Source organism: Hevea brasiliensis, chromosome 13 (assembly GCF_030052815.1).
Source record: "Hevea brasiliensis isolate MT/VB/25A 57/8 chromosome 13, ASM3005281v1, whole genome shotgun sequence".
Classification (NCBI taxonomy): Eukaryota; Viridiplantae; Streptophyta; class Magnoliopsida; order Malpighiales; family Euphorbiaceae; genus Hevea; species Hevea brasiliensis.
In genome coordinates this window covers 80,682,135-80,791,345 of record NC_079505.1, presented here as the reverse complement: position 1 = coordinate 80,791,345, position 109,211 = coordinate 80,682,135, and the positions used below count along the sequence as shown (strand labels likewise).

General features: G+C 35.8%; 12 protein-coding genes, 2 long non-coding RNA genes and 3 other non-coding genes across 18 annotated transcripts; 10 read left to right on the top strand and 7 right to left on the bottom strand.

Moving 5' to 3' along the window:
• Window positions 1–2,005: 2,005 nt before the first annotated feature.
• On the bottom strand, window positions 2,006–6,860 carry LOC110650773 (uncharacterized). Its single transcript, XM_021805897.2, has 8 exons — window positions 6,583–6,860; window positions 5,463–5,758; window positions 4,998–5,069; window positions 3,754–3,821; window positions 3,240–3,396; window positions 2,813–2,890; window positions 2,618–2,707; window positions 2,006–2,431 (listed from the first exon to the last, which is right to left on the bottom strand). Exons 2-8 carry the CDS (start codon window positions 5,736–5,738, stop codon window positions 2,291–2,293), a joined length of 882 nt encoding a protein of 293 aa, XP_021661589.1. The 5' UTR covers window positions 5,739–5,758; window positions 6,583–6,860; the 3' UTR covers window positions 2,006–2,290.
• Window positions 6,861–9,840: 2,980 nt separating this feature from the next.
• LOC110650771 (protein EMBRYO DEFECTIVE 514) lies at window positions 9,841–11,802 on the top strand. Its single transcript, XM_021805895.2, has 2 exons — window positions 9,841–10,241; window positions 11,293–11,802. The coding sequence occupies exons 1-2, from the start codon at window positions 9,888–9,890 to the stop codon at window positions 11,629–11,631; spliced, it is 693 nt and encodes a 230-aa protein (XP_021661587.2). The 5' UTR covers window positions 9,841–9,887; the 3' UTR covers window positions 11,632–11,802.
• Window positions 11,803–14,042: 2,240 nt separating this feature from the next.
• Window positions 14,043–15,403, top strand: LOC110650766 (protein RKD1-like). Its single transcript, XM_058132449.1, has 4 exons — window positions 14,043–14,231; window positions 14,338–14,477; window positions 14,560–14,906; window positions 14,992–15,403. Exons 1-4 carry the CDS (start codon window positions 14,140–14,142, stop codon window positions 15,304–15,306), a joined length of 894 nt encoding a protein of 297 aa, XP_057988432.1. The 5' UTR covers window positions 14,043–14,139; the 3' UTR covers window positions 15,307–15,403.
• A 429-nt stretch (window positions 15,404–15,832) lies between these two features.
• On the bottom strand, window positions 15,833–19,533 carry LOC110650768 (malate dehydrogenase, chloroplastic). Its single transcript, XM_021805891.2, has 2 exons — window positions 19,049–19,533; window positions 15,833–17,321 (listed from the first exon to the last, which is right to left on the bottom strand). The coding sequence occupies exon 2, from the start codon at window positions 17,310–17,312 to the stop codon at window positions 16,074–16,076; it is 1,239 nt and encodes a 412-aa protein (XP_021661583.2). The 5' UTR covers window positions 17,313–17,321; window positions 19,049–19,533; the 3' UTR covers window positions 15,833–16,073.
• Window positions 19,534–20,829: 1,296 nt separating this feature from the next.
• LOC110650769 (geranylgeranyl diphosphate reductase, chloroplastic) lies at window positions 20,830–22,840 on the bottom strand. The gene is made up of 2 exons (XM_021805893.2): window positions 22,071–22,840; window positions 20,830–21,963 (listed from the first exon to the last, which is right to left on the bottom strand). The coding sequence occupies exons 1-2, from the start codon at window positions 22,782–22,784 to the stop codon at window positions 21,262–21,264; spliced, it is 1,416 nt and encodes a 471-aa protein (XP_021661585.1). The 5' UTR covers window positions 22,785–22,840; the 3' UTR covers window positions 20,830–21,261.
• Window positions 22,841–24,164: 1,324 nt separating this feature from the next.
• On the top strand, window positions 24,165–25,977 carry LOC110650765 (GDSL esterase/lipase At1g74460). The gene is made up of 5 exons (XM_021805889.2): window positions 24,165–24,508; window positions 24,602–24,732; window positions 24,829–25,068; window positions 25,156–25,405; window positions 25,570–25,977. Exons 1-5 carry the CDS (start codon window positions 24,271–24,273, stop codon window positions 25,812–25,814), a joined length of 1,104 nt encoding a protein of 367 aa, XP_021661581.2. The 5' UTR covers window positions 24,165–24,270; the 3' UTR covers window positions 25,815–25,977.
• A 12,362-nt stretch (window positions 25,978–38,339) lies between these two features.
• Window positions 38,340–39,525, top strand: LOC131171738 (uncharacterized). Its single transcript, XR_009142378.1, has 2 exons — window positions 38,340–38,700; window positions 39,264–39,525. It is a non-coding gene; the product is annotated as an uncharacterized LOC131171738 (long non-coding RNA).
• Window positions 39,526–58,345: 18,820 nt separating this feature from the next.
• LOC110648390 (cyclic dof factor 3) lies at window positions 58,346–61,354 on the top strand. The gene is made up of 2 exons (XM_021802601.2): window positions 58,346–58,662; window positions 59,675–61,354. Exons 1-2 carry the CDS (start codon window positions 58,510–58,512, stop codon window positions 60,911–60,913), a joined length of 1,392 nt encoding a protein of 463 aa, XP_021658293.2. The 5' UTR covers window positions 58,346–58,509; the 3' UTR covers window positions 60,914–61,354.
• A 3,758-nt stretch (window positions 61,355–65,112) lies between these two features.
• Window positions 65,113–65,976, top strand: LOC110648391 (probable calcium-binding protein CML45). Its single transcript, XM_021802603.2, has one exon. It carries the CDS (start codon window positions 65,288–65,290, stop codon window positions 65,948–65,950), a length of 663 nt encoding a protein of 220 aa, XP_021658295.2. The 5' UTR covers window positions 65,113–65,287; the 3' UTR covers window positions 65,951–65,976.
• Window positions 65,977–69,376: 3,400 nt separating this feature from the next.
• Window positions 69,377–70,120, bottom strand: LOC110636828 (uncharacterized). The gene is made up of 2 exons (XR_002491417.2): window positions 69,935–70,120; window positions 69,377–69,818 (listed from the first exon to the last, which is right to left on the bottom strand). It is a non-coding gene; the product is annotated as an uncharacterized LOC110636828 (long non-coding RNA).
• A 765-nt stretch (window positions 70,121–70,885) lies between these two features.
• LOC110636829 (agamous-like MADS-box protein AGL65) lies at window positions 70,886–76,186 on the top strand. Its single transcript, XM_021786674.2, has 12 exons — window positions 70,886–71,489; window positions 71,629–71,814; window positions 72,091–72,150; window positions 72,255–72,273; window positions 72,406–72,470; window positions 72,560–72,575; window positions 72,679–72,740; window positions 73,445–73,541; window positions 74,011–74,058; window positions 74,130–74,257; window positions 74,607–74,991; window positions 75,817–76,186. The coding sequence occupies exons 2-12, from the start codon at window positions 71,630–71,632 to the stop codon at window positions 75,826–75,828; spliced, it is 1,077 nt and encodes a 358-aa protein (XP_021642366.2). The 5' UTR covers window positions 70,886–71,489; window position 71,629; the 3' UTR covers window positions 75,829–76,186.
• Window positions 76,187–76,276: 90 nt separating this feature from the next.
• Window positions 76,277–77,519, bottom strand: LOC110636830 (chlorophyll a-b binding protein 4, chloroplastic). The gene is made up of 3 exons (XM_021786677.2): window positions 77,163–77,519; window positions 76,646–77,061; window positions 76,277–76,561 (listed from the first exon to the last, which is right to left on the bottom strand). The coding sequence occupies exons 1-3, from the start codon at window positions 77,366–77,368 to the stop codon at window positions 76,425–76,427; spliced, it is 759 nt and encodes a 252-aa protein (XP_021642369.1). The 5' UTR covers window positions 77,369–77,519; the 3' UTR covers window positions 76,277–76,424.
• Window positions 77,520–78,053: 534 nt separating this feature from the next.
• Window positions 78,054–80,222, bottom strand: LOC110636831 (expansin-A1). Its single transcript, XM_021786678.2, has 4 exons — window positions 80,059–80,222; window positions 79,823–79,959; window positions 79,416–79,728; window positions 78,054–78,764 (listed from the first exon to the last, which is right to left on the bottom strand). The coding sequence occupies exons 1-4, from the start codon at window positions 80,205–80,207 to the stop codon at window positions 78,458–78,460; spliced, it is 906 nt and encodes a 301-aa protein (XP_021642370.2). The 5' UTR covers window positions 80,208–80,222; the 3' UTR covers window positions 78,054–78,457.
• Window positions 80,223–85,487: 5,265 nt separating this feature from the next.
• Window positions 85,488–85,562, top strand: LOC131172418 (small nucleolar RNA Z267). The gene has a single exon (XR_009142895.1). It is a non-coding gene; the product is annotated as a small nucleolar RNA Z267 (small nucleolar RNA).
• Window positions 85,563–85,868: 306 nt separating this feature from the next.
• LOC131172421 (small nucleolar RNA R44/J54/Z268 family) lies at window positions 85,869–85,957 on the top strand. The gene has a single exon (XR_009142898.1). It is a non-coding gene; the product is annotated as a small nucleolar RNA R44/J54/Z268 family (small nucleolar RNA).
• Window positions 85,958–86,702: 745 nt separating this feature from the next.
• On the top strand, window positions 86,703–86,782 carry LOC131172427 (small nucleolar RNA snoR122). Its single transcript, XR_009142904.1, has one exon. It is a non-coding gene; the product is annotated as a small nucleolar RNA snoR122 (small nucleolar RNA).
• Window positions 86,783–91,469: 4,687 nt separating this feature from the next.
• Window positions 91,470–93,209, bottom strand: LOC110636840 (thioredoxin-like 1-2, chloroplastic). Of its 2 annotated transcripts, none has more exons than XM_058132446.1 (4): window positions 92,670–93,209; window positions 92,387–92,569; window positions 92,084–92,248; window positions 91,470–91,983 (listed from the first exon to the last, which is right to left on the bottom strand). In XM_058132446.1, exons 1-4 carry the CDS (start codon window positions 92,901–92,903, stop codon window positions 91,690–91,692), a joined length of 876 nt encoding a protein of 291 aa, XP_057988429.1. In that variant the 5' UTR covers window positions 92,904–93,209; the 3' UTR covers window positions 91,470–91,689. The 2 variants fall into 2 exon arrangements, with proteins under 2 accessions (XP_057988429.1, XP_057988428.1); XM_058132445.1 differs by having other exon boundaries at window positions 92,664–93,200.
• Window positions 93,210–109,211: the final 16,002 nt, after the last annotated feature.

Below are 109,211 nucleotides of genomic sequence, written 5' to 3'. Positions count from 1 at the left end.
CAGAGCAACAGACCTCAACATGCGCGAAGTTTGAGCGAGTGGTAATAGCCCTTGTTTCCATCTCAGAGCAAGATCTATGCTTGACAGGCTAGAAACCTTCTGTGGTTGAAGAGCTAAGTACCCAATACAGATAAGAAGAAAAATCCCCCTATGAACCAAAAAGCCCATGTTTGTAAGTATTGTGCAAATTAAAACAAAGGGGACAAAGGCATATATCCCTTGTTTGCAGCAATGATGAGAGAATGAGTGGTGTGTTTTAGGCTGAAGTCTCCTCAATCCCTGATCCTGAGGCTTATATCTGCAGGAATAAGCCTTTGGTTTTATCTTTCTATGGGATTTGGAAGGCTAAAAAAACATAAAGCATAAGGAGGGTCCAGAACATGTAGGGAAGCTTATAGATTCACTCCAATCATAAGCCTGCCATAGAAGCAAATACAATAGCAAATATATAAGGCTGTTTTAGAAGACTCTGACAGGTTTGAACAAAAAGTTATAGTTGGAACAATATCCTTGGGAAGATAAGTATCTTTTCATTTTAGTTTCTCCACATTTCCCTATCATTTGCCTTGCTTTTTTTTACCAAACCGAGACCAACTCCCAGGCTAGCCGAATTGCCACATCATCCGACCAAGCTGACATGTAGTCACAAGTTGGATTTCTTGATGTGGCCTAGCGTGCCAAAAGAAAGCCATAGGCCACCTCAGCTGCCACAAGTTTATAGAATACTACAGTACAGAGCAAGAAAGCCATATTAAAAGTAGAGATGTTGGGGGTGAAATGAAGGGAGAGGGAATAGCAACCTACCCAAAAAAAATAAAAAAAATAAGAACACCAAGAAGTTGCTTTATGCTTATAACCAACTTTAGAATTCCAAGCTCTTCCCTCCATGCAACAAAAATCACCAACAAGTCTTGGTCCCTTGTGCTAATTGGATTTCCTTTATGCTTTTCTTTTCTCTATATATCTTTGGATTACCCAACCCTGAGCTTCTCCATTCAAAGTTTCAAAACAAAAAATCCATTAAGCTTCTCCATATATTTGCCATTCCGGAGACTGCTATCCAACTTTTTTTCCATCTTGCTCGCTTATCCATAAAGCATTTCTCTCGCAATTTGAATTAACAAGCAAGATGTATATATTTAAAAAAAAAAGAAAGCTATAAATGTTTTTGTTTTGAAAACTCATAACCATATTTATGATCAATATAGCAAGGAAAGAAAAGAAAAGAATAAGAAAATAATAAATGTTAGAAAGGAAGGAAATGGACTGGTCATGCTCAAAGCGTAGACATAACAGGTTGGATGCTCCAATGACAAGGCTCTTTCCTTTTAGCATCAAATTGTTAAAGTTAAAGAAACAAATGTAAAGAAGAGAAAATGAATGAGTAGTTGCTTTCGATAATCACTATTCACTGTCGTGTTTGAACTTTCTTATACACATTCAAAACTCTTCTTTCTTCATATATATATATATATATATATATATATATTCATTTTTTCTTTTACGGTTATTTTTCAAATATCCACTACTGGCATTTAGCTAGCATTTTATGATTTTATGGATTTATATTTAAAAATTTGCCCTATTAATTTTTCTTGAGATTCTTTATCTCTTGCTTTGCAAAACAAAAACTCATTTCTTGTATTAAATAAATGGTTAGAAAAAACCAAATTTATTATTGGTTACACAATCTCTGTAAAGAAATCAAAGTAAATGAAATAGGGTCCACCATTAATTATTTGTAGAAATAATGCTTTGTAAAACCTAAAATTAACAATAAATAATTCTTGAAAAGAATATAATAAAAATAATCAATACAAGAAGCCACCCATTATAAACCCAAGATTAGTTTCAACATATGACAGACCCGTCAACCATTAGTACCATTACCGGGCTCTGTAGCTATTACCATTATCGAAAGATTTGTGCCCTAGCCTTCATACTGGCTTAGATAAATGTGTGTGCATGTCTAGAAGGGGGAAAAAAGAATTAACGTACACCTGTATCCAAAATAAATTCTTGTTTTTGTATACATGGGCATAAACAAATACATTTTAAGGGGTGCATGATGATCATGCCAAAGTCACAACAAAACTCTCAGAATATCTTGCAGTTGTGATCATAAGCACTGCACACAAAGGTATCTCAAGCAGCCCAAAACAGGGCTGTGTGATGAAAGATTTATGTACATACACGTCAAAAGACTAAATGTGCAAAAAGTTGAAAATAACCCAATCAGATAAGGCCCGCATAAGCAAAGACAATCATTCACGTTTCTATAGCAAGCTCATCATTGAAGTGGCTCTTGTTGTGGAGTTGCAGCTTGGTGAGGAGTTGTTCCAGATCCAGGTGCTATTGTGACTTGCAAGCTCCGTCGTTGCCCTGCCTGCAGCATGAATGCAACCTCGGTTGCTGTAAGAGCTGCCGCTTCCTGATTCAATAGTGATTGAAATATATTTAAATTAATAATCATAAGAGTTAGAAAATAATACAAGTATGGAAAGACTTCAAAATTTTAGCAAAAACTACCAAGGAAAATATGAATGTGAGTGCACGTGAGAGAGAGAGAGAGAGAGAGTTGGGGGCTGGTTGCCGGAAAAAAATAGAGAAGGTGAACCTGTCTTTGTCTTCGTCGCTGCAATATACTGATGGCCCAGGCCATGATGTAACATGGGAGAAGAAAACCAGCAGCCCTTATCAGGAAAAGCTGTCACGTATAAACAATTTTGATTAGCACCACAATAATGTCAACTATAAATAATTTCGATTAACACAGCAACAATGAAAGTCTCTAATAAAAATAGAAACTCACAGAGAAAAATGCAGAAGCATCTTCATCGCCATCTCCAGTGAGGGACATAGCATGCCTCAAGAGTAGAAGAGCCATTAACTGCCAAGAGATGAAACACAGATGATCAAAACTACCCATCAATACAATTTAAAACCTATATTTTAATATATATTTAAATAACTCATATTAGATGACAGTGTAATTTATTATCCAGTGTGGAATAGAAATATTACAACAGTACTTGTCCACAGAAAGCAAATTGGAAGGAACCAAATCCATCCCACATGGGGTATGGTTACATTAGTCCAATTTAATGCCAGGTTAAGAATATCAAAGAAGTAGAGGGGACAAAAAAATGAAGAAAGAATTCACTGTATAACATCATATAAAATCTATAGAATAGTCCCATGATTAAATAATAGGAGACAATAAGAGAATCATGGCTTACAATTAGAGCTGCAGAGCGGCAAAATGTAGCTCCACTAGCACTGGAATCAGCATAATCGTCATATTCTGCCTCTAAAAAATGACGTTCTGCTGCTGCCATAGCTAAAATTCGAGGATCATGCAAATCCAAAGGAGTGCCCGCAATGGTCCAACCCTCACTGTGGAAAAAGATTGAGAAATGAAAGCATCATACTCCATTCAACAATAGAACAATGCACAGCCTGCAGATTACAGGACTCTCAAAATTGATTTAAAAAATTGCAAAGCTAACAGCCACAAGTAATAAAAGTTTCTCCCACTAATTGAAATTAAGAAAAATGTAAACATTTACTAGAGTCAATGGACTAACAAACATAGAAGTTATACAACATGGTGAAACAGGAAAAAGTTCAAAGGTCTAGTCACATATAAAATAATAATCATGTGTACCCATTAGTGAATTTCAAAATCAAATCAAAAAGATAATCTGATATCAGCATTAAATTAGGAACCAGGCATAAATAATATGAACTTGCCTGATATCAATTGCTGTATCTTCCATTGGAAGGGGAGGTGGAGGGGCAGTATAACCAGGTTCATAAGGCTGTTAATGAGAGATTTTTACCAGAAATCAGTGCATGAATTCAGCCATCATCAATAATCAGAAGCGCTTCATGTTTTCACGGAATATATATGGAACTCACACTTAGCTAAATATATTGGCCTATTACATTTTCATCATATTAGTACTTGAGATATAAGAATGTGTGGAAAGAAACATCATTTATTATGAACCGCAATTAGTAAAATTCAAACACATGCAAAAATAAAATATAGCAATTCAATTAGAAACTCAATTCTAAAGTTCACTTTGAAAGTTCAAGTCTGAGATATATCATCAACCAGTACAAGGGTCCTCTTCTATACAACACCCAATGCATGTGATACATTGTTTCCATAAAGGTATAAAATAACACAGTTTCCATCAGAAAGAATATGTGTATATTTGCATAGGCACCAGTGCAATTACAAAATCAATACCAAATTTTTTGCTTAAAAGTTAAGACAACTATTAAAGCTCTGGCACCTTGCACAACCCTGATAATTTTCAAAGTACTCAACAAAGGCATAATTGTCATCATGCCAATCAATAATACAAAGCATCTAATTGAGATCATGAAAACCAAAAAGTGTAAGTAAATTACTGAATAGCATTCCCTTGTTCTTTGGTGTTTTGCAGTTAGCCACAGTATGTGCAAAGAAATCAAGAATATAGCTTAATTTAATACAAATCCAAAAGCCGTCATGATAATTTTCAAAGAAAATTTCTAAGGGGATCCATAAATTCACTAAATACAAACATCATCAACAAGCAGATGGCTATTCCAAAACGTTTTGAAAAATTGCATAAAAATGCCCAAAATTACTTCTTTAGTTCCATATTTGCAGAATAACTTTTAAAAATTAACTTGGGAAGGTAAACATTAAAACTTGTTGATTGTGAAGGTAAACATTAGAACTTGTCAAAAAGACAAAAACATGTGATATAAAACATCACCTAACATGATAATAATGCAACAGCTTATAAAGCAATTTTTATGATTCTACAATTTAACTAGTATTTTAACAAGTAAGAGGATTACAGTAGCGTTTTACATCTTATTTCCACACTCTCTTCATTTCCCATTAATAGAAACCTTAACATGACATGGTATAATGTCTTGGTCAACAAACGTGTCCATAGTATGAATTGCAGATACCATATACAAGAATTTGTTACCTGATGACATATCTCACAAGTTATGTCTCCTTTTTCATTACACCACCGCTGAACACATTTCCTGTGTGCAAACTGGGAAAGAAAAACTTGTCAGCCTTGGTGTTGAATCCATAAGATTAAAGAGGAGACATTTAAGTATATAAAATAAAATATTAAAAGTTCCCTTTTTTATCACAAAACGAGGAGAAAACATATCAAGCTTTTACCTACAAGGGATGGCAGTGTTTCATGCCCATAAAATTTTTTAAAGATAGCAAAAATAAGAACTCAATCAAATCTGAAAACATGTGTCTCCACGTGTGCATGTGTGAACTCAATTTGAAAATGAAATTATTATATCTATAACATTGACACAGTAAGCAATAAGACACTCTAAAATGAGGAGAGTGGGCAGGGCTGGAGAGGAAGAGTCCCTTGATATTCCTAATTTTCATTTATAGAAAAGTATAAAACAAAGATTAATACCTTCAAGCTACCACTACAAGCACATGGAGCTTCCAAATTATTAATGCTATCTTCCTCCTGGCAAATGCGACATTCCATTGTTTGAATAAGTGGTTCTTCTTCCTCTGATACCCCGTGTTTCCCCACTCGCTCAACATCAATAACACAAGTGTGTTCATCAGCAGTATGAGATGATGAACACTCCCCAGAAGATACTGGCTCCTTATCTTCTTCCATTTCCTGCAAACTTTTGGGCGTTATGAGTCTATCAGCACAGAAAACCAGGTGATCACTCATTGGAATTTGATTGGGAAGCCCTAACAAGCCACATCAGAATAAGTTAGTTCATCCAACTCCAAACATCAAGCAGTGATGTTTAATTGAAATGCAGTAACACATGCAAGCAAGCCCTAACGCCTAAGCTTTAAGAACTTCAATCCAGGGTACAATTGCTTAGATTAAGAGGTGATAATTCTATTTATTGCTTAGAATTTTAATTAGAAAACCTCAAAGTGATCTCTGTATCTCAGAAATTCCATCATTGGAACTGAATCAAATACTAGACATTGAAGTCTCCACTTCACTCTCTTATTCTTAAATTTATTGAGCAACCAAGCAGAGAGCACAAGAAATATATGTCTTTCATTTCTCTAATTATGAAATATAATGCCAATTAGCTTCATGTAATATAAACCTAACTCGCTATAAGAAGGGCAGATAACCGCAAATAAAATATGTAAATCTCTAGAAGTCAACATGTTTCATCTGCCTGTTTGGAAGCTGAGGAAATGCTAGAAAAATCCATACAAAAATTAAAAATCAAAATCTTTATAGCTGTACTTAATCAATTAGGTCATATATATCTATTTTACCTTGGATTTTTTTTTTTTCAAACTTAATAACACAGAGCAGAAAGAAAATGCCCTCAGTTTCTCAGTAACCAAGCAAAAACCCACATAAAAAAATTTTCCCATACTAACCCAAACCAAGAAGCTAAGAAATGTCATACCCATTGCCATTCAATTCAATAATCGAAACAAAACCCTAAAAATCAAAGATTACAATCAAACGAAACCCCAAAAACACAAAAAACAAAAAAATGACATCCTCACAGATAAACAAGAAGCAAATCGAAAGGTACCTGGAAATGCGAAACAAGAAAATAATAGAAGACGCTATTGGGTTGTGGGTAAATAGCTTTTGAAAGAAAAGAAACAAGAAAACAAAACGCGCTTCTGAGTCTGGTTTTCTTCTCGGCTGTTGTTTGCTTTGGTAATGATAAAAAATATTGTTGTTTATATACAATCGAGGCGAAAACAAAATAGAGAGGAAAATAAGGTTCGGTTTAGCCGAAGCTGGCTTTGGCTTTAGGTTTGGTAACTTTAGATCAAAGCCAGGTAGTAAGCAAATGTCAAGAAAGACCCTCTGAAACTTCGATGGCTTTTTGTTATTTTTATTTTTTCTGTTTTATAGTAATGGACGTCACTGCTCCTGTCATTTCCTCACCGTCTGTCATTTATTAGGACTCCACCAGGCCTTCCAATATTATCATGCCACGTAAGAAAGAATTAGTTAAATCAGATTAAATTGACATTGCGGAGTTTGAACAAATCAAGAAGCAAACAGACACAGAGATTAAAAAAAGCGCGCATTAAGCAATAATTGTTTTATTAGCGACAATTTGATTTCTCAATGTGTATTAAACAATATAATTATAATTTATTGATTGTGATTTTTTCTAAAAGAAAAAAGTAAAGGAAATTGCTTTGCACAATTCGTGGAAATATCACATACCAACATGCCAAGACCGGAGACTAAAGACCAAGACCAATTTAGATGAGGGGGTTAGATTTTTAGGACTTTTCTATTTCTGATATGCTAGAATTCGTTGACAATGATCTTAAAGAAGCATGCAAGTCTTGGGGCCTCCTCATGTGATGTGATGCAACCTTTCTCTACGCGTTTTTTCCCTTTGCTAGTTTGAGGTTTTTTTTTATAATTTTTTTAAATCAAAGATAGTATTTTCTTTGAATAATATGGGAAAAAGCATATAAGGTCCAAGGTAAATACACAATAAATCAGATGATTCAAAGTCACCAAAACAGAAAAATAAGGCTTTTGAAGCCTAGAAGAATTAGCTCTACACATAAACAGCGCCCAAGGCCATATACAATGACCCTAGCTAACTGTCAAAGAAGGCAAAGACATCCTGTAGTAGTGCTGTTGGCTATAGATCCAAGTTGGAGAAAGTTCTATAGTAGCTCCCCTTATCTCTACCTTGTGAAAGACGAACTTCCACTAAAGAAAATCACAAAACCAAGCATTGTCACTTTGAAGCCCCAAAATAACACATAAACTTACCTCCAGGGGACCAAAGACTATCAAAAATTAAATAATTTCGTTGACCTGGTAGAGAAAGTTGGAAGGCACGACTTAATCTCATATAGGGACGGCAACGGATCAGATTATTGTGGATATCCGATCCGAAGGAACTCTAATAAGACGAGTTTGGGTAGTATATAATCGGGTTTGAGACGTGTTCAGATTTGAAAATTTAATACTCGTGATGGGTTCGGGTCGGATTTAGATTTTATATATTGGGTTCCGTTATCCGAACCCGTTTATATAAATATTTAATTAAATATAAAAAATATATTTTTTTTAATAATATTCATAAATTTTTATATATTCTATTTTATATAAAATAAAATTGAAATATTTTATGAAATTATTAAATTTTTAAAATATAAATTATTAATAAAAATAAATTTTTATATAGATTATTAATTAAATATATAAAATAAAACGTTTTCTTATATTTTTGAGATAATAACAATTGGGTTTGCGACTAGTTCGAATAGTTGAAAATACATTTTAATCGGGTTTGAGATGGTTCGGGTTTTGAGAATATTAATCGGTTTAGGATTCAGATAAGGTGATTTTCGTGGATACCCTACCCGTTACTATCCCTAATCTCATACAACCTAAGAGTTGGCGCCATAACAGTATAATCAACAATTACCTTAAATATTGCATTCCAAATGCTAAAATTGCGCACCCTCCCACAGCAACTTAGGCTCTGTTTGGATGGAATGATGGAAGAGTAATTAATGGAATGATAAAAGAGGGTAAAGAGGGAGAAAGGTGAGGAGGGTTACAATAAAAAAAAAGTACATGTTTGGAAAGAGGTAAATTAATAAAAAGTTAAGGAGAGGCAATGACATATTCTTTATATTTGGAAAAAGGTGAAAGAATGGTAAATAATTATTAGAAGTATAAAAATATTATTTTCTATTAGATAATTTATTAAATGGTAAACTCATTATGATAAATCTTAAATTTACAAACAGTGATGATCCACTATGAATAAATAATAAATCAAAATAAATATACACAAATCTAACAAATATTGAATAAAAAATAAATTATTTAGAAAAAAAATTGATAACTGAAGCATAATAATTGTAGCAAACTATTAAAAGAATAAATAAAAAAATAATAATTGAAATATAATAATTATAATAAACTATTGAAAGAACAAATGATTGAGAGTGGAGAAAACATGCATGGCCACTTGAGAGAAAAAATATTTATTTATAGTGGTACGCTAAGTTTATTTTTAATAGGTATAATTAGATTTTTAATTAAAAATTAAGGATAGAATAAGAAAATAAAAAATGAACTAATTTTCAACTCTCACCTCTTCCTGCTTACACCTCAGTTTGGGATATAAAAAAAATTCGGATTTAAAAAATAAAGGAGGGTAAGTCTTACCCTTATTTATCCTTACCATTTACTAACTCAACTCTTCCTAAACAGAGATATAATAGTTATTTATCCCTTTTTACCCTTATTTATCATTTCCTCACCCTCACCCAAATAAAAAATTAGGTATCAGATGTATTTCTTGCATGCAATAACACCATGACAAATAAAAAAAGTAGATCTATGAAATCTCTCTTCAATATTTTATCAGATTGACATAAAAAGTCATTGCATTATTTATGTACAAACCTTGATAAAGAATGAAGAGAGATAGGAAGAGCCCACCTTCGAGACAAGGGAAGAAAGCCTCCCTTATTTGGATGGGCCAAGGAAGACCATATTGCTAAACAGAAGAGAGAGAAAAATTCTCCCTCTACTAAATAGAGAAAGAAGTTGGACTATCCTTGCAAATTTTAGAGAAGCTATGTGCACTAATCTGTTGTAAATGCATGTTAAGAATATTAAAATAATTCATTAATAATAAAAATATAACATATAAAATATCTTATTTTGCAGCATTTGAGTAAGGTATTACAATTTAATTAATAAAATAAAATATAACATAAGTTTAATTGAAAATTAAAAATAGGCCCAGAAATAGGCCCAGACCGAAATTTAGCGAAATTTGCGGACGGCGTTTAAAAGTTAGGGTTTTAGCTCTTATCATCACATGACATAACCATGGCAGAAGAGAAAGCAGCTGAACCCACCGAGTTCAACCAGGGGCGACTCGACCCAGTCTCAGAAGACATGGATCTCGTGGAGGAATCGGCCGCGAATGCCGCGAAACGAGCAAGGGAGGAGGAAGGAAAAGACGATGTGTCGAAGAAGCAGAAGGTGGACAAGTCAGTTGAGGAAGAGAGATTAGAGAATCTTGAGGGAGAGCATAAGGAAGACGACGAGGAAGGGGAGGAAGAGAAGGAGGAGACAGCTCCGGTTAGTTTGGGTCCGAAGAGTTTCGGATCCGCGGTGGAGATGTTTGATTACTTCTATAATTTCCTTCATTATTGGCCTCCAAATATCAATGTCAACAAGGTAATTTTTTGATATTTTGGTGATTAAATTAAAGAGTTATCGTCGACGATAACCTTGAATTTCAAGTTTTTGGGTTGTGAATAGACGTAAAAACAATGAGAATTAAGTTAATGTGGAACTGGTTTCATTGCTTGGGTATGATGAAGTGTCATGAGTTTTTCCCCTGTTTGGTTGCTTAGAAAGTAGGGGTAGGATAAGGAGAAAGAAGGGAAGTTTTTTGGTTTTGAACGTGGTAAACATGTAATTGATTAAATTCACTGCACTAATTGGGATTAATGTAGCATGAAAGGTTGAGAAATTATTGAAATGTCTACACAGTGCTGTAGTAGTCTTGCGAATTAGATGATTGCTCATTGGACTGAACTTATCAGATCCAAGAAGAGTAATGAAAAGTAAAACCTCCCACGTGGTAGTTGTTAATGAATATAGCAAAGTGTAGGTTTTAGGGGCTGCTGCATTTGTTTTTGTAAATCATTTTCAATGGATAAAATCATTATACAATGATATTGACTCCCATTATAATCTCTGCCTATCTTTCACTAGCTCACTTCCTAGACCTAGAACACACATTTTAATCGCTAGATAGATGCGCCAAAATCCTTGAAGTTTCTGAACTTATAATTATGTAATCATTTACTCAAGCGTGACATGTAACTTTCAATACACTCATTTCACACTCTGCTTGTGTTAATGAAAGATCTAGTTGAAGTTAGATCAATAATGTTACTGTGAAAGGCATGAAATGAAATCCATGTGATTCCTATTAGAAAGCAGCATCTTTTATGGAATAAGTGCAAACTTAATCTTCCTGGTTCTTAGCTCCAGTAAAACATGACTGTGCAGTAATTCCCTTCTCAACTCTCAAATCTTAGTCACTGGTCTATTATTGCCCTGAATGCACAAATATAATGTCTTAGAGTTGTGATTTATTATCATCATAGATGAATTTTGATGGCTGACTGGCTGGATGATGCAAATGTTTCACCTGCTGATTTTGAAGCCTTTTGTTATCCATATAAATATGTTATTTGATTCTTGGTAAACATTACAGTATGAGCAGATGGTGTTGCTGGACTTGCTTAAGAAGGGCCATTCAGAACCTGAGAAAAAGATTGGTGTTGGAATCCAAGCTTTCCAAGTCCGATATCATCCAATGTGGAAGAGTAGATGCTTCTTTCTGATTAGGGATGATGATTCTGTTGATGATTTCAGCTTCAGGAAGTGTGTGGATAAAATACTTCCACTGCCTGAGGACATGAAAATAAAATCTGATGGAAACAATAAGGGTTATGGTGGAAAAGGTAGTGGTGGTGGAAGAGGAGGTCGAGGTCGAGGCCGAGGCCGAGGCCGTGGCCATGGCCGTGGAAGAGGTGGTAAATCAAGAAACTGAAGCATTTTCTTTGTTTTACTCAGGGTAAGAGGCATGAGGAAGGAACAAAAAAAAATAGAATCACTTGTTTTTCTTCTGTATTTACCCAGCTAAGCTACTATTTTTGTCCTAGTTTTGACTCTCAAACTTCAATGGTTTCTGAATAGTGTTGGAGACCCTTAGTTTTGGCTATTTTATCTCTTGCTGTTTTGAGTTGTGCATTCTCTGCCACTGTTTTCCGACCATATTCCTTCCTCCAAATGCAATTTCAACTGTCGTGTATTGCTATTTTCAGAACTTCAAATACGTTTTTAGGTTAGACATCAGAGCTGTTCCGCAGTTCATTGCCGTTGAAAGGATTCTGGATTTGAGTTTAAATTGCTTAAAGTGAGATTCCAAATGTAAGGCGGTTTGGTTGGTTAAAATTATAGTTGGATAAAAGGAAAAATAAATTCTGAATTTTGAATTTGAAATGCCTAAACCTAACAAAACAGAGTATTTGTTTAAATTGAGTATGATAAGTTATTTATTCTAAGGATAAGAAAAATGTACTGTGCAAGACCTAATTAAAAGAATTTTAATGATCAGCCTATTCATCCCTAAATTTTTATTTTGATTTTTGATTTATTGAGTCTTTGAACATATTTCAAAACAATTAAGGTGAATGTAGATAACTGGTGTGACACATAGGCACAAGATATGAATGAATAAAAACTAATAGACGAAAGTGAATGTCGACTAACTATTTAATACGTTGTAGGAATATATATGTGATTAAGAAACAAATATACAATTAAGGTGAATGTGTCTTGAGCTTTGATTATAATAAAACCTTTACCTTTGGCCGTCAGTTTACATATATTCTGAATGATGAAGTCTGAAGTTGGTGCTTCACAAATATAATCTCGCTTTCATCGTCTTAGTTATAAGGAAGCTGCAAGCAAATAAAAAAATAGTCAGAAATCCATTAAGGAGATTTTTGGTGAGACCCTCCGATGCTCAAGTAAGTGGTAGAAGTATATTTTTGACATATTTTAAGAAATATTCTATAAGAGGATATATTTCTTAAAAAAATGTATATAATATATGTGATTATTTTATAGTGTATCACGAAGTTGTCAACTAATTTCAAATTTAACAATTTTGGTTTAATTAAGTTCAAACCTTAAGCTTAGCTAACTCATTAAACACATCTTCAGCTTTATAAGCGACTGAATTGAATTAAGCCAAATCTTCAGCTTCCTTTAATTTTTCCGAGCATCTTGTAATCGTAGCACAACATGAATTGTGGAGAACCAGTCTTTGAAGTCCTTTGAGTTTGAAATCGCCTTTGAGATCCCAAGCATGCATGGATTATTTCATCTTTAATTAGTGAAACGAATCACACCAAAGCTCCATCCACCGCTAAGCCGAGGACAATATCAACCAATGGTCCCTTTCTCGCAAAAATGGAAGAAATGATTTCAAGCAAAATCTAACACTTGTCGCCTATATATGAAAAGAATCAAACAAGTGATTATTATAATAAATACTAGTGTAACCTTTTCCTTAATCTTTAAAGGTAATAATACCATAATGATTATTCAATCTACCACTCATTTACAATGAGAAAAGATATAAATTTGGCCATCAGGAGCCATTAAAAAATCACACGAAATTCCAACTGTAACGCCCTTATCACTATATTTGTTTCTAATAATAACAAAAAAAAAAAAATGATTGGTACGTTACCCCCATATGGCGATATGTACTACTAAATGGAGAATCATGCAATTATTTTTTTTTTAAATTAATTGGGATTTCTGAAAAGAAGTGTAACTTATCCTTAAAAAAAGTGTAATTATTAAACTAGGTCAGTGGAGGCTGGAAGAGATATAATCATTGTGATTTGTGAAGGATTATGTTTCTTGATGAACTAGAGAAAGGAGTGCTACTGCTGAGTTTTTGAGTGCCTTAACAAAACGTGAAGATAAAAACACTGACTTTATTTATATACCCAACGAAGATTGAAGCCTCTGAATTGGTAGCCTACGAGAAAGGACTCACATCTGGCTGCCATGCACGATTTCACAACTCAAACTCCTCAAAATATACACACTTAAAATTAATTTCTTTTCACACTGTAATTATGTATGTGGCAAAATTATCTCTCTCACTCTCTCTCAAATATAATTTCAATCTCAGTACAATAGTAATGAGTAGTGAGTAGTAATCTTTTGCATTGTAACTCTCACAAGCACACACTGTAACCCATAAATGAGAATTATTCATGCATGGCCGGTTATATCATGCGACGGCGCACAATCTCCCACAAATTAAATAGTAAATAGTATCCTTAGATTCATTTAAGATTCTCAAGTAAGTGTGTGTGTGTGCTTTTATATATGTACTCTGCAACCATTCTTCTTCCTTAACTCCATTAACTCCCCTGCAATATTTGCCAACTCAAAGCAAGTATTCTCATTTCAGAAAACAAGAAATGTCCTCCATCCATCTCTAATTATTCTGCTTTTCTTTCTCTCTGTGTGAATGATGTCAAGCCAAACAGGAAATTATGGGTATGATATAGTGGCCGAACAGGAAACCTTTACGACACAACTACCTTCAATTGACTTTATCAGGTAATATAAGGGTTTGAACATGACTTCTGTTAATTTCTCTTGTTCTTCTCTATATTGTTGATTATAGTTCCATTTTTCTTTCCCTTTCTTCTACTGTTGTTATTAGTGGAAATGCGTTTTCTATGGTGGATTGGCAAAACGATTTGGCTATACAAGAGAACTTTCTTGATGCTTTTCCGTTAATGGAGAGCTTCGGTCCTGATCCTTTATATGCTGCGTTGGATATTGAGCAAAGTTCCATTCAAGGTGAATATGCTCTTATATTTGTAACAAAGGATTATACATCCACTGCTTTGATTTCTGACACTTGCTGCTCATAAATTTGCAGAAGATATCAATGATCTTGGTGTACTATGGAATGAGTTGGGTTCTATATTTGAGCCGCAGAAGGAGGTTCTTCTTTTGTGTGATAGTACTAAAGATTCACTGAGCATCAGAGAATCAAGGGAAGAAAAGAAGCCAAAAAAATGCAGAGAACAAAAGGTCAATAACAGTATTTCCAAAGCTTTATCAAGGCAAACAATATCCAGGTATTTCTACATGCCCATAACCCAAGCGGCCAAGGAACTCAACGTGGGTTTGACCCTTCTGAAAAAAAGATGCAGAGAGTTGGGGATACGAAGGTGGCCGCACAGAAAGTTGATGAGCCTGCAAACGCTCATAAAAAATGTGCAGGTAAACAATTTGTTAATATGTATTTGCTTTGAGCGTTTGCATAAATTAGGAGTTCAGCTTCATGATGATGAATTGGGTTATATAGGAAATGAAGAAGGTGGAGGGGGAAGAAAGTGAAGAGAAGCTAAAAGAAGCCATTGAAATCCTGGAGAGGGAAAGGAAGATGGTAGAGGAGACTCCAGACATGCAGCTTGAGCGCAGAACAAAAAGGCTGAGACAAGCCTGTTTTAAGACAAACTACAAGAAAAGAAAGCTCATGGGGATGATGGATAGAGCATCATCTTCTCCTAGTGCCAACATTGCTTATTATGGGCAGATAGATGAAGATGAGAATGAGGAGATAAAATCCCTCTTGGCAGATCCAATTTCTCACCCTGATATGATTTTCGGAAGGATCTGATGGCAATATCAATCTAATTAAGCCGTTTAAGTCCCATTATACCTGCTTTTTTTCGACTTTTGTTTTACTTAATATTTGCATTATATGATATTTTCTTTATATATATATATATAAATATATTAACTGATCATCATTTCTTTTATTTGTTTGATCATAACTCGGAATTAAAGCCCGGCAAGAAAAATTGGTAAATATATCTCAGCAGACTAACCACTCAGTTAAATTAAATTTTATTTGGTTTACTTGTAGTTTATTAACATTTCGAGTATATTTTTCAATCATTAATAAAAATATAAAATTCTAGTTCCTTTAATAATAATATAAATTCTAGGGTTGCTTTTATCTAGTTCCATGGATGAGCAACAATGACTTCATCTCAGACTTGACATTAATAGAATGATCTTTTTTAATATGTCAAGAGTGTCCTCCAAGGGCATCTAAAATATCTCCCACAAGTCCCATTCATATTTACCCAACTGCATGAAATTCATTAGTGTTCCTGTAACATAGTGCACCAGCAATACTATTTAGGAAAACAAATATTACAAGCTCTCGATGATATTGATTGCAATTTTCGAATCTACAACACTAACATAACTGCTCCAGATAGCTCCTCATAAAAAGTCTTCCCGACTTAAGGGATTAAAGAAAATTCTACAAAACTGAAGTGCTAATGCAACGATGAATCACGACAAAAATTATCCACTAGCTAAACCTTGTTAAGATCCCCATTTCACTTTAGTTATTGCTATGAATACGAAGTCGATCTATGCAGCCACTGGTTGCTTCTGAGCAAATGCAATACCCTTCTCAATGCTGGCCTTAAGTTCGGGCTTGAGAGCCTCCAGTGCCTTCTTCTCATACTCGCTCAACCCTTGGAGATCAGATGAAATGATAGCTTCAACCCCATTCTTTCCAATTTTTACCCTTGATGCAAAGAATGGAAGCTCAGTAAGATCCGACTGCACAAATGTGCACTCGTAGACATCACCATCTCCATCAAGTGCACGAAGAGAAGACTCAACAAATCTGGCTGCACCATATGCCATTGACAAGGTAGCAGACCCAGCACCAGCTTTTGCTTCCACAACTTCTGTCCCAGCATTCTGGATCCTCGCAGTTAGCTCCTGCACTTCCTCATCACTGAAACTGATTGAGGGTTTTGTCTTGGACAGAAGGGGAAGAATGGTAATCCCCGCATGTCCTCCCACAACTGGGACATCCACATCAATAAGCTTGAGGTTCTTCTTTTGAGCAACAAATGTGTTTGCTCTTACAACATCAAGAGTAGTAACACCAAAGAGCTTCTTTGGATTATAGACACCCTTCTGCTTCAGAACTTCAGCAGCAATTGGCACTGTAGAGTTGACTGGATTGCTAATAATGTGGATGAAAGCATCAGGGCAATTATCAGCAACAGCCTCAACCAAGGTCTTTACAATGTTGGCGTTGATGTTGAAGAGGTCATCGCGAGTCATTCCGGGCTTTCTAGGAACTCCAGCAGGTATGACGACAACATTTACGGCTTTCAAAGAATCAGCCAACTCAGAAGCGCCAGTAAAATCCAGAACTTTAGAGGGAGTGTTACAGTGGCTGAGGTCAGCAGCGACTCCCTTAACATTTGCTATATCATACAGGTGCAGGGCTGAAACTAATGGGGACATCTTGATTAGAAGGGCAAGGGGCTGACCTATCCCTCCAGCAGCGCCAAGAATTGCCACTTTGTAAGAGGCCTGGGGATTTAGGTGATGCTGTGACCTCTGGCTTGATTTCTGGGCTTTTGAAGCAAAAGATCCTCGAAGGGCCACAGCACTTTCCTTGCCTATGAAGGATGACTCTGATTCACAGTTCACAGAGGTTGATGCCTTGAGACCACTGAAGCTTGTTAGCGAGTTCTGGGAGTTGAACCTCACAACAAACTGCTTTGACTGTGGAAGTTGGCTCGCTTTCAGGCCCAAGGAGACAGCTGAGCCAACTGAAAAGGTTGCTGCTGATGTTGCTGCCATCTTGTAAGTCTGTGAACATAGGGAATTTTAAGTCATTGAAGATACATGAAAAACAAGCTAGTTGACCTCCATACCAATTACCAAAATAATGGGCACTGGACAACAAAGATGGGGAGGAGAAAAAAAAAATAAAGATAACAGGCATATACAGATAGAAATATCTCAAAATTAGCATAAATGCAGTTTTCTTGGTGCCAAAATGATCCAGAACAATGATGGAGATGCTAAGCTGAAAACATTGGAAGCTTGCAAGAAAATGATATCAAAAACTTTTGCCACAACAATTGTTTTCACAGACATGAATCTCTCCTCTCAGAATCACTACATCTGGTTCACTGCAGAACCCAACTCTTATTGCAGGGAACACATAATTTTTGAAGATAAAATAATGGATAAAGTTGAGTCCAACTAGACTTTGGGCAAGAACATACACTTGAAGAAAATAAAGTGCTACCTTCAAGCTCTATGTCTACTTTATTTGCAGAACAAGGGAATTTATTCCAGTTATACAAACATTATCCTCATGTTATCTATTTTAATGAAGGAAGACTGTACAAGGTCCTTCATTCCAGCCTTAAATTCCTTCAAGAGTAAACGTGAAGAAAAACTGTGGATATAGTTATTGTTACAGTGCTATAATTTCCATATGGAGATTGCTATAATAGCAAATCCAACATAAATAAAATGGCATTAAATAGTGTATTTGCAAACACGTCGCACGTTCAAAAGCCAAGAATTTAATTTCAAATAATATAAATGAAATATCACAAGGAGATAAGAAATATGCACAGAATTTAAAAAATGCAACATTGAATCAAATAATTGCCAAATGTTAATCTTGAACAATCCTTAACATCTCTTTGGAAACTATAATTTTACAAGAATTTAATTCAATTGATTTCTTTTTTATCAATTCTCATATTTGGAATGGAAGAATTCAATTCTTTTTAACTTGAAAAAAAAAATCCTTTCAAAGAAATAGAAGTCAATCATGATTGTATGAGAAAAGGAAGCCGAAGCCTAAGCCTAAGCAAAAAAGCATTGATTTATTACTTTTTTTTTTAATGTAAAAGTCCGGAGTTAACACCCCCACCCCCCACAACCCCCTTCCTCCCCAAACAAAAAAAAAAAAAACACACAGAGAGAAAAGGGATCATGTATTAGCAACATGGTAAAATCCAATTCAGCAATGGTTGACAGCTTGACATCCTATGAATGTAGAAGTCTACATCACTCTTCCCTTTTAGTTTACAACAACAATCATTTTTTCAGCGTAAGAGCACCCTATAATCGTCCAATCTTTTGAGACAGATGAAATGGTACTCACTTCATCTGCCAAAGAGATTTGTTTAAAGAAAAGTTCCCCCTCAATTGATGTATATTCTTGCATAATCAGCATTACCAATTCAACATCCTAAAGAGTAAGGACAAGAATCTCTACAACCCATCTTTCGGATTCAGGGGAATAATTCACAGCACATCTTTAAGTGAAAAATCAGAAGCAGTACATTCAAGCAAGTCATTTGAAGACTACATGTTCATAATCTAGCAAACTTCTAGCCATATAAACGAACTCGGGGGAAAGGGAACAACACAACACAAAGAAAAGAAATGAAACTAAAAATCAGATCTAAATCCAAAAATCTCATAAACTCAAAAGTATTCAGATCTCAAGAAAGAGAATAAAAGATAATTATTAATGGAAACATAAAAAAAGAAAGAAAAAGAAGACGAACCTTGAGAGAGAGATCTAGAGAAGACAGAGGTGTATGAATGAGAGATGATTGAAATGGGTTGGTGAATTGAATTTAAGAGGAAATGGTTTTGGGGGCTAATGGGTTGAAACCTCCGCCAATGGGCCTTGGAGGAATCTGCCTTTTCAACACCTACTCTCTCAAACTATCGACACCTCTCTGTCACAGCAACGGCCAACCTCCTCGTTTATAAATTTTTTTTTTTATTTCCGTGTACCGAATAGATACGCCGCTGCACTCGGAAAAGAATCTCCCTGTAAATGTCCCCTTCCTTTTTCCTTTACTCGATCTTGGCCGTTGGTTTTTAGCGGCTCCGATTACACTTTTACCAGATCGCAGCGCCTTGAATCCCTTTCCTTATTTCGTTTCATTGTTTTCCTTTATTTTCTTTCCATTCCATTCCTTTCTTTCCTAATTTTTACTTTGGGATGTGTTTGAAATTCTAAAAATAAAGAAATTCAATTCAATTTTATTTGATGAATTTGTATGTTTGAAAAGTTAAAATTATTAAATTTAATTCTTTTAAATAAAAATTATTTAAAATAAATAAATTCACACTAAAAATAGCATAATTTTATAAAAATTTAATTCATTTAATGAAATTGTTTTAATTAAACACCCAAAAAGCTTCTGTTTATTTCTTTATAAAGAAGGACAATATATGAAAAATAAATATGTTTATTTCACTTATGAATTATTTTAAATAATTAAATTAAATTAAATAAAGATTCACGTTTAAAAATCCCAATTTTCAGCATTATAATTCTAAGCATTTAATTAATTTTTTTTTAAATGCGCTATAAACATTAAATTTACCAAGTAATTCAAGTTAAAGTTTAAATATTAAAATTTTGATTTTTAACTATTCAATTAAAAGACACTAAATTAAATATTTTTATAATAATATTAATAATGAATCATTTTACAATCACTGTATTTTTTTTCTTTATAATTTATTTTTTTTTCTTTTGTCATTTTACTAAAGAGTAATGCTAAAGGATTAAGTTAATTTGTATTTATTAAGGTCAACAATATAAAAATTCATTAATATCCTTTTTTTTATTTTTTTAGTCTTACATTAATTATGATAATTAATTAAAAGATAATTTTATGATAAAATTATATAATTATTTTTTTAATTTTTTAAATAAATATATAAATAAACTGACCATACAGGTGATAGGAAATATTACATTTTTCACACCCATAAATATTTGAAAACATCACATTTAAAATATGCCTATTAAAGGAATTAGTTGAACGTAAATATACTATCTCATCTCATGACGAGGACAGTAAAAAATACAGATTAACTTAATTCATAAAAGCATTTTAAAATAGAAATTGCAAAAGCCAATACCTTTCCGTAGAGCACAAAAGCCAACATATACTTAAAATATTTGATGATTTAATAAAAGTTAATAAAAAATTAACTTCATTATCAAATTTAATAAAATTATATTCGCAATTGAATTTAATAAAAATGTTTGACGGTGTGTGTGAGAATGATTTATATAATTTTTTTATATATAATAAGATTGTATATAAATTCATTATAACATATAAATCAAATTAAAAACTCCCATGCACCACGGTCCTTGTCCATTCATTCTTAAATTGATTAACCAACAAAACAGACTCTATAAAAAATCTCTGCTATAACTATAAAAATCGCCAAAAATCAAATGACATATGGTAGAGATTGATTCGTAAAAATTAAATAAAAATAAATAAATTATGAAAAGGAAAAATATACTAAAAAATAAATAAATAATTTAATGCAAATTTATTATTAATATTTTTAAATCGTAGCTTTTTTTTCTTTCTTTCTTTTTTTTTTTTTTGATTAAAGGAACAAGACAAACTCAAACCAAGGAAGCATCAGCACGTCTCTGCACTGAGCAAAACCAGAGGCATCTTGAAAAAGCAGTCGACCCAGCTGGAGAAACCAGTATGTGAGGGCCAAGATCAAAAGAAAAAGCACTGTTGGCAAGCCAGTCTGCAACAACACTTGCTTCTCTGTAGACATGAACAATCTGAACATCCCATTTCCTCTTTAGCTATCATATTTTTAACAGCAAGAACAAAAGACACATAAATATCGTAGCTAAATTTTTAAATCTTAGCATATATGCTAGCTAAGATTTAATTAATACATAAATGAACAAAGACACATAAATCTTAGCATAGGTAGCTCATACGCTAAGCTTGTTCATCTCCTTTCTAAGAGCATTAGCCCTCACCAAGCTCCCAATGGTATTGAAAGCCAACTTCAAATCGTCCAAAGGATTCCCGGGTACCACCTTCTTGTACAAATAGCTATCGAAAGTCATTTTCTGCACATACTCATCTGCACACATCTCCACGAATGCCTCTCTTGCTGGGTTCGATCTGTAGAATACTTTCTGCAACACATCCAGCACCTTGTATGTTGGCCAATACGTTTTGTCCCATTTCTCCAAGTACTTCCTCAGGTCACTCTCATCCACCATCCTCTTCCCATTCCCTGACCCCTCAACGATTGCCTCCGCGCACATTCTCCCACTCTTCGCCGCAAAGTAGATGCCCTCGCCTGAACATTTCGTCACATACCCTGCCGCATCCCCTACTAGTGCTACTCTGTCTGATAACCTGCGTGGCCTCGGGTGTTCTGGTATTGGGTGTGCCTCTACTCGAATAATCTTGCCCCCAAGGATCTTGTCTTTGGCTCTATTTCTTGTAGCTAATTGGAACTTCTTGATGTCTCCTTTGTGAGTGACTGTGCCAGTTCCAACAGCAACATGGTCACATTTGGGGAACACCCATCCATAAAAGTCTGGAGATACATCATCACCGACATACATTTCAGCTAGGTTCTCATAGTACACCATTTTATCATCAGGGATTCTGATTCTCTCCTGTAAATACCATTATACAAATTTGCAATTTGAGATTTCAAACAAAACCCAATTCCAAAATTGAACTTCAATTCTTCGATCACTAGTGAAAATTGTCAATACAATACCTGAAAAGCAATGGCGTAGTCATAATCACCAGCACCAATGGACTTGGCAACACGGGAATTGGCTCCATCAGCACCAATTACTGCATCAACCTCCAGAGTCTTCTTCTGTCCTGCCCCACCTACCTTTCCATTATACTCCGTGTAATGGAGGACATAAGGTGCAGTCTCGCTGCCTCTACCACCCTTTGGAATGTCCATTTTCAAGAACAAACCATTGATGACATTGGCCCCATTACTCGCCGCTCTCTCTCTCAAGTAAGAATCAAGCACCTCGCGTCTCACCATCCCAATGTACTCGTGGGGCTTCAGAGTTTGCCCAATGTCCACGGCGATGTTGGAAGGGGAGATCATCTTCATCTTGGTCACCTTGCGGTCTATGATGTCTAATGGCAAGTCAAACTCGCCCACCATGCAAAGAGGAATTGCTCCGCCGCATGGTTTGCAGTTGTCGAGCTTGCGTTCGATGAGGTAAGTCTCAATGCCACCTTTAGCAAGGGTCTCGGCGGCTGCGCCACCGGCGGGGCCACCGCCGATGACTGCTACTCGGAGGTTGCGGTTCTGGAGCTTGGGACTGGATATGCCAGCGGTTATCTGAAGGCGGCGCTGGCAATAGTTGGGAGGGGAAATGTTGTGTAACTGGGAATGAAGTTTGGGAGGTTCAGCCGAGGAATGGCGGAGTCCGGTGAAGGACTTGAAGGCGATGGAGGAAGTCATTCTGGTCTTAGGTGTGAAATTTTTGGTGGAGCGAACTGTGAAATGTGAAGCGAGGGATGTTATAGTTGGCAGTTGAGATTTTTTCAAAAAAATTGAAGGTGGATATGGTTAGGGATATGAGGTGATATTGACCGTTGGATGAAGGGAATGAAGGGTGGTGATTGGATGTGGATAATGGGAATAGATTGTGGGCGATGGGGTGGACTTTTCTACCTTATTTTATTTTCTTTTTATTGTGAGTGAGTGGCTTACGCTGTGCCACGTTGAGCACGCAACTGAAATTGCTTTTATTATGCTTGCCTTGGCGTTGGTCAGATATCACAGGCTTGTTTTTATTGGATTTGTGATGTATATGGGCTAGCTCTCAATTAGGCCTTCTCTTGAACACTATGGACCACTCTAATTGCTCGTTGCAGTTCAAGGCAGTTTGAAATTTCGGCTTTAGTTCAAAAAAGTGAAAAACGGAGGCCCAACCCCAAAAAAAAAAAAAGAAAAAAAAAAAAAGGAAAAATCAAGAGCACAACTATTTAAGGGGGTGACAAATAATGGTGCCCCTTGCACTGCTCTGCCCCTATAGCGATGTTATGGGCTTATCGTATTGGGAAATAATTATTCAATACAATAGTTTTATGTGTAATGAGAATATTTCAATTATTAATAATACGTTTTATTTGAAATAAATTATTTATAAAAAATTTAATTAAATTTTTATATAATTATGTTTGATTTTTATTTTTTTAAAATATCTTTTTTTTTTTTACATTAAAAAGAGTTGAATTTTTTATTATTATAAATATGAGAATTGACAAAAAAAAATAAATTTATTGAATTCAATAAAATTTGCATATAACTTATTATGAATATATGTAAATGAGCGCATTAAATAAATTTTTAATATGGGGACGTTCAATTTTTTTTTATTTTTTTGCAAGTGGATGCTATAAGATGTTTAGGCATCCTAATTCCAAGGAGCGTGCTCCCTTTCTTGTCAAAGAATTAATCATATATATGCATGATCTAATACTCCATACAAGGAATCGGTTAACAATATTTCGGTTTATTGACAAATTTTGTCAATTGCCCTTCAGATTTTGCCTTTTCGTTCAAGAAATGAGAAAAATAATAAAGGGGTAGGCGAACTCATCCATGATAACAAATCCAAAATGCAATATTGAAGTTTGGTAGTTTTAGTAACATTCAGAGCATGCATAAGCTCTAACGCCCACAAATGTTGTTTGCAAATGCCGTTGTAACAATATACCAAGGTAGTTGCAGTAGGTTTGAATGACTAAACAGTTGGTTCATCCAACAATCCTGACCTGTCTGTCTCAGGCAATATTATCTCATTGGTTCCAACCTTTTCTAGCCCGCAACTTCTTTAATTCTGTGCTTTTTACATGTGTTCTTAAATCCATACTCAAAACACACATAACTTGGAACTTGAAAGGCCTGGGAAAGAAAATTAACGACTCCATTTGTGTCAAACATGAAGCTGGTACCCTCCTTAACGATACTAATTCTGGCCATACTAGGGGTTGCTATTGATGGATGCCAATGCAAGATTGTGCAGTTTATTTTCGGAGATTCGCTTTCTGATGTTGGTAACAACAAGTATCTCAGTCGGAGTCTTGCTCAGGCTAGCCTGCCTTGGTATGGTATAGATTTTGGCAATGGACTGCCTAATGGGAGGTTCACTAATGGCCGCACAGTTGCTGATATTATAGGTAATATTGTCAAAATTATTTACAGTTATTTGCCTTGCTCAGGGCTTTTTGCAACCTAGCTATGTTGCCCATATTATATATGACTTCTTGCAGGTGACAACACTGGTCTGCCAAGGCCACCAGCTTTTCTTGATCCATCTTTAACAGAAGATGTGATGTTGGAGAATGGAGTAAATTATGCCTCTGGAGGTGGTGGGATTTTGAATGAAACTGGTGGCTACTTTGTGAGTTGAAATAATTCTACAACCACACTCCTTTCAGCGAATAATCAAATAATGGCTGGATCTAATTAAAATTGAAATTCCATAACATTGTTGCAGATTCAGAGGCTTTCTCTCAACAAGCAAATTGAGTTATTTCAAGGAACGCAACAACTGATCATAAACAAAATTGGCCAAGAATCAGCACAGAAGTTCTTCCAACAAGCTCGATATGTGGTTGCTTTAGGGAGCAATGACTTCATTAACAATTACTTAATGCCAGTTTATAGCGACTCATGGAAGTACAATGATCAGACTTTCATTGACTATCTGATGGAAACACTTGGAGGACAACTTAAGGTAATTAAGCTAGATTTATCATAAAGACTAGAATAATTAATTAATCTTTTCAATTTAAGCAGCTAAGGAAGTGTTTTATTTGTACAGGCATTGCATAGCTTAGGGGCAAGGCAGCTAATGGTATTTGGGCTAGGACCAATGGGCTGTATTCCACTCCAAAGGGTCCTGAGTACATCTGGGAGTTGTCAAGACAGAACAAACAAACTAGCTATTAGCTTTAATCAAGCAACTAGCAAGTTAATAGATAGTTTAACCACCAAGCTTGCTAATGCAAGCTTCAAATTTGGAGATGCTTATGATGTTGTTAGTGATGTGATCACCAACCCAACTAAATATGGTAAGCTTATGATTTTTCATTTCCTTTTCTTCTTCGAGTACCAAAGGTTCTGATGTGAAAAACCCATAGTCTTCACCTACAATTACTAGCCGAACTCAGTTTTGGCTGGTCAAAATGCGTATTATTTTCCCCTGCACTTAAATGATTGCTTGTCTAATTTGCAGGATTCAATAACTCAGATTCACCATGTTGCTCGTTTGGAAGGATACGACCAGCTCTCACATGCGTTCCAGCATCAACACTGTGCAAGGATAGAAGCAAGTATGTGTTTTGGGATGAATACCATCCATCAGATAGCGCAAATGAGCTGATTGCAAATGAGCTCATCAACAAATTTGGATTTTTACGTGTTAATGATACAAATGCTCCTTCCCCTGCACCAGCCGTTGCTCCATCCCCACAGGGATAGCGTATTGATTTCACCTAGCTTATCTCTGTTCCTATATTAAAAATTTTAAACATTTATCAAGGAATAAGTTTGTTTTTTTTTCTGTAATTTTGGATCATTGTCGTGATACATTTTAATTAATGCATCCAATAACTTACTATTGCCTTTGTATAATTGATTAAAATTTGATACGAAATAATAATTTTGTTTTTTTTTTTAACCTAAGGTTCATCTTATTAATATTTAATTAAAATGGGATTAAATCTAGTGGAACCCCCTCTTGCAAACTATGGCCAAATCCTCTTCTCTTATATAAGAGGGTAAAATTGTCATAAAATTTTAGGAAGGTTACAATATCGGTAAGCATTCGGTTCGAACCGAGCTAAACTGAACCGAATTAAATTATGAAAACAGAATTACATATTTTAGAAATCGAACTGAACTGAAATTGATGAAAAACTAAATCGAACCAAACCGCTATATTTTGGTTCGATTCGATTCAAACCGATCGATTTTGATTTTTGATTGATTTTTTAATTTAGACTTGATTTTCAAGTTATTTGATTTAATTTTGACTTTGGTTTGAACCTAATAACCATTAATCAATGAAATTAAATAATATATATATATATAATTAAATATTTGGTTAGATTTGATTCAATTTGAATATATAAAATTACTATTCGGTTCGGTTCGGTTTAACCGAATTTTTCCTCTTCAAAACCAAACCAAACCAAAATAACTGAAATTTTTATAATATAAAATCGAACTGAACTAATTAAAATTTAAAACCGAATTGATTCAATTTGGTTCGATTTTTCAGTTTGAACCGAAATCTGTTCGCCTCTAATCCTTTCCCCCATCAAACCCCATACATACGTGACAACCAACTCATAAACACATACTCATTTGAAGTTGATCTGCAGAATACCCGTATTATGCACAGTAATATACGTGTGTGTATATATATATATATATTGAAAATATTTTAATATTACTATTTAAAATATTAAACTTTTAAAATGTTAGCAATAAATTTTAATCAAATAAGTTGATAATTGCTCTCAAATCAATAAGCTTAATAGCCATGAATTTTCTTTTTAATGGCCATAAATTATTCTTCATATACAATAGTAATAAAATCATTTTAAAATAATAAAAATAAAATTAAAATAAATTAAAATTTATTAAATATATAAAATGAAGAGAAAAAACTTTTAAATATTAATTTTTCTTCAAATAAATATGAGTTTTGATTTCATTGCGATTGACTTTTTAAATTAAAAATTATAGACATAATAACATGTGATAATTATATTTAGTAATTATATTACATCTATTTAAAAATATATAGAAAATTCTTAATGTTGACTTTTCTCTTTTAAAAAATTAAAAATTAATGGAAAAGCATTTCCTTTAATAATTTGACATGTTTAAAAAAAATTTAATCATTAATTTCTCACAAAAATTTAAATATGCTTAATTCTAATTTAGAACATATATTTTAAATGAAATTAAACTTTTAGTTGTAGTAATAATTGGATAATCATTAAAATATTAATTGAATTTTAAAATTAAATGTCTTGAGTTGTTAAATTATTAGCAATTAAATATTAAATTTAATTACAGTAAATGCATTAAAAAATATTTAACTTTCCTTTAAAGTAATTGCCATTGATTTTTTAAATTAAAATGTAAGAAACTTGTAATGAATGATAATTATATTTAGTAATCAATACTTTTTCTATTATTTAAATTTAGAAGATCAAAATAATTAAAAATAGCATTTAAAAAGAAAATTATATAATAATTATATATTACAACTGTTTAAAAAATATAGAAAATTTGTTATCAATAAATTTAATTAAAACTTACTACTTGCTATAAATATGACAAATTTAAAATCTTATCCATTCTTAAATTTGTTTTATAAAATCCGAACAACCTATTTATCAGAAAGTGAACATAGAATATACATAAATTAGCATATATATGTTCATTGAGTATAATTAATAAATTAATATGATTGACTCTTAATTTTTTCTATCTCTAATTAAATTAAATTTTTCTAAACATTTGTAATTATAATAATAATAATAACAACAACAATAATAATAATAATAATAATAGCTACTTATTATAATATTAAAATATAATAATTATATAATTTGTAACTTACATATATATAATTAGAGAATTAATAACTTAATCATAATTTATAGAAATTATATCATTAATTATTTTTTCTAAATAATAATAAAATAATATAACATATTAATATTAACTAAATTAATAATATTAATTATTTATTAATATACTACAAAAAATATCAAAAAAATAATAAAAATTGAATATTAATATAAATTTATCGTTTACCATAACTATGAAAATAAATTTTTATTTCATTTCATTTTTTCAAAATTCATTTTATCCAGCATTCGATATATAATTAAAATTATGTATTTATTAAATAAATATTAAAATAAGATAAATAAAAATAAATATATTTTAAAGGAAATTAAACTTAATAAAAATTTTATTATTAATTTTTTAAAAAAATTTAAATATCTCATGATTCTTAATTCTAATTTTAAACAAATATTTTAAAGGAAATTAAACCTAATTATGGAGTGTATATATATATATATATATATCACCAAGAATGTCGATCATAATTTAGAGTAAATAATTTAAAGAAAATTAAATTTAATTAAACTATTTAGGAAATATAAATAAAATTTAATGTTGATCATTGTTTTTTTTTTTTAAATTGAAGATTAATTATCTTTACAATTTTAATAATTAATTTCTCACAAGAATTCAAATATCCCTTGATTTCTAATTTTAATTTAAAATATATATTTAAAAAAATACACCTAATGAAAATTTTTATTATTAATTTTTAAAAAAAATTTAAATATCTCTTGATTCTTAATTCTAATTTTAAACATATATTTTAAAAGAAATTAAACTTAATTACAGTAATTAATATTTTTTCATTATTTAATTTTGAAAGATCACATCAATTAAGAATTGTATTTAGAAAATTAGGTTATATAATAATTATATAATACAATTATTTAGAAAATATAGATAAAATTTAATTTTAATCTTTTTTTTAAATAACCTTTAATAATTAAACATATTTTAAAAATAAATTCAATTATTAAATTTTCACAAATATTCAAATATTCTTGATTCTTAGTTCTAATTCATAACAGATATTTTAAAGAAAATTAAATTTAATTAAAACAAATTGAAAAATATAAATAAAATTTAGTATTGAAATTTCATTTTTTTTTAATTAAGATTTTTAAATTTAGAAGTTATATAATAATTATATATTTCAACTCTTTAAAAAAATGTTGAAAATATTAGGTCTTTAAGGCAGAGTTTTTTTTTTTTTTTTCTAGTTATTATTTTTTTCTTCTTCTCCTTCATGTTATTAGTGTTTTGTTTTAAAATAATAATTCCTCTTGTGATTCTTTCTAGATTCTCACTTCTTCTATCACTCTTTATGGTAATTTTGCTATATTTATTTTCATTTGACTTGGTTACACTCGGTTTTGTGCTCTGTTTCATGTTAGGATTGTTGATTTTTTACTTAATTTCTCTAAAGAGAAAAATATTTTAATTGTAACACCCCAAAATTTTAAATTTTATTATTTTATGAGCATTTTTGGTATTTTAATTTTATTTAAATTTTAGGAATTTTTTTTGAGATTTTTCGGATTTTAAAAATCGGGTTCGATTTTCCGAAAATATAAATTTTGATGATTTTTAAAAAATTAATTTAAAGACCACGTGGCAAAACTAAAAATATATTTGGAGTCTACGTATTTTTCTGAGTTTTCTGGAATTTTTTTCGAAATTTTTGGACCTCGTTTTCGGTCCCGAGGCAGAGTAAAAATTCAAAATTTTGTATCCTGAATCGGACCGGCCGAATCGAACCGGACCGGATCGGACCGGTCGAATCGGACCGGCCTTTTCTTTTTTCTTCCTTCTTCCTCCCGCGCGCGTCGACCTCTCTCCCTTCTCTCTCTCTTTTCTCTCTCCTCCCTCCTCCCCTTGCCGCGCCGCCACCTCCCCTGCCTCCCCACCTCGCCGGCGCCCCACCTTGGCCCTCCCCCACGGCCGGCCGCCGCCTGGAACGCCGGAAAACGTCGCCCGAAGTTGAGCGACGCGCGCGCGCGGCTGTTGGTCTTCCCGGCCGAAATCCGGCCGATCCGGCCACCAATTGGACCGGGTCTTGTGTCTAAAATCATCTACTTGACGAGACCTTTCCATAGACACCAAGAACACCGAAATCCATCGAGCGGTTTGTCCAATTTTTGCCCGGGAAGTTTTAGTCTATTTTGACTTTCGGGCTAGATTTCTCACAAACCCTGAATCCCATGAGAAAACCGAGAGTACCAGAGCGCTCCACTCGTCGAGAGCTTCGCGGCGACATAAATTTCAAATTTTTCCAACACCGTTTTTCGGTGGGTCTCACGGAACTTCGCAGTGTCTTTTCGAGCATTAAATGAGCTTAGAAAATTTTGAAAAAATTTATGTACTAACCCCCGTGTTGTGGGCTTCGTGTAGGTATCCTCAAGTCGCGGAAATTCGACAGTTGACCGGGTCTGTGAATCTCCGGCCAGACAGACCCGTTACCGGAAAAGTCTCCGAATTGGACCAAGGTTTTGGCTACCCTCCCATTGTCAGACGTCCCGAGCGCGTTCCCGAAGTCGGAATCGGCAAAGGTAAACCCGAACTTTGCTTTTTCGTAATTTTCTAGTGCTTAAATAGGATTAAAAATCCATAAAATATTCGTGATAGCTTAGAAAATTATGATTCTTTTTGCAATCGCTTAGTAATATTGCTAAGGACTGCGGGGCAAAGTTTTAGAATTTTTAGAGCTGATTTGGGCAGTTTTTGCAAAAATGGTCAATTATAAGGACTAAATTGAAATTTTACATATTGTGATGGATGATTGATTTGATGGGCCAGGAGGGGCTGTGTGATGGGATTGAGTTGTGGACATATGGATTGTGAATATAGAAGTGTGTTTTGAGCCCTTTTGCAGGTTGGGTAGGTCCTAGGTATAGGGGAGACTCTGCCGAATTTTCGGCACGACTTATGACGTATTTGGTCTTTTCTTTATTTGTATTGAGTCAAATTTATTAAATGATTGTAATAAAATTGTCAGGTGAGCCGGGACAGCCTTCTTCCTCCGCCCAGCCGCCTCAGTGACCACCGTCAAGTCTGTGAGTAAAATATTGATTTTAATTGTAATTTCGATATTATTATATGTTCAAGCATGCCCATGCATCACTTATATGCATATATCTATGTAGATAAATTCTAGGCACGATTTATGTTGCATTCATAACTGTGAAAGTGTCATGGATGTTGTTGTGGTAATTTGGAGCAGTGTGCGTGCGTGTGATGTGGTGTGGACTATGGATAGGACGGGTAGACACGGCTTGAGATCTTCGCTGGGACCCGGTCCTTCGGGGTAGACACGGCTTGAGTTCTTCACTGGGACCCCGATTTGGTTATTAAGTGGAAGTCCGAGCTGAGTTCTTCGCTGGCACCAGGTTGGATTTAAGAGAGCTGTATAGAGGATCAACTCCCATATATTATGATTGATGCTACAGAGTGCGTGAGTGCTCCAAATTACTTTTTGCTGTTATGATGTGAAAATATTGTTGCTATTGCATTTCACTCCACAGGTTGCATTAGTTCTAGATAGTTATAGAGATTATGGTTAAAATTGATATTTTACTCTCTGAGTCGAATGCTCACTCCTGTTCAATATTTTTCCAGGCCACAGGAGGATATTTTTAAGGTTAACCTACTTTTCTCCCTCGCAGGTCATTTATTTATGTTTGTGTAATTCTATAAACTCCTAGAATTTACGCATGTGTTAGAAATGTTTATTTGATTTGGGTCTGTAAACTAAATTATTATTGTGGACCTGTAAAATTATTATATGCATGTTTGATGGACTGGATGAGGGAGCTGAGCTCCCATTTATCATTATGATGATATGAGTATGTGGAGGGTGAGCTGAGCTCCCCAATGGATTGTTTATTGTGTTTACAGGTCGGGTGAGTCAAAAACTCCCCGTTGGTAGGTCCATTTTATGGTCGTACTCTGTCCGGTTAGTTTCTTGAAATTGGGCCCAAATGGGCCTTAGAGTTGGGTAAATGAATAGTTAAGGCTTACTACGGGCCTCGGGGGCTTTAGGCTGGCCCAGGTCCTAGTGCCGGTCCGGCCCATAGGTTGGGTCGTGACAAATGTGGTATCAGAGCTTAGGCTCCAGATTCTTAGGGAATGTTCATCTAAAGTGTTGGGAAGAGTCTACTAGGAGTCACATGCGGAAAAATAGGGTCCACATTCGTCTTGCATTGTCATCTTTGCTTCTAGTTTCTGCTTCATATATTGTGTGTAAATATGAGTCTATAGGGTTGTGAAATGTGTAGTTTTGAATTTTTGTGGGCTAATGCTGCTGAATTTCAGGAAAATGCGTAGAAGCAGGAGAGCTGCCACTGCACCAGAACCAGATGTGCCTGACGAGGTGTCGGCACAGGATGAGGCGCCTGCCCCGAGGAGGCGGGGTAGGAGGCCTAGAGCTGCTCAAGTAGAAGAGCAACTGCCCACAGTTCAGGAACAGTCTTTCATGGCACAGGGTCCCATGGACCCCATGGCAGCTACTCTAGCTGGATTGCAGAGAATCATCGACATGATGGCGCAGTATATGGTCCACCCTCCACAGCAGCAGCAGTCCACCTCACCAAGAGGGGAACCTTACAAACAGATAATCAATTTTAAGAAGTTGGTGCCTGGTACTTATGATGTGTCAGACGATGCATATCGGTTTTTGGATTCTATGTGACAGCAGCGAAATTGCGATTGAATGATAGAAAACTGATAGAGTGTATGCAGCATGTCATGGGGCCTATGCCTAGACAATGGATGAATGACTACGTATTACCTCGGATGGAGGGTTTGACATGGGCTCAGTTTGTGGAACTGTTCATCAATCGGTTTGTGCCAGAAAGCTTCAGAGATCAGAAGCAGTGGGCCTTTGAGGCCTTAAGACAGAATGGTAGGTCTGTAGATGAATATGCTACAGAATTTCTGGAATTGAGCAGATATGCCCCTACAGTAGTAGCTACAGAAACTATGAAGGTGAAGAGATTCCTAAAGGGGCTTAACAGGAGATATGCAAACCTGGCCATGATGTCTGATCAGTCTTTTGATGTGGTAGTTGATCGAGCCAGACAGATAGAGATTAGCTATGCGGTGGATGACAGCAGAAGAGCAAAGAAAACAAAGCAGAGGTTCTTGTGTGTTCCCCACATGGGTACTTGGAGAGTGGGGGCGGACTAATTACAGAGGAAGAAGCGAGAATAAGAGAAGTGGTTTGACACAAATCCGAGGGTTCGCACGAGTGCGGATCCAGCAGGTGGTCATAGTTCGAGTGCAGCCTACGGTGCAGATCAGATCCTCATTGGCACCTTGTGCACGCAGTGTGAAGAGGACATTCAGACCTTGTCCGATGGGTTCAGAGTATGTTTGGTGTGGCCAACCAGGTCACTTTGCTAGGGAATGCCCGTTTTGATGAGCCACAGATGGGGTCACAGGGTTCTGTTGCAAATGTTCCTCGCCAGTTGTATCCGGGTGCTTCCAACATGGCAGGCAGTCAGTTCAGTGGCCAACAGGGCCGAGGACAAGGGGGACGTGGATTTGGAGGCAGATCAGGAGGTAGAAGTCGATGTCGTGGTTACGCCACTCAAGGTAGGGGTCAAGCTCGGGTTTTCACCCTGACCCACTAGGATGCTCAGGCTTCAAATGCAGTTGTGGCAGGTATTCTTCTGGTCTGTTCTTATGAGGCTCGTGTTTTGATAGATCCGGGTGCTACGCACTCATTTGTCTCCCCTGTGTTTGCCATGAGGTTGGGTAGAAACCCTATAACTTTAGAATGCCCTTTGTCGGTAGCTACCCCACTTAGTGACAACATAGATGTAGATATGGTTTTTCCGGGTAGCCCAGTGGTAGTGGATGGAAAAATCCTCCCAGCAGACTTGGTTCCTCTACCAGTAATGGATTTTGATGTAATTTTGGGGATGGATTGGTTGGCAACCCATTATGTCACTTTAGACTGCAGGAACAAAAAGGTGTATTTCCACATACCTGGTGTAGAAGAGTTTAGCTTTGATGGTGACAGAAGCGTGGCTCCATATAACTTGGTGTCAGCAATTAGTGCTAGAAAAATGTTAAGGCGTGGATGCCAAGGGTATTTGGCATTGGTGAGAGATACATCTGTAGAAGGTGTCAGCATGGAAAATGTTCCTGTTGTTAGAGAATTCATGGATGTCTTCCCTGAAGAGCTTCCAGGGTTGCCACCAGGAAGGGATATAGAGTTTTGCATTGATGTTGTTCCGGGTACAAACCCCATATCAATGCCACCTTACAGGATGGCCCCAGCAGAGTTGAAAGAGTTAAAGGAGCAACTACAGGAGCTGTTGGACAAAGGTTTCATACGTCCGAGCACTTCACCCTGGGGTGCTCCTGTTCTATTCGTGAGAAAGAAGGATGGGTCATTGAGGTTATGTATTGACTACAGACAGCTGAACAAGGTGACTGTGAAGAACAAGTATCCACTTCCTCGGATCGATGACCTGTTTGATCAGCTCCAAGGGGCTAGATTCTTTTCCAAGATAGACCTGCGATCAGGCTACCATCAGTTGAGAATCAGGAATGAGGACGTGTCCAAAACGGCTTTCAGGACAAGATATGGTCATTATGAGTTCTTGGTGATGTCTTTTGGACTCACTAATGCACCAAAGAACCTTCATGGACTTGATGAACAGGGTGTTCAAGCCATTTTTGGACCGTTTTGTCATCGTATTCATAGATGACATTCTGGTATACTCTCGGACCGAGGAAGAACACGTGTGGCACTTGAGGATGGTGTTGCAGACTTTGAGGGAGCACCAGCTATATGCCAAATTTTCAAAATGTGAATTTTGGCTAGAAAGCATCTCATTCTTGGGACACGTGGTTTCTAGTGAAGGTATTCAAGTGGATCCCAAGAAATTTGAATCTGTAACTGATTAGTTTAGGCCTACAACAATACCACGAGGTGCTAAGTTTTCGGGTCTAGCTGGCTACTATAGGCGTTTTGTACTGGATTTTTCCAGGATAGCAGCTCCCCTAACTAAGTTAACCCGGAAGAATGTTCCATTCATTTGGACAGATGATTGTGAGAAGAGCTTCCAGAAGCTTAAGGAGTGTCTAACCACCGCCCCTGTGTTGACACCACCTATGAGTGGTGAAGGATACACCGTGTACTGTGACGTCTCCAGAGTTGGCCTAGGGTGTGTTTTGATGCAGAATGGAAAAGTAGTGGCTTATGCTTCAAGACAGCTGAAGAGGCATGAACAGAACTACCCCACCCATGATTTGGAAATGGCTACGTAGTCTTTGCTTGAAAACTGGAGACCCTACCTGTATGGTGAAGTGTGCAAGATATACACCGACCATAAGAGTTTGAAGTACATCTTCCAACAGAGGGACTTGAACTTGAGACAGAGGAGATGGATGGAGCTTTTGAAAGACTATGATTGCACTATCCAATACCACCCTGGGAAGGCTAATGTAGTGGCAGATGCTTTGAGCAGGAAGTCTTCTGGCAGTTTGGCGCACATTTCAGCAGAGAAGAGACCATTGATTCAGGAGGTACATGAGTTGATGGATCAAGGTTTAATCCTAGATCTTTCAGATGAGGGGGTATTGTTGACTCATTTTTCAGTGAGGCCAGACTTGCGGGACAGAGTTAGAGTTTCCCAGCACAGAGACGAACAATTGATGAAGGTCATAGAAAGAGTACAGCAAGGTGAAGGTGGTGAGTTTGGATTTGCCAATGATGGCGCCCTAGTGCAAGGTTCTAGGATATGTGTGCCCGATGTGGACAATCTCAAAGACGAAATCATGCGAGAGGCACACTATACACTGTACAGTGTCTACCCAGCTCCACCAAGATGTGAAGAATAGCTATTGGTGGAATGGCATGAAGAGAGACATAGCAGACTTTGTGTCCAAGTGCTTGACTTGTCAAAAGGTGAAGTTTGAACACCAGAGACCGTCTGGGAAGCTGCAGGAGCTCCCTATCCTAGAATGGAAGTGGGAAATGATTACCATGGATTTTGTGACTGGGTTGCCTCTTACCACGCGAGGATATGATTCCATATGGGTAATTGTAGACCGCTTAACCAAATCAGCTCACTTCTTGCCTGTGAAGACTACATATTCTATGGCACAGTATGCCCGGCTCTACATTCAAGAAATAGTCAGATTGCATGGAGTTTCGACTTCCATAATATCTGACAGAGGGCCCCAGTTCACTTCTCAGTTTTGGAGAAAGTTACAGGAGGCACTTGGCACACAGTTGAACTTCAGTACGGCCTTCCACCCTCAGATAGACGGACAGTCCGAAAGGACAATCCAAACACTGGAAGACATGCTTCGCATGAGTGTTTTGGATTTTGGAGGTCAATGGGATGATCAACCAGCTTTGGTGGAGTTTACCTACAACAACAGTTACCATTCCAGCATAGGGATGGCACCCTATGAGGCACTATATGGAAGAAAGTGTAGGTCTCCTCTATGTTGGACAGAAATAGGGAAAGCGAAGGTGCATGATGTAGACCTAGTGCAGTACACATCAGAGATGGTTCCCTTAATCAGGGAACGATTGAAAACAAACTTTCAGAGGCGTAAGAGTTATGCACGGACCCGGATGGAGGGATGTGGAGTTTGCAGTAGGCGACTATGTATTCCTGAAGGTTTCTCCAATGAAGGGAGTCATGAGATTTGGAAAGAAGGGCAAGTTGGCACCTCGGTATATCGGACCTTTTGAGGTTACGGATAGAGTTGGAGCAGTTGCCTACCGGTTGGAGCTACCACCCAACCTTTCTCACGTTCATCCCGTATTTCACATCTCCATGCTCAGGAAATACATTCCAGATCCTTCTCATGTACTACAGCCGGATGTAATAGAGCTAAAAGAGAACTTGACATTTGAGGAGCAACCTGTAGCCATAGTGGACTACCAAGTGAGACAGCTAAGATCCAAACAGATCCCTATGGTTAAGGTCTTGTGGAGGAGCCAGTCAGTGGAAGAGTGCACCTGGGAGTCAGAACGGGACATGCGTAGCAAGTACCCTTATCTGTTCAATGTATAATCATGTGCTTTATTCTGCCTTGTGTAAAATTCGAGAACGAATTTTCTGTAAGGGGGGAAGAATGTAACACCCCAAAATTTTAAATTTTATTATTTTATGAGCATTTTTGGTATTTTAATTTTATTTAAATTTTAGGAATTTTTTTTGAGATTTTTCGGATTTTAAAAATCGGGTTCGATTTTTCGAAAATATAAATTTTGATGATTTTTAAAAAATTAATTTAAAGACCACGTGGCAAAACTAAAAATATATTTGGAGTCTACGTATTTTTCTGAGTTTTCTGGAATTTTTTTCGGAATTTTTGGACCTCGTTTTCGGTCCCGAGGCAGAGTAAAAATTCAAAATTCTGTATCCTGAATCGGACCGGTAGAATCGAACCGGACCGGATCGGACCGGTCGAATCGGACCGGCCTTTTCTTTTTTCTTTCTTCTTCCTCCCGCGCGCGTCGACCTCTCTCCCTTCTCTCTCTCTTTTCTCTCTCCTCCCTCCTCCCCTTGCCGCGCCGCCACCTCCCCTGCCTCTCCACCTCGCCGGCGCCCCACCTTGGCCCTCCCCCACGGCCGGCCGCCGCCTGGAACGCCGGAAAACGTCACCCGAAGTTGAGCGACGCACGCGCGCGGCTGTTGGTCTTCCCGGCCGAAATCCGGCCGATCCGGCCACCAATTGGACCGGGTCTTGTGTCTAAAATCATCTACTCGACGAGAGCTTTCCATAGACACCAAGAACACCGAAATCCATCGAGCGGTTTGTCCAATTTTTGCCCGGGAAGTTTTAGCCCATTTTGACTTTCGGGCTAGATTTCTCACAAACCGTGAATCCCACGAGAAAACCGAGAGTACCAGAGCGCTCCACTCGTCGAGAGCTTCGCGGCGACATAAATTTCAAATTTTTCCGACACCGTTTTTCGGTGGGTCCCACGGAACTTCGCAGTGTCTTTTCGAGCATTAAATGAGCTTAGAAAATTCTGAAAAATTTATGTACTAACCCCCGTGTTGTGGGCTTCGTGTAGGTATCCTCAAGTCGCGGAAATTCGACAGTTGACCGGGTCTGTGAATCTCCGGCCAGACAGACCCGTTACCGGAAAAGTCTCCGAATTGGACCAAGGTTTTGGCTACCCCCCCATTGTCAGACGTCCCGAGCGCGTTCCCGAAGTCGGAATCGGCAAAGGTAAACCCGAACTTTGCTTTTTCATAATTTTCTAATGCTTAAATAGGATTAAAAATCCATAAAATATTCGTGGTAGCTTAGAAAATTATGATTCTTTTTGCAATCGCTTAGTAATATTGCTAAGGACCGCGGGGCAAAGTTTTAGAATTTTTAGAGCTGATTTGGGTAGTTTTTGCAAAAATGGTCAATTATAAGGACTAAATTGAAATTTTACATATTGTGATGGATGATTGATTTGATGGGCCCAGGAGGGGCTGTGTGATGGGATTGAGTTGTGGACATATGGATTGTGAATATAGAAGTGTGTTTTGAGCCCTTTTGCAGGTTGGGTAGGTCCTAGGTATAGGGGAGGCTCTGCCGGATTTTCGGCACGACTTAGGATGTATTTGGTCTTTTCTTTGTTTGTATTGAGTCAAATTTATTAAATGATTGTAATAAAATTGTCAGGTGAGCCGGGACAGCCTTCTTCCTCCGCCCAGCCGCCTCAGTGACCACCGTCAAGTCTGTGAGTAAAATATTAATTTTAATTGTAATTTCGATATTATTATATGTTCAAGCATGCCCATGCATCACTTATATGCATATATCTATGTAGATAAATTCTAGGCACGATTTATGTTGCATTCATAACTGTGAAAGTGCCATGGATGTTGTTGTGGTAATTTGGAGCAGTGTGCGTGCGTGTGATGTGGTGTGGACTATGGATAGGACGGGTAGACACGGCTTGAGATCTTCGCTGGGACCCGGTCCTTCGGGGTAGACACGGCTTGAGTTCTTCGCTGGGACCCCGATTTGGTTATTAAGTGGAAGTCCGAGCTGAGTTCTTCGCTGGCACCAGGTTGGATTTAAGAGAGCTGTATAGGGGATCAGCTCCCATATATTATGATTGATGTTACAGAGTGCGTGAGTGCTCCAAATTACCTTTTTGCTGTTATGATGTGAAAATATTGTTGCTGTTGCATTTCACTCCACAGGTTGCATTAGTTCTAGATAGTTATAGAGATTATGGTTAAAATTGATATTTTACTTTCTGAGTCGAACGCTCACTCCTGTTCAATATTTTTCCAGGCCACAGGAGGATATTTTTGAGGTTAACCTGCTTTTCTCCCTCGCAGGTCATTTATTTATGTTTGTGTAATTCTATAAACTCCTAGAATTTTCGCATGTGTTAGAAATGTTTATTTGATTTGGGTCTGTAAACTAAATTATTATTGTGGACCTGTAAAATTATTATATGCATGTTTGATGGACTGGATGAGGGAGCTGAGCTCCCATTTATCATTATGATGATATGAGTATGTGGAGAGTGAGCTGAGCTCCCCAATGGATTGTTTATTGTGTTTACAGGTCGGGCGAGTCAAAAACTCCCCGTTGGTAGGTCCATTTTATGGCCGGACTCTGTCCGGTTGGTTTCTTGAAGTTGGTTAAATGAATAGTTAAGGCTTACTACGGGCCTCGGGGGCTTTAGGCTGGCCCAGGTCCTAGTGCCGATCCGGCCCATAGGTTGGGTCGTGACATTAATTTTATTTTCAAAAAGTATGGAAAACCTTCCTTACTAAGAAGATTATTTTTTTGAGCTTGTTCTTTTGCAAGAACAGGATTATTCTATTCTAATGCCAGTTAAACAAAAACTGTCTTTATTTATTTATGATTTTTTAATACTATGAGAGACATATTTTATTTGTTGAGGTAAATCTTATGATGAATTTTCTTAGTATTTGATTTGTAAATTTGATGTTGTAGTGTTGATCTAATAATATGTTTGTGGTACAACCTCTAAATGAAGACACATGGCCTGCAGTGACTTATTTGTCTCACTTCAAGTATGAAGAATCATTACAATTCACAAATGATAGAATTTGAATTACAGAGAATATAATATTATTTCCTTAATTTCTTGTACTCAATAAATTAAACTTTAATATTGATAAAAAAGAAAATATGTGTATTTAAACATATTGAAAATCCTTTTTATGTATGTTTATAGAGTAAAAAGTTAAATTTAGATTATAACTTAAAAATTAAATAAGAGAAAAAAATTACTATCAATAAAATTGACAAATGAGGTAAGAGAAAAAATTACTGACAATAAATTCAATTTAATATAATTAGCATATGTAAGAAGGAGAAAATATTGCTAGCAATAAATTCAATTTAATATTACCACTTGATATTACCACTTAGCACAGGAGAAAATTTGACTACTTTAAATATTACCACATAGCATAATAATTTTAGAATCTTATATAACAGTACCAGAGAAACACGACTCTTTTATATATATATATATATATATATATATATATATATATATATATATATATATTAGATAGATTTGCAAGAACATTTTTCTTTTCGTTGTTGGCTCGTTTATTTACAATTTTTTTTAATCAAAGTTAGACGATAATTCATTAAGAAAACAAGGGCGCTTAAAGCCCAGATATTAGCCCGTGGAAAGAATACATAACGAGCATGGCCTAAACCCCAATACTAGAGCTAAAACAAGCCGAAAAGCTAAAAAGCAAATAAAATACAAGAAACATATAAAGTCCGTCTCCATAATCCCAAGAAGCCCAGCTCACAACAGTCCAAGAGAACCAACTGGCTTAAAGTCCAATAAAATACATCCTTTGACTAACCTGAATCTAAAGACCCGGAGAAGACCCACCTGGCTAATAATGGGTTGCATGTCCACCGCTAAGGAAACTAGATGAGGCGTCGCCAAGTGATCTCCGTCGTTCAAGGGCTAGATATGGCGAGAAGCAGAGATCAAGCAATCTTCGCAAAGCTAGACTTCAAGGAGAAGCATAAAAACGTGAAGACCAAGAAAGCCCAAGAAACTTGTCGTAGGCCAACAGATAAACAGAGATTGAGAATAGGCCAGTGAGAGCGATGGGGCAGAGCTCCTTTGCGAGCAAGCGTTAAGGGTCACCTTCTAGATTGAGTAAAGACAAGACCTCGAAGATACCTCCATCTCAAAGATTCAACTCCCTCACAAAAAACTCAAATGCTGATCTGCAAGAAGGGAAGTCAGCCGTCCAACACCTCTCCAGAAGCTTCGCACGCCAACAAGACCCACCCTCCTGCAACACAAAAATAAAAACACCAATCCAGAGAAAAACAGAAACAAAGCACATTTAGAGAAAAACTGTGTCTTTGAAGCTCGATCTACCAGCAACCAAACACAACCAATATATACACTCACCCAATGGTGGGGAGAGTAATCCACAACTGGGCAAGGAGAGAAGAGAAACTCTCCCTCCCTTATTGAGTAGGGGAAGCCGCCACAAATGATAGTGATAAAACGATTTAGGTGCAGGAAAAAAAAATCTCATAAGAGTTTCTCTCAATAAGTTAGAGGGAGAAGACCTCAAAAGCACATATCTTTCCATTTGTTTGTATCTTGATGCTACTATTGATCTTCGCTTTTAAGTCTCCAGTTTTTTAACATTGAAGGTCCACAATGCTACAAGGCCATATTTTAATCTTAGATACGCTTAGATATTTAATGAGATTTCATTCCATTTCATTATTCATAGTTGTCCATTTGTACATAAATGACCAAATAAGGGAACACCCACAAAAAGCCCCTCGTTCAATGGAAAGAAAGAAGATAGTGGTAAGGAAGTGATTATGCCTACCAACTCACAAATCCACCTTCTCCACTTGAACACAAGGCACATGTAAATTTGCCTTTCAGATATTTCAAATCATTCTAGTTAGTGGTTTACCTAGCAACATGTTTCTGTAAAGAACCCTTGACCTTGAGGTCAATTATAATGGATTTTCTATAAACTTGGTTGTTTAACACCAAACCGTGTAAAAGCAACTTCAATTTTCTTTTCTTTTTTTCCTTTGCCTTTCACCCACAAAACAGGGTAAAGCTACATTGCAAAGACGACTTTCATGGGTGCTTAAGGTTCAAGACTTGCGGTGGTCCAGTCCCTCTTGCATCTTCATCAAGCAAAAGATCACTCAAGCATGGAACTTTTTCCCCTTTTTTCTTTATTATTACAAGAGTGCATAGCAGATAGCACCCGATCAATAAAGAAGATAAACTAATTAAGGCCCAAAAGTCGTAGATTCACCTCTTGATTAATTTTGTTGATTGGGGAACATGTCTTCAATCTCATCATGATAAGAAATGAAATTATTGAGAAAACTTAGCATGATCGCTTCCATCCATTTCCCTGTCATTTCTTATATGTATAATCTTCATCATGTCTTCAATATATTATATAGTGACCCTTATGGATTTTAGAATTGCGAACATGTCTTCAATCTCATCATGGATGGTCAGATTTTGTTTCTTATATATATATATATAATCTTCATCATTTCTATCTCAGAGAAGTCGCAAGTTTGCTATTGATTGTCCAATAAAGATTTTGATCCTCCAGCTCGATCTTCAGTAACTGGGGAGGAAATGATTCCCTCTCATCTTTTCATTCAAAATCAAAAGTATTCTCATGTCCTAATCATAATTTAATTTTTAACAATGCAAGAACGTCTTATTTTTACAATGAATGGTTGCACCAAGGTAAATAAATTCAATTTGAGAAGATTTAAAAAAGTATATCTCGTTATATATAGCACCACACAAAAATACCAGCACATGTAAAACGACAAGGAAAGCAAACTCGAAATTGGACTCTTTTTTTTTTTCTTGAGAACACTAGAAATTGGAGCTAATTTGAAGGGCCCTTTCAAATCATTACATTCTCTGAAGCTTAGACCAGCCCCTGCTATGGAATTCCATGCTTGATTACTTCTTGAGGATTGCAAAGAAAATTTTGCAATGAATTGGAACTTGAAACAGTATTCTGTTTGAAAGGAAATCACAAAGACAATTGGATTTGAACAATATGCTCAAGTTGTAGCACCAAACTTGGTAGTTTTCATTATATTATAGATGAAACTATAAGCTCTTACATAAATCCCTGGGAATCACATCCCAGTCCCTCACTCTCTTAAGAGTTTAATTACATAGATATATCTTTTTTTTTTTTTTTTTAATTCAACTTTCCATCTCTCATCTAATTAGCATTTCAACTTGCCCCCAAGAGTTAAATAAATAAAGAACTCCCGAATTATCTTGATGGGTAAGCAAAACCATGTCTACAGCTGCATGCCCACACAACATCAATTAAGTGCTATATATCCATAATCCAGTGCCCACCTAATAGTCGCAGAGAAAGAAATTAAACGCAATCACCACATCTGTTGAACTGTGGTGGCCTTGGAGTGTGTCGATTATTTGCCCCTGATCCAGGGTAATCATTTAGCTCCACAGCCATCCTCCCACCAAGATTCGTATGCTCCTCCCAGCTTCTCTCCACAGCCACCTTCTGTAACAGAAATGTTAATCTTCATATCTATACCAATGTCTAAGGATTATAGATAACAAGAAGTTCAAGAACAGTATATTAGTTATTGATTAGGTACCATGTGGGTAGTCTCCGGAACTGGAAGAACTTGATGAGGTCCATGCAGTAACCTTTCAAGTCCTGAAAATATGAGAGAAAAGAAAGAAATTGCAAGAATTAGCAGGAGAAGAGAGAAGAATATATCAAGATCAGGTGGTAGTCATCATAGACATACTTGTAATTGGGATAGCGTTCAAGCAGACAAGGTGAGAAATCCCCAGAAAGATTACAAGCAAGCGAAAGAGAGTAGTAGTGCCTGCCATTGCAAAAGCAAGCTTAAAATTTCCTCAAGGACGAAAACTTTCTTGGTATGCTGCTATTCATAAAGCAAAACAAATCAATTTATACATTTACACTACAAAGCTATAGATTTTTCTGGATGTTTTTGATATTGGAGAAATTAAACATCAGTGATCATATATATTTTCCAGAAGTCAAAAAGGTGATAGGAACATAACATTTTTGTTGGGGGGCAAAGGCTTTACCGTGTCTTGAGCGTTTCAACCATAAAAAAGATATGGAAAACTTAAGGTATATTTAAGCAAAGATGGAGCACACTATGCAAGTGGATGATGACAGAAGAATGATGGCATGGCAACATATGAGTCCTTGCACTAATTTAAGTCAAGGCCTAGTGGAAAATGTCATTAGAGCTCAAGGAATAAGGATGTTCAATGAATTGAATTTTTATAGTCATTAAAGCCTCACATCCGTGAAAAGTGAGTACTCATGAAAAGTTGAGGCAGCACTTGTGTTTTTTGTGACTCCATTTCAATTTAATTCTCCATTTGAGAAGTGGGAGCAGAGCATTTCTTAGCTACTAAATGTGGCAGCAGTTTCTCACCACCAAATCGTATTGCATTTAGATTTTTTTTCCTTTTTGTTTTTTGTTTATATTATATCTTTTCCTTATTCTAATAATTTGTCTTCTAATATTAAAGTATTCAAACTCTGCCTTCAAGGAGTTGGTTTAGTTGTGGTAAGGGATATTCATTCAACTTGAGAAGTTTCAAGCTCAAATTCATATGTGCAGTAGCGATGTTTCCAGATACGTGTTTCATGCAGGCTATGTAAACAGCTTATCTGTACACCCAGTTTTTGAATTAAAAAAAAAAAAAAAAAACTCTAATAGCTCTATTCTCCCCTTAAAAAAATTAAGTATTTTTTCATTTTAATAAGATTATCAAAATTTAAAAAATAAAAAATAAAAAATTATATTTTTTATTAACCCATTTTTTCGAATTCTCAAACACGAAAAAATACGAAAAATAAACAGAACCATAAATTAAGTAATAAATTCATCCAATAATGATTATAATATTTTGTTAAATCATTTTTATGCATAACATCAACAAAATCAAGAAGGGAACTAAATGAAATTTCTCTGTGCTTCTTCTAGGTAGCTTATACATAAGCTGTCGTATTCAGATAAACAGAAAATTAATAAGACAAAATTGATATGGTTGTAACAAACAACTTTAGAAAGGGAGGCCATACCTGTAGCCAATGAAGCAGAAAGCTTTTGTGTGCAACATTTGAAAATGGTGGAGAAAGTTAAAAAGGCACAGGGGAAAAATGGATTTTTGCTTTCTCCATCTTTCATTCCTCATTTTAGGATCACTTTCCTACTTTCCATGCTTCATCATTTCTTCTTTAGAATACAAAATTTTCAAGTAAACTCTTCGAAACTGTGGGTTCCTTGGTTACATAATCTTGCATTTCATCTTGTAATTTTACTTATTGTCATGAATTCTTTTCCACGCTTATTATTCCTTTATCAAACTTTCTAAATATGTAATTTCTAAAATTACGCACATAAGTAATTTAAATATGAATTATTATTTACAAATAATTTTTATACACAAATAAATCATCTCTATGAAATTAAATAATTTAAGAATGGGGTTGTAATAATGTCTAACTTGACTTATTCTAATAACTAAAGGCATATCACTCATATGATAAATCTAGGTTTGAGTTCTGGTAGATCTTGGTTAAGTTCCCACACCTCCCAATCCCCCTACTTAAAAAAGAGAGAGAATGGGGCTACAGTAATAAAAAATAAAATTCAGTTTAAGGATTTCATGTGGAGTTGAAGATTGTGATGGGCTTCATAGGGCTTGTCAAATCCAAAACTCCACTTTGTTTCTGCTGAAGACAACATCATCCCCTCCCCATAGGTGAAGTCCACAAATGACATAGGCCCATGCCCCTCTACTCTTCTCTTTTCTTATAATGTTAATCTTGAAAAAAAAAAAAGCTATGGGCCTTGTCCAGCCCAATCAAAACTTCATTTTCTTAATATTTTGTGGGCCGAATCAAGAAATAATTAGAATTTAGAAATCAACAATTTTAGAAATCAACAATTGGATTTAATATTGATTATGAAATTACATAATTAAGACATTAAACCACCCATCATTAGGAAAGTAGAAGTTTGATCTTTTAACGTCTGAATTAGAGGTGCTGATTTTGATTAATTAAATGAATCAATTCTTAAGTATCTAATTGAAATAAAACAAAATGGGTTTACCTTTTCACCGAAAGATCAGAAAAAGCTCCACGTTGGTTACCTTTTTATCCATACCTTTTTTTCCTCTTAGAATATTTCTCAGTGGTGGACAAGCGTCACCGATAAAATAGAAGCTAACCAGATTTTTACACGTTTAAGATAATTTTGACTCGCGATTAAGTTCTTTTATTTTATTTTATCCCATTTATCACCATTAATATTTTTATAATCAAATCGATTCTTATAGTTTTTTTTAATAAATTATTTATAAAAATTTAATTAAATTTTTACACGTTCATATTTAATTTTTATTTTTAAAAATTAGATTCTTTCTTAATTAACTAAAAAAATTAATTAAATAAAATTCTTTAAAAAAATAAAGAGATATAAAAATAATAAATTAAATTATTTATTTGCCTTGATTTTACTGGTGATAAATTTTCGTCATTAGTTCACATATATATGTAAAAAAAAAAATTTAAATTAACTTAAAAGAGAGTAGTACAATATGATCTATAAATATTATATATTTTTAAAGATTTAATCCAAAATCATTTAGAATAGAGAAAGCGAATCCATATAGTCGATTCTAAATTTTTTGGGTAAAAACTTGATTGAGTTGAGTTGAATTTACGTATATATCCATTCTATCTTTCAAAAAAATAAAATTTAAATTAATTTTTAAATTTAAAAAAAAAACAATAATATATATAATAATTAATGAACTATATAATAAAAAATAATCATCTTTTTTTTTATAAACTTAAATAATTTTAGAATATATATATGACAAAAAAGTAACTCTTATGTCTCTCTGCAATTAGATGGGCTGTCCATTAGAGGTCTAAAGTCTTGTTTTCAACAATAATTCTTCTAGCCATATCAATCCAATAATCATTTTTCATTCTATTCTAAATATATAATTATTTAGAATATGATTTAAAAAAAAAATCCAATGAACATTAAATTTTAATAATACATATTCTATTTATACTTTTTTTATTTATTATAAAAATGTAAGAGTCTAAAAAATACACCAAATAGCTAAATGAGGGACAAAATATATTATGTAAAATTCGAGATAAAAAAAATCATAATTTTTTTTTTTAAATTTGACTCTTTTTTAATAAATAATTATTATGACTTAGACTCAATAAAATTAAATTAATTGTTTTTTAATCATTTAAGTAAAAAAATTGAACTAATATTTCTCTTTTACTTATTACTGTTCAAATTATTAAAATTAAATACACCATAAATCAAACATGCAGTTTGATTTTTATTTTGGTTTTAACCAATCTGAAATTGAAACATTAAACTTTAATGTTTTGATTTTAATTTCAGTTTGATTTAGTTCACATCTAATAATTTAGATTTTTCAAAATTTTAAATGAAAAAAACAATTTGACCTAAAATTATTTAATTTAATTTTGTAACACCCCTAATTTTCTTTTAAATTTATTATTTTGGGGTAATTATTAATATTTTATTTTATTTAAATTTTAGGAAATTATTTGAAAATTTTCGGATTTTAGAAATCGGGTTCGATTTTCAGAAAATAAAAACTTTGATGATTTTTAAAATTTAATTTAAAGACCACGTGGCAAAACTAAAAATATATTTGGAGTCTACGAATTTTTCTGAGTTTTTTAGAATTTTTTTGAAATTTTTTGGCCTCGTTTTCGGTCACAAGGCAGAGTAAAAATTCAAAATTTTGTATCCTGAATCGAACCGGCCGAATCGAATTGGATCGGATCGGACCGATCGAATCGGACCGGCTCCTTCTTCCTTTTCTTATCTCCACGAGCGTCTCTCTCTCTCTCTCTCTCTCTCTCTCTCTCTCTCTCTCCTCCCTCTCTATCTCTCGTTTTCTCTCTCCTCCCTCCTCCCCTCGCAGAGCCGCCACCTCCCCAGCCACCCCAGCTCGCCTGCGTGCCACCCCACCACCTCCCCACGGCCGGCCGACGGCCCAGGCAGCCGAAAAACGAGCGCGAACGCCTCCCCTGCGCATGCGCAACGCTTCGTCTTCCCGGCCGAAATCCGACCACCGATTGGGTTGGGTCTTGTGTCAAACAACATCTACTCGTCGAGAGCTTTCCATAGACACCAAGAACACTGAAATCCATTGAGCGGTTTATCTAATTTTTGTCCGGGAAGTTTTAGCCCATTTTGACTTTTGGGCTAGATTTCTCACAAACCGTGAACCCCACGAGAAAACCGAGAGTACCAGAGCGCTCCACTCGTCGAGAGTTTTGCGGCGATATAAATTTCAAATTTTTCTGACACCGTTTTTCAGTGGGTCCCACGGAACTTCGTAATATTTTTCCGAACATTAAATGAGCTTAGAAAATTTCGTAAAATTTATGTACTAACCCCCGTGTTGTGGGCTTCATGTAGGTATCTTCAATTCGTAGAAATTTGATAGTTGTCCGGGTCTGTGAATTTTTGGCCAGACAGGCCGACTACTGAAAAAATCTCCGAATTGGATCGAGATTTTGGCTACGCCACCATTTTCAGATGTCCCGAGCGCGTCCCCTAAGTCGGAATCGGCATAGGTAAACCCGAACCTTACTTTTTTATAATTTTCTAGTACTTAAATGGGATTAAAAATCTATAAAATATTCGTGGCAGCTCAAAAAATTTTGATTCTTTTTGCAATAGCCTAATAATATTGCTAAGAACCACGGGGCAAAGTTTTAGAATTTTTAGAGCTTATTTGGACAGTTTTGCAAAAATGATCAATTATAAGGATTAAACTGTAAATTTACATATTGTGATTGATGACTGTTTGGATGGGCCCAGGAGGGGCTGTGTGATATGATTGAGTTGTGGGTGTATGGTTGGTGAATATAGAAGTGCGTTTTGAGCCCTTTTGCAGGTTGGGTAGGTCCTAAGTATAGGGGAGACTCTACTGGATTTTCGACACGACTTAGGACGTATTTGGTCTTTTCTTAGTTTGTATTGAGTCAAATTTATTAAATGATTGTAATAAAATTATCAGGTGAGCCGGGACAGCCTTCTTCCTCCGCCCACCACATGAAGGATCTGCCAAGTCTGTGAGTAAAATATAAATTTTAATTGTAATTTCACTATTATTATATGTTCAAGCATGCCCATGCATCACTTATATGTATATATCTATGTAGTTAAACTCTAGGCACATTTTATGTTGCATTCACAATTGTTAAAGTGCCATAGATGTTGTTGTGGTAATTTAGAGCAGTGTGATGTGGTATTGGCTATGGATAGGACGGGTAGTCACGGTTTGAGATCTTCGCTGGGACCCGGTCCTTCGGGGTAGTCACGGCTTGAGTTCTTCGCTGGGGCCCCGATTTGGTTTATTAAGCGAAAGTCCTGCTTGAGTTCTTCGCTGGCACAGGTTGGATTTAAGAGAGCTATATAGGGGATCAGCTCCCATATATTATGATTGATATTACTGGGTGTGTGAGTGCTCCAAATTACCTTTTTGCTGTTATGATGTGAAAACATTACTGATGTTGCATTTCACTCTATATTGTGCATTAGTTTTAGATAGTTATAGAAATTATGGTTAAAATTAATATTTTACTCTCTGAGTCGAACGCTCAATACTGTTCAATATTTTTTCAGGCCACAGGAGGATATTTTTGAGGTTAACCTGCTTTTCTCCCTCGCAGGTCGTTTATTAATGTTTGTATAAACCTGTTAACTCTTAGAATTTTCGCATGTGTTAGAAATAATTATTTGATTTGGGTCTGTAATATAAATTGTTATTTTGGACCTATAAACTTATTATTTTATGCATGTTGATGGACTGGATGAGGGAGCTGAGCTCCCATTTATTTTATGACATTTGAGTACGTGGAAGGTGAGCTGAGCTCCCTAATTGATTATATATTGTGTTTACAGGTCGGGTGAGTCAAAAACTCCCCGTTGAAAGGTCCATTTTATGACCGGATTCTGTCCGGTTGAATTCTTGAAATTGGGCCCAAATGGGCCTTAGAGTTGGGTTAAGGAATAGTTAAGCTTACTACGGGCCTCGGGGACTTTAGGCTGGCCTAGGTCCTAGTGCCTGTCTGGCCCATAGGTTGGGTCGTGACAAATGTGGTATCAGAGCTTAGGCTCCAGATTCATAGGGAATAATTGTCCAAAGTGTTGGGAAGAGTCTACTAGGAGTCACATGTGGAAAATAGGGTCCACATTCATCTTGCATTGTCATCTTTGCTTCTAGTTTCTGCTTCATATAATTGTGTGTAATATGAGTCTATAGAGCTGTGTAACATGCTGTTTTGAATGTTGTGGGCTAATGCTGCTGAATTTCAAGAAAATGTGTAGAAGCAGGAGAGCTGCCACTACACCAGAACCAGATGTGCCTGACGAGTTGTCAGCACAGGATGAGGCTCCTACCCCGAGGAGGCGGGGTAGGAGGCCTACAGCTGCTCAAGTAGAAAAGCACCGCCACCGCTCAGATCGGGCCTTTTATGGCACAGGGTCCCATGGACCCAATGGCAACTACTCTAGCTGGGTTGCAGAGAACCATCGACATGATGGCACAGTATATGGTCCACCCTCCACAACAGCAGCAGTCTACCGCACCAAGAGAGGAGCCTTACAAACAGATAATCAATTTCAAGAAGTTGGTGCCTGGTACTTATGATATGTCAGACGATGCATATCGGTTTTTGGATTCCTGCAGACAGGCATGAACGGAATTGCAGTTGACTGATAGAAGACTTATAGAGTGTATACAACATGTCATGGGGCCTATGCTTAGACAATGGATGAATGACTACATATTACCTCGGATGGAGGGTTTGTCGTGGACTCAGTTTGTGGAACTGTTCATCAACCGGTTTGTACCAGAAAGTTTCAGAGATCAAAAATAGTGTGCCTTCGAGGCCTTAAGACAGAATGGCAGGTCTGTAGATGAATATGCTACAGAATTTTTGGAATTGAGCAGGTATGCCCTTACAGCAGTAGCTACAGAAACTATGAAGGTGAAGAGGTTCCTAAAGGGGCTTGACAGGAGGTATGCAAACCTGGCCATGATGTCGGATCAGTCTTTTGATGTGGTGGTTGATCGAGCCAGATAGATTGAGATTAGCTATGCTGTGGATGACAGCGGAAGGGCAAAGAAAAATAGAGCAGAGGGTTCTTCAGGTGTTCCCCACATGGGTGCTCCGGATAGTGGTGGCCAGAGTAATTACAGAGGAAGAAGTAGGAACAAGAAGAGTGGTTTTAGACACAAACCTCGAGGGTTCAGGCCAGGATACGGATCCAGCAGTGGTCATAGTTTGGGGTATGACAGTTCTGAGTCTGGTTCAGGATCCTCATTGGCACCTTGTGCACAGTGTGGGAGAGGACGTTCAGAACCTTGTATGATGGGTTCAGGAGTATGCTTCAGATGTGGCCAACCAGATCACTTTGCTAGGGAATGCCCCGTGTTCAGTGAGCCACAGATGGGGTCACAGGATTTTGTTGCAAATGTTCCTCGTCAGTTGTACCCTAGTGCTTCCAGCATGGCAGGCAGTTAGTTCAGTGGCCAACAGGGCCGAGGACAAGGGGGACATGGATTTGGAGGCAGATCAGGAGGCAGAAGTCAGTATTAGGGTTCTGCCACCCAGGGTAGGGGTCAAGCTCGGGTTTTCACCCTGACCCACTAGGATGCTCAGGCTTCCAATGCAGTTGCGTCAGGTATTCTTCTAGTCTGTTCCTGTGAGGCTTGTGTTTTGATAGATCCGGGTGCTACGCACTCATTTATCTCCCCTGTGTTTGCCATGAGATTGGGTAGAAACCCTACAACTTTAGAATGCCCTTTGTCTGTAGCTACCCCACTTAGTGACAACATAGATGTAGACATAGTTTTTCTGGGTAGCCCAGTAGTAGTGGATGGAAAGATCCTCCCAGCAGACTTGGTTCCTCTACCAGTAATGGATTTCGATGTAATCTTGGGAATGGATTAGTTGGCAACTCATTATGCCACTTTAGACTGTAGGAACAAAAAGGTGTATTTCCACATAAATGGTGTGAAAGAATTTAGTTTTGATGGTGACAGGCGCGTGGCTCCATATAATTTGGTGTCAGCAATTAGTGCTAGAAAAATGTTGAGGCGTGGATGTCAAGGGTATTTGGCATTGGTGAGAGATACATCTGTAGAAGGTGTCAACATGGAAAATGTTCCTGTTGTCAGAGAATTTATGGATGTCTTTCTTGAGGAGCTTCCAGGGTTGCCACCTGGAAGAGAAATAGAGTTTTGCATTGATGTTGTGCTGGGTACAAACCCCATATCAATGCCGCCTTACAGAATGGCACCAGCAGAATTGAAAGAGCTAAAAGAGCAACTACAGGAGCTTTTGGACAAGGGTTTCAACTTCACCCTGGGTTCTCCTGTTCTATTTGTGAGAAAGAAAGATGGGTCATTGAGGTTGTGTGTTGACTATAGACAGCTGAACAAGGTGACTGTGAAGAACAAGTATCCACTTCCTCGGATCGATGATCTGTTTGATCAGCTCCAAGGGGCTAGATTCTTTTCCAAGATAGACCAGCGATCAGGCTACCATCAGTTGAGAATCAGGAATGAGGATATGTCCAAAACGACATTCAGGACAAGATATGGTCATTATGAGTTCTTGGTGATTTCTTTGGACTCACTAATGTACTAGCAGCCTTCATGGACTTGATGAACAGGGTGTTCAGGCCATTCTTGGACCGTTTTGTCATCGTATTCATAGATGACATTTTGGTATACTCTCGGATCGAGGAAGAACACGTGTGGCACTTGAGAATGGTGTTGCAGACTTTGAGGGCGCACCAGCTGTATGCCAAATTTTTAAAATGTGAATTTTGGCTAGAAAGTATCTCATTCTTGGGACACGTGGTTTCTAGTGAAGGCATTCAAGTAGATCCCAAGAAAATTGAAGCTGTAACTGATTGGCTTAGGCCTACAACAGTCACTGAGGTGCAAAGTTTTCTGGGTCTAGCTGGCTACTATAGGCGTTTTGTGCAAGATTTTTTCAGGATAGCGGCTCCCCTAACTAAGTTGACTCGGAAGAATGTTCCATTCATTTGGACAGATGACTGTGAGGAGAGTTTCCAGAAGCTTAAGGAGTGTCTAACTACCGCCCCGGTGTTGACACTACCGATGAGTGGTGAAGGATATACCGTGTATTGTGACGCCTCCAGAGTTGGCTTAGGGTGTGTTTTGATGCAGAATGGAAAAGTAGTGGCTTATGCTTCAAGGCAACTAAAGAGGCATGAGCAGAACTACCCCACCCATGATTTGGAAATGGCGACTGTAGTCTTCGCACTAAAAATCTGGAGACACTACCTGTATGGTGAAGTGTGCGAGATATACACCGACTACAAGAGTTTGAAGTACATCTTCCAACAGAGGGATTTAAACTTGAGACAAAGGAGATGTATGGAGCTTCTGAAGGACTATGATTGCACCATCCAGTACCACCCTAGGAAGGCCAATTTAGTAGCAGATGCTTTGAACAGAAAATCTTCTGGCAGTTTGGCGCACATTTCAGTAGAGAAGAGATCGTTGATTCAGGAAGTACATGAGTTGATGGATCAAGGTTTAATCCTAGATCTTTCAGATGAGGGGGTATTGTTGGCTCATTTTTCAGTGAGGCTAGACTTGCGAGACAGAGTTAGAGTTTCCCAGCACAGGGACCAAGAATTGATGAAGATCATAGAAAGAGTACAGCAGGGTGAGGGTGGTAAGTTTGGATTTGCCAATGACGGCGCCCTTATGCAAGGTTCTAGGATATATGTGCCCGATGTGGACAATCTCAGAAATGAAATCATGCGAGAGGCACACTATACACTGTACAGTGTCCACCCAGGTTCCACCAAGTTGTACCATGATGTGAAAGATAACTATTGGTGGAATGGCATGAAGAGAGACATAGCAGACTTTGTGTCCAAGTGCTTGACTTGTCAGAAGGTGAAGTTTGAACACCATAGACCGTCAGGGAAGCTGCAAGAGCTCCCTATCCCAAAATGGATGTGGGAAATGATTACTATGGATTTCATGACTGGGTTGCCTCGTACCACGCGAGGATATGATTCGACATGGGTAATTGTAGACCGCCTAACTAAATCAGCTAATTTCTTGTCTGTAAAGACTATATATTCTGTTGCACAGTACGTCCGGCTCTACATTCGAGAAATAGTCAGATTGCATGGAGTTCCTACTTCCATAATATCCGACAGAGGACCCCAATTCACTTCTCGATTTTGGAGGAAATTGCAGGAGGCACTTGGCACACAGTTGAACTTTAGTACTGCTTTTCACCCTCAGACAGATGGATAGTTCGAAAGGACAATCCAAACACTGGAAGACATGCTTCGCATGAGTGTTTTGGATTTTGGAGGTCAATGGGATGATCAGCTAGCTTTGGTAGAGTTTGCCTACAATAACAGTTACCATTCCAGCATAGGGATGGCACCCTATGAGGCACTATATGGAAGAAAGTGTAGGTCTCCTCTGTGTTGGACGGACATGGGAGAAGCGAAGGTGCATGATGTAGACCTAGTGCAGTACACTTCAGAGATAGTTCCTTTAATCAGGGAACGATTGAAAACAGCTTTCAGTAGGCAGAAGAGTTATGCAGACCCCAGACGGAGGGATGTGGAGTTTGCAGTAGGCGACTATGTATTCCTGAAGGTTTCTCCAATGAAGGGAGTCATGAGATTTGGAAAGAAGGGCAAGTTGGCACCTTGGTATATTGGACCTTTTGAGGCTACTGATAGAGTTGGAGCAGTTGCCTACCGGTTGGAGCTACCACCCAACTTTTCTCGCGTTCATCCTGTGTTTCACATCTCCATGCTCAGGAAATACATTCCTGATCCTTCTTATGTACTACAGCCGGATGTAATAGAGCTAAAAGAAAACTTGACATTTAAGGAGCAACCTGTAGCCATAGTGGACTACCAAGTGAGGCAGCTAAGATCAAAACAAATCCCTATGGTTAAGGTTTTGTGGAGGAGCCAATTAGTGGAAGAGTGCACCTGGGAGTCAGAATGGGACATGCGTAGCAAGTACCCTTATCTATTCAATGTATAATCCTGTATTTTATTCTGCCTTGTGTAAAATTCGAGGACGAATTTTCTGTAAGAGGGGAAGAATGTAACACCCCTAATTTTTTTTAAATTTATTATTTTTGAGTAATTATTGATATTTTATTTTATTTGAATTTTAGGAAATTATTTGAAAATTTTCTGATTTTAGAAATCGGGTTCGATTTTCCGAAAATAAAAAATTTGATGATTTTTAAAATTTAATTTAAAGACCACGTGGTAAAACTAAAAATATATTTGGCGTCTAAGAATTTTTCTGAGTTTTCTAGAATTTTTTCGAAATTTTTGGGTCTCATTTTCGGTCCTAAGGCAGAGTAAAAATTCAAAATTTTATATCCTGAATTGAACCGGCCGAATCGAACAAGACCGGATCGGACCGATCGAATCGGACCGGCTCCTTCTTCCTTTTATTCTCCCTGCTCTCTCTCTCTCTCTCTCTCTCTCTCTCTCTCTCTCTCATTTTCTCTCTCCTCCCTCCTCCCCTCACTGTGCCGCCGCCTCCCCAGCCACCCTAGCTCACCGGCGCGCCGCCCCACCACCTCCCCATGACCGGCCGACGCCCCAGGCTGTCGGAAAATGCGCGTGAACGCCTCCCCTGCGCGCGTGCGACGCTTCGTCTTTCAGGCCGAAATCCGACCACCGATTGGGTCGGGTCTTGTGTCAAACAACATCTACTCGTCGAGAGCTTTCCATAGACACTAAGAACACCGAAATCCATCGAGCGATTTGTCCAATTTTTGTCCTGGAAGTTTTAGCCCATTTTGACTTTTGGGCTAGATTTCTTGCAAACCGTGAACCCCACGAGAAAACCGAGAGTACCAGAGCGCTCCACTCGTTGAGAGCTTCGCGGCGATATAAATTTCAAATTTTTCTGACACCGTTTTTCGGTGAGTCTCACGGAACTTCGTAGTATTTTTTCGAACATTAAATGAGCTTAGAAAATTTCGTAAAATTTATGTACTAACCCCCGTGTTGTGGGCTTCGTGTAGGTATCTTCAATTCGCAGAAATTCGACAGTTATCCAGATTTGTGAATTTCTAGTCAGACAGGCCGGCTACCGAAAAAGTCTCCGAATTGGATCGAGATTTTTGCTACCCCACCATTTTCAGACGTCCCGAGTGCGTCCCCAAAGTCGGAATCGGCATAGGTAAACCCGAACCTTGCTTTTTCATAATTTTCTAGTACTTAAATGGGATTAAAAATCCATAAAATATTCGTGATAGCTCAAAAAATTTTGATTCTTTTTGCAATAGCCTAATAATATTGCTAAGGACCACGGGACAAAGTTTTAGAATTTTTAGAGCTTATTTGGGCAGTTTTTGCAAAAATAATCAATTATAAAGACTAAACTGTAAATTTACATATTATGATTCATGACTGTTTGGATGAGCCTAGAAGGGGTTGTGTGATATGATTGAGTTGTGGGTGTATGGTTGGTGAATATAGAAGTGCGTTTTGAGCCCTTTTGTAGGTTGGGTAGGTCCTAGGTATAGGGGAGACTCTGCCGGATTTTCGGCACGACTTAGGACGTATTTGGTCTTTTCTTAGTTTGTATTGAATCAAATTTATTAAATGATTGTAATAAAATTGTCAGGTAAGCCGGGACAACCTTCTTCCTCCGCCCAGCCGCTACAGTGACCGCTGTCAAGTCTGTAAGTAAAATATTAATTTTAATTGTAATTTCACTATTATTATATGTTCAAGCATGTCCATGCATCACTTATATGTATATATCTATGTAGTTAAACTCTAGGCACGTTTTATGTTGCATTCACAACTGTTAAAGTGCCATGGATGTTGTTGTGGTAATTTGGAGCAGTGTGCGTGTGATGTGGTGTTGGCTATGGATAGGACGGGTAGTCACGGCTTGAGATCTTCGCTGGGACCCGGTCCTTCGGGGTAGTCACAGCTTGAGTTCTTCGCTGAGGCCCCGATTTGGTTTATTAAGCGAAAGTCCGGCTTGAGTTCTTCGCTGGCACAGGTTGGATTTAAGAGAGCTGTATAGGGGATCACCTCCCATATATTATGATTGATATTACTGGGTGTATGAGTGCTCCAAATTACCTTTTTGCTGTTATGATGTGAAAACATTGCTGATGTTGCATTTCACTCTACAGGATGCATTAGTTTTAGATAGTTATAGAAATTATGGTTAAAATTAATATTTTACTCTCTGAGTCGAACGCTTACTCCTGTTCAATATTTTTCCAGGTCACAGGAGGATATTTTTGAGGTTAACCTATTTTTCTCCCTCGCATGTCATTTATTTATGCTTGTATAAACCTGTTAACTCTTAAAATTTTCGCATGTGTTATAAATAATTATTTGATTTGGGTCTGTAATATAAATTGTTATTTTGGACCTGTAAACTTATTATTTTATGCATGTTGATGGACTGGATGAGGGAGCTGAGCTTCCATTTATTTTATGACATTTGAGTATGTGGAGGGTGAACTGAGCTCCCCAATTGATTATATATTGTGTTTTCAGGTCGGGTGAGTAAAAAACTCTCCGTTGAAAGGTTCATTTTATGTCCGAATTTTATCCGGTTAAATTCTTAAAATTAGGCCCAAATGAGCCTTAGAGTTGGGTTAAGGAATAGTTAGGCTTACTACGGGCCTCGGGGGCTTTAGGCTGGCCCAGGTCCTAGTGTCAGTCCAGCCCATAGATTGGGTCGTGACAAATTTCGATTCAGTTAAAGTAAATTCATTTATTGTTTGAATTAAAGATAAATTTAATCAATTTTGATTCAAATTTAATCCAATTTAAAACGGATTCGATTCCAATTTTGAACTGTCCTTCGCGGAGCCTACTCAAACTTTAATCGCTTGCTCTTTTTTTCATTAAAAAAAAAAAAAAAACTTAAATAACTATTTGAAAATCCTTAAAAGTCTAAAGAGACTTTTCACCGAACTTTTAAACAAGTTTTCAAGGATACACATGGACATTCTTACCCTATTATTACCAATATATTGTTGCCACGTTATCATACAAACCATTCTCTTTCATACCCAAAAGGCTGACTAGGACCCTGACTTAGTGCACCAAATCTGTGTGCAACCATATGAATACAATCAAGCCAAGCTGAGACGAATAAAAAAAAAAAAAGGAGAAAATCTCCAAGGCCACACAAACTTGTGGCTGAGAAACAAACTATAATGCTGATGTGGCATCCGCTTCTCATTTAAACGGATCAAAAACTGAGACACCAAAGTACGTTCCATGCCAGATCGCCAACAAAGAAGCCATCCAAAGCAAGATTTCTCTCGCGCGTTTTTTTTCTGTTTGCTTATCCAGAAACTAAAGGAAAATGCAAGAAAAAGCTACTAGGGACCCCGCCATCAAGCTCTTTGGCAGGAAAATACCTCTGAAGACCGAAGGTCACCCTCCGCCGATCTCCTCCGAGGACTTGCCTCCCTTGGAGAGAGTAGAAGAAGAACAACATGAGAAGAAGGCAGAGAAGGTACCAATTTCTACTGTGAGAGATTTTTGTATTGGGAGATATACGGATTGTTTTATATGGGGATCTGAAGACGACCCATTTATTGGAATCCTAAAAGAAAAAATGGGTTGGCTTTACCCTTTTTAGCTTTTTTGATTTTATTTTCTTTTACATAGCATGGTAAGCTTCAAGTCGCAGGTTTTGTTCCATTTTTGTCAAACTTGTCGGATTTTTGAGTTTGATTGGATTTTTACTTTTTCTAGTTGTTTTTTTACTTTAAAGGCGTTTACTTCAACTTTCCAGATTTGGTTTTAGTGTTTGGAAGCTGAGAAAAGTTAGGAAAACAAAAAAGGAAAATTCTGATCTTATTATCGGCAACTTACTCTGAAAACTGAAATTTTGAAATATCAGATTCAAAATCTGAAAACGTTTTCTCAGTACACTTAACAATAAGAACAAGTAAAATTTTCACTCATCAGTTTTCTTTGTCAACCATATCTTTTCAGAACTTCTCTTTAACAGGATTTTAAACATTTCTCACTTGTTAGATTAAATTGTCCTCTAACAATCGAATTCCAGCCTCTCGTCAAAGCAAAATTTTATTTCTCTTTTTAATTTGATGTTTCGTATAACTACACAGGTTTGATTAGATGAGTTGCATTTCAACTTCAAATTTCCTGTTGAATATGCTTTATTTTGAAGGTCTCCTGCTGAATTTTTCAATTTGTTACTCTTTCTGTTCAATTATTTTCTGTTTTCTTAGTCTTCATGACTATAGTTCTTCTACATGTGTCTGTTCCTTTGTTTCTCAATTGACTAATTTTCTAGACCTCTTCACGTGTATGACTAGAAACAGAGGAAGATTGATAAAGCAAACATTGGAATTTAATCAGATGAAATGATGAAGTATATTTATGGAATATTCACTTTGTTCTATTCATTCATTTGGCTTGTTCTTTCTTGTTGTTGCTGAATATTGATTTAATTTATGACAAATAGATGTAAATAACTAAGAGACCATGTTAAATTTCAGGATTTTGCAGAAGGAGCAGAAGAAGATGATACTCCACTGCAGGATACAGAGGAGTCTGCAGATCCAGAAACATCACCAGAGACTAATGTGAATCCCAAAACACCCTCTATCAATGAAGAATCTGCAAAATCAATGACTTCCAAAACAGAGAAGGAAACTCAAGAGAAAACCCTCAAGAAGCCTGACAAAATACTTCCATGCCCGCGGTGCAATAGCATGGATACCAAATTTTGTTACTACAACAATTACAATATCAACCAACCACGCCATTTCTGCAAAGCCTGTCAAAGATATTGGACTGCTGGTGGTTCCATGAGAAATGTCCCAGTGGGAGCTGGACGTCGCAAGAATAAGAACTCTGCCTCTCATTATCGTCACATAACCATTTCTGAGGTGCTGCAAGCTGCTGGTATTGAAGCTCCTAATGGAGAACACAACGCACTGAAAACTAATGGTAGAGTCCTTAGCTTTGGCTTGGATGCACCAGTATGTGATTCCATGGCTTCTGTATTAAATCTTGCTGATAAGAAGGTTTTGAATGGCACTCGAAATGGCTTTCATAATTTTGAAGAACGGAGGATTCCAGTTCCCTTCGAAGGTAGAGAAAATGGTGATGATTGTTCAAGTGGATCTTCTGTGACCGTTTCCAATTCAATGGAGGAAGGAGGCAGGACTTGCTCGCAAGAACCTTTTATACAAAGCATCAATGCCTTTGCTTCTCCAATCCCATGTCTCCCTAGTGTTCCTTGGTCCTATCCTTGGAATTCTGCATTGCCCCCTCCAGCTTTTTGTCCACCAGGATTTCCTATGTCATTTTATCCTCCCTTTTGGAATTGTGCAATTGCTGGTGGTTGGAACATCCCTTTGTTGTCTTCGCCTTCATCTTCTTCATCAAATCAAAAGGCTTCATGTGGTCCTAATTCTTCTTTGGGAAAGCACTCGAGAGATGGGGACACGCTTAAATCAGATGATTTGGAGAAAGAAGAGCAGCCATCAAAGCATAAAAATGGATGTGTTTTAGTTCCCAAAATTCTAAGGATTGATGACCCAACTGAAGCTGCAAAAAGTTCTATATGGGCAACTCTTGGAATCAAGAATGAGTCCTTCCCTGGGGGAGGACTGTTCAAGGCCTTCCAACCAAAGACTGATGACAAGAAACTTGTTTCTGAAGCCTCTCCGGTATTGCTGGCAAACCCTGCTGCTTTGTCTCGATCCATCAACTTTCATGAAAACTCTTGAAGTGGTGGCATGTAGACCATAAGAGCCAGGTTGAATTCAACTCACTGGTATGCGATTGCTTCGCTTACTGTGATCCTGAATGGATTATTTTAATCACCGTTTCATTGCAAACAAAGTTAGCAAGCTAACTGACTGAGACAAAAGAGTAGAGGGAAAAATTTTGAGGAACGTCTAGTGTGACTAATTTTCTTCTTGTGACATACGAGCAGATGCCTCTTGTTTTACTTGGGTTTGCGGGATTGGTGTTCATGTAAATATCTCTATATATGTGATATACTGGACTATTATTGGAGAAAAATCCTTAGATGTAGCAAAAATCTTTAGAAGAACTGTACTAAAGGCTTTCATACTATAGCTAGAAAATGGGATCTTTTTCCTCGATTTTCTTTGCTGTTCTGTACGATAAGCAATGTATTTCAGGCTCTCTTTATTTCTGTTCTACATCTAAATTGCGGAAAGAAGCATTCATTTTCCCATAAGTGAGGAGGTATATCAGATTCAAGATTCAAAAATGCAACAAGAAACAACAGAATGTTTAGGGAATTTTTACTATTATTTCGAAATGATTCAACAAGAAAATTATGTATGATTGGGGGATGCCAAGGCAGAAAAGTATTTGCCATGTAGGAAACTCAAGGGGTTTCCTGGTGGGGCTAAAGTGGACAAAATGATCAATCCAAGAAGAGAATTCTCTTTGGTCCTCTCCTCTGTAGATAAACTTGAATTTATCTCAAAAAAGGCCAGGTAGCTTTCCTTTTCATGCCCAGTGGACACCAACAACGTGCGCAAAAAAGTAAAAGCAAGTGAAATTCTTAAATATTTTCCTTGAACATTCTTCATCTTCTTACTTCACCTTCTTCAATTATTTTACATGCTTCATTTAATTGCAGAGATGAGAAAGACAAATAAAACTGTGCATTTTTTTCCCCCTTCTATTATACCTTACCTTCCCTTAACATACCCAGAAATCAGATAAAAAAAATTTGCTAATTATAATTGTAATTTGAAGATTCTGAGGCTATTAGAAAAAATTGTAGTACCCAATCGACCAGTTGCAATTACTAGATGCATCAAAATCTAAACAATATGTGTCCGTGGTTGATAAGCAAGAAAGAACACATAGATATTTAGTTGTTAGCAGCAAACATAGGCCACAATTTTTGTGTATAAGGCGAGTTGTTATTTGCTATGGGACCCCAATTGCATATACTGCCACGAGTCCTTTGTGGCATTCTCTCTTGCTTTTGCTTTCTTTTCCTCTTTCCTTTTCGCTCTTTTCTTTTAATGGGGAAAGCGATTGTTCATTTCTTTAATTTCCAACCCTATGCTTAATTTCAGTTTTTTACTGCCACGAGTCTTTTTTTGGCATTCAGTTTTTAATTTCCCTGAATGCTTCACTTCAAAGGTAATCTTGCAATTGAAGATTTGAATAAACTAGGCAACTTTAGCCCATCCAAGGGTGGGGACTAGGGAGTATGCAAAACATATCCGCAAATAAAGAAAAGAAAATATCAGGAAAGAGGGTAGGAAAAGCATTAAATAAAGAGCGAAGAAAATGAAATCTTGCCATTCACATGCACCCAAACAATTTGTTAAACCTAACAGACGTGCCAAAAGTAGCTCCAAGGTTATTGAAAAACCCATCTAAATCTTACAAATCTACACTGACCTAACTTTCAGGTAGTCATTTACTATACCCATAAGCAACTCTCATTACTTCTCATGACTCCACCTTGTATAATACAAACACGATATGTGGATTTGGATGCAGAAAAGCAAATTGTAAACTGACATACCATTTTGCTTTATCATATAGTCTTGCAGGTGCAAATATTTAAATTCTAGATTTTCCTATAAAATAAACACTTAATTACCTTATTATTGCAAGCTCTACGAGTCTGGTTAGCTATTTTGACCCTCCCTAGTCCCTTAAGGGTAAATTTCCACCACTTCCATGATGGATTAATGGTCATTTGAAACGCAATAGGATGAAATATGGCCATTAATGAAAGTTGACTTGAAGGGATAAGCAACCCTTGTCATTGGGTCTTTGTCAAACTGCCATTATAACTTTATCTCTTGCTCTAGTGCTTTGGCCTCTCCAATGAATTCGTATCCCACTAATTATGGCCTTTTGATTTTGTGTTTAAACAGGAGGCTGGGAAACTTTGTCTCAAGGGTCAAGATATATATAGTTTAATACAAATATAAAAAGGTTCAAAAAAGTCAAAAGACGCAAATCCTCAATTTGATGCTAAGGCAGCTTTCATCTAAGAAAAATGCACACCATTCCTTGAAAAACAATGACTTGTGTGGACACGTGTATCGCATCAAAATATTAGCTTCCAATGAGGACGACCAATATCATATTTGTCACTTAATATATATATATATATATATATATATATATATATATATATATATATATATATATATATATATATATATTTTTGTAATATTAGAATGAAGAGCATCAAGGCATATGGGCCTCCTATCTTGGTATTAGGCATAGTGGCTCAGCCCATAAAGCATCCTTAAGCTACCAAGTGGCCCAAGTCCCAGCATCTAGTTTGATGGAATATTGTTCAATTACAATTTTCAAATGGAAGGGATATTTCCACTAGCTTAATCGTCATTTGAAAATTCTGGTAATCGAATCAAGCATTTAAATATTCTGAAAAGCTATATCAATAAAAGTCTAAAATTATTTTATTTTTATTAAAAATAATTCATATATTTACCAATAAAATTAACCAAAGGAAAAAGAATTTGACGACCATGTGTTTCGCGTCACCCCGCTGCATCACGGCATAGCACACGCGTTCCACACGCCACGACAAAGCACCAGTTTTTGTGCCGCATTGCACTGCTTAGATGCAAAGTCTTCGCATGTAATAATAATAAAGTCTTCACATGTGATAACAATTTGTAAATCGAATAAATAATATTCTTACTTCACCAAGTTTCCAACAGCTTTCCTGGAATTAAAAAATATATATAATATATATCCAACAATATAAACTTTTATGTAATGTAAAAATCACCCTTGCCGCTGGCCATCACTAGAGAAGTTGAGCAGAGATTGAAGCCAATACACCATTAGCAACACAAAGAGTAACCAAAGTCACCCATTCGAGCATAGCAGCTCACCCAAACAATGCTAAACTTTCAACTTCTTCATTAGAACACAAAGCACATCTCTATAAACGACAAGAAGAAGTTGCCGAAAAACTCTCTAGCACTCGTAGACCATTAAAGAGACTTTCTCAACTAAAGTGTAAAAGCAGATCTCGAAGATGTAAAAGCAATTTATGTAAGGGAAGCTCTCTCACCGTGTTAGTAGAGCAAATACCTAGACCCAAGAGATGGCCAATTAAAGAAATCAGATTACACACACAACCTCCTAACGGCCGTCCTTTAGAATTCTGCACAATGCCAATTAAAGAACGCACGAGAAAAATTTTGAATAACACTACCATTACCAACTGAGAGAGGATTCCATAGAAGTAATAATTTTTAAATTTGAAAATACAATAATAAATTATAAAATTATTTTAATAAATTATAAAAATATGTAATTGTAAGATAAAATATAAAATTACAATACAAAGGTGCGGACCTGTATCATTTTTCCATGAAGTATATATTACCCAACAAGGCCGAAAGAAAAGTAGTCTGGCACTGGCTGACTTTTCAATAACACCCTCACGAATATAAATTCTCAGATAGGGATGGTTCACCTATACTTATTAGACCCAATTAAGAGATCAAATTAATGAGTTAGTGATTTAATGAATGTGTGGTTAAAAAATTAATTAAATATTATATTTATTAAAATAAATATACAAATAAATTTAATTAATTTTATTTTTAAAATTATTTTTTTAACATTTATTAAATTATATATATATATATATATATCTTAATGATATTTTTAAATTTTTCTATAAAAATATTCAAATTTTAAATATTATTAGTAAATTTTTTGTTTTTAATATTTGTAAGTATAAATGAAAGACAAATTTTGACTGGAGCCTGGTCCCTGATGTCATCAACCAGTATTCTCTCTGCTTCGAAATTTCGAAAATCACTTTTAAATTTTTAAAATATTATTTTAAATAAATAAATAATTGTGATACATCATTTAAGATGTCTTTAAATACTACACACTAGCGATGGCAACAGATAGGTGCAGGGAATTTGCCAGCAGGTTCTTGTAAACTTGTCGGGTTTTTCCTTCTGCATGAAGCTTAATATAATATATATCCAACACAGGCTCTTCCATTCCATTGCGCAATTAAGAGTTAACAAGTTCTGATCTATCCTCCCAAGTCTCTCTCAGCTTTACTCTCTTCTCAGACTTTACCATTCAATATGGAGTATACAACAGATAATGCATCATCACTCAGTCTATTTGTTTTCATGTTGCTAACGATTCTCAACTGTATCTGTATCAATATCATTATCCTTAAAGACTTGTACTTAACTTTTTGCCAAGTCCCCAGGGTGTTTTTGTACCTCTGGAGGGTTTGGGTTGAGAGAAAGTCATCAAGAGTTGAAGTTGCAACCAAGAAACTTTGCGTCGACAGAAATTTAAATCAGAAGCTGGAGCCTCAAGAAGTGGAAATGCTGATGGAGAAACCAGTGGCAGCTTTCACCAAGAAAACCTGCTGTCATCGCAAGAATTTAGAAGAAGTAAGTTTAGAAGAGGTGGCAATGGTAATGAGGCAGCTGGGAACTTGTTATGACCCTGAAGGTGAAAAGTTACGAGATAGGCTGAGCTCAAATGACATTACTGCTCTGTTTGAGGAGCAGGAGCCAAGCCTCCAGGAAGTCAGAGAAGCTTTCTGTATGTTCGATAAAAATAATGACGGTTTCATCGATGCAAAGGAGTTGAGAAGAGTCCTTTGTGCATTGTGTTTCGCAGAAGTTTCAGAAACTGACTGCAAAAGGATGATTAAAGCGTATGATTATAACAGAGATGGAGTGATAGATTTCAACGAATTTGTAAGACTCCTGACGACCAGTTTAACCTAAATAATAATATTTTCACCTTCCTTTCACTGCTATATGCAATAAACATATAAAAGAGTTCTTATTGTAATGACTTCACTGACAAATTTGAGACAATATACTTATCTCAAAAAATTTCAAAACAGGGGAAAAGCATTTTAACTAAAATGCAATATGCTCTGTTACTAAAAACAGAGTATCTTTGCCAGGGAAACCATTGAATCATATATGATGCCTGAGCCTTGCTCAAGATTCCTACGGAATGCATGACTGTAAACATCATGAAGCTGATTGCTTCCTTTGTTTTGGTTTAAAAAAAATTCATATAAACAATTTTAATTAGTTTGGGCTTAAGGTTTAATTGCTGATCTCTTATGCTTCCTTTGTAAAATAATAATCTCGCAATGACTTGACAAGTCCACCCGGAGCATTCACAACGTGGTGTTCTACATTGACTTTCCTACATTATACTTGTCTTCTTGATCGGGTAGAGAACAGCATTCCACGGAACCATTCATGCTCAGCTTCCAGGCATTTACATAAAAGAAATCACAACGTTTATATATTGTTTATTCATCCACAGGGCATTGGAAATATTTTAGTGGATGACTTTCTGAGTCTTGACAAAGCACTATTCAATAGATATTTCCCACCGTCCAAGACTTCGAAAATGGCCAATGAGGAAAATTCACAGGCAGGACTCGCAATTGATTTTTCTTCTTAGTACACTTGAACGTCATTTTCAAAGCATTCATCAAAACTTCTTGTGTGGGTCCCAGAGGATATCTTGACATTTTAACGATAAATACAAGAGATTTTTATTAAAGAGTAAGTTTCAAGTTGGAATTCTATCAAGTGCTACGGAGAAATTTATTAGGAGGATAGCTATTAATTATATAAATCATTCAATTAAAACCATGTCTAAATAAGTTTTTCTCCATATCTTGAACAAATACACTTATCCAACGGTTAAAATATCTTCTTATTGAACTGTGAAGGAACATCTCAAGGTTCTGACATTGGATGAACCGCTAGTGCCTTCAAGGTTAACTACATGTAGCCAGAATACAGATCACGACAATTACAGAGTTTATGCTTGAGAAGTTTCATGATCACGTTCACAAACTTCAAAGGAAACCAGGGCACCGAATTTTTTGATCTCGTGTTCCTCTAATGAAATAGCACGCCTCTAACAGAACATAAGTATTTTGTGAAGTCAAATCTGAAACCCCTGGCGCAGCAAAGCCGAGCAATGAAGTCATTTATCAGTGGGGATGGCTATGCTTTAATCTATATGATAAGAAGGCAATCCGATTCTCAATAGTACATGTAATTATATAAGCAACTTCAGACTAGAACTCGTCTGAAGAAATTAAGACATTCTCCTTCAATGATAGCAAAACACCATTAGCAAAGATTAGTGTATTAGTGAGAAAATAGTAATCTCAATCGCTGCAAAACCAAGCCAAACTAGTCCACTAGCAGAAAGGCAACATAAAACGTAATTGATTCAGCTCTGCCGCAGTTGATGATAGGATAAGGGGCAAATCTCTTTAAAAAATTGTCATTTTGTGAGCATTTGAGCATGTGCATCAAAGAAAAATTTTAATTTTTGGAGTGCCCCTTCCCATATTTGCCTAGCAAGTCCTCATGAAAAGGGGAAGGTGGAACTATATGGTATTTTGAAGGCAGAGGGGAAGGTAGATAAAAAAATTATTGGTTGAAGTAATGATAAATTTCTCACAAACAAATATGGCCTAAGAAACGATTTCATGAAGGCCAGCTCAGTAAGGTTAATTTGGCTCGAGTTGATGGACTCACAGACTGTTGTAAAATGGGAATATATTGCTTTCCTTGCCAAAATCAAAACAATTAGAACAAATATCTTCCACTTGAAGAAAGCAGAACCAAATCCAGCATAACAACATTTCAAAACATCTATTTAAATTTATAAATTGTGATCACCCCATCGATCAACTTGATGTATTGAATAGCCATAAAGGGGGTTCTAACCTGTAATGCAGGTTCCGCATACAATGCAAAAGAGTAAAGAAGTTTAAGACTTAGACTGCCTATATCCACATCCACAAAATCAAACCAAGAGTTTATTCATCATTTACACTCTGTTTCGAAATGTCGGCAGGAGATGGGGAAAAAGGCAAATTATAGAGTGAATTACACTAACAATCCCTCAACTTACTTGGATATTTTATTTCAGTTATTTAACTTCAATTTATCAAAATAAAATCCTTAATTTTAGTTTTGTTTCAGATAAAGTCTTTCTAACCTGAAATAACATGTTTCCAAGTTAAAAAATAAAAATACTCTTTTACCCTATTTTCTTTCTTTTTTATCTTTATTATTAAATTAATTAATAAATATTATTAAGAAAATTATTTTACTTAACTAAATTTATTAATAAAATTATTAGTTAATTATTAATTAAAATTTAATTTGTAAGAATTTGGGTAAATAATTATATAATAATAAAATTTAAATTTTAAAATAATATTTATTAATATATGACATTTTATCAGTATTTTTACTTTATATAAAAAATAAAAAATAATTTATAAATTTATTCTGATTAAATATTAATTTAATATTAATTAAAAAAATAACTTAAAAATTTACGATTATAAGTTAAAAGAATTTTTTCTGAAATAAAATTAAAGTAAAACGCTTTTATTTTAATAAATTAAAGTTAAATTATTGAAATGAAACATCTAATTAAGTTGAAGGACAGTTTATACTTAATAGTTATACTATGAAATTAGCACTATTTTGTAAATGAAGTTACATCTAACAGTTCGTGAAATTACTTATGCACCCTACCTCTAGCAAGCATGGAGGACAACATTGTAAATTCAGTCAAATAGGTTTTATTTGACTTCCTTTCTTTTTCTCCCTCTCCGCATCCGTCCCTTCCGATACGAAGTAAAATAAGCCTATTTCCAGTTCCAAACAATCTAGGAGGTACAGATTTCTTTCCACCTTTCTCCAAAAGTTAAAGCCAAGAAAGACGAATAATCTATACCTCAAAAGCCCTCCTATTCACAATTCATTCTCATTCAACTCTCCGGCCACCCATTCTATTCCTTTGACAGAATTGGCCAACTCTAATGTAATCTAGCTCGAGTAAATCACCACTAGCAGGTGCAGCATTCTCACCAACGCAATGCCATTTGATCCTGATCCTCCCCGGTCTGCCTAAGATAACTTGTAGAAATCTCTACCAGTTTTAATTCAGATAGAATTGAATCTATTTATGTCATATAAAGTGACAAATAAGTGGTTAACTCAATTTAAGTCGAGTTTAATTCAATCGAATTAGATTAATTTTAACATCAATCATCATCTATAGCAAGAAAAAGATCCTAGCGTTAAGTAAAAGAGAAAAACTTAAATCAACCGTTATATCTAAACCTAGCAGGATTGAAACATCCAAAGTTAAAACAAAAGCAGATTAACTCAGCCGAAAAGCTAAGACAAACATTAAAGCACATACATGCAGATCGCAGTTGCAACATCTAAATGAATTTTAAAAATACTACTAAAAAGATGAAGATTGGATCTGCAGAAAGAACCCATCTTTTCTTTCTCTTTTTCTTTTTTAAGCCTGAAATAGAAAGATTTTGTCACACAGAAAAAATAATTGAACATTATAACTGTTTTATAACTCCATTCAGTTCCGTTCCAATAGGATTATATTAAAACAGCCAACGCAGATTATGTCCCCATTTCATAGTTGGTTTCCGGATATGCCTTCACTGCCTCTGTTTCTTATCCGCCTTTCAGTAAACCCCCTTGCTTTGCTCCTCCACGCACCAGATCCGATCCTTGCAGATTTATACTCTAATCTAGATGGTGGCCTACCACTGATAACCAATTCCTACGAGCACAAACCGCGACATTAGAAAATGTCTCTGATTACAGTGATCATTCCCTTCCTAAAATGGATTCACTTAATTCAATATAAAAAAATAAATAAAGAGAAGAAAGAGAAACCATTTTAGGAAGAGGAATGAACAGCGTTCTCAGAGGGACGAAAACGAAGGCACGGTGCAGAGGAGGTAGATAGGGTTTTAGGAATTTATAGGGATGATAGAACCGTCATAGAATGCCAGCTGCCAGCTTGTTGGCTACGTAATATTAGGGCGGTGGTCTTTGCCCTTTTCCCAAGGGACGTATAACGGTTACCTACTGCTTAGATTGATACGACACCGTTCTTGCACAGGATTCTTATAATCATTCACCTTTTTTTCTTTTTATTTTTAAAATAATTATTTTAAATAAATTTAATATTTATATTTATATACATATTATTTTCTAATTTAACTATAATTTCATATAAAATACTTAGGTAAAATCATGACTATAGTGTATGATTATCGATCATAGCGCACTGCTAATTAGATCTTCACCAGATCATTTTAAGGTCAATTATATATTTCTATTTAAATTTATTAATTAAAAATTATTTATAATATATTTTTACTTTTATTTAATTTCAAATATTTTATTACTAAAATTGTCAAATGCTTACAATAAATATAAACTCATTCAACTTCTATAATGATTTTTTTTTCTAAAATTTATAATGTTTAATTTGATTGGTTCTAAACGATAATCATTTATTTAGAAATACTGTAAATTTTCATTTGGAAATAATGGCAAAATTTGTAGTAATTAACAAAAATAATAATAACAAATTAAAAGTTCAAAAATTCGAAGGACAACATGGTGCTAATTGTGTAAAATATTTAATGAACATTCAATTGGAATGGAAATGGGCTAATCACAAACGTAAAGGTACCTAGAGAAGCTTAATTAAAGCAGAAATTTCACCAGTACTCTCCATTCTCCACGAGTATAAATCTGACCGCCCATTTCTTTCTCCAGCAGTAACTTCACAAATACAAGTTTGGGGGTGGTTGGTCCTGCTCAAATTACCCACCGCAATAACAGGTACACCCTTCGCCCAAATTTGTCACCTTTTATCCATTCTCTCTCCCTCCTCCCCTTCAATTCTCTCGGCTTCCATTTTTTTTTTCTCTTAGTTTGTTTTTTTGGTATCTTCATTGTGAATGTTTGCCTTCTTTTTGTTTTGTTTTTTTTTTTCTCACTGAATTTCTTAGCTATAATTGATTTTCTCTTCAAATTAAACATTTTGCTATGTTTCTGTTATTCCTTCATCATTTTCTCAAGTGGGTATATGCTTAAATTTGAGTGTCCCTGTATTTCGTTTCCATAAATTCTCTTCTGCCTCCTCTATTAATAAAGCTAATGTCAAAAGGGTTCCGATTTATTGAGAAAATGGTCAGTTTTTGCAAGTGGGTGTTATTTGATTTTGTTTGTTTGTAGCCGCTTTGTTCTGTGTCTAAATAGTGTTCTGTTCGTTTTAGAAAACAAAGGAATTTTATTCGAGAATGTCCCTGGCTTTAAAAATTAGCAGTCTTTATTTATTTATTTATTTTTTGTAAAGAATTTTGTTTTGGTATCCTGGTGAAAACCTTATTCGCCCTCTAGTTGTGGTGCTGGGATGAAAGCTTCAGTTGGAGAGGTATATTTTTTTCACATAATTGAAGTGAGTGGATGTTGAGTCATGTATAAAGGAATAAGAGAACAATCAATTATGGCTAAAGTTGGGCAGCTGGTTCGTCGTTATAGTCTAAAGGGTTTCGTTTACCTATTGATTGTAGAATGGGAAGGGTGAAGCTAAAGATAAAGAGGTTAGAGAGCACCAGCAATCGGCAAGTGACCTATTCAAAACGAAGGAATGGGATCTTGAAGAAAGCTAAGGAATTGTCTATATTATGCGACATAGATATTGTCCTTCTCATGTTTTCTCCAACGGGAAGGCCTACTTTATATCAAGGAGAGCACAGGTGAACAAACTATTGTGCATTTCACTTTCCTTTTGCTTAAACATAACTCAGAAAAACATTCGTGCACCTATGACTATCAAGGCAACTATCAAGGCAACTGGTGTGAATGACTACAATCATGGAAAATGATGAACTTTATTATTGTTTCACTATTACAAATAAAATTGAGCGCCTATGTTTGAATAATCTCATTTTCAGTGGCAAGTATTCCAAATGCCTCAGAAAACTGAAAAGTCAGAGAATTAGTGTTTTCTTTTTTCTCTTTTGCTTTTACAGCAACGTTGAAGATGTTATTGCAAAATTTGCTCAATTAACTCCGCAGGAAAGGGCCAAAAGGTATGAGACTTGAATCGAAATTTTGAGCTTTTTTGTTTAGAACTTAGCAGTTTGGTTGGATTTTTGTGGTAATATAGCTAAGAGTTTCCATATAATTGGAACAGGAAAGTGGAGAGCCTTGAAGTGAGATAACCGTGATCCATACTCCGAAATGTCATTTTTGTTGTAATGCTTTTTCTTGTTGGTCCATATTGGACGTTTAACATTTTGTCTTCAATTCATATAATCAATTTGGTTTTCTTCTTGAGAATATAGGTATTGAAGAAAACCTTCAAGAAGTTGGACCATGATGTGAATATGCAAGACTTTTTGGGTTCAAGGTATGTAATTATTTTGGTCAGGTTAATGGATTTTTAGTTGAAAGGACTTTAAAAAGGATCTGAATGTCCTTTTTCCTTTTTCCTTGCAGCACTCAAACAGTTGAGGTATGAAATGATTATACACATTTTTATCATTCTTAAAGATTTTGGATTCTTATGTTACTATCTGTGTCAATAATTTGTTTTGTGGTTAATGTGTTATGAGCAGGAGTTGACCAATCAAGTTAAGTTTTTGCAAGCGCAACTTACAGAAATACATAATAGAATGAGGTTCGCCTTTCAATCTTTTAGCCATTAAAATATTCCTTTCACTTTTATGCTACAAAGGGTAGCTATCTTTAACATTGCATGGCTTCGAAACTTTGGGGTCATATATTTTTGTATAATTTTAACTTTTTCATTGTGTACTGATAAGAGCTGCAAAGCTTCCAGAATTTCATTCCATTTTTTCCTTTCCACATTATAAATCAACTCCAAAGTGCAACCAGAGAAATGTGTTTTTATGCAGTACCTATCTTGTCAAGTACATGTGTGTTCATCTTTATCCTATGAATTTTATTTTGTTATCAGATTTTGTTTTCCTTGCTGCAATCAGAACCAGAAAACAACAACAAAGGAAAATGTTATGATAAATGTTGCTCCAGCACCTCAGTTTGTGCCAATATTGAGGTCTTGTATACCTCAAGATCTCTGCCAGAGAAAGTAAAATTTTACATGCCACAGAATTCTTGTCTGACCTGGTTTTCCTAGTCAGATCCTTAGAGTGGCTTGTTTGAGATTTAAACTTGAATTCTTGGATTCTTCTTAGGTTGTCTCTGAAATTTAAACTGTTTGTTAAATTTCAACTTTCAGCATATTTGCTATAACTTTTAATGATTAGGTATGCCTGTTACCTGCTGTGGCACATGTACAGCTTAACATATGCATGCATATTAAGACTTCCTATTTGCAGTTTCATGCCTTTTTTTTTTCAGCTATTGGAGTAACCCTGATAAGGTTGATAGCATAGAAAATCTTAGTCAGATGGAAGAATCGCTAAAAGAGTCTATTAACCAAATCCGTCTGCAAAAGGTATGCTTCTTGTACACAGTGTTTGGTGTTTATGGCTTGATATCACTTATTTAAGATAGCATATTGTAGAGAAATGACTGGAATCCTGCAGACCTTCAAGATTGAGTCTGCATCTCAATTTCACATCTTCTGGTAGGATGATTCACAACACTCTTCCAAGCCCTACTGACCTCTCCATGATCACCTCCAGCTAGTGACAAATCCTTACCCTTTGTCTTATCTGTAACCTGCTGCCTTCATGTTTATCCCTATCAATATTGTATGTTATGTTCTAAAATCTTGAAACATAATCTTTATTGAGATATCATGTATACCATGTAAGCTTTTGTCGCAGCATTTTATTTGTACCACTGAATTGTCAAGACTGCAGATAGAACTGTTAACTTTTTTCCCTCCTTAGCGAGATCTTGGGGAGTACTGGAATAATTTATGGGTATTATATTCTTACACTGCTACTTCTCTTTGGCAGGAAAATTTTGGGAGTTGCCAACTTGTGCGACTAGAATGCAGTAGCCAGGTAATGCACTGGCCATGTAATGAACTTTTAGCTGGTGGAAAAATCTTATTTGGAGTTATCTTGCCTCACAGTTTCAGAATGGAATGGATTTACCTTTGATGATAAATGGCATGCAAGAGGCCCAACCACTATCATGGCTTCCAAACAATGGCAATCAGCATCTGATATTATCCAATGAGCAGAACTTTTTGCCTCAAAGGTTACTGTTCCTCAATTTTGTATCTTTGGTTTCAGTGTCCCAGTACCTTGTAAAGTTGTAATCAATGTCTGGCTGGAAGATCATCATCCTGAAAGTAAATTTTGCTTAAAAAGCATACATCACTTGGGCATTAACGTTAGTAGTACAAAGTTGTGGTCAAGCCACTGCAGAACAACTCTTATTAATGCATATTATTTCTTTTAAGATGCTACTAACTGATAACACCTGTTATTTTCCCCCCTTTTTCGTTCCTTTAAAATTTGTTAACTGCTTACTTGGTAAACAGGTTTCTGTTTTCTTTCATAATTTCTTGTTACCTTTATAATTGGCCTCGTTCTGTTTTCTACAGAGATAAAGAATGCTCAACTGATGCATCCCTTCCAGGCTATTCTGGTTACTATGATACTGGCAAACATACTGAAATTGGAAATCCGAGACCAGTTGATAACATCGGGCAGGGCAGTGCTGTTTTTAGCAATTTAAGTAGTAATACATGTTTAAGTGTACAACTTGATGAACAGTTCTCATACCCTCCATTTAGTAGTTTAAATTTGCCTGAAGTTAAGAAAATGAAGCCTGAGATGCAGATGAACTCCCAAGGAATCTGTTCTGTCCATCAAGTTAATAGCAATTTTGAACTTCCTAGATCTATATATGAAAATGGTCATCATACTTGGGTTTCTGCATCTGGGCCTTGCAGCATTGCAATGTTTAGTGAGAACCAATATCACCAGGTAAGAAATTTTCTATCTACATATATATAGATGCTCTTTATGCTGTATGTTACTGGACTGTGCACTGTTTTTTGCACTTAAGTGGATTTAGATCATATGTCTAATTATTTACAGTCAACAGTTTTATTAATTTCTAACTTCTTGTTGCTTATCACTTTGGTGGGCCTGTGTCTGTTCAGTTTTAATTTGTATGATTCATTTGCAATTGTAATGGTTATGCCCTTCAGTTTTTTTTTTTTTTTTTGACTGCCAAAGGATCCAAATTCCGGTGAAGATGTATTTAATGTCACATGCGTAGAATTATGCTTAATGACATGCTTAGTCCTCCTAAATCTTTTCAGCAAGAAGGGATGGGGCATAAGAAAATAATTATTTTCATACCAAGAAAAGTTATGCCAATTTCATGGTTCAATCACAATTACAAAGAAATGTTTCTGTTTATAGTTTACATTCTTCACTTAGTTCAGCTGTTTATTCTGATGAGTTTTTTCTTTTGGAAAAGCACCCTGAGAGGTTTCACTTGTTATGCATGATCTCCTGTTTCTGGTGCTCACATTTTACTTCATTAGTTAGGTTTTACATGAGTATGGAATGTACCATATAGGTGTTCCTTCCCTTTTAAGCCTTTTCCTCCTTTTGCATTACTAAACGGGATAACCTTAGGGTGGTTGATGCCATCATCTGTTCATCATTTAAGTTTTGGACTGGTGTATCATTAACGCATCTTGCCATTTCCATGTTCTTTGGCTAATTTCTACTTCTCATTTTTCAGGTAATAACTTACTATGACTTCATCTTTCTTACTGTTTGCTTCATTTCATGCAGCAACCAAATTGACTCTGTGAGTTGAACATTATTTTTCCCTGATGGGAGGAGTGATTGTTGGAAGAATTAATGGTGTAGTTCTGTAATGTGTTCTGGACCAGCCGTTTATGGCCAGAGAGGTTTTAGGACAGGATTTTGTTATATGGAAGACAAATCAACGCAGAAATGTAGAGCCATCTGGATGTTCTGGGCCATCCAATTTGTTAGGCTGTTAGCTGTATATATGTACATATTTACCAGGTCATCTGTATATATGTACTCTACGTTTTATAATCATACTTATAGCAAGAATGAGTTTCTGGCAACAGGCTTCTGTCACACAAGCTGTATATCTATAATTTTGCAGAAAATGAAAGCAATTTGATCCGTATTTTCATTGTTATAAATCAGTTCGTTCTATAGGATTGTTATTTCCGAGCAGCTGGTGTTTTCTATGAGGTTTGTGATTAAGTGGATTGAGTGATATAAAATGATAATAAAATGGCACCTTAGTTCCTCTGTACACTGAAGGTTCCTTGTTTTACATTGATGCTCAAGCCTCACTCAGAAACCATCTATTGATGGTTACAAAAGCAAGAAACAGGACCCCGTTTCTTCTTTAATGAATTTTAGTAACCCCTGAGTGTCTGGACAATTGTGTTGTGCCATGGGTCTGAGAGGTGCTGCAACAGGTTCTCAAATGGTCCTTTTCCAGTGACATTGTGTTGAACCACAAATCCTAAGAACGCCAACATCGCCAATCTCCCTGCAGACAAAAATCAAACAATATAAGCCTATTATATGCAAAATTTCTAAGCAGAAATCAACCAGGTTGTTGGATAATTATTACCATTTGCAAGCTCCTTCTCCTTGGCGTCAACAGTGGGTGCAAAGTTGAGGGGATTAAAAATTCCGCCAGGGTAACCAACTTCATTTGGAGGCAAACTGTATTGCTTGAAGATTGGGTCTTGGTTGACACTTCCTGGGTTCTTGATATCTTGCCACCTTCTGATCTCCACATAATGGAACAATATGAATTCAATTACGAAGAGGGTCGATGACGATGCAAAGTACTCTGCTTTGCCAGCATCATACCATTGAGGAACATTGATTATTCCAATCTTGGTGAAAACCTCTGGCAATAGCATCCCTACAACACCCAACATAGCCCAACGCCCATTCACGAGCTCAGCCTGGATGTACCATTTCAGGTTCTCAGGGTCCTCAGCGAGTCCAAGGGGGTCAAAGCCATTATCGCCCGGAAGACTGGATGGGGAAACAATCTTTCAGTTAATAGTGAGCCAAACCAAGAAATCAAGAATATTGTGTTTTGAAGGCCTTTATTTGTTGAGTTGAGAGTTGTTTACCTGCCGTTGAGGTAGGCTGGAGAGGGCAAACCGGGCAACCACTCGCCTTTCTTGGCCTCAACTTTGAAAGAAGCAGCAGAAGAAGATGGCATTGGTTTAAAGGACACTTCTTTGTTGAGTTTACCAGGAGACCCAGTGAGAAACCTCGATCTTGATGCACATGGACGGAATACGGCAGCAGAAGCTTGAGTTGTGACGGTGGCCATCCTCTTTCTCCCTGAATTCCGGCAAAGAAAATGAAGATGTGGGTAGTGATAGTGGCAACAAGCTAAAGATCAATTGCCAATGCCTCTGTATTTCAACTGAAGGAAAATTGGACTTGTGGTTGTTGCTCTGCGTTAAAATTGACGGTTGATTTTGTTGATTTTATGGATCCAACGGTAGAGCTTTGTATATGGTTTTGGATTGGCCAATGGGAGCACTTGAGACTTATCCCTTTATCTTTTTGCCATATCCATGTATCCATTTCTTTGCTACCGTTGGTAGGCAAGAGATCCTGCGGGACCCCTATTTTTCCACGTAGGAAGATTTTTAAACAATCACGTTGGATTACTCAAGCCAATAGCTGATGACAGTGGCAGAGTCATGTTCTATCTCAGCGAAAAGATATCCTTAAAAATGCTTGCTTGGCAAAGAGCCCATTTTAGGTAGGCTCGTCTGTGCCATAGAGAAAAAAGGGCCCAAAAAGAGATCTAAGCTCTTAATTTTTATTGGAATATGGCCCAATCGAACTGGTGACTTGATACACCAACAACGAAACCCTCTAGTCTCTTCTTGGACAATTGGGCTGGGCAGAGTGGTTTGATAGAAGAGACTACTAGAAAGGAGAAATGCAGTAGTTTTCTACTTTAGCCACACGTACCAATGAACTTCAACTCAATAATACTATAGTTGTACAGCGCCAATTGTACGCACGCGTTTTATTAATAGTAGTACTAATAGATGGAGAAGTCACAACACCATTGTAGGACATCCAGCAACCAGCAAAAGGCTGGTTATAGTGGCTGCATGAGCGACCAAATTTGCTTTCCACAAATAACCAAAGAAACTAAAAAGAAAATGAAATTGCGGGTGGTAAATGTCCACCACTGCTAAATTTCCTGTCTACCTGCCTTTTCAAAGATGGCAGAACAGAACTAAACCTACATCACAATGAAATCTAGAAACGACAATTGACAAGGACCACATTGTAAACTAAGCCCTGTCAAATTTTCTGACATCAAAACTAACACCCTTCCCCATGTATGATTTGCTGAGTTATGCAGCAATTGGTTGGTCTGGTTTTTCAGATGTAATTAAGCGAACTGTTGGCCTGTGAAGGTCTGGCCGAAGGACCACCCAGCAGGTGCAACATCGTTAGCGACTACAACGCGGCCATCACTAGTTGTCACCTTAAACGAGAGGCATTGTCCGTTGAGGAATGCGTTGCTTTGCCAGTTTTGACCCCAGTTTCTTGACATGGGTAGCCATCCAGTTCTTGACCCTTTTATTGAAACTGCATGAACATCACCAGCACCTCCAACGTTGGTTATTAGGACTAGGTTGAAGTATGAGTGCCCATTGATTGTGAATCTGATTCCTCCTTTCCTTCCGCATGGTACCCTGTAATAATTTCACACACAAAATAGAGAACCAAATCTTTGGCCATCAACAAGTAATGCTAACAATCTATATCTCAATTTTTTTTTAGCGTTACGGTACACTCAAAATTTCATTTACACTTTAAAATATATAAAATATAAGTTTTACATGAATGTTAAAGAATAATTATACGCCAGAAATACATAAAATAATTTCCTTTTATTTAGAGACGACATTCTTTATTTAAATTCTAGGTTTGTTATGAACTAGCTTAATGAATATTTAATTTATATAATATAATAAATTTTAATTTAATAATATTAAAATTATTATCAAAATTATAAATTTAATAAAAAATTACTCATAATATTAATAAATTTTAATTTAATAATATTAAAATTACTTTCAAGATTATGAAACCCAAATGAAAAAAATAAATAAATACCCCATGACAGGCTTGAGAGGAAGCAAGTAATTTGTCTCCTCCTTGCATGTTCACGTGGATTCAGAGCCACTTTAACAAGAGTCCCAAACTTAGCAAAAGGCTCAAATTTAGTTGTATACAACTATAGTATATCTCTGGACCTATTCTAATTAAATCTGTAATAAGCTATTTTTTAAAACAAGATATTGACTATCGAGAGACATATTGCAAGTGCACATATGATATACCTTCTATAAGATACAGGCACAATCCCTGCTCTAAACCGAGCAATTCGCTGGAAGACAGGCTGAGAGAGATCAAAATGATTCTGGGGAGGGTTGCACCAGCCTCCAGCATTGTTAGGGAGGGCGTTGTTCGGTGGGCAGAAATTGGTGGCTGTGACCACAATTGAGCCTGGCAGACACCATTTTGGGTCATCCTTACATTTTATTTCAAAACAGGCTCCACAGCTCAAGCCATTGTTGAACAAGGCTGTGCTCAAAGCTGCTGTGTCTTTCCCATAACCTTGGCTGTATAGGTTTCCATACCCACAAGCCCCACCTGCAGAGGAAAAAGAGACAACAAATTTTGTATAAAAAAAGGTGCACAACTTATTAATTAATAGGCCACACAAAGATAAAGTGCAAGGACGTACCCATTGTACCAGAGGCATCACCACCTCCATAGAAGGTAGCATGAGCATCAACCCAGCCCCCGTCATCACCAGAAACGAATGAAGTTAAAGAAAGAAATCCCAGCAAAAGAAGCCCAGCGAATGCCATTTTCCTGGAACTAAAGACAGTATATAATACTAATCAATTGACCACAATAATTACAACTTCTCAAACTTCTAAAGAACTAAAAAAAAGGGGAAAATAGATTGTTACTCACAGCCAAATCTTTGTGAGTGAAAAAGGAGAAAGGGTTTGTGTGCAAGGAAATGAAGAGGGAGTAGGTGATGTGGGCAATATATAGATGCTTAAAGGGAGCAAAAGTGTTCCCTTGGGAAACGTAGTCATACAAAGCAACTGACGGTGCATATTGTACTGAGCTGTGGGGACCTTAAACAACCAAGTGCAAGCCCTTTTTTGTCTGGGCAAGCAAGGTCACTTTTCTTGAAACCCCTTGGTTTTTGTATGTTAGTTTTGCAAATATCGTCTAATTTCATGGATTCAACTTTTTGCTATGTTATGTAGGATTGCCAGAGCCGAGAGCTCAGCTACCATTTACTGCAGCTCCTTGGAGTATACTTCCCTGATCTTTTACTAATATTAGTTTTTTTATCTTTTACTGCAACTAGCATATTTAAGGTAAATTAATCACGCAGGAATAAGAGAATAAAATATCACTGTTGTGATTTAGCCTTAATTAAAATCTTAATCGATGAAGCGGGCAGCAAATTGATATGTTAATTAGACAGAACTGAGAGAGTTTTATAAAATTGATCCTGCAAAACAAGAGCAATTGTTTAAGGTAGACATTTGCTGGTATTTGCTACAAACAAGAAAAATACAAGATTTGGAAAGTACGGAGAAGGCATTCTACCATAAAGCGAAATAAATACATGCGCCTCCACTGGTTCACAGGCGGTAACTGGTCAAAAGATAGCAGGCCTCAAAGTTGCTTATCTAAAGTTATCGAGTTGCTTTTGGAGTTTTTTTTTTACAACTAAAGGAAACCCTTCATGGAAAACAAAGATTTTTCAACAAGATTGAATAAAATAAGAGATGTCCCATCATCTTATTATGTTACTTTAACAATACATAAGAATTGTCCTAAATTAAATATAGAAAGAGATCGAATGAGTCGTAATTTTTTAGAGTGTGAATTTATTATTTTTTAGATATGAGGGAGAGAAGAAAGGATTCTAACTAATTTGAGTTATGAATAGACAGAAGATGACTGTAACTAAGTGATATAATATAACTTGAATTTTTGTTGTGCTGTGCGGTGATTGTGAAAACTAAAGCAAAGCAATGTTCAAGCACAAAGTTCGTTACTGCTGCCTAGTGTGTTGGTGGTGAGATGACCCCACATTAATTAGGTGAATTTAGAAGAGCATCTTGGAACTTAACAAATGTCATGGGATTAAGACTTTGCACGGCTTACACTATCAAAATTGATCGAGAACAAAATTATGACAGGAAATTAATTAATTTTAGTGATGTGGAAATTCTCAAGCTCTTGTAAATTCTCATTGAATGTTATCTGCTACCTTGCACAGAGAGACCCTGGGCGGCAGACCGCAGCACATGGGTGATTTAAGTTGCCGCTATACTACAAGGACCAACAACAACTCAATTGCGTTTATTATGCATGTACATTTCATTTTATTGGTGATTCATTCTGCAGAAAAGCTGAAAACTCAACTTGCAAAGTTGTTTACTGGTTCCTGATGCCAAGATAAAATTTAAAACTATAGTGTCCTTCAGTTTTTATTTATACTTTTTTTAATCCTTACGAGTTTTTAGCTTCAATGCCTTATTCCACTTATCTTTAGATGAATTTTTAGTATTCTTCTTCTGCTATATCTTTTGCAGTTTCCTTCTTCATTCAGCTTTCTTTTGTTTATTGTATGTTATTCATTTCATTCATTCTGATACTACTATTATAATAATGCCACTTGCCTCATTGGGTAACACCCAAAATATATAGGGCGGGTTCTTGGTTTTCAACATAGAAATTGAATTTTACTTGAACGAGATGATGCTTGCAATTGTGGTGTATAGGGCTGTTGTACGTATGAGATACTTCAACCCTTCTCACCTTACCAACCTACGCTATTCAATTGTCATATACACCATCAGAAAGCCAGAAATATTCGCCATGAATCAAGCAATCTCTACTACTAAACGGTAAAAGAGAATTAAATTAATTAAAGCAATAAAGAAAATCAAGAAATAAAAAGAAGAAAATAGATAGCAGTAAATAAAATGGTGGGCTAATGATAACAACACAAAGAGGCTTAAGGGTCCTCGCACGTAGCACTGCACTTTTGTGCATACGCAAACAAGAAGAATACTTTATCGGTTCTTGAAAACTCGAGCATTTGTTTTCTTGTTTGTAAAGCTATAACTGAATATACAAAAACCAAAACCTGGAAAATATTGCAGATCAGCCAAGGTTGCTACCCTCTAAAATTGACAACCCGAACCCATTATATGTGATTCTTAAATGGTCCACAGGATTCGATGATCATTTTGTCGTCCCTTTTCACATGAACACTCTACGTTTTGGTACTATCCGAAAGGGAAAGAAAAATATTTGTTCCTCCCCCTAATGGAGATGCAGGGTACTTACCTCTCGACTTCGACATAAGATTTTAGAGAGAGAACTTTTAAAATCTTTTAAACTCTTGCCTTCTTGATTTTCTGAATTATTAATCCAATACGCTTATTACTTTACATAAATGGTATGAGATCATGAACTGCTAAATTTAAGAAAAAAAAAACTGGAATTAAAAAAAAAAGGAAAAAAGAACTACTTCTTGGAGCCTGAGCATATGGTATGTACAACAAGAATATTTTCATAAAATCAGAAGTTGCAACTTCTTTGATAATATTTCATCATGTCGATCCTTGAATGATCATAACAGTACCCCGACTGCATTTCTCTATGCAAAACATACAAAAATCAATCCATTATTTTCGACAATCTCCTTTTCTCTTCTTTTGAAGATTCCACATAAAGAAGCATAGAGTCAAAGCTTTTCCATGTGCATATATACGTGCAATGTGAATATTTAATCAAGAGCAAGAGGTTTATCTTTGAAGATAAGAAGGCCAAGTTAAAGAACCTGCCTAAAAGTAAGAAAGGTCGCAATGAAAAAAGAAGGATATATAGGTAGAAAGGCACATCATTAATGTCATGGTAAAGCTTCTTTTTTAAGGATCTATCAGGGTGTGAAAGATGACAAATTAAAAAGCAAAACAAATTGAGGTGAAGATATGATATTTGGAAGACTAATGCACTTATGCTGATGTGGTTTTTGTCCCCTTAGGATCTGATCTTTCTTATATTACGATGTGAACTGTCTTTAAATTTCACATTTTGTGTTGTGATAGTGAAACCAAATGTCATCCATTTTAATGAGACACTTGCCATGAGCTGCCACTCATAAATCAAAATTGCCCTCACCACCACCTTCATCACTATGCTAACAATTGCCTCCGCCCATCTCCACCATCAATTTTTAGGGTTTATAAATTGATAATTTGTTTCAATTCACTTAAATTAATTGAGTATTGGAGCTGCAAATTTTAAATGACGGAGCAACGCATACCAGAGATTTTCTGGTAAGTTATCGGGCTATAGCAGAGCTCTGTTGTGAGCAGATTATTTATCCCAAGGAACAAAAGTGGGTGTCGGAAAGGAATAAGGGACCAATGGGAGTGGGCCCAATACAAACACCTATTTTCATCTCAGCCAATAACTCACTCAACTAAGACTAAATGGGCCATTCGTGGCCACTAGTTTAATGCCCAATTTGGCCTTTTTGGCAGAAGATTAATTTAAAAAATTAAGATATTTTATTATTTAATTGTGAGATTTAATAAAATATACATAAAATTTTATGATTTCATTTATATATATATATATAAAAGAACTAGCTAAATGTTTGGCACAAACTTAATAGAAATTAATTTTGTAATTTAATTATTAAATTTATAATAACACTCTCATTAGGTAAAATAATGAAGAGAAATTGAAAATAAATTTAATTCAACCATTAATTAATTTTAATTAAAAAAAATTACATCATAAAGTTTGATATTCAAAATTTGGTCATCCAATTCAATACATATAGATTATAAAACAATGGTTATAAGTTATAAATTAATAGCTATTAAATATAATTAATTTTTTAAAATCATAAATTAATATAATTAATTAAAAAAATTAAAATCTTAATATAATAATATAAAAAATTAATAATTAAAGTTAAACTCTCTCTCAAAAGTATTGTGATACTCAACTCAACTCAACTAAGTCTTTATCCTAAAAATTTAGAGTCAGCTATATGGATTCGCTTTCTCCACTCTAAACGAGTTTGGATTAAATTCTCAGAAATGTATAATACTTTTAGTTCATTAAAAAATAAATAAATAAATATATTGAATGTAAAAACTCAAATTTAATGTCAGTTAAGTAAGTAATATTAATATTAATTTAATTTATCATTAAACGACATTATAAATATAATATTATCCTTTTACTAAATAGAAAAAAAAGAATCATCCTAAACGACATTGATTTAAGTCGTTCTATTTTTTCGCCTGTTTCGTAGGCTTCTCCTTTTTAATTCTACCAACCATTCTGCTCTTCCTCCCCTGGAATATCACTCTCCCTCCTCATGCCATTTCTTCTCTTCTAGTATAAAGAAATCAAATAAATATATTACTTAAATACCCAACAATTCTATCTTCTTTCCCCTCTTCCTACCAACTGTTCCTAGATGAAAAACAATAATCTATCTTCTATTTTGATGACCGTATCAACTCCAAGCCAAACCCACTGGGTTTGTATTTGGTTTTGGATCTTTCTGGGTTTTTGATTTTTCAATTTTTGGATTTTTTATTTTTTATTTTTAGTTTTGGAGATTTCGCTGTTTTGTGCATCTCAAGGCTTCTACCCTTGGCAGCTTTCTTACAAATTCATTCTTTTGTGCCATTTTTCCTTACCGCAGGCGGTAAGGCCTTCAGAAATTACTGCTGCTGCTAGAGCAACAACAATCTTGAAATAGCCTGTGCATTTTTTCAAATGAAAATTGGACATTTGCACAATCTCATAAGAGGAAACTTTTTTTTTTTTTTCACAACTTTTGCTTGAAATCGTCTTCTTCCAATTAACATTTGTCCACTTATACATTAAAAAATCAACTTAAACCTCTGTTTCTAGGCTTGAGTGTGGGCTTTTTTAATGGGCTTTGCACTTCTGTTTATTTAGTGAAATATCTTTCTTTTTCTCGACAATTAAAAAAAAAACCCTAATAAAAAAAAGCCTTATCATATTCTACTTTCTAATAATTTTATCTTTGATCAAACCTGAAGGGTTAAATAGTAAAATATCAAAAGTTTATACTTGATCAACAGTGGCACAGGTGTAAATATTACAAACTACATAGAAGTATATAACCCTTCGAAACCCTAGTCGAAGCGCCTCCACCGCCCTCACTTCTACAAAATCATTGCAATTCCTTCTCACAAATTCCTGCCGTACATTCACTTTCTTCTTTCTGTTTTGGTATTCGTCAATAGCTTAGCTTGATCGTTTTGTTATTTTCTCTAAATCTTTTGTGTGTGTAGTTTACTTATACTATGCCTGTGCCTATGATGGTGTTAAATATACTCTGATATTTAAATATATATGAAAAGAATTTTCATCTGAGGCATTTAGGCTCAGTTTTTTTTTGTGTATTCTCTCTTTGCTTATCTGGGTGATTAATTAAGATCTAAATTTTATATGTGAATTAATGGTATTAACTGAATCCAATGGAACTTTTGGAACTAGTTTGTTCTGTTCTGCTTTATGGTTTCCAAATTATTATTGGCGCGCAGGATTTCAGATTTTGTTCTGCTTTTGTTTTCCTGTAACTAAGGAGATTGTTCCATGATTATAACAGTTGCTGCTGTTCTGTATATATGCATTAGCATATAGCTTGAATAATTGATTTTTTTTTTTAATTTAATTTCCATGTGTATTATGCAAGTGATGATAAAATAGACAGGGACATCAGTTACTCTTTTGGAGAATGATGACTTAGTCGAAATGGGAATCTCTCTGATGCATTATACATGTCCTCAAATAAGTTTTTCTATTGATCTTTGTAATATTTGTCTCATAATTTGTCTGTCTCTTTCATATTTTTCGGGTTTAATTATTAGGATTGCACTTATATTATCTTTTCTCTTTCAAGATTATCCGTTTTGTGTGGGGTTTATACTTTTCCAGGAAACTAATTTTCATTTTAATGACTTTACCATGATAGCATGCAAATATTTTTTCATTTTTATGGGCTTTACTGCACCTCAAGAGGACCAAATCTGTTTTTATCAGTATTTATGTTTTCTTGATATGCAAATTAGTACCCATAAGATGCGCGGTCTGAATCTTTGTTGTATGCCTGATGGTTTCTAGAAGTAATATGATTATAACTTTTTATTGGGGCACCAAATTTTTCTCTATCCATGCTTCTTACATTTCATCTTTTTCTCATTTTCTTATAAAAATTCATTATGCTTCGACATTTTATGCATTGCATTTTCACCTTTTCTTTAATATTATATATTCAAATTTTCAATCTGAAATGGTTTGTGCAAACAACTATAAAAGGACAGGTACCTTAGCACTCTGTTGCATAATGGTCGTCTTTGATACTAATAGTTTCTGATTTTCATAGAAAATAGGGAACATCAGTTAGCTTTTGCATGTATTTTGTGCTCTGTGTTTTATTATTCCTAATGCTCTCTTTAAAAGAAAAATGGTGGATTCACATCATTATCACTATTAATTAGTGTATCCATAGCACCTTATGTTGCCTATGATGACTTCAAATGCATGTATTGTCAGACATTATTGTGATGATTGCTATCTGATTGTCACTACCTCTGAGGCAAAGTAATCACTTGAATTTGGATTTTGTAATTGGCTGTCCTTATTGATGTGGCATTTGCTTGGCATTTTCTTTTTGGGTGGTTAGGATTTATCCGATTTTTCTAATATTTGGTTCTCTGTTAATCTACGAACCGGACTATATATACTGCAAGATGATTTTCACTTTGCCTATGATGGGTTTTAGATACTTAATCTGAGGTACTACGTATCTTTTCTGAGATGACAATGCAATATGCTTTCCTTGCCGGATGATTGACGTTTTGATAAATATTGATTTAAATCAGGAAGTATTTGCTCTTTCATATGGTAGCTCTGCATGATCAGCGTGGCTTGGCAAATGAACATTGATGATTACTCGTTCTTTCTTTAGGGAAAGTATATATATATATATATATATATATATATATATATATATATATATATATATATATATATATCTGTGAGCGCGCGCGTTGGTGAATTTTAAAATTAAAAAGAAATTCAAAATGGAAAAATGAGTGACTCGTTGGCTAAGGCTATGCACTTTCCTTTTCAAATCTCATCTGTGTTGGAGGACTGGAAGCCACAGTGGGATATAACTTATAATCATTCGTCGTCCAATGAGTCAATGGCCTCTGAAATTTACTGCGATGATAAAGTCCAAGTGAAGATCGGTAGACATAGAACGGTCTGGCTCCATTGAGGATGGCGCTAAGGGAGTGCGTTAGTGTATTGAAAGGGCTACAAGATTGCTAAAATGATGAATGGGGAATTGAGATAGGGAAGAGATTTGAGATATGGAATGCAGAAAGTAGTTTCCGAGTTTGAATCGCAGCAACACTCAAGTGGGAGGATGATTGAAGCGTACTGCGGATCAATCGTGGTGAGCATGATGTTGGATTCTGTGGAGGAAGATGAGATTTGGTGTTGGGAATGGGGATTTTGCCATGCCAGCCCTCAACTCCATGCACATGCCAAACTATGTTGTTCTTTGGTATTTTGTTATACCATAGAGAAAGCAAGAAGAGATCGACGATATTATTCAATTGATGACCGTCAGGAGAGAAGCACTCATGGTGAAGAGAAGCACCAAAAGGTAAAAAGCCAGGAGGAGTTTTGATAGAATACTTCTCAAAAAAAGAAAGCAGGGTGTATGCGTTGGTTTTTAAATTTTATTTCTATTTGGGTTCGAAAAATGATGGTATTTTTTTAAGCAATTAAAATTTAAATTGTTTTGAATTTTGATTGAGATCCACTTTATGGGTAATTCGTTTATTATATAATAAAAAGGAAATGCGGAAATGCATTTGATGGGTTTTGAAATTTGCGTCGGTGCCTTTGAGATGAAAAAAAAAATATATATATATTGCATTGGTGCAAAGACCACATGGAAAATATCTTCTAATCCATTCTAGAATCAGGGCCTACTTCTATAATAGAATCCACAGATAACATTTCAAGGGTCAGGATAAATTATTTCCCTTTTATTTTTGTATATTAAAATTTTAATTTTAATTATTTTTTTAATTGAATATTATAAAATTAGCATCAATTTAATATGCAGTCAATTAAAAAATAGTTTTACTATTAAATTTAAATAAAAATAATTTTCTGCATTCAACTATTAAAAGTTTGAGAAGGTAAATTTAGTACAATATACAAGAGTTGATTAATATTATTATTTTATCAGAACAAACGAAATTTAATTATGAAAACTTTAAAAAAAAAAAAGAAGGTGAAGTAATAACTTTTGACAATGAGTAATTTACTTCAAAGTTTTTAAACTTAAATAATAAAATTAATAAGAGGAATCACAGTTTGTGCACTCTTGTCAAAATGGAAATGGTAACAGATGGTGCAACTTGCTGCTGCAGGGTTCCCTCTTCTGTGTGTCTTGTCTACTTAGAATCAAAAGTTCATCCATTTAAGACAACTTAAATATATATTAGGAAAAGATACCCAGTTTTGAATATAATTTTATAATATCTACAACTAGAAAAAAACAAGGGAAACTTTATCCACTAGATCTGTTGGGTGCAATGCAATAAATATATATATATATCTGATGATAATGGTTCAGTCTGTCAAAAATTGCGGACGTAAATCATTGGGACAATTGTCATTTTCTTCCCATCACCCATTTATATATTCTCCGAATCTCTGGGGACCCATTGCTGAGTAAGAATTTGAGCCACCCTCCTCAATTGGTTGTGCAAACGATAAATTCGATTTTAAATTAAATCATATTAATAAAATTAAAAATTTTTAAAAATTAAATTAAATAGAATATTAAAAGGGAATCAAATCAATAAATCTTAATTCAGTTTAATTTTAAATTGATTAAATTAAATTTTATAAAATTTTATATTTTTAATATTAAATTTTAATAATAAAAATATAAAAAAAATTTAAAAATAAAAACTCAAAAATTTTAAAATTTTCTTGATATATATATAATGCAGATTCAGTTTATTTTTTTTATTTTTTTATAAAAATAATTAAATCGAATCTATTAATTAAAATTATCAAAATTTAAAAATCAAATTAAATTAATTAAATTTTAAAATCAAACATGTATAATTAAATTGATTAGGTGCAATTTGATTTTTTAATTTAAATTAAAATTTACTCATCCCTACTCATCAATGCCACAGTACCTGACTCATGAAGGGGCACTTTTTTTTTTTAAAAAGTAAATGCATAAACCTATAAGATTTAGTGATTGGATATATTTTTTAATAATTTTATTAAAATTTATTAATTCATATAAATCATACATACAGATTGTTTATAATTAATATAAAATTTTAAAAAATTAATCTTTTACGTGAGAAATCACGTGTACACGGTTCATATTCGACTATTCGAGGAATAATCTATGCACATTCCTGCTCACCCTGTAAGGAACATCCTTATATATAATGCAATCGGCAGGTGGTGGCGGCGGCAACTGGGATTAATTAATGATTAAGCTAAATGTTAGATGAGTTGGAGCGCTTTCAGCTTTTTGCGTATCAAATCATGATTTTGTTTGAATCTATTGCCCCAGTGAAATTGTGACAGTTGATTGAATCGATGGAAATAAGTTCATTCATCTCAATAATTTGCCAAGATTACAAATCTTCTGAAAAAAGCATTCCTGTAAAATGTGAACTTGACATGAAGAGTTGGTTGGGTTCATAGCTAATTTGACAAAGGAGAAACTTCGAGAGAAAGTAGCCAAAATTCTCCACCATAATTAGTAATTACTATGGCTCGAGGACCCTTGTCGTGCCAATATATTAAAACTATGAAAATTAAATTATAAAATATTAATCAAAGTCTATAAAATAAGAATAATTTTATTGGAGAAATTATAAATTACACTCTATTTACATTCATCTAAATTTGAGAATTTTTTTAAAGATATAATATTTATTAAGTTGAAAATTAACACAGGTTACAATTCAAGTATAAGTGATCATTACATTACAATTCAGGGTCGGTTCATATATTAGCTCAAAAGACAATAATTAAATAGTTCAGCAATCTAATTTATTCAAAATCAATCAAGGTCTAAGCCCATAATAGAAATTCTAGGTAGATCGATGACAGATTGTGCTGCAATGCTGTCGAAATGCCACCGCTCCTCGTGGAAGAAGGCATTGTGAAGGAAAGGAGAGAACAAGACCCGCATACACATCAATAAGTCCGTTATAGTGGAAACAGATCTCATTCTAGGCACCAAACACACAAGGAAAGTTGTTGGAACTTTGAGAAAAACATGGTTGCATCTCATTGGCAACAAGAGACAAAGGATGGCGGTGCTGGGCTCTTTAATGTTCCACTTGCACCTTCCAGGCCAACCTTCTAGATTGTACTCCAAGCCACGCAAGATTATACAGGCACACACCGACTTAACTGCTTCCAAAACCACTCTCCACCAAGAGGAGGAAAAACTGGACAAAAAAAACAAAGGATGGTTCATTCTCTTCTATGCTGAAGATCTACTAGATACAGACCAACCAACAATCATGAGTCACCAAAGTCCCTCTCGCAATCAACCCAAGTGGAGAGGGAACAAACCTAGGCAACCGAAGCACATCCATGTTCTTCTCTCTCCAATCATCATCGATCTGCAAGTAAAAGAAGAAACCAAGAAAAAGTTATTTGCAGGTGGTGAGAAGTGAGAGACCCACTCTGCGGGAAGGAAAGATGAGTCGTCTCTTGCCTAAGAGGGGCAAAGGAAGGCCACCATATGGCAGAGCGACCAAAAGTTATTAACTGCTCCGCTGGTTTCCATCTAAATTTGAGAGCTCGCCACAGAGATTTTAGCACATGCAATAACCCCTCCATTCTCTGATGGTTGAATCAGATTAAACTTGTGGGAAAAATGGTAGCTGAAAAGGATCTCGACGTAAAATTTAGTTTTGGAAACTTATTGGCTTCCACCACCGCATTAATTCCAAATCCTGAAGAATCCTCTGTTGTCCATATAACCCAAAATCACGACAATTCAAAAAAAGTGCACTGTTCCAAGTTTGGCCTAAAACAAATCAAGCTGTTTCTTTTAGAAAATGAAAGGAGTCATCATATGCTAGTCATTAGTAATCTGTAACACGCTCATTGCTGGGGACTCGTTCAAATTTAAGGAGTGCACTATACAGGAACAGAAAAGTATTACTCAACAATGGAATTAGAATCAGGAAATCTTTAGGAAAACTCCCACAAAATCACAAGCTGAGAAAAATTCATTAGATAACAATAATCAACAAGTTGACATATTAATTCCTTGACAAGAATACAATCTACAATGCCTAAATAATTTTACTGAAGTGACTGGGCTCAAGGTTGAACCAAAAAAACACCTGGAAACCTAGCCTGCTTATGGAAATCCAATAATAGATACATACAATTCAAGAACACAAAACACCCAATTCAATACCATTACTAATCTCCAGAAAGCTTAGTCTTATTATAACTAACTCCAACAGCAGTTTCCTCCTTAATAAGTTCAGTCTTATTGCCAGTTTTGCTCCAAACACCAGGCAAATCAATGCTTCTCACAATAAAATCCTCAAAATCCTCAACTCTTTCTTCTTTTGAGGATTTTAAATGTAAGCCTTTTGGCAATTCCCCAATTGATGCCAATGTCATTAACTCAGATTCATCTAAACCCTTGGCCGGGCCTAGGCTACATCCATCTGCCCCATGCTTTGCCAATGCATCCTTGAATTTCCTGATCTGTAACACATGAATTGAATCAGAATTTTTCATAAAAAAATATTATTGTATTAATGCCTTCTTTATCCACCTAATGGAAAGAAGGAAAAAGATTACTTACAGTTGCATTAGTGCAGCTAAAGCTACATAGACGCCCTTCTGCACCTCTATAGAACCTAAAGAATGGCAGGACATGAATATGGAGGCCGCGACACATGGTTTTGAGCTCTTCATAGTTTACTTTTAGAAAAACTGCGTTGGGGTTTGATTCAGCCAGCTGACAAATCTGATAAGAAGGAGCAGATCAAAGAATTATAGTAACTCTGTTTAGATAACAAAACAGGCTTTTCTAATGTCTAATATACCAAATACAAGGATTCATCATCTTAATCTGGAATTAATATTTGGAATACTTGAAATATACCTTGGGATGGAGGGCTTTGCAGCCTCCACAACCAGGAGAATAGAAGTCAACAATCACCAATTTATCACCAGCATTAAGCAAGGAGTATACAAGCTCTTGAGCGGAATGGATCTCTCGCATATTGGGTTTATGGGTATTCTCCCACCATCTGAGAGCTCTGCTCACACGGATCGAAGCTTGTGCCTGCAAAGCAAGAGATGGAACATCAGTTTATGACCCGGAAAAGCTAATGAACGAAAAGAGAGTATAAAACCGAGGACGAAAGAGGTATACAGACACGAACAAAGAAATTGCTTTGCGCTTTGGTAATCGAATCTTTAGAATCCATTTGATCTGGGAAAACAAGTGGTTTGCCCATGAAATCGATTCTCAAAACAGGGGAATCCTTGGTTTTCGATTCTCCAATTCCTATAGCACCCACAGATGGAGAAAACCCAGAAGCATCTAGTGTTTTTGAACTCAGAATAGTCACATTCAACCTAGAGATACTGAAAGTGCAATTCAATGAACAAGCCATGGCTAACTGTTGCACCAAAAGAAAGAAAAGGATATACGAAGAGGATCTCCTCTCTTGACAAGGAAAAAGAGCTATTGAAAGAACCTTGAAACTCCAAATCAAATAAGACTCGCTTGGATTTTCAACGAAAAAGTGCAGAACTTGAAAAAAAAAATTGTTCTTTTTGACCAGGCTGAGAGAGACGAGGGAATTTCGTTTCTTCTTGGAGTTTCAAAGCTCCAAAGAGAAACAATAAGAAGAAAGAAAATAGCTGTAACTGCAGGGGTTGGTGGGGTCTATCATGAATTTGGATTCAACATTATCCAATTTTTCAAACTAGCTTAAGAGTTAAGATATTTAGTTTCCTATTAAAGTTGGATAATTGAAACGGTAATTTAAGAGTTTGAGATGCTGTGGCTTGTGTCCTTGTTTTATGCGGATTTTGCGTTTTAGGATAATAATTAATAATTTGTTCACGTGTTCCGGTAAGTAGCCCATGCTAATATTGTCTAAACCGTGCTGCTGTGTACTGACTCTGTTTTGCCTATTCCAGGGATTTTGGATAAGGCTCAATTCTTGAGAAAAAAAAAACTTCAATCCTTTAAAAAAAATAATAATAAAATAAATTATCGTGTTAGTTGGATCTTTTAAAAGTTTAACAAATTTTTTCTATCCACTTTCAATTTGATTGGAACGAACTTGTTCTGGGGATTTTCTATTTAATATACATATATTTATTTATGTTGAATTTGATTAGCTTGAACTTTCTTTATTCTCTATATAAACTAATAAAATAAATGTAATAAATGATGTGTTATATACTAAAAAGTAATATATACTCTTCAAATGCTTAAATAAAGAGACCTAAAACTCAAAATCTTTTAAATTTTCACATATTTAAGAGTAAAGAAAATCAATTAAATTTGTTTAATTAGTTGTAATTATACATATTTAGATATATGATTATATATACAATACCATCAAATTAAATTTTTAAGCAGTGATCAGGGGATTACATTAGAAAATTAGAATTCTGAAGTTGATTAATATAAATAAAATGATTATATCTTTATTTTATAAAATAGATAATTATATATTCTAATTTTAACAGTTTTTTTTTTAAATTATATATGTTAAAGAAAAAAAATAATTAATGCGGCGTATTCAGATCGAAATCACAGTGCTCCATTTTTTCTTTTTTTAAATAAAAAAGACAATTTTTCTTGGTGCACGAAGCAAGGCAATTATTCTGTCTCTTTCTTTATCGTTTTCCTCAAAAAAAAAGAGCACGCGATGGCAGATAGCCGTGTCTCAGTTACTAATTAACAAAACATGAACGGATCATAGCGTCTCACAAGCACATGAGCATGATCAATCGATGATGGAATATATATATATATATTATCGAGTCAAGTTTAGACTATGATAAATGAAGCAAGCTTGAATAATGAAGGTGGGCGGGCAGGGTGACGGAGTTCAAAATTCTTGACCCTTCTTTCGCTTGACAAGCAATCTTTGACGAAGCTTAATAGAAACACATATAAAATTGATTGTTGGATTTTACGTGCAAATTTAATAAGTTCTGAAATTAATCAATTTTGTTGCATGATATTATTATCACTGTATTAGTTTCGTTGACAAAAATATAATTTAGATTTCCGGTGCCCTTACACTGTTTATTAAATTAAATTTTAGAATCATCTATATACAGTTGTCGATACTTCAGATTTAGTAGAAATTTACATGTGCATTAAAATACAAAGTCACTATTAAAAAGATCTGACCTAGTATAACACAGTTTAATAAAAACATATCATTTATATGATAAATTTAAATTTAAGTTTTATATTTTTTAATTTTTTTAATAAAAAAATTATTAAAAATTTAAATCAATTGAATTTTTTGACATCGTATGTACCATTGGGTAATAGGATTTTTTTTTTTTTATCAAGATTATGAATTTTTTTGAAGGGTGTGTAAATTTACAATCCAACGTTTGCAAGAGGATGTAAAGGGCTATCTAAAACTGAGATATTTTTCAGAAGGATAAGGAAGAAAAGAAATGGTGGCTGCAGGCCAATCCCAAGTTGTAAAGTGTAAAGGAACTCGGGGATAGGGTATTTCAATTCAGCGATATTTGTTTTTTGGATTGGCAGCCCACTGGTTTCTGTTGGCAGGTGGCACCCATTGGTTTGCAAATGTGGTTTATCAAAATCTAGACCTAGGTATTTTATAGAAACAGGACCACACGTTTAATTATTTTTTGGCCTTTTATTGGTCCACCTGTACCCGTCCAAAGGGGGGGATTTTCTTGCTAATTAAGTAAAAATTATTGTCAAGATAATCCCGCGTTATAAAAGATTTGTTGTCCCATATAAGTTAGAGAAGCCAAGTATTATTATCTTATAATTCAATACCCTTTTCAAGTGAAGACTCAATTAAGGTCATCATACGTATCTATAACATGAGGAAAGCCCATCGCACTCAAACAAATCAATTCATGAAAAAATAAATAAATAAAATTTCATAAAACATAAACTAAGTACACTTCCCGCTGAAAGGGCTGTGGGAAATTCCGAGCAGGATGAGGCCTGCATGTCGTGTACAAAATTGGGGTAAAAATTATAAGTCCCTAGTCCCTTCTCTCTTATGGATTTATTGCTATTTTGGTTGGAGGTTCAAAGTTCAAAGCATACACCATTTTTTTTTATGAACAACATACACACACTAATTGGATCTCAATTCTTGATATAGATTTTTTTTTTAATCCAAAAGAAGGAATTCATTGATTAAAGCAGAGATATATGGCCATTGTCCAAATATAATAATGATTTTTAGCTAAGGCCCTAGCTTTCAAGCCCCTGAGGAAAATGGCAGTGCATACTTCAATAAATTCCTTCTTTTGCAATCTTTTAACACAAATAATGTTTATATTTTCTTTTTGGAAAATGCTTGGTGCATAAAAAAAAATGTTTATAAAAGTTGTACAAATGAAATGAAATATTCACTCTATCCTTAAGTCATTGAGACTTTAAATTAATTTAATTTCTCATCAAAATCATTTCCCTCTAAAATTCAATCAATCATAATTCTTCTTCTTTTTTTTTTTTTTTTACCAATTAGCTCTTATCAATCTCTTAGCCAATCATATCTTATCAATTTTTAACCAATCAATAACTCCTATTAATCTCTCAACCAATTATAGCCCACTAAAAATTTAACTAATTATGTCTAACTATACTAAAAATTCAACCAATCATGATTGATTTATATAGTGTGTTAGAATTGAATCGAATCGGATCAGTTGAATCAATTTAAATGAGAATTGGGCCAATGATTAGTTCGGTTCAAGCTTTAATTTATTTATTTAATAAACTAGAGTTGACCCTTCTAAACCGGACGAGTAACCGTTGAACCAATTAGATCATAAATCAAGTAGTTATGATTAATTAGATTAATTATTAACTATTAACAATTAGATAATAAATCAAGTAACTATACTTAATTGTAACATAATCAATTGAATAAATAAATCAAGTAACTATTAACAATTAGATCAATTAATCAATTAGATGTTAAACAAGTAACTATGATCAATTATATCATAATAAAATATTATTAAGTATTTTATTAATTAATCAAGTATATCATAAATTAAGTACTATGATTAATTAGATTATAATCAAATACAATCGGATATTTTATCAATTAATTAAATAGATTATAAATTATCAATTAATTAAATAGATTATAAATCAAGCAAATATAACCAATTACATCATAATCAAATATTATCAGTTATTTTATCAATTAATTTAGTATATCATAATCAATTATATCTTAATCAATTACTATTGAGTATTTATCAATTAATAAAGCATATCATATTCAATTACCTTATAAATCAAGTAGTTATAATCAATTATATCATCATCACATACTATAGTGTATTTTATCAATTAATAAAGTAGATCATGATAAATTAGATCACAAATCAAGTAACTATGATTAATTAGATTATAAATCAAGTAATTATGATTAATTATATCATAATCAATTAATCAATTAGATAAGAGTGAGCATTATTCGGTTCAAATCAAAATAACCAACTGAACCAAATTAATTCAGAAATTTGATTAGGTTTTTATAGAAATTCAGGTTCGGTTCAATTTTTATTTATGAATTTTTCTATATATTTGGTTTGGTTTTGTTTTGAAAGTAACATATTTTTTTTTCCTCTTGTGAAAATCAGATTGCCTAATTAATTAAATTATAAATCAAGTAACTATGATCAATCAGATCATAATCGAGTACTATCAATATTTTATCGATTAATCAATTAGATCATAAATCAATTTATTATGATCAATTATATTATAATTAAATATTATCAGATATTTTATCAATTAATCAAGTAGATCATAAATCAATTAGATCGATTAATCAAATAACTATTAACAATTTGATCATAATCAAGCATTAATGAATATTTTATCAATTAATTAAATAAATCATAATTAATTAAATTATAAATTTAGTAACTATGATTAATTACAGTATAAGTAATTAATACGGATAAGCGTTATTTGGTTTAGATTGAAATAACTGACTGATCGAATTGAATTAATTTGAAAATTCGATTGCATTTTTTTCGAAATTTAGTTAAGTTCAATATTTAGTTTTGAATTTTTTATTTTATTCAATTCGATTTTGAAGAGAGCATAATATTTTTTTTTCCTTTTTCCCCCCTCTTATGAAAATCGGACCGCCTAATCAATTAGATTACAAATCAATTAACTATGCTAAATTAGATCATAATCACCTAGATTAATTAACCAAGTACTTATTAATAATTAGATCAATTAATCAAGTAACTATTAATTTATTAGTTCATAAATCAAGTTATTATGATTAATTATACCATAATCAATTAGATTAATTAATCAATTAATGATTAATTAATTAAATTTTAAATTGATTAATTATAATCAATTAGATTATAATAAAATATTGTCAGGTATTTTATTAATTAATGAAATAGATCATAATCAATTAGATTTAAATCAATTAATTATAATCAACTACATCACAATTAAATATTATCAGATATTTTATCAATTAATCAAGTATATTATAATCAATTAAATCATAAATCAAGTAAATATGATTAACTGCATCATAATCAATTAAATCGATTAATTAAATAACTACTAACAATTAGATCAAGTACTGATAAATATTTTATAAATTAATCAAATAGAATATATCCAATTAGTGCATATATCAGCCATTGTAACACTCTAAATTTTTAAATTTATTATTTTGTGAGTAATATTAATATTTTATTTTATTTAAATTTTAGGAAATTATTTGAATTTTTTCGGATTTTAGATATCGGGTTTGATTTCCCGAAAATATAAAACTTTGATGATTTTTAAAAACTAATTTAAAGACTACGTGGCAAAACTAAAAATATGTTTGGACCCTACGAATTTTTCTGAGTTTTCTAGAATTTTTTCAGAATTTTTGGGCCTCGTTTTCGGCTCCCAAGGCAGAGTAAAAATTCAAAATTTTGTATCCTGAATTGAACAGGCTGAAAGAACCGAATCGGATCGGACCGGTCGAATCGGACCGGCCTCCCTCCTTATTTTCTTCTCTTCCCCGCGCGTCCCTACCCTTCTTCCTCTCTCTCTCGTTTTCTCTCTCCTTCTTCCTCCCCACGCCGACCAGCCACCGCCCCATCCTCCCTAGCTCGTCGACGCGCCGCCCCACCCTTCCCTCCTCACCGGCCGCCGCCTGGAACGCCGGGAAAAAGCGGGTGAAGACACCCGACTCGCAGCGCTTCGCTTCAGCGTCCCAGCCAGAATCTGGCCGATCCGGCCAACGATTGGGCGGGGTCTTATGTCAAACACCATCTACACCTCGAGAGCTTTCCATAGACACCAAGAACACCAAAATCCATCGAGCGGTTTGTCCAATTTTTGTTCGGGAAGTTTTAGCCCATTTCAATTTTTGGGCTAGATTTCTCGCAAATCGTGAACCCCACGGGAAAACCGAGAGTACCAGAGCACTCCACTCGTCGAGAGCTTCGCGGCAATATAAATTTCAAAATTTTTCGACTCTGTCTTTCAGTGGGTCCCATGAAACTTCATAGTGTTTTTCTGAGCATTAAATAAGCTTAGAAAATTTTGTAAAAATTATATACTAACCCCTGTGTTGTGGGCTTCGTGTAGGTACCTTCAATTCACAGAAATTAGACGGTTGCCCGGGTCTGTGAATTTCCGGCCAGACAGACCGGCTACCAAAAAAGTCTTGGAATTGGATCGAGATTTTGGCTACCCCACTATTGTCAGACGTCCCGAGTCCGTCCCCGGAGTCAAAATCGGCATAGGTAAACCTGAACCTTACTTTTTTGTAATTTTTTAGTGCTTGAATTGGATTAAAAATTCATAAAATATTCGTGGTAGCTCAGAAAATTATAATTCCTTTTGCATTAGCTTAGTAATGATGCTAAGGACTGCGAGGTAAAGTTTTAGAATTTTAAGAACTCATTTGGGTAGTTTTTGCAAGAGGGTTAAATTACGAGGACTAAACTGTAATTTTACATGTTATAATTGATGACCGTTTGGATGGGCTCAGGAGTGGCTATGTGATATGATTGAGTTGTAGATATATGGTTTGTGGATATGAAAGTGTGTTTTAAGCCTTTTTGCAGGTTAGGTAGGTCCTAGGTATAGGGGAGACTATGCCGGATTTTCGGCACGACTTAGGACATTTTTGGTCTTTTTCTTAGTTTGTATTGAGTCAAATTTATTAAATGATTGTAATAAAAATTGTCGTGTTTTAACAGCCTTCCTCCTCTCATCACCACACAAAGGATCAATAAGTCTGTGAGTAAAATTTTAATTTTAATTTTAATTTCGATATTATTATATGTTCAAGCATGCCCATGCATCACTTATAAATATGTATTTATGTAGTTAAACTCTAGGCACGTTGTATGTTGCATTCACAACTATTAAAGTGTCATGGATGTTATTGTGATAATTTAGAACAGTGTGCGTGAGTTGGCGTGCGTGTGGTATGGTATTGGCTATGGACAGGACGGGTAGACACGGCTTGAGATCTTCGCTGGGACCTGGTCCTTCGGGGTAAACACGGCTTGAGTTCTTTGCTGGGACCCCGATTTGGTTTATTAAGCAAAAGTCCGGCTTGAGTTCTTCGCTGGCACAGGTTGGATTAAGAGAGCTGTATAAGGGATCAGCTCCCATATATATATTGTTTGACCTTATCGGGTGTGTGAGTGCTCCAGATTACCTTTTTGCTGTTATGACGTGAAAAAATTGACGATGTTGCATTTCACTCTACAGGGTGTATTAGCTTTAGATAGTTATAGAGATTATGGTTAAAATTGATATTTTACTCTCTGAGTCAAACGCTCACTCATGTTCATTATTTTTATAGGCTACAGGAGGATTATTATTGGGGTTAACCTACTTTTCTTCTTCGCAGGTCGTTTATTTATGTTTGTATAATTCTGTTAACTCCTAGAATTTTCGCATGTGTTAGAAATATTTATTTGATTTGGATCTATAATATAATTTGCCATGTTGGACCTGTAAACTTATTATATGCATGTATGTTGGACTAGATGAGGGAGCTGAGCTTCCATTTGACTTTATGTTGTTATGAGTATGTGGAGGGTGAGCTGAGCTCCCCAATTGATTATATTGTGTTTACAGGTCGACTGAGTCAAAAACTCCCCGTTAAAAGGTCTATTTTATGGCCAGACTCTGTTCGGTTGAATTCTTGAAATTGGGCCCAAATGGGCCAAAGAGTTGGGTTGATGAATAGTTAGGCTTACTACGGGCCTCGGGGGCTTTAGGCTGGCCCAGGTCCTAGTGCCAATCCGGCTCATAGGTTGGGTCATGACAAATGTGGTATCAGAGCTTAGACTCCAGATTCATAGTGAATAATTCTCTAAAGTGTTGGGAAGAGTCTAATAGAAGTCACATGTGGAAAATAGGGTCCACATTCATCTTGCATTGTCATATTTGCTTCTAGTTTCTGCTTCATATATTGTGTGTAAGTATGAGTTTATAGAGCTGTGTAATATGCAGTTTTGAAATTTTATGGGCTAATGCTGCTGAATTTCAGAAAAATGAGTAGAAGAAGGAGAGCTGCCACTGCACCAGAACCAGATGTGCCTGACGAGGTGTCAGCACAGGATGAGGAGCCTGCCCCGAGGAGGCGGGGTAGGAGGCCTAGAGCTGCTCAGGTAGAGGAGTAGCCACCACCAGTTCAGGAACATTCTTTTATGGCGCAGGGTCCCATGGACCCAATGGCAGCTACTCTAGCTGGTTTGCAGAGAACCATTGATATGATGGCACAGTATATGGTCCACCCTCTCCAACAACAGCAGTCCACCTCACCAAGAGGGGAAACTTATAAACAAATAATTAATTTCAAGAAATTGGTGCCTGGTACTTATGATGTGTCAGATGATGCCTATCGGTTTTTGGATTCCTGCAAACAGGCAGGGATGGCGTTGCAGTTAATTGACAGGAGACTTATAGAGTATGTGCAGCATGTTATGGGGCCTATGCCTAGACAATAGATGAATGACTACATATTACCTCGGATGGAAGGTTTGTCATGGACCCAATTTGTGGAGCTATTTATAGGTTTGTGCCAGAAAGTTTCAGAGATCAAAAGCAGTGGGCCTTTGAGGCCTTAAGGTAGAATGGTAGGTCTGTAGATGAATATGCTACAGAATTTCTAGAACTGAGCAGATATGCCCCTACAGCAGTGGCTACAGAAAGTATGAAGATAAAAAGGTTCCTAAAGGGGCTGGACAGGAGGTATGCAAACCTGGTCATAATGTCTGATCAGTCTTTTGATGTGGTAGTTGATCGAGCCCGATAGATTGAGATTAGCTACACTGGAGATGAAAGTGGAAGAGCAAAGAAAAATAGAGCAGAGGGTTCTTCAGGTGTTCCCCACATGGGCGCTCCAGATAGCAGAGGCCAAAGTAATTACAGAGAAAAAAGTAGGAACAAGAGGAGTGGTTTTAGACACAAATCTCGAGGATTCAGACTAGGGTACGGATCCAGCAGTGGTCAAAGTTCGGGATATAGCAGTTCTGAGTCTGGTTCAGGATCCTCCTTGGCACCTTGCGCACAGTGTGGAAGAGGACATTCAGGACCTTGTCTGATGGGTTCAGGAGTATGTTTCAGGTGTGGCCAATCGGGTCACTTTGCTAGGGAATTCCCCGTGTTCAGTGACCCACAGATGGGGTCACAGGGTTATGTTGCAAATGTTCCTCGTCAGTTTTATCCTGGTGCTTCTAGCATAGCAGGCAGTCAGTTCAGTGGCCAACAGGGTCGAGGACAAGGAGGACGTGGATTTGGAGGCAGATCAGGAGGTAGAAGTCAGTATCAGGGTTTTGTAACCTAGGGTAGGGGTCAAGCTCGAGTTTTCACCCTGACCCACCAGGATGCTCAGGCTTCTAATGCAGTTGTGGCAGGTATTCTTCTTGTCTGTTCCTATGAGGCTCGTGTTTTAATAGATCCGAGTGCTACGCACTCATTTGTGTCCCCAGTGTTTGCCATGAGGTTGGGTAGGAACCCTACAACTTTAGAATGTCCTTTATTTGTAGCTACCACGCTTAGTGACAACATAGATGTAGATATAGTTTTTCTGGGTAGCCCAGTAGTAGTGGATAGAAAGATTCTCCCAGCAGACTTGGTTCCTCTACCAGTAATGGATTTTGATGTAATTTTGGGAATGGATTGGTTGGCAACCCATTATGCCACATTAGACTGCAGGATCAAAAAGGTGTATTTTCACATACCTGGTGTGGAAGAGTTTAGCTTTGATGGTGACAGGAGCGTGGCTCCATATAATTTGGTGTCAGCAATTAGTGCTAGAAAAATGTTGAGGCGTGGATGTCATGGGTATTTGGCATTGGTGAGAGATACATCTGTAGAAGGTGTCAACGTGAGAAATGTTCCTGTTGTCAGAGAATTCATGGATGTCTTCCCTGAGGAGCTTCCAGGATTGCCACCAGGAAGGGAAATAGAGTTCTGCATTGATTTTGTGCTGGGTACAAATCCCATATCAATGCCGCCTTACAGGATAGCACCAATAGAATTGAAAGAGTTAAATGAGCAACTACAGGAGCTTTTGGATAAGGGTTTCATACGTTCGAGCACTTCACCTTGGGGCGCTCCTGTTCTATTTGTGAGAAAGAAAGATTGGTTATTGAGGTTGTGCATTGACTATAGACAGCTGAACAGGGTGACTGTGAAGAACAAGTATCCACTTTCTCGGATTGATGATCTGTTTGATCAGCTCCAAGGAGCTAGATTCTTTTCCAAGATAGACCTGCGATCAGGCTATCATCAGTTGAGAATCAGGAATGAGGATGTGTCCAAAACAGCATTTAGGACAAGATATGGTCATTATGAGTTCTTGGTGATGTCTTTTGGACTCACTAATGAACCAGCAGCCTTCATGGACTTGATGAACAGGGTGTTCAGGCCATTCCTGGGCCGTTTTGTCATCGTATTCATAAATAACATTTTGGTATACTCTCGAACAGAGGAAGAACACATGTGGCACTTGAGAATGGTGTTGTAGACTTTGAAGGAACACCGGTTATATGCCAAATTTTCAAAATGTGAATTATGGCTAGAAAGCATCTCATTCTTGGGACACGTGGTTTCTAGTAAAGGCATTCAAGTGGATCCCAAGAAAATTGAGGCTATAACTGATTGGCTTAGGCCTACAACAGTCACTGAGGTGCGAAGTTTTCTGGGCCTAGCTAGCTACTATAGATGTTTTTTGCAGGATTTTTCCAGGATAGCAGCTCCCCTAACTAAGTTAACTCGGAAGAATGTTCCATTCATTTGGACAGATGATTGTGAGGAGAGTTTCCAGAAGCTTAAGGAGTGTCTAACCATCGCCCCTGTGTTGACACTACTGATGAGTGGTGAAGGATATACCATGTACTGTGATGCCTCCAGAGTTGGCTTAGGGTGTGTTTTGATGCAGAATGGAAAAGTAGTGGCTTATGCTTTAAGACAGCTAAAGAGGCATGAGCAAAACTACCCCACCCATGATTTAGAAATGGCGACTGTAGTCTTTACACTAAAAATCTGGAGACACTACCTGTATGGTGAAGTGTGCGAGATATACACTAACCACAAGAGTTTGAAGTACATCTTCCAACAGAGGGATTTAAATTTGAGACAGTGGAGATGGATGGAGCTTTTGAAGGACTATGACTGTACCATCCAGTACCAATCTGGGAAGGCTAATGTAGTAGCAGATGCTTTGAGCAGAAAATCTTCTAGCAGCTTGGCGCACATATCAGCGGAGAAGAGATCGTTGATTCAAGAAATACATGAGTTGATGGATCAAGGTCTAATCTTAGATCTTTCAAATGAGGGGGTATTGTTGGCTCATTTTTTAGTGAGACCAGACCTGGCAGATAGAGTCAGAGTTTTCCAGCACAAAGACCAACAATTGATGAAGATCATAGAAAGAGTACAGTAGGGTGAAGGTGGTCAGTTTGGATTTGCCAATGATGGCGCCCTTATGCAAGGTTCCAGGATATGTGTGCCCGACGTGGACAATCTCAGAAATGAAATCATGCAAGAGGCACACTATACACTCTACAATATCCACCCAGGCTCCGCCAAGATATACCATGATGTGAAAGATAGTTACTGGTGGAATGGCATGAAGAGAGACATAGCAAATTTTGTGTCCAAGTGCTTGACTTGTCAGAAAGTGAAGTTTGAACACCAGAGGTCGTCAGAAAAGCTGCAAGAGCTCCCTATCCCAGAATGGAAGTGGAAAATGATTACTATGAATTTTGTGACTGGGTTGCCTCGTACCACGCGGGGATATGGTTCAATATGGGTAATTATAGACCGCCTAACCAAATTAGCTCATTTCTTGCCTGTGAATACCACATATTCTATTGCACAGTACATCCGGCTCTACATTTCAGAAATAGTCAGATTGCATGGAGTTCCTACTTCCATAATATCTGACAGAGGGCCCGAGTTCACTTCTCGATTTTAGAGAAAGTTGCAGGAGGCACTTGGCACGCAGTTGAACTTTAGTATCGCTTTCCACCCTCAGACAAACGGATAGTCCAAAAGGACAATCCAAACACTAGAAGACATGCTTCGCATGAGTGTTTTGGATTTTGGAGGTCAATGGGATGATCAGCTACCTTTGGTGGAATTTGCCTACAACAACAGTTATCATTCCAGCATAGGGATGGCACCCTACGAGGCACTATATGGCAGAAAGTGTAGGTCTTTTTTGTGTTGGACAGAGATGGGAGAAGCAAAGGTACATGATGTAGACCTAGTGTAGTACACTTCAGAGATAGTTTATTTAATCAGGGAACGATTGAAAACAGCTTTCAGTAGGCAGAAGAGTTATGCAGACCCCAGATGGAGGGATGTGGAGTTTGTAGTAGGCGACTACGTATTCCTGAAGGTTTCTCCGATGAAGGGAGTCATGAGATTTGGAAAGAAGGGCAAGTTGGCACATTGGTATATTAGACCTTTTGAGGTTACTGATAGGATTAGAGCAGTTGCCTACCGGTTGGAGTTACCACCCAACCTTTCTCATGTTCATCCTGTATTCCACATCTCCATGCTCAGGAAATACATTACTGATCCTTCTCATGTGTTACAGCCGGATGTAGTAGAGCTGAAAGAAAACCTGATGTTTGAGGAGCAACCTGTAGCCATAGTGGACTACCAAGTGAGGTAACTAAGATCAAAACAGATCCTTATGGTTAAGGTTTTGTGGAGGAGCCAGTCAGTGGAAGAGTGCACCTGGGAGTCAGAGCGGGAAATGCGTAGCAAGTACCCTTATCTATTCAATGTGTAATTTTATACTTTATTCTGCCTTGTGTAAAATTCGAGGACGAATTTTTTGTAAGGGGAAAAGAATGTAACACCCCAAATTTTTAAATTTATTATTTTGTGAGTAATATTAATATTTTATTTTATTTAAATTTTAGGAAATTATTTGCAATTTTTCAGATTTTAGAAATCGAGTTTGATTTCTCAAAAATATAAAACTTTGATAATTTTTAAAAATTAATTTAAAGACCACGTGACAAAACTAAAAATATATTTGGACCCTACAAATTTTTCTAGAATTTTTTCGAAATTTTTCGGCCTCGTTTTCGGTCCCAAGGCACAGTAAAAATTTAAAATTTTGTATTCTGAATCGAACCGATGGAATTGAACCGGATCGGATCGGACTGGTCGAATCGGACCGGCCACCCTCCTTCTTTTCTTCTCTTCCCCGCGCATCCCGACCCTTTTTCCTCTCTCTCCCATTTTCTCTCTCCTCCCTCCTCCCCACGTCGACCATCCACCGCCCCAGCCTCCCTAGATCGCCGACGCGCCGCCTCGCCCTTCCCTCCTCACCGGCCGCCGCCTGGAACACCGGGAAAGCGCGCATGTAGACACCCGACGCGCAGCGCACCGCTTTAGCTTCCTGGAAAGAATCTGGCCAATCCGGCCACTGATTGGGTCGGGTCTTGTATCAAACACCATCTACACCTCAAGAGCTTTCCATAGACACTAAGAACACCAAAATTCATTGAGCGGTTTGTCCAATTTTTGTCCGGGAAGTTTTAGCCCATTTCGACTTTTGGGCTAGATTTCTCGCAAACCGTGAACCCCAAGAGAAAACCGAGAGTACCAGAGTGCTCCAATCGTCGAGAGCTTCGCGGCAATATAAATTTCAAAATTTTTCGACTCCGTTTTTTGGTGGGTCCCATGAAACTTCGTAGTATTTTTTCGAGCATTAAATGAGCTTAGAAAATTTCGTAAAAATTATATACTAACCCCCGTATTGTGGGCTTCATGTAGGTACCTTCAATTCGAAAAAATTCGATGGTTGCCTGGGTCTGTGAATTTCCGGCCAGACAGACCAGCTACAGAAAAAGTCTTAGAATTAGATCGAGATTTTGGCTATCCCACCATTGTTAAATGTCCCGAGCGCGTCCCCGGAGTCGGAATCGGCATAGGTAAACCCAAACCTTATTTTTTCATAATTTTCTAGTGCTTGAATTGGATTAAAAATTCATAAAATATTCGTGGTAGCTCAAAAAATTATAATTCCTTTTGCATTAGCTTAGTAATGATACTAAGGACAGCGGGGCAAAGTTTTAGAATTTTTAGAACTCATTTGGATAGTTTTTGCAAGAGGGTTAAATTATGAGTACTAAACCGTAATTTTACATGTTGTGATTGATGATTGTTTGGATGGGCTCAGGAGAGGTTGTGTGATGTGATTGAGTTATGGATATATGGTTTGTGGATATGGAACTGTGTTTTAAGCCTTTTTGCAGGTTGGATAGGTCCTAGGTATAGGGGAGACTCTGCCGGATTTTCGGCACGACTTAGGACATCTTTGGTCTTCTTCTTAGTTTGTATTGAGTCAAATTTATTAAATGATTGTAATAAAAATTGTCAGATGAGCCAGAACAGCCTTCCTCCTCCGCCCAGTCTCCACAGTGACTGCGGTCAAGTCTTGAGTAAAATATTAATTTTAATTGTAATTTCGATATTATTATATGTTCAAGCATATCAATGCATCACTTATAAATATGTATCTATGTAGTTAAACTCTAGGCACGTTTTATGTTACATTCACAACTGTTAAAGTGCCATGGATGTTGTTGTGGTAATTTGGAGCAGTGTGCGTGAGTTGGCGTGCGTGTGGTATGGTGTTGGTTATGGACAGGACAGGTAGACACGGCTTGAAATCTTTGCTGGGACCCAGTCCTTCGGGGTAGACACGGCTTGAGTTCTTCGCTAGGACCTCGATTTGGTTTATTAAGCGAAAGTCCAGCTTGAGTTCTTCGCTGGCACAGGTTGGATTAAGAGGGTTGTATAGGGGATCAGCTCCCATATATGTATTGTTTGACCTTATCGGGTGTGTGAGTGCTCCAGATTACCTTTTTACGGTTATGACATGAAAATATTGACGATGTTGTATTTCACTCTGCAGGGTGCATTAGCTTTAGATAGTTATAGAGATTATGGTTAAAATTGATATTTTACTCTCTGAGTCGAACGCTCACTCATGTTCATTATTTTTCCAGGTTACAGGAGGATTATTGTTGTGGTTAACCTGCTTTTCTTCTTTGCAGGTCATTTATTTATGTTTGTGTAATTCTGTTAACTCCTAAAATTTTCGCATGTGTTAGAAATATTTATTTGATTTGGGTCTGTAATATAATTTGCCATGTTGGACCTGTAAACTTATTATATGCATGTATGTTGGACTGGATGAGGGAGCTGAGCTCCCATTTGACTTTATGTTATTATGAGTATGTGGAGGGTGAGCTGAGTTCCCCAATTGATTATATATTGTGTTTACAGGTCGGGTGAGTCAAAAACTCCCCGTTAAAATGTCCATTTCCGGTTGAATTCTTGAAATTGGACCCAAATAGGCCATAGAGTTGGGTTGATGAATAGTTAGGCTTACTATGGGCCTCGGGGGCTTTAGGCTAGCCCAGGTCCTAGTGCCGGTCCGGCCCATAGGTTGGGTCGTGATAGCCATGATCAATTAGACAGGGGTGCGTATTATTTGGTTCAAACTGAAATAATTGATTGATCGGACATAATTAAATTGAAAATTCAATTTGGTTTTTGTAAAAATTTAGTTCAATTTACTTTTTATTTTTGAATTTTTTGGTTTATACAATTCGATTTTAGAGATAATCTAATATTTTTCTTTTTTCCTTCCCTCTCATGAAAATTGAATCACCTAATTAATTATATCATAAATCAAGTGACTATGATATAATAGATCATAATTATTTAGATCAATTAATCAAGTAACTATTAGTCAAATAAATCATAAATCTAGAAATTATGATTAAGTACATCATAATTAATCAATTAGATAAAAGTGAACATTATTCAGTTCAGACTGAAATAATCAGCCAGACTGATTTAATTCATAAATTTAGTTTAATTTTTGTAGAAATTGGATTCGATTCAATTTTAATTTTTGAATTTTTGGAATGATTCGATTTGATTTTAGAGATAACATAATATTTTCCTTTTTTTTTTCCCCTTCTGAAAATCGGATCGTCTCACATTGTTATAGAACTTGAAGGATATATAAGATATAAAATATAAATTTAGTTCGAAAAAAAATCGAAAATGGATACATGAAGAAAATAATTTAGATGGATATGAAGTCTTTTACTTAAGAATAAGTTATGAAATTAAAGGTTGAGATGTGCCATTATTAGTTAGAGTAGTGGTGAAC

Excerpts from the sequence above, each read along its gene's own strand:
- LOC110650773 (XM_021805897.2), bottom strand. The coding sequence starts at position 5,738 with ATGAGTGATCACCTGGTTTTCTGTGCTGATAGACTCATAACGCCCAAA. Across the intron at positions 5,070-5,462 it reads CTTGTAGTGGTAGCTTGAAG|TTTGCACACAGGAAATGTGT; the intron begins GTATTAATCTTT and ends TTTCTTTCCCAG. Across the intron at positions 2,891-3,239 it reads GCCGCTCTGCAGCTCTAATT|TTAATGGCTCTTCTACTCTT; the intron begins GTAAGCCATGAT and ends ATCTCTTGGCAG.
- LOC110650771 (XM_021805895.2), top strand. The coding sequence starts at position 9,888 with ATGGCAGAAGAGAAAGCAGCTGAACCCACCGAGTTCAACCAGGGGCGA. Across the intron at positions 10,242-11,292 it reads CAAATATCAATGTCAACAAG|TATGAGCAGATGGTGTTGCT; the intron begins GTAATTTTTTGA and ends TAAACATTACAG.
- LOC110650766 (XM_058132449.1), top strand. The coding sequence starts at position 14,140 with ATGATGTCAAGCCAAACAGGAAATTATGGGTATGATATAGTGGCCGAA. Across the intron at positions 14,478-14,559 it reads TGAGCAAAGTTCCATTCAAG|AAGATATCAATGATCTTGGT; the intron begins GTGAATATGCTC and ends ATAAATTTGCAG. Across the intron at positions 14,907-14,991 it reads CGCTCATAAAAAATGTGCAG|GAAATGAAGAAGGTGGAGGG; the intron begins GTAAACAATTTG and ends TGGGTTATATAG.
- LOC110650768 (XM_021805891.2), bottom strand. The coding sequence starts at position 17,312 with ATGGCAGCAACATCAGCAGCAACCTTTTCAGTTGGCTCAGCTGTCTCC.
- LOC110650769 (XM_021805893.2), bottom strand. The coding sequence starts at position 22,784 with ATGACTTCCTCCATCGCCTTCAAGTCCTTCACCGGACTCCGCCATTCC. Across the intron at positions 21,964-22,070 it reads ACTACGCCATTGCTTTTCAG|GAGAGAATCAGAATCCCTGA; the intron begins GTATTGTATTGA and ends TGGTATTTACAG.
- LOC110650765 (XM_021805889.2), top strand. The coding sequence starts at position 24,271 with ATGAAGCTGGTACCCTCCTTAACGATACTAATTCTGGCCATACTAGGG. Across the intron at positions 24,733-24,828 it reads ATGAAACTGGTGGCTACTTT|ATTCAGAGGCTTTCTCTCAA; the intron begins GTGAGTTGAAAT and ends ACATTGTTGCAG. Across the intron at positions 25,069-25,155 it reads CACTTGGAGGACAACTTAAG|GCATTGCATAGCTTAGGGGC; the intron begins GTAATTAAGCTA and ends TTATTTGTACAG.
- LOC110648390 (XM_021802601.2), top strand. The coding sequence starts at position 58,510 with ATGCAAGAAAAAGCTACTAGGGACCCCGCCATCAAGCTCTTTGGCAGG. Across the intron at positions 58,663-59,674 it reads ATGAGAAGAAGGCAGAGAAG|GATTTTGCAGAAGGAGCAGA; the intron begins GTACCAATTTCT and ends GTTAAATTTCAG.
- LOC110648391 (XM_021802603.2), top strand. The coding sequence starts at position 65,288 with ATGGAGTATACAACAGATAATGCATCATCACTCAGTCTATTTGTTTTC.
- LOC110636829 (XM_021786674.2), top strand. The coding sequence starts at position 71,630 with ATGGGAAGGGTGAAGCTAAAGATAAAGAGGTTAGAGAGCACCAGCAAT. Across the intron at positions 73,542-74,010 it reads ACCAAATCCGTCTGCAAAAG|GAAAATTTTGGGAGTTGCCA; the intron begins GTATGCTTCTTG and ends TCTCTTTGGCAG. Across the intron at positions 74,258-74,606 it reads CAGAACTTTTTGCCTCAAAG|AGATAAAGAATGCTCAACTG; the intron begins GTTACTGTTCCT and ends TGTTTTCTACAG.
- LOC110636830 (XM_021786677.2), bottom strand. The coding sequence starts at position 77,368 with ATGGCCACCGTCACAACTCAAGCTTCTGCTGCCGTATTCCGTCCATGT. Across the intron at positions 77,062-77,162 it reads CCAGCCTACCTCAACGGCAG|TCTTCCGGGCGATAATGGCT; the intron begins GTAAACAACTCT and ends TTCCCCATCCAG. Across the intron at positions 76,562-76,645 it reads GGAGAAGGAGCTTGCAAATG|GGAGATTGGCGATGTTGGCG; the intron begins GTAATAATTATC and ends TTTTGTCTGCAG.
- LOC110636831 (XM_021786678.2), bottom strand. The coding sequence starts at position 80,207 with ATGCACCGTCAGTTGCTTTGTATGACTACGTTTCCCAAGGGAACACTT. Across the intron at positions 79,960-80,058 it reads TCACTCACAAAGATTTGGCT|TTCCAGGAAAATGGCATTCG; the intron begins GTGAGTAACAAT and ends TACTGTCTTTAG. Across the intron at positions 78,765-79,415 it reads GTGCCTGTATCTTATAGAAG|GGTACCATGCGGAAGGAAAG; the intron begins GTATATCATATG and ends AAATTATTACAG.
- LOC110636840 (XM_058132445.1), bottom strand. The coding sequence starts at position 92,903 with ATGGCTTGTTCATTGAATTGCACTTTCAGTATCTCTAGGTTGAATGTG. Across the intron at positions 92,570-92,663 it reads AAAGCAATTTCTTTGTTCGT|GCACAAGCTTCGATCCGTGT; the intron begins GTCTGTATACCT and ends CTTGCTTTGCAG. Across the intron at positions 91,984-92,083 it reads TTAGCTGCACTAATGCAACT|ATCAGGAAATTCAAGGATGC; the intron begins GTAAGTAATCTT and ends CATGTGTTACAG.